The sequence below is a fragment of the Barbatula barbatula genome (genome assembly GCF_947034865.1).
Source record: "Barbatula barbatula genome assembly, chromosome: 21".
Classification (NCBI taxonomy): domain Eukaryota; kingdom Metazoa; phylum Chordata; class Actinopteri; order Cypriniformes; family Nemacheilidae; genus Barbatula; species Barbatula barbatula.
In genome coordinates, this window is record NC_136784.1 from 7,205,477 (window position 1) to 7,306,743 (window position 101,267).

Consider the following 101,267-nt stretch of genomic DNA (forward strand, 5'->3'; position numbering starts at 1 on the left):
CAACAAGGCACATGATTTCTATTATTTTTCCTACACAATAATGTAAAAACTGAGATCAGAGTCTGACCCATAAAGCTAAATCAAGATTAATAATGACCTGTAAAGTGCATGTGCAACTCAAAGAATGTACACGTAGGAACACCCCTAGATTAAACTCTTTCTGTATGAACCGAGGCAATTTAGTCGGCTCTAGTCTGGAATAAACGAAGAGAATGGAGCAGGTCTAAAAGCCAAAGTCATCTGTGCTTTCAATCTGTTGAAAGGTGGAGTCATTTTCCACCTCTGGGGAGTCAGCAAGTCTTTGGTCCTCAGACACTCTGTCAATTGGTGTCTGTAGCTCTTTGGTTCGGGTTGGGACAGGAAGCTGCTCGGAATGGACCGGTTCTAAATGGTTTTGTTCCTCTGCAAAAACACGAGGTCGTGCAGATTTAGTCCTCAACCTGAGTTTTAGGTCTTCCTCTCTTTCCTAAAAATAAAAGATAACGTCTCATTACTCATTAAATGCCTGCATGCATACGGCATATAGCCTCATTAATCTAAGATAATAAACGGCAAGATTTGAGTGACATTAGGCTTTGCTACACCTTTCTTCTTTTCTCAACCTGGCTCATCTTGATCTCAATGTCTTCTTTTCGCTTGACCTCTTGTTCTTTTTGAGTTTTAAGCGACTCCAGCCGAGCGGGTGGTCTGCTCCTTTGTTTTCCAATGTCATCCATCTGACAGATAAAAGGTTTTTATTCACAGTAGAAGAAAAATGAACATACATACATGGATAGGTTTGAAACTAAGTTAGCAAGACAGATGGAATAAGATAAAGGATCTTACCAGAATGTTGTATGCCTCTCCACTGGTGGCCTGTCTCGGTTGAGCTGGAATGATTCCCTGAGTAAGCAGTTCCTCCAGGATGGTGCTGGACTTGGGTCTCTCACGGCTATGCTGGGCTAATTCAGGACTCTGGGCTAGTTTTGACAATGCATAACATAATAAATGCTAGATTTATTGTTTGATTGTGTGCAATAGAATAATGCTATTTATCAGGTTTACAAAAATCCCTGCCCAAAACACAGCAGAAAAGGTAATGGATGTAATGGTTAAAATCGGAATGGTTTTGGTTTTAAAGGAAACTTTAATGATGCCCTTGCTGAACAATCATAGAAACAATCACAGAAATTCTAATGGTTTCATAGAATACCACTGCAAAATTCCTTTATAGTGTGTTTTAGGCATTAGTCCAGTATTTAACATTCCACCAATAGAATCCATCACATACTAGTAGACACCATAACAGTTTCCATTAAAACCAACCCCTTTAAAACCATTCAAACCCTTACAACTTCTTAATATTGTTTCTATTGTTCTAGCAGCTAGGGATGTGATGGATTCTACGGGGGTGGGATGGGAATATACTGGCAGATGGGAATAGAACACTGTTAAATCCTATTGAAACAATTATGTAATGGTTTTAATGGAAAGAGCAAGTGGTTCATAATGGCATTTTAATTGAAACCATTCGGATTTTTGTGATGGTTTCTGTTGTTTTTTTCCTTTAGTTTTATGTATTCACTAAAATATTAAAAAGGATCGTTTGGTTGTATTATGATCTAACCTCGCAGGGGTGGTAGTAGTCTAGGTACAGATCCTGGCAGAGCTGTTGGCTCTCCGGCATCCAAACCGACCCCGCTGTCTGTGGTGGTTTTGGACACCGCGGAGTCCCCACGAGCCCCTCCCAGAGCCACGGAAATCTCATGACTTTCGATCTGCAAAATATCAGCGAAACGACCAAGTCAGATATCTGTCCCTAAAATTAAGAGCTTCATATAACAAAAGGCTGGCTATGTAACCTTAAGGTTGTGTTTAATTATTCAATTCGCGTTTATATTTATATATATTCAACAATTCTCGTTGTGTTGGGAAAGAGTATTCCATCGTTCAGGGAATTTCTTTGAACTTTATAACCCCTATAGATTTGCTTTAATAGCTATAGATAATTGATATTAACCATAAAACAACGAGATAACGAGACTGCCTACCTCGTTTCTGCTGCACGGTTTTACGGGTTCAACCACCGTGATTTTGGAGCTCCCACATCCCATATTGCACACGACAGCCCGATGTTTCAGTGCTGCTCAGAAACTGTTTGATCTGAGTCTTTAAACACCGTCGCATTCCAACACATGATCCTCTGTCGTCGTCATGGACTCTTTGCGTTGCTACGAACCGTTGCCAACATAAATCTGACCCCGTACCAGAGGTCACGTAACCTGTTATGTTGCCCTGGCTTTAAATTGTTCAAAAATAAAACAAAAGCTTGAAGATGACAACTTATGACTTTAATTTTAAAAACGAACATTTTAAAATAAATTGAGGAAACATTTGACTAAATGCAATAGATAGCCTATATAGACAAATATTCATACGTTTTGGACTAGTGGCATACAGCAGGAGCAATACAGTCAGTAGACTACATTCCTTCAAGTCTATTTTGGTAAATAGTTAACCAAAATATAAAAATTATCTAATAATTATTTAGCCTGATAGTGAAAACTAAGATAAAGTTATTTTTTGTGGTTTACGGTTTTCTACATAAAACTATCCTGCATAATATAAAGCGCATTCTGTGAAAATATAGTTTGATATCTTTAATATTGGCTTTCGTTAAAGTCAACCGAATTTGTCAGCGGGAACACATCCTGATTCTTGAGGTCCACCAGATCAAAAGTTAATACATGTCTGAAACCTACTGACTACCTCACAACAAGTTATGAGATTTTAAGCCTGCTATCACTAACGTTTTCCGCAATTGAATGGGAAACCTATTATAACAAATGAAAATGATAGTCAGATACTTTTCTCCCTGTGTTCCATTTGGTGGAGAGTTCATGTCTTCAATCAACATACTTACTATAATGCTGCTAACAGAAAATGTGCCCATTATTGAAGGGAATACCTATCCTGACATCTGTGATGTAACTGTCATAAGATGTTCCCCACATATGATTTGAAAAATAAGATTAGACAGAACTCAACCCAACAAGCTCTGAATCATGTAACAACACTACTAACCACTACAACATCATAGACAGCTTTGAGTTGGGCTTCACCCTTGTTACTTTCTTCGTCAAAACCTGAGCATCAGAGCAGGGGAAACATATCCTGACAGCTTAGAGTGTTTCTGTCAGATACTGTTCCCCCTTTGCTTCATTGAAAAGACAGTTAATACCTGTCAACAACAACTACTGTACTTGTTTCAGATTTAGACCACTGACTCTTTCAAACCAAAACAAGTTGGTTCTGACACTGCTGTCTTAAAATTTGATCATCACAGCAAAAGGCCTCAAATCTACAACCGGTAAACAGGGTTCATAACATCTAACCACTGTGCCATTGTGATTTTGGTGGGACAGGGCCTGGAATTCTGCTACTTCTAAATTTAGCCCTGAGAACTGGGGGAACGGTATCCGACAGCTGACACTGTCACTGTCAGATACCGTTCTCCCAGTGTTTCATAAGAGGACATAAAATATGTCTCATACATTTTTCATAAAATATGTCTCATACATATTTTAGCTACATACTGCTATTTTTTTAAATCATGTTCCAGGAGTACTACGAACAATGGCATCATCCATTACTTTGGGTTGGGTTTCAAACTTGTAATATTCTACTACTGCAAAACCTGTCCACTAGAGCAGGGAAATTGCATCCTGACAACTGAGAATGTTCCTGTCTAATACCATTCCACCTGTGCTTCACGTAAAAGACAGTTCATACATGTTCTGCACTACTTACACTGCTTACTGTCTACCCCACTACAATTATGTGGTTAGATTTTAAGGCTGGTATTGCTTAATTTGTTTCTCTTTACACAAAATAAAATATGTTTAGCCTAGCTTATATGTTTTGAAGCTGGATCCACTTATAGTTTTGGCTAATTAACTGTTAATGTGACCCAGTCTGTGAAACCAGGCTAAAGTCTCAAAATCTGAGATAACAAGCTTAATTATGTTAATATGAGAATGTGTTTCTGATACGCATGTGTTAAATTCACACAGGGTTTCTCCATCACAAGTCAGTCCTGTGATGTTTACTGTAAGTTGTGTATCATGGCTTCTGTAACACCTGACAGCTATGTATGATACTGTCAAAATCAAGTCCATTCAAAGCCGAGTATACACACTTGCTGACCAATCAAAAATGTTACCGGAATGAAAAGATATTTTAATGCAACTTTATTTGTATTCAATTATCTAAATGGACGAATAAGTAAATATTGGAATAAATAAGAATACGTGAAACTGATTCAATTAAATGAAATAATATAAATATTCGTGCAACTTTCAAAACTTCTTTGCAGGTTCAAGACGCTGATCGGCCAGGAGATGGTACTCGCGCTCATCTTTCCTCCGTCTGCACCCCCGGACCTAGCTTGAACTATCCCGTTTTTTATTGCCATGGGTAAATACAAATAAGTATAAAATTACATTTAAATCACGATAACAGTAACAATACATTCGAAAATAAATGACAAGTATATAGGTGGGGAAAAAACTAACGTGAGAAAACGAGAAAGAAAAAAAAAACACGACAACATCAACATAAAAGATTATTCAGAAAAAAACAATTGAAAGTGACTCAACAAAATATATCAAATAAATTAGCACAGGTCTTAAGTATTAAGAGCCTGAATGTATTGATAAGTTTCATTTTTAGAAGCAATACACGAAGGCAATTTGCATTGATGGATATTAAATGTAGCCCCGCCTGAAATACAGCCCTGCAAAAAGGGATTTAACGGTTTTACAACTTCCTGTACTGCACCAGCCAATGGAGTCGAGTGAAATAAGGCAGTAATAGCGGCTCAACTCGCTCAACTTCAGTGAAGTTTGTTCGGAGATACGTGCTGACGGGCGCCGGTGTCATGTGGTCTCGTTGACGGGTTCTCTTGCGTCTTCTTTTGGACGAGACGTATGGCGCCCAGTCAGGGGTCGAGCATGCTTGGCAAAGATGATGCGAATGATAAGATACACTCTCGGATGATCAACGAGCAACAAGTGGAGGACATCACCCTCGATTTCTTCTACAAACCGCACACAATTACGTTACTGACGTTTACTGTTGTCAGCATTATGTACTTCGCGTTTACCAGGTAAGTCAACGGGAGATTTAACGTTACATCTTGAACTCACCTGAGCTGTCAGCACGGGAGCGGAGGAGATCAGAAAGACGCAGATCTTTCACCACGGCATCCATTTGATCAGCTATATTTAGCTTAGTAAGATTAATTAAAATTTGTTTTATTATAGTAAAAGTGTAGTACACTATATTTTTGTAGGATTTATTACTATTGCGTACCACCATCTATTAACTTCAAATGTCAAGGTAAACTATGGTTAGGTAAAAATGACATTTTCGCACAAATTAGTTATAGTGACAATAAAATGATTAACCATGTTTCTTCGGATTGGTTATTAAACCCTATTTTACTACAAATATCAAGGTTATCCTATGGTTACTGTAGTAAAACCACAGATAAATTGTGGCTACTATGGTTTTACATATACCTGTAGTTATTTTTTGCAAGGGCAAAATCTAATAATAATGTAATATAAATAAATATTTAAATAGTTAAATGTACCCTTGTCACACAAACTGGTACTGATGGCAAAAGGTGATGATGGTGATGCACTGTACGTGATGTTTTCATTGTGGCAGGGATGATGGGGATTGTGATAGTAACCTGCAGGTTGGCCTGCTGCTGGTCGTCTCATTCTTTCTTGTTATCAGTGTTCTGGCTTTCCCCAACGGTAAAGGCAGTTTCTGTTTGCTTGTGTCAATAGAAAATCGAAATTTCGCCGCTGGAAAAGACAATAGAAACCTTTACAGACATTTTAATAGATGTAATGGTATGGAAATTAGGTCATGGTTAAAATGAAAACTACAATGATCTCGGTGTAATATTGTGGATGGAAACTATTAAAACAATGAAATCGTACTAGAATTTGTAAAAAAAAAACATTACAAAGGAATTCTGATGGTTCAGAATGGTATTTGCTATTTTTTTAAGGAAATTGTTTAGGACAGTTTTCAGCTGGGCTAACTTAACAATAAGGTTCCATTAGTTAACATAGAATAACAATAAACAAAACGTATACAATTATAATATCTTGATTCATGTTTATTTTTTAACATTTTTTTTAGGTCCTTTCACAAGACCACATCCCGCTATATGGCGTATGGTTTTTGGTGAGTGACTGATAAAACCTTTATCTTGTTTACTTATCAGCTGTACTGTTGACTTTAACAGTTGTCCTCACTTTTCAGGTCTCAGTGTCCTTTACTTCCTCTTTCTGATATTCCTCATCTTTCTGAACTGGGATCAGGTGAAAACACTGTTGTACTGGCTGGACCCCAATCTGCGTTACGCCACTCAGGAGGCAGATGTCATGGTGAGTGATCTGATACCCAGGGCATCAGGTTCCTACCAGACAATACCCATTGTGTCTTGAATATTTGGCTTTCTGGATGATAAAAACAACCCTGGCTTAAATCTGAGAATGAGATGAATAAAAACAGTCAAATTTCACATTGCTGTTATGCTGCTTTACTGCTAAAACTAGACTACTAAAGACATTAGATATGCCTTAATCTCTCTGATGACAGAACCTATTCATGCCATATTTAAATAAACAGTAACATTTCCTCTCTCTCTCTCATGGCAAGAGTTGCAACATCTAAAGTAGTTTTTGTCTAATTTAGGTAATCTTCAGGGTATCATCTTAAATTTCATTTGTCAGAGAACTGTCTGGGATAAAACATACAGAGTGTTTATATACTGTAGTTTCAACATGCACATAATGTATAAATACAACAATACCTCTTGTTCTACATAATTATTGTTAAAATGTGTAGATGTGTAGCTTAATCTGTGATTGTTTGGATAACCTAATTAAAGACTGTGATTGTATCATAATCTGACACGACTGATCACCGTAATTTTTGTACATATGTTTGCATATACTTAGAAACAAATCTATAGTATAATGCATGGCAAAGTGGCTTTGGATAAAAGAGTCTGCAAAATGCATAAATGTCAATGTCAAATATTTGGCTGCATGACGCACTCTTACTAAGGCCGCAGTTGCAAAATTCACCCCATTGGCAATTTTCATCATGGGCAGTACACAGATTACGTGTGAGCTGTAAAGTTTTCTGTCTTTGTGTGTGTTTCCAATCTAATGAAATATGATTAATGACTGTGTGCCAATGCCAGCTTTCTGTACTAAGAGGTTTCCAACTGGCTCAGTGGACGGCTTTCAGCCAATAGGATTATTACAATGTCCCCATGCCCTATAGATACTTTTGCTAAGTGAAAACATCGTCTTAAAGTGTGAGGCAACCAATGAATGACTTCCCTGTCCTTGCACTTGGCATAATTAAACGTCTTTTTGAGTTTCACTATGTCCCGTATATGTAAACCATTCATCATATTTATCACATACATTTCTGTTTACAGGAGTATGCTGTAAATTGTCATGTGATCACATGGGAGCGCATCCTCAGTCATTTGGACATCTTCGCGTTTGGTCATTTCTGGGGTTGGGCCATGAAAGCCCTTCTTATCCGCAGTTATGGCCTCTGCTGGTCCATCAGCATCACATGGGAGCTCACAGAGGTAATGGAGCTTTATCAGTAGCTATCCCCAAAAATCCCACGTTTAAGCCTAATTACATAGTCCACATTCAGACATTGTGTGGATATGCGTCTTTCCCAATTTCTTATGTTACGCCATTGATTGTTCAATTTCCTCATAGCTTGTTGTCCATACTTGTCATAAGAATTGGATTGGGAAATATGACAAGAACATCTTTGAATATAAGTGCTAGATTGTTACAGAAAGTCATACCATAACACAATACTTTAACAATCTCTCTTCCACTTTTGCTTTCTGGCATTCTCTTTTGTCCCCTCAGTTGTTTTTCATGCACCTCCTGCCTAACTTTGCAGAGTGTTGGTGGGATCAAGTTATTCTTGACATCTTGTTGTGCAACGGCGGGGGCATTTGGCTTGGCATGACTGTGTGTCACTTTTTGGAGATGCGTACATACTACTGGGCCAGTATCAAGTAAATTTATGTACCATAATTACATTCAGTTCAGATGTAGATTAGCTATCTGTTATGACAAAACAATTTTGCTCATTCTTGTGAGATTAGCCCAACAGTGGATTATTGGTCATTTGTGTTGTGTGTATGTGTTCAGGGATATCCACACTACGACAGGGAAGCTAAAACGTGCCGTTCTGCAGTTCACTCCAGCCAGCTGGATGTACATTCGCTGGTTTGACCCTAAGTCTTCGTTTCAGAGGCTGGCTGGAATCTACCTCTTTATGATAGTATGGCAGGTGTGTAAAATAAAAAAGTTTATTTCCAAAAAGAGATGAATAATTAAAAAATAGATTTTTCTAAAAACTGAGTAGTCTTCAAATATACATGTTGACTTTGTTTGCTTGAACGGATAGTTCACAAAGAAATCTGTCATCATTTACCCACCCTCAAACCGGTATGACTTTCTTTCTTCTGCAGAACGCAAAATATATTTTGAAGAAAAGTGGGAACCCAATAACGGTGGGAACCATTTAATTGCATTGGTTTTGTGTCCATACAAAATAAATAAATGGGTTGGATTGTGAATAATAAATGGGACAGGTTGTTTGGTTACCAACATTCTTCAGAATATCTTCTTTTTTCTTATGCAGAAGAAAGTAAATCATACAGGTTTGAAATTACAAGAGGGTGAGTAAATGATGACAGGATTTAGATTTTTAAGTGAACTTTCCCGTTACTTGAAATATTTTGCTGAACTGAAGATCATTTCAAACTCAAAAGCAAATATCTTAAACCTTTTATTTAGCCCTATATTGATGTTCTCTTACAGCTTACAGAGTTGAACACATTTTTCCTGAAGCACATCTTTGTCTTCCAAGCCTCTCATCCTCTCAGCTGGTGTCGGATCCTTTTCATTGGGATCATCACTGCCCCCACAGTGCGGTAATATCCAATTACCTTCTTCGCTGGTAAAAAAGCACAATCCCTCGAAATGAAAATTGCCCTGGATTGGTGCCCTTCACCCCCCCAAACCAAAGCATATAAAGTCATTTCATTTCACCATAAGATCTGAAAATTCATATGGGCACAAATAGATTTATGTTACCATCAATCTGACATTAGACATTAGAATCATCATCCCAATAAAGCTTGATGTACCAAAATGAAAAGCTTTTCATGGAGATCAAGCAATGATATCTGCATAAATATAGGCACATGGATTATTTATTCATGAGGAGAATAAATTGATGAATATTACAGTACTCATGATGTTCTCTTGTGATTTATAGCTGTTAAATACATGTTAAATTACTTTTAGGATAATGACAGTTTGGCAGGTGTACATCCATCATGATGGTGTCACATAACTTGAATGGTTTGTTGTTTGGAAACAGGCAGTACTACGCATATCTCACAGACACACAGTGCAAAAGAGTTGGAACTCAGTGTTGGGTATTTGGGTGAGTAACTGTTTGTTTATTTTTTGTCTGATGTGCAATGTAAGAAATTGTCATCAAGGGTATATTGTAGTTATGCCAATGTTATTTCAAGGTTAAATATTTTGGTCTTACTCAGAATGCTTACTATAGGTATTAAAGCATAACCCTGTTTGGTTAGTAAATGAGGAAAGGATTTCTAGATCAACAATCCTATAATGGAGTTCATCTGTTTGCTGTTCAAATCAAGCAATGCAAAGACTTAATAGAGTGTTGGTCTTTATCTCATACACAGTTGGCGTTTGCCAGAATCAGCTGATTTGTGTCCTGTTTAGCAGATCTAACCCTTACAATTGGTTACAAACAATGGAGCCATTTTCTCTTGGCTTTACAAAGCTTTAGGACTGCCAAGTAACCCATACACAGCCTGGTGACAAGAGTTGAAAAACGATTCTATTTACGTGTACTGGTCCTACAGGTGTTTTTATACATAGCTTTATACAAATAGCATAATGTATTAGTCCTTTATAAATATTTAAGTACATTCATATTTAAGTCTAGGCTTTTGTTCCTTCTCATAGGGCCATTGCTTTTCTGGAGGCCTTGGCTTGTATCAAATTTGGGCAGGATCTCTTCTCTAAAACACAGGTTCTTTATGTGCTGCTTTGGCTGTTATGTTTGGTGAGTGTAATATTTTCTGTTCAAAATATTTATTTTTGGAAAAAATCTAATTTTTTCTTAGACTTGGAACCCAATGATTTGTAGTAGAAAGTAAATACACCTATTTGGGTGTTGTTTTTTACAGCCCTAGTGATGCTTTCATCATGTTTGGTGACTGTTTCTTTTTTTTCTGCTGTCTCTTCAGGCTTTCATTACTTTTCTCTGTCTTTATGGAATGGTTTGGTATGAGCAAAACTGTGGCACAAGACTGAAGGTAAATCACAAAATGAAGTCAGTTACAGTACAGTGCCAGGTAGGTGAAGAGAGATGCTTACAGATTTTCCTAGGTAAACTAAGTGGAATGTTCAACCCAACAATATTAAACATTGTTGTCAACAAGCCGTTCACAATTTTACATCATTTGCCCACCATCATCTGTGGCAGAGAGAAACGTTTTTGTCAATTTTGACATTTCATTTTTGTTTCAGGTGCTTGAGCATTTTAACTGTTTAATCTTACATCTTTCACAGAACATCATGGCAAATGGGGACGACAGCACTTTTGTTGACTTGTGTGATCACGTTCCTGAAACTGTCAAAGGTACGTTACAATCTGATTTATTCTCGTTTATTTCTAAAGTGGACATTAAATACATTCTGATAAAATATATAAAATAGGCCTTGTGATGTTTACATGAACACGTGTATTAACTGCAAATAGTATCTGGGCCATGTTCAGTGTGGAATTTAATTTAGAGGTTTTGACTTGCGGTTTATGCTGACTTGAATGCATAACTTTGTATTTAAAGAGGATTCAAACATTGTTTACTGTTTAAATACCTGCATTACTATATAGCAAACATATTTATAATTGGTGTATCAACAGTGAGACACTCCGGTAGTCATTCAAGCTTGTCCCGGAAAAGAAAAGGAGCCTCCAGTAAAACCAAAACAGTCAATGGAACAAGCATCAAGTGATCATGGCTGATCTCTCCTTGGACCTAGACAAAGAGAAACAAAACTGTTGTAAGAGGTTGGAAAGAGGTACATATAGACAATATTGATTGGTGGAGGACATTTGGCAAAACGCAGCCCTCTACCTAAATATTGTGCACTTTGTAGAATGTAAGTGTCAACTTACAGCCAGCTGATTATTTGGAATGGGCCTTTGATAAAATAAATCCAATGGATTTCTAGCAACCTGATTATTCAACTTCTTTTGTTCCTTTTTATTCTATCATTATTATCAATATTGTTCATGCAGACATTTTTCTCTATCTGCCCTGCAATTGATGTTTTGCTGTGTTTTTTGTTGTTGTTGTTGTTGTTGCTGTTTTACTTGTTTCAATGCATTGAACAGGTTGAAGACCATTGTGAAGCAATTTGATGTTTAGCACTTGTTTTATTGCACTTTAAATGAGTTACTTAGAAGATGGAGATTCTTGCTTTTTGCCTTAGAGCTGTCGACTCATTTATGGTCCTAGCATCTTTTGCACTCTGTAAAGGTGTCCTCAGAGATGCTGTTGTAATGTTTTTCTATGCTTTTTTGTATTTTGACACATGTGGCAAGGTTTGTCATCTTTCCTATGTATGTGCACACATGTTATGATTTTAGATTCATTTTTCAAAAAATGGTTTCATTATGATTTTTCTGGGAGCGGGGCAGGCTCTTCATTGCCATTTGGAAGAGGAGCCACCTTGTTCCGTTCCACACCAACTGGAGAGGTTTCACCCTTAGAGACTTCACCATTTTTGAAGTATTGTTTTTTCTGATGTACTTGTAATTTTTTGCAAACCCACAAATATTGAAACGTTTCAAAACTGTTTCAAAGGACTTGTGTGTCTGTTTTTATAGCCATTCATGTTTTTTCATGGCTATTAGGTGGTTAGGTGGCAACAAATCCTGAATTTAGGTATATTACAAAGGTTTTTAAGCTTTTGCTTCATGTTGATTTCTTCCCCAATGACCACTGACCTCATTTTGTGTGAATCTGCCACAGTATGAACGGTGTTTGTATATGTAATTATTTTTAAGCGATTGTGTGTAAAATCACTAATGTTTTTCTATTCAGTTTTCACTCTCTTAATGCACTGATATTATAAAGTTAAAACTTTATAATAAAATCCTGAAACAGAGTTTTGCATCTTTGTATTTTTATTTAAAAAATGAATGGTCAAAATATTGGCTTAATGTTGCTGTGAAAATGAAAATAAAGTGGTTTACTGCTTATGTAGTAAAATGTGGTTTGCAATTCCATTAGATTGCAGTATTTTTATAATTCACATTCTTAAATGTCCACAATGAGTTTAATAACATCCATCTGTGAGTCAAGGACGTACCACTAACATTTAAATAATAATAAATGAAATAATGTTGATATTAATTATATTCCTGATTCAAGTGGGAAATAACAATCAAACTCCTCATTTTCATTTCCATCCGGAATGGGGAATTTCCTTCTGAACTCCGTTTCCCATAAACCCCAGCGCCGAACTGGCTGACGGTATATTGGAGGGCTGCGATGTGACAGCGGAGGAGCTCTATCCGGCGAAGCGCTACTGAGCAGACTCAATCTAGTTAGCCATGGCGGCGACAGGAGGAGGGAAAATCAGATCAAGGAGATATCATATCGCTTCAAAACCATATGCCAAAGGCAAACAGGTAAATAAAACGAAACTTCAGACTTTAGAGCAGGGATTTTGAAGTGTATTACTTTATACCGTACTGGTGGTTTGGGGACTGTTATTGTTTTTATGAAGCAGGAGACATTTTGCGGCCTGTTGTAAGGCCTGCTCACGTTCCTCCAGCACACGGTCTCTCCACTGTCACCGCAACACCGTTGGCTCATTTGACTGAGAGACCGAGACCTTAAGTGAAGAAAATATAACAAAGTATATCGTCATTCAAATGATTTCAATGTGAATTTAGTTAATTTCAGACAGTCGTTGAAGCGTGTTTTTCCCCGAACACGTCTTAGCCTTTAGCTGCGTGTCGCGCCGGCGTCAAACAAACATGCACGTATTTCAAAAATTCACGAAAGCTTTGAAACCGCATTTCAACTTTTGTCTTTTCATACATTTAACACGCTGGTCCTTTACAATTATCTCGGTCTGTTTGGAAAGCCGACGCGAGGGGGAAGTTTAGCATTAAAGCGTTCACGTTAAAATGATTTTAAATTGTATTTTGTGTCGATATATTTAACATTATTAAAATGTACACGGGACGAGATTAGCTTTTTGGTTGCACGCTTTTGAACACACAAGAAAATCACGGGGAGTTCGTGCAGTGGGGTTGTCTTCATGACACGCTAAAGAAAGGCGGGATGAACGTTAGTGCGAGTCGTGGCGTGTTTTCAGACACACAGGGGAAGCCCTGCGCTAACCTGCCGCTTTATTAAAAGTGAGCGAGTGCGATGACTGACGCAGGATAATGTTGCCCAGTGATGCATGCACACTTCCTTTTTTCGAAAGTTTTTAACTTAAAGTAATGCAAGAAAACAAATAAACGCATGTGCTTAACCAGAATAGCAGTTTTGCACCTTGCATGCTATGCAAAGAGTTCCTCCTAGGTAAATTGGCCAGGATCTAGAATGTATTTGTATCCAAGAGTATCGTTGTATAGATCTTATCTTTTGTTTTGTTGCATGACTCAATGGATATGAAACCTAAGAGAGTTTTCCAAAAACTATACATTAATTGTATCCATCTTAATTTATTGTTGTACATTTTTACTTTGGATTTTTTCATATAGCACATGCTTTTATCTACTATTGCAAAAACGTACAAATCTGTATTTTATTTAGCTTTTGCATTAGAGGTTGACCGAGGGGCCGATATCGATTATAACAGGTCAAGTAGACCGATTTTTCCTTTAACCGCAATATACATGGTGTAAGAACGAAAAATATGTTCAAAATTATCAAAAACTTTGCCCAAAAACCATGCTTGCTACATGTTTACAATAGTAAATGGTAAGGAAATAAACAAGCAATAGTTGTCAGAAAGAGGCTCCACCTGATGCATGTTGTTCTTTACAATGAAACCGTTTATCCTTGGAGTGGCGATCTTTTAAAGGTTATGTAATCCTTTCCTATTTGTTTAGGACTGTCTGAAGATCGGCACATGTGCAGCGTGACTTCGGCCAAACACGCAGTACATTTTTTTATATTTAAGTCTTTCTCCGCAGTAATAAAAAAGATGTGGGAGCATGTTAAAACATAAAGTAATAACACTTATTACAGAATCTTGCTGTTCACATTTACTCACTGAAGACTGTGCTTGCATGTATACTCGCCAAGACAGGAAGTATAATGTGTGTGTCTGAACAGTTATGCGTAGTAAGTTGCCAAAATAACTCCATCTAACACATGTTGCGAGCAGTTCGAGTGGTGGCTGTGTCCGGTGTGCGCATGCATTGCCTGAGTGAACTGACTGAATATCGTCTTTTGAGAGCATGCGAGTACTTGATGCTTTGGTTTGTATTTGTGTATTGACATGACTTACAATAATGTGCAAATGCCTATTCCGTCAACAAATCGCTGAAGCAGCTCAGGCAAGCAAATGCTTTCAGTGCCTTCAGCATCCCGCGTTGATTGGCCGGACTCGTGACTTCCAACAAATCAGATGGTCGGCGTGCATTGCTCTAGGCAACAGACTGCCATGTTCTTACGGCTCTCACTAAATCCTTGGCTGCATCAGAGCCAAATAGAGCATTTTAAAATTAAATCAAAATCTGTGTCGATTATGAAAAAAAATGCTTAATATCGACGTCGATAATCTGCCAGTTCGATAATCGGTCGACCCCTATGGTGCATGACTTGTTTCTCTGTCCATCTGCGTCAAATGCACCAGCTATGTGCATTTCAACACCATGTAGTGCTTGCAATATTCTGTAGGTGACATCAGATTGCATGCATTTTGACTTCATTCTGTTAAAGCAAACAGCATATGTATTCCTGTACACAGCATGCTCCACCACAGGTTTCTCGGAATATTATCGACTGGCCATGCTGACCTTGTGCGCTGTTGTCAGGAAGTGGCTTATGCAGGAGGCCCCAGCCATACCCCCAGCAGTTTGTGTGCTGGCTGCATTTAACATGGATTTTGTGTGATCGTTAACTGCTAAGCTCTATAAAGCAAGACAAGATGAATTGCACTCTCTCTTGCTAGACTATATATATAAACCGAAGTGGATCTAAGCGGTGAAGTCCTTGCATTTGGGTTGCGCAATCCCTCTCGACATCTCTTCCGCTGGGGCTAAATGAACTATTTAGCCTTCCCACCTGCCTGTGAGTCACATGTTCAGAGCTTTCAGCCAAAGAGCTAGTCTGTGGTATTGCAGTGTCCTAACCCTGGAGCTCTGTTAGAGAACAATAAGCCTGTAGTGCTCGCACAGTGGTTTGGTCCCCAGGGCCCCTTTTAGATGGCAACTGAATCCCTGTACTCTAGATACATTGCATCCATAGTGTGATGAACGGAAGCAAGAGTCCTCCTCAATGTGTTCTTTTTCTATGGGTTTTACTGTGTGAAGAGTGACCAAAGATTTTAGACTAGGGGTGGGAATCGTTTGGTCCCTCAAGTTTCGATTCAGAATCGCAGCCTCTCTGAAACGCACATATTTAATATAAAGCTCATCGCTCTGAAATGCGAGGCGTGCTATGATTGGCCAGTAAACCAGTGCGTAGTAATTGGTCGAGTACGGCAAGCGTGTAACGCCTCTTACCATATTTGAAACATCATGTTCCAAAGCAATTATACTAGGGCTGCAACAACGAATCGATAAAATCGATAAAAATCGATTATTAAAAATGTTGGCAACGAATTTCATTATCGATTCGTTGTATCGCGCGACAATAACGCGCGCCACATGTTTGAGTGGCGTGAGCGTGGCGTTTCTGTTGCGTGTCAGCTCTGTGGCGGCTGCGTCGTGTTTTCTGTATCTTTGCACACCAGCACCGTGCCTGACGAGGCGCTGGCGCGCTGCTGCTGCTATAGGTGACATAGAGGGAGGCCGCCGACAGACAAGGGTCTTGTATTCACGACAAGTTTAAACTTTTTTCACATAACCTACACCTTCCAAAATCCAAAAAATGAGTAAGTAGGCTGTCTGTTTATTTAAATAACATTTCCAAATGTTTTGTAGCTTTATTACCTGATGTTGGACCGTCACTCAGATGACACACTAGACTACGTTGTTATTGTAGTGTGTCATATTTTTTCCATTTTTAATCACATTGTTAAGAGCATAAAAAACAAAAATAATTCAGTCACCAATACATTTTGGGGTTTAATACGAACCACAATTCGTATTAAGATGATTCTCAGATATGTTATTAAAGATGTAACGTAATCAATTGATGCACAAGTTTACTTTATGCAATGTGTTTAAGATGGACATAAATTAATATTCCCATTCAATGCAATGTATCTTTTCATTGGATATAGCCTAAGCATTTTCTTGGAGGAAGATTTTATGGAAAAAAGTAGTTAATTGGAGTATTCATTTGCAACATTTTAGTAATAATATCTCATACTTAATAGGACTATTAATGTATAATTTATTTCAATATTCACTTGTTGTTTCTCCAAAAATGCATTATAAACATGATTTAAGTCCTGATGTTTTCTACAGTGGACATGTAAACCCCGTAACGTGTAGATGTTGGTTTAATGAAATTCAATTTGAAAATACGTTCAAATAAATGATGATTAGCTTTCAAACATCAAAATGGCATTCATTAATATGTATTCGTGTACAAAATTACATATAAACATCTTTTCCTATTCTATTTTGCCTGGAAACGCTTCCAACACGCTTGCGTGTCTCGTGAAAAATAGGCGTCGATTCAATTCCTAGCATGCACGCGTTTTCCGTGCGGCTCGTCTCACGCAGGCAGTGTGCAAGCTCTAACCTGTTAACATGGGAGCCGATTTAAAAACGGTCACGCCAGGCTTCTGAGACGCTCACGCCACGCATCTAGTTTGTCACAGGACTAAAAAAAGTTGATCGCGCCGCGCAGCATAGCGGAGAAAAAATAAATTAAAAAAGCAGAGCGGAGGTAGAGGAAAGACCATCAGAGAGACCCGAAAAAATCCAAAAAAAACCAGCAAACCATGAGAGGCTTCTTGATGGGAAATGCATCATGTAAACCACAGCCAGCTGTAATAATAATATAATAAGTAATAATAAAGCTTTTGAAATATGTTTTGCAATGTCAGTTCTATTTTTCAATAAAGGGTTGAAAATGAATGCTTTTAAAAATTTGTGTCCGATTCATCGATTAATCGAACAAATAATCGACAGATTAATCGATTATTAAAATAATCGTTAGTTGCAGCTCTAAATTATACTGACCGATATGTCCACCTTACTCACATTTGGGCTATTTTAGTCAAACCCTACCACAAACTGCCGTAGATTTATGGGGATGTGGTTACACGAGGCGTTTCAGCCAGGTCTGGGTGAGCATCTGCTTTAGATAGAATGCATCTTTTGTCTAATACATGGGCAACTTGTAACATACCAAAGACACAGAAAAACACGTATTTGAGCCATATGACCCCTTTAAGTTCTACAGGGCTGAATGTATTTAGTTTTCTCTCTCTTTCTCTACTGCTCCGCTGTGCTTGTGCGTGAGGTGTGCACTCTGTAGAAGGTCCGGATGCTGCACCGCTCTTGCAGTTGACTTCCACCTAACTTGTTCCTAAGATGTCACGTTAAAAATATTTATTTTAAATTAGTGAATCGATTTGATCACTAGCAGATTCAATCGATACTGATTGTGACTAGATTTCTTAGGACCATGTTGTTTTGCCCTGGTAGGTTATTTAGAATCTTGCATATTTGATGACGACATGCTGTCCTTCATCCCCAGCAGCAGCCTGGTCTCATCAGTCGAGTGACGGATACAGTGAAGAGCATTGTCCCCTCCTGGTTGCAGAAATACTTCAAAAACGGTGAAGTCTCTGAGGGTGAAACCTCTCCAGTTGGTGTGGAACGGAACAACGTGGCTCCTCCCCCAAATGGCAATGAAGAGCCTGCCCCGCTCGCAGATGGACGAGACTCTCCAGAGCCAAGCACAAGTAACATGGGTATGTTGGGTAGACACCGTCTTCCATACACAATAGCTTGATTCCAAAACCTTTTTTGTTGTCTTGGTGTCAGAAGGTAGATAACTAAGACCAAAGGCAACCTTTCCGATTTTAAGGTCTGTTCTCTTTCTTAGAACCATCGACAAGCAGAGCATCACTAAATTTCCAGGATGCTCTTTCAAGACCCCCGCTTAATCGAACCAACCTGCACTTTCCCACTCTGGATGGCTCTCCTGCATTAGGGGCTGGCACCAGCTCCCTCTTCTCACAGCCCTCCACATCTACAGCACCCTTCTCTGCAAGCCCTTTTGCTGTCAGCTCCAATTTTTCCCTTGTGAAAGAGATTAAGGATTCAAGCTCTCAGCATGAGGATGACAACATCTCGACCACCAGTGGTTTTTCGTCACGTGCATCTGACAAAGGTACACAGTTTATCACAATGGGGATGCTCTGTATGTATCTTTGTTACAGTGATAAGTGATTAATTGTTCCATCATGTATGTGATGCTATTAATATTTCCTAAAAAACACCCTGAAATCATCAGTCCCACTGCACCAAAAAAACAGCTCTGCTAATTAGATTAGATTAGATTCAACTTTATTGTCATTACACATATACAAGTACAGTGTAACGAAATGTAGTATGCATATAATAATATGCAGATGATCAAAAACACACTTCATTGTAGAAGTTTTCCTTGTTGACTTCAAATATTTAACTCAATCCTAATACCTGGAGTAGCTAAAGATAGAACTAAACCCAGGGCTCAATATTCTTCCAGATGTGCCCACGTCAAAGGCTGTGCCGCTCCTCTGGTCTCCGGAGATTGAGCGCACTCACTCTGGATTGCAGCCAGCGCACTCTGGAGTCAAGAAACCAGCCTTCAACCTGTCCGTCTTTGGAACTTCCTCATCAGTAAGTGTTTCATCTTCACAATGATGTGATTTTTATCAGCTTGTGTCCGGGTTGGAATTATTCTTTTGTAGTAGTTCCAAGTAATACATTCTGAGCAATTGAAGGTGATTGGTACAAATCTTCACTTTGTGATAATGTGTCTGTATTGGCATTTTGTTGATGAAAAACTGAAACCGAGATTGATGTTAGACCTTTTTGTTCTTTTGTAGTCCGTGTTAAACAGTTCAGTATTGAACTCCAGTCAGTTGGGGGACTCCCCATTTTACCCAGGAAAAACCACATATGGAGGAGCTGCTGCGATTAGATCTGCTCGTACACGCCCTGCTACTCCTTACCAGGTCTGAATGTGCAAATGATAGGCTCTGAAAATGTATATGAAATGTGTAATACTTAAAATAAGATTGTTTTGTAGGTTCCATTATGAGCCTCCTATGCAACTTTTAGATTACTGCTGGGTTTCACTTCCTCTTTTTGACTGATTTGGTTTCTGGTTCACCAGCCTCCGATCAGGAGACAAATAAAAGCAAAGCCAGCTGGGGCTCAACTTTGTGGAGTGACCAGTGCAACAGCCAGACGCATCCTGCAGTCTTTGGAGCGCATGTCCAGCCCGCTTGCTGTGAGTACATTTTATTTGGGGTTACAAGCTTTTGGGTTAATTTTGTAAGCAGTTGGATCTTTTCTTACCCGAGTTCACTACTTTAAGCTGGAATGTAATTTCCCACCCAATAAATAGATGCTTAAATAACATGTTACTCGTAAATTCTTTTCAGGATGCTAAAAGAATTCCATCTACAATTTCATCACCGTTGTCAGCAGTAAGTGCATAATAATTGTTTAAACTTGTGGCAGTCATGACGTCACATCCTTATTAGCATATCTGTGACATCATCACACCATGTTTGCGTTTGTTCTAGTGTTGGCACTTGAAATCTGTTTCGATTTTACTCTCTTTAAATGTGAGAGATAGTTTTGTTGTAAATCCCATATTCGGCACAAATTCAGAAATATGGGCAAATACACTGCTACACAGTTACAACTACGCACCGCAAGGGCAAGAAGAGCTTGGACACATACACACACCCAGCACGTAGGGAAAGGGTGTGGCAAACACTGCTAACTTTTCGTCTTGATAAACTCTTGTCAGCTGCCTTCTGTCAGTAACATCTGTGACTGTAGACGTTTACATGGAAAAGCAAGTACACAGATAAACACAAATTGAATACATCGACACATTTTAATTAATTTACAGTCATGTGTGGTAGTTGCGCTTAGCGTGGAGGGTAGAGCTGCGTGCAACATGAGGGAGAGAGGAAACGCGCTACTTGTTTTAAAAGGTAAAATAAAAACTTTAATGGGAATCATGAAAAATCTGTTTGTGGCAGCCAGTGTTGATAGTGTGGCGAGCCTCTACAAATAAATGTATTTGAAACACAGATTTTTTATTATGATTTAATTCCGTAAATTGACAGTCTTGTATTAATTGTCTTGTTTCAGTCATTGAATCACACAGACCTTGACATTTCAAATTTCCAAGCAAAGAGGAAAAGGGTAAGTCTAATACAACTTTTAAGATGTTTGTGTCACAGGACTTTGCACTTGAATAAATCTTGATGTATGTGTACTAATGCGAGAGATTCCTGGACACATTGCTGAAAGTAGTATTAGGTCTCTGAGTGTCTTGTACAGTTGGCATCTTTCACTTAGCTTTTGATGCTTTTCCTTAACTCCTAACAACTGGAGCAGCTGTCTTCTACTCCAAACAATGTGCTTATTCATTGAGCACCAGGAACCTGAATCCTATTATAGCAATTTGCGCTGAGTGTCTATAGTCCAAGATAAACGGAATGCTATTTTATAATAATGAACTGACATTGTAAAATGGCATCTTAATAGTAGGTGAAAAAATGGCATGTTGTTCCAGACACATGAATGTATTGAAAGCCGCCTGGCATTGCTTGGAAAATCATACAATGACTTAAATATGAAACGATAAACAGTATCCAGAAAAAAGCTGTTGTTTTCTGCCATGGCCAGGTGAGCAGGGGTAATGCTCAAGGTTGATGAGGAAACACAAGCTGTCAAAATAAGAGTTATGATGAATTAGCTAGAATATTTTCATAATATTGAAAAACAAGTTATTCCACAGTTTGTCTTTGAGGTCTCAGAAATGTGTTCACTTATGGTTATTTGATGCAATGCGTTATTCAGAATTTTAAGCAATTAAACATTGTATATACACTAAATGTGTCGTTTGATAGTGTCTAATTGATTGTATGTTGCCCCTTTGCAGCTGGAACCTTCACTCCCACCTGTTCAAAAGATGGTTGTTCCAGCAGCTGCTGCAGTGTCTGGTAACCGCTCAATGTCATTTAGACCATCACTCACCCCAGGCGGACTGAACAGAGTCATTGACAAAACCAACAGAGAAACTGTAAGTTCAAGTATATAACCATGTCCCTTAGAAAGTACATATTACATTTAAAATGAACCTAGTGGTTTTTGGCTGAAAACAACTGTTTATTATTACTAAAGTGAAATAAATGTACGTTGTCATTGCTTCATAAAGCTTACTAATCCTTATTTCCTCCTGTTTCTAGCCTCTTAGACAATCCCCTTCAATTTCAGAGTCCTCAAAAGCTCCTCTTCCCAGGTAAGTGAAAGTGATTTGTTGTGGAAGTTTCTTGTTTATCCTCAATCTGTGTTTTAAATCATACATTTTTGTGTCCTCAGCACAAGCAGTTTGTCATACCCCTTGTCCAGCACCCCAACAACTAGCAGCACTGGTTCAGGAGGGGGCAAAATGAAGAGAGAGAGGGCCATAAGACCTTCCTCCAAACGACCTGATGATGAGGTCAGAGACTCGCAGGCTTTATGTAGAACTTAAGGTTTGAATCTGGAGCTGTTCTTCAGAATAGCTTGCTGCTGTTTGGTCTCATGTAAGATGTTCTCCCCTCAGGTCGCAGAGGAACCGGACTTGCCGCCTGCCTCTCTTCCTAGCAATTTCACTTTGCCCAAATTTAATTTCTCTTCCCCTCCCCCTACCTCCTCGCTGGGCTCCAGCACAACCCCACTTACAACTGTCTCTGAAGAACGTGCCGAAAATAAGGTATGACCTCCCTATTATCTTCCAAGTCAATTATGTACCAAGTTTTATTTAGCCAATTTGCAGTTGTGATCAATATTTGACAAAGAAAATATTTTTTTGTAATCAGGTACCACCTGCACCATCCACACCACCATCTATCCCCTTCACATTTTCTTCACCCATTGTCAAGGCCACCGCTGCCAGCCCTCCATCTTTCTCTCCATCAGTAAGTCTCTTTGTATCTTTTCACACCTTTTGCACTTGCCACACAGAAAAAGCATCTGTAAAATAACGTTTCTTCCTTACAGTCTGGATTCAGCTTCAGCGCACCTACTATGAAAACAAGCTTGTCTTACTCCAATGGGAAAATCACCTCAAAGGCGGAACCAGGTATGATTTGTTTCTGCAAAGCAGATGTGGTTAAAGTTTAGCTCATGTTATGGTCTTAATGTTGTTGTTATTGATGTTTTGCAGTAAAATCAGCTGCCAGTGAAGAAAAAGAGTTTGAAGGACCCTTCAAGCCAGCAAAAGTCTTAAAACAGGGCAGCGTATTGGATATACTTAAGGGACCTGGTAAGTGTTCACAATTTATTTTTGTGCATTGCAGTAATAGTCGTTCACCAGAATATAAAATCTTGCTGTTTAGTTGTGCTCTTGTCGTTCCAATCCCGAATGACCTTCCATGGCAAACAAAATGTAATTTTTGGAAGAATATCCTTATGCCCAATTTTCTGTAAATAATGACTGGCAAGCTCTGATAAATGATAATAGCAGTAATACAGTGTGATTAAAAACTGTGGGGAATAAGCAAATGATTGTTCTTCGCAGCAAGGATTGTCAGTAAATAATCAGGGATTCAAACTTGTCAACTTGTAGCGAAATTTGCCTTTTTGGATCCAAAATGTGTCAGTATTAGGATTTGTCTAGATCGAAGTAGTTTTAGAAAAGGGGAGGTGATGGTGTCTATTAGTCTTTATACGGGGTTGCAGACTCTCATTGAATAAAATTATGAGAATCATGTCCAGATGTTGCAGGTTATGTTTTAAATGCTGTGCATACTAAGCACATGTTCTCAACTCCGGAATCAATATTAGATGTAGTCGAATTGCGTAGCACCTGCACAAGTAAAGGCGTGCTGGTTCGTTTGCATTGAAAGAAATGGCGACAACCCAGGAAATATAATATGGAGTAAGTGCGTTAACACACTGTGACCCATAACAAATAAATAAAGTTATGGTTTTAGCAGACCATGGATATTGTAATTCTACAAATTGTAATTGTTGTAATATTTTTAAGTTTATATATGAATAGCATTGTGGTGGTCTCGCATCATTGTCACCTTTTTCACCCCAACGAGTTTGCATCCCTGATATTGAACTTTTATTTGTTTTCCCACACAAAGCTATTGTGTAAAATTTGGAACGCATGTGATTTTAGTCCTCATTCACTGTCATTGTGTTAAACCATTGGTCTCCAACCCTGCTCCTGGTGGGCTACCGTCCTGACGATTTCAGCTCCAACCCCAATCAAACATGACTGTTAGGTAGCTAATCAAGATGTTCAGGATTGCTTGATTATTACAAACAGATGTGTTGAAACGGGGTTGGAGTTACAGTCAGAAGAACGGTAGCTCTCCAGGAGCAGGTTTGGAGAGACTATTTCCCAAAGTATTGTTAAAGTTACTACTACTTGGAAGTCTTGTGTAAGTCATTTATGTTTCTTTCCCTTATCTTTAGGATTTGTGTCCACTGGTCAGAGTTTAGCTGACAGACACTCACAGACTGCATCATTGACCCAGAGTACACCCTCAGCTTCTGGTTTTGGTGACAAGTTTAGGCCACCTGCAGGGTCATGGAGCTGTGGCACTTGCCTCTTGCAGAACAAGTCCTCAGACAAAAAATGTGTGGCTTGTCTTGAACCACAACCCAACACAGACTCTGCCTCTAAATCAGACAGTAAACCTGCAGAGAGCACGAGAAGCCTCTGTTCTCTCTTTGCCCCTCCGGCTGGTAGCTGGGATTGCGACACGTGTATGGTCAGGAACAAACCAGAAGTTGTTAAATGCGTAGCTTGTGACACGGCCAAACCTGGGACTGGAGTAAAATCCAGCCTGATTTTACCACCTCTGGCCAAGGCCTCATCTGAGCTCTCTTCTGCTGCCTCTACAACCACCACCACTTCTTCTACAGGGATGGGACTGTTAGGATTTGGGGACAAATTTAAGAAGCCAGAGGGATCTTGGGAGTGTGACACGTGCATGGTTCAAAACAAGTCACAGGATGTAAAATGTGTATCATGTCAGAGTGCTAAACCAGGTAAAGCATATTTTATTCTTTGACAACACATTTGTTCTGGACGTTAGTTTGCCTGGACCTCTGACAAGCATGTCAAGCTTCAGCCCAAAATTCATTATAAATTACTAAGTTCATATTTAGAACGGTTTTAGTAAATATAAAATAATGGGCTGAAACTTAAATTATACCTTCTTGATGTGTGTGTGTGTGTATATAATATAATATATATATATATATATATTTGTGTTTTATAGGAGCTGCTGCAGTCTCGTCTGCACCTGCAAGCACTTTTGCACCTTTGTTGGGATTTGGCGATAAGTTCAAGAAACCTGAGGGAAGCTGGGAGTGTGAGGTGTGCTGTCTACCGAATAAAGCAGAGGACCACAAGTGTGTGGCCTGCCAGTCAGCTAAACCAGGAGCTAAAATAGAGTCCAAAGGTAAAGTGCCTTCATAGTTCTAAAAGTAATTCAAGGTGGTTCATATAGAATTTTCTAGAAGCTTACTGATCGGTTTTCTTGCGGTGTTGCAGGTTTTAGTTCATCTTTTGGAGTTCATTCCAATATTACAGACTCAAGCTCATCCAGTTTCAAGTTTGGCACCGGCTCTGCAGACTCGACATCTGCTGGACTGAAGTTTGGGGGAACTTTCTCAGATTCGTCCTCCGTGGGCGGAATAACATTTGGGTTTGGCTCTTCCAACTCCACCTCAAATGCAGGGGGCTTGAAATTTGGAGGCTCTTTATCAGACGCCGCTTCAGGGGGAATCAAATTCGGTAGCACCTCATCAGAATCCACAACAAGCACAAGCTCATCAGGTGGCTTTAAGTTTGGTAGTACTTTGATGACAACTGCATCAACGAATGATGAGAAAAAGACTGAATCTCAGGATTCTAGTACAGGATTTAAATTTGGTGGTGCTAGTGGAAGCATTTTTGGCTCTCAAGCTGCTAGTTCTGAAAACTCTACCTTGTCATTTGGAGCTAAACCAACAGAGCAGGGAAGTTCCAGTTCACCATTTACATTCTCGGTGCCCCAGTCCAAGGCTGAGAATGATGATGCTCCTGCTTCCTCACAAACTGTTTTAACCATCACAGCAGCAGCAAACGCCACACCTGTGTTTGGCAAACCCCTGGTAACTGAATCTAAACCTGCTGCCCCCAAATTCGGAGAGACCGTAACAAAAGAATCAGCACAGGTGACTTCTACCTTCAGTTTTGCAAAACCAGAAGAGAAGAAAAATACTTCTGCGCCCTCTGGTGGATTGTTATTCAGTGCTACCAAGGAAGCAGATATTTCTACACCTTCCATGGGCTTCTCTTTCAGCAAGCAGGAACCTCCGAAAGATCTCCCCAAGCCTACGTTTGGGTTTGGTAATCCCGCCGAAACAAACGAAACCTTGAAGAAGTCGTTTGCATTTGGTAAACCTACAGAAACAACTGAACCCCAAAAGCTGCCATTCACTTTTGGTAAACCCGCTGAAACAACAGAACTATCAAAGCAGGCATTCACTTTTGGTAAAAATGCCGAAACATCAGAACCCCCAAAGCCATCATTCCCTTTCGGGCAGAATATGGCAGGTAGGTGAGACCCAGGTGGTCATGCATTTTCTGCTTTTCCATTGCACCTAAAAGCTTTGACTTATGTAGCTGCTTGACTTAACTTTGTGTCTTTCAGACTCATCTGTTCCAAAGCCAACATTTGGCTTTATGGCCAACTCCTCAAGCACCCCTACTTCCTCCAGCTCCAACCCTAGCCTTTTTGGCACTCCCACTACATCCTCCCAGGCCCCTGCTCCAACCAGTACCTTTATATTTGGCCAGAGTTCCTCTTCTGATCCCACCCCGGCAAAGACCTTTATGTTTGGACAGCAGCAGGAAAGCCAACCAGCAGCTCCTGCGGCACCTGCTGCGGCACCTGCCCCGGCACAACCTTTCCAGTTCGGCTCCATCTCAAACTCATCCGGTCCTGGTTTCGCTTTTGGTGGTGCAGCTTCCTCCACACCGGCCTCTGCTGGTTAGTTTACCACCATGTATCTTGTAATTGTGTCTCGCCTGTTTATAGAAATGTATAACTAGTAGAACTTGTCTTTGTTTCAGCTCCTGCTCCCGCTGCCAACCCCTCCCCGTTTGGTTTTAGCTCTGCCACCCCTTCCTCTGGCTTTGGCTCTGGACAGACACCTATCTTTGGACAGGGCACTTCTGCTTTTGGGTCAGCAGCCCCTTCATTTTCAGCCACACCTTCCCCAGGCCCTTCCTTTGGAGCCAAGCCAAGTTCTACCCCAGGGTTTGGCCAGCAAACCAACCCCACACCTACGTTTGGATCTACTGCTGCCTCTGCAGGCCAAGGTAAGAGTTACTGCATTTTCATGCAGAAATGCACCTTGGTGTAGTGTTTTAAATGTATATTTGTAATACATTTTATTCATATTTGAAGGAGGGTTCCAGTTTGGAAGCTCTGGTGGATTTGGATCATCAGGAAGCAGCAGCGGTGTATTTGCCTTTGGGGCAGGGTCAGCAGCTCCATCGACTCCTGCGGCCAGTCCAGCCATGCCTACTGTAAATGCTCCATCCGGTGGAGGCTTCAGCTTTGGCCAGACCCCTCCGGCATTTAACATTGGGTAAGATAGAAACCCTTTAGTGCAGTCACAGCGGTAGAAAATGTAATCTTTTTCAAATGTTGTTTACCCGTTTCTGAATCTAACACATTTGTTGCAGATTATCTGGGCAGAATTCTGGACAGACTACAGGACCTAATTCAATTGCAGGACGCAAAATTAAAACCGCTGTTCGACGCAGGAAGTAGACCTAGGAATGGTTTTCTGTGGCTTGGGTTTGGACTGCCTGCTATTGGGACAAACACTGAAGTACTTAGTATTTTGAGCATGGCCCTGTGATTAAGCTCAGTGCCAGACATTTTATTTTGCTTTGGAGGTCATTGATTTACTGAATGGTGAACACTGATCTAATCAAAGAACCTAACAGAGACTTCAAGCAAAATAACATTACAATCAAGCAAGAACTTTTAAAACAGAAAAGTAAATCATTTGCATCATCTGCATTGTGTGCAGGATTTGAGTTTTTCTTTTGTGAGTAAAACGGAAACAAGAATTTAAAGGGTTGCTCTGACGATAAAGTAGCGACGGATGGCTAGCGCATGGGTTGACTTAATACTGCAGAGACTGATCTAGTTGCTGAATCTACAGAGGAGTGTGTGGTATCTGTGTACTGAATGAGCTGTTTTTTTTCTGTGCGCAGGTTGAGTGTATGTGTGGTTTCTATGTACATGCTGAACTGTGTTTGATGTAAAAACAGTAGCCTGTGCTCCTGAATGCTGTCTGTCGTAAAAAGCAAAATGAATGTGTTTTAAGGAGGTGGGGTTATGGCAAGTGCCACACTCCTCCACTGCAGAGATTTGCAGGCAAGGAAGAAAAAGAAACTGTTAAGAATTTTTCTTCTCCTTAGATCATCACTATAGTTCCAGATTTGTTCACGTTCATCTTGTACACTTTATTTCTTATAAACCTCCCTCTCTTTTTTTTGTCCACTATCTCCGTTTGTTACCAACCTCTATTCCTCTTATCTAGCTCTATCAATTCTATTTCTGTATTCTCTCATCTATCAATTAATTGGCCTTTGACTATTAAAAAATTGTAAATAGTGACTTTTTTAATCTGTGAAGTTTTGTGTTAAACCAGCTTTTTTGTTCAGTGTTCGGTCTTTTAGAAATGTATGTAAAGCCCTTAATTCAAAGTTGCCCAAATCCATTTTAAATTAAACTTAAATGCAATTGGGGTCCTTTAAAGACTAAAGGATTATTGGCTTTTCTGATCCACTTTTGTTTGGACCAAAACCAGTATTGTAAAAAGTGTTAAGTATATATTTTTCTATAACTTGTTTAAATGGACTAGGGTGACTTTGGATAGTAAGGACATCTACTTAATTTTAAAGCCATAATAATTATTACTGGCTGAGTGACAAATAAAACTATGGGTTATTGCCATCAATAAAATTTGAGTGGTTTGTGCATTTTTGTACCTTAAAGCATGTGTGTTTGACTGTTGGATCTTTACTTTGATGGTCTGCAGAAGACCGGCATACAGATTTGTAAGCACATACGGGTAAATAAAGACAACATCATTGTTATTTTAGGGTTATGCATCAGAGGGTTTTATTACTTTCTATGTTGCTTTTGTCACCTGTTTCAGTATTTATAGTACTGTAGTGTCTAGCTCGCATATGCTCCTGTGCAACCATTGCTTTTGTTCAGATTTTCAGATGTGTTCTGATTATTTTCACAGCAACTATAAGAAGCCATGAAAATGAGATGCATAAATTCGATCTAATGGACTTAATGCTTTAAATAGAATTGTATCGGCTTTTATTGAGAGCCAGAACGGGTTCTGTGGCTAATGTGTTTGCTTTTACTGGTGTGATGTTATCTGGCAAACAAGACCCAATGTTCCAACTTTAAGCAAAAAGGTCGTGTGATGGAGCCATCAAATTCTACAGCTACCAGGTCAAAAACCGCATATAAGGGAAATTTGAAAGGTAATGTTTAACAGCTGAAGGTTCATTTTGTGGTAATGAGAACTATTAGTATCCTGGAAATCTATATTCAAAATGTCTTATGTATGAAAGCGGTAATATTAAATGTATAAACATTAATAGAGACGGATTATGTTCGATAAACGTCGTGCGTGTGTGGGAACTTTTGTTTTGAAATGTTCACCTCACTTCCGGTACAGTCGGAAGAGCGCCTCTGTTGTTGGAAATATGACAGAAAAATAGAGGTTTGTTTATTGCGTTGCTAATAACTTATATGTATTTATCTTTTTAAAATAGTGTATCACATTTAACGTTAGCTAACCCACTACTAACATTAGTAACGAAGTAACTATCTACTGTATCTTAACTGGAGGTGTGACTAACCCGATATGCAACTTCTAAAAGTTAAAGTCTTTAGATTACATTTTAGTCGTTGTGACTGCTTTTACTGATAACGAACAAAACGTTTCCATGTAGAGGAAAACTTAAAATAGGTTGTTTTTATACGTGACATTTTAAATGTAGTTGTTGTAGTGATGATAATATTTCATGTGTAACATTATTATGTCAGTGTGTGCATGCGTGTAAATGTGCTGCTTAAAATGCATGATAAACTAAATGCAAACAATGCATTCATATAGCATTCTATTTACATAATTGCAGGCATGTTGTTTAAAAGCTCCTTGTCAGTAGGAACAAAAGAGGAGCTGCGTGATGGGGAATCAAGACTTAGAGGAGGTGTTTGTAGCTGTTATAAGACCAAAGAACACAGCCAGCCTCAACTCCAAAGAATACAGAGCTAAAGCCTATGAGGTGAGCTGTGGTACCGGTAAATGACTAAGACTTCAGTTCGTCCTGGACATTTCCTTGTTTTAATCTCCATTTCCATACAGATTTTACTTATTGAAGTTCCCCTGGAGGGAAAAGAGAGAAAACGCAAGAAAGTCCTGCTTGGCACCAAAATTCATGCAGACAGAGATCGTACGAAATCGATCTTGGAGTATGTTGACGAAACCACCAAGCCCATATCCAATAACCAGGGAATAATAGGTATGTGCTCATTTATCATTGTAGGGGGTGTTTGGTTTCATTCGTCTCTAAGGCACACAAAAGCATGTTTAGACCTGTTATCGATTAATTTAAGTGTATGTTTGTTGCAGGGAAGCGTGTTGTGCACATGAAGAAGTTCCCATTAGATGGTGACCGCGAAGGGAAGGAAGCCTCCTTATTTATTGTGCCAATCAATGTCAAAGGTAAGAGTTTTTTTTATATCTGAGGTCAATACAAATGCAGTTTACAGTTGAATGAATTGCCATAATGATGTATGTGAATGCTTAAAAAAGATGGAGTATGGAGGGTACTAATGCTACAGAGCATTGAAGTGTGTGGTTGCAAGGCAGTTTTATTGATGGCTCTTCTGAGATTCATTTGATCTGCGTTCCAATGTAGAAAACAGCAAGTCTGTTTATCAACCTGGGAGCCCCAGTTTTTACTGCCTTCAGGACATTATGCGTGTGTGTAGTGAAACCAGTGCCCATTTCTCCTCAATCACCTCAAAGATGCTGCTCGCTCTGGACAAGTAAGTTTGAGCTTCACAAAAAAGTGTACGACTCTAAAGCGCCGTAGAACAATACATTTGCTGCTGCTATTCTCAGGTGGTTAGCAGAACTGCACACGGTGCCTCATGCCATTCCCGCGCTATTCCGGCCGGCTCCAGTGGACCGTGTGAAGACCAACATTAGTAATCCGGCCTACGCTGTGGAGAGCAAGCAGACAGACACACTGCTGCACATGGGCTACACAGCTCTGGAGATTAAAAGCAAGATGATGTCACTCGAGAAAGCTGACATGTGCATTGAGAACCCCCTCTACGGCTCAGATCTGCAGTACACTAATAGAGTGAGTCTCCCTTATTATTGAAAGGATTTCTGTCTGTTTTTTTTGCAAAGCTTTAATTTAACCTATTGTTTGAATACATACTGTATAACATATCCTTAAAGTGACAGTTCAATCAAAAGTGGAAATTCTGTCATCATTTACTCACCCAGTTGTCATTTCAAACCTGTATGAGTTTCTTTCTTCAGCAGAACACAAAAGAAGATATTTTGAAAAAAGTTGTTAACTGAAGACCTCTGGTCCCCGTTTACTGTCGTATGGACACAAAACCAATGCAAGATAATGGGGGTCAGTTAACATGTTTCTTCAAAATATCTTCTTTTGTGTTTGCGGAAGAAAGAAAGCCATACAGGTTTGAAGTAACAAGAGGGTGACTAAATTATGACAGAATATTTATTTTTGGGTGAACTATCACATTGAGACTGTATTGTAAGCACATACACAATGATTTTAAGAGGTTTTATTGTAATTATACGTATTTATGTCACATATAGGTGGATAAAGTCATCATTAACCCTTACTTTGGCTTGGGAGCACCAGATTATTCAAAAATCCAGATTCCAAAGAGAGACAAATGGCCGCACAGCATGACCAGCGTAACAGAGGACAAGTCAGAATATTATAAGTGCTTTATATTACAGAATTATGTCAGAAGATTGAAATTAGCATATCTGTTTATCATTTTTTTTATTACTTTTGAGTAATATAGAAAAGCATCTTAAAAACAAAGTAAAAATCAAATAGGTAATTTCATGTTTTTTCACTTTACCACTCTGTGTCCTGTAGAGAGCGCCAGTGGGTGGATGATTTTCCTCTACACCGCAGCGCGTGTGAGGGAGATACTGAGCTTCTGTCCAAACTGCTGGACAGCGGCTTCTCTGTCAAACAGCTGGACAGTGACCACTGGGCTCCCATTCACTATTCATGCTGGTATATACTGACTTTAACTTTGTAAAATCATGTTTTCTATGAAATATTTGCCAGGATGCAATGACCATTTCTCTGATTTATGAGTTTATGTTATAACATGATTAAAAGTTTTGTTCACATCTTCCTCCTAAATAGATATAAAGGCAATAAAGAAATATGTTGATATTCCCTTTTGGTGTACAGGCATGGAAAGGTCGAGGCCACAAAGCTTCTGTTGGAGAAAGGGAACTGCAACCCTAATCTTTTGAACGGGCAGCTGAGCTCACCTTTGCACTTCGCAGCAGGTGGAGGCCATGCTGAGATTGTACAGTTACTCCTGCAGCATCCCGAAATAGACAGGGTGAAAAATATACTACAGCATAGACCACTGAGGTTAAGATCCAGCCCAGGATATCTACTTGCATTTGTCTGATGTTCATTTTTTCATTGAATTCTCTTTGCAAGCACATTGAGGACCAGCAGAAACGATCTCCTCTACAATTATGTGAAGAAAACAAGCAGAACAAATGGGAGGAGACGGTGAAACTTCTCCAACAGGCCAATAATAAACCAGTAAGCTTGACATCATTGACACCGTACTTCATAGAGTTGCAGTTCAGTACCTGCAATATAATATTAAGACCTGCAGAGATTAAGGTGTGTGTGTGTGTTTCAGTACGAGAAGGTTAGAATTTATCGCATGGATGGATCGTACCGCTCCGTGGAGCTGAAACACGGGAACAACACAACAGTGCAGGAAATCATGGAAGGCATGAGACTTTCTCAGGATACGCAGCAGTACTTTACCATTTGGATCTGCTCCGAGAACCTCAGTGAGCCGCTATACCTGTCATATTATACCTAATTATACCTAATTATATGCTGCAGAACAGGAAGATAGCATCATTTTAGTAGCATTTTAAGCAGCATTTACATATTGGTAGTGAGAATATTCACCGTCCTGTTTTTTCGTGTTGTTGTATTATCTTAGGTCTACAGCTGAAGCCGTACCATAAGCCCCTGCAGCACTTGCGGATCTGGAGTGAGATAGTGACTGATCTCAGCGCGCTTGATCCACAGAGGGAAATTCCACAGCTCTTCCTGCGCAGAGATGTTCGGCTGCCCTTAGAGATAGAGAAAAAGGTTTGTTAATCTCTTTAGATAAAACAAGTTAAGATCTACCAGCATTATTCCTATGCTCAGTATTTATTCTTATGCTGCACAGATAGTTAGTTTAGAGTTTTACATGGCGTTGCTGTGTTCCCCAGGTTGAAGATCCTCTGTCCATCCTCATCCTCTTTGATGAAGCTCGCCACTGTCTCCTCAAAGGCTTCTTGTCAGCCTCAGACAGCAAGTTAATCACTCTTGCCAGCCTCCTCCTGCAGATTATTTACGGCAACTACGACAGCAAGAAACACAAACAGGGATTTTTGAAGTAGGTAGCTGGGACTACACACAGTCCTTTTCTGACCCCTGATGTGAATTATTCATAATATTCTAAATATGTTTTTTTCTTGTTTGATACAGTGAAGAAAACCTTAAATCCATAGTTCCAATCTCAAAAGTCAAAAGCAAAGCTCATCACTGGACCAACAGAATACTTCACGAGTACAAGGTGTGTTTCATACCTGGTGATATTTGTGTATGTTTTCTTTTTCATATTCCAACATACTGTATTGTATAATAATTAATTATATGATATTATATATTGAAAAGGTCTAGCATGACTAGATTTTATCTACTTTTAATTGGTTTCGGATAATTAAATTTTTTGGAAAAGGTTGGAGAGAAGGCGTTAATGTAGTAACGGATTTGTAGCGTCATCCAAAAAGGACATACATTAATTTTGATTCCTTATCGACATTAGCATGGTATCTTTCTTGTTAACATACTGATGCTTTACATTTAAATGCTTTAAATGTTCTGACAATCTGAAGAGTCTGAGCACCAGCGAGGGTGTGAGTAAGGAGATGCACCATCTCCAGAGACTCTTCCTGCAGAACTGCTGGGATATTCCCACCTATGGGGCGGCTTTCTTCACAGGCCAGGTGTTTACCAAAGCCAGCTCAAGCACCCACAAGGTCATCCGAGTGTATGTCGGTGTCAACATCAAAGGACTTCATCTAATGAACATGGAGACAAAAGTGAGAAAATGGGATTGTTTACCATGAGATTATTTGTGTACTTTTATATTATTTAACTCACTGACCCTTTTGTTGAAATGACACTTTTGTCGAGTGCTTCAGTTGTTGTCTCTCAAATACTTTGTGATGATGTGATGAAGAGTGTGGCAGGAAAATCAACTGTGTTTTATTATTTTAGGTGCTCCATCTCAGTATGGAGTATGGTGCGTTTATATGGCAGCTTGGTCAGGCTGACCAATATGTCCAAATCCATAGTCTAGAGAACAAGAAGAACTTTGTTGTAAACACCAAACAGGTAAATTACTGCATTCATTTTTAGCTCTGCGGCAATTATAGTGATGTGAATTGGATCAGTGATTGTCTGTGTGTTTTGTCTCCAGGCAGGCCTTATTGTCAAGCTGCTGATGAAGTTGAGTGGGCAGATTGGACCAAACGACAGAGTAGTGTCAGATAAATATGCTTATGGTTAATCTCATAAAAGAGAAGCACCGCGTCCTTGCCTTTTTGCAGTTGTTTTGATGATGTTATGCTATTTTAAAACTACACCATTAAGAGTTGTTTTTACCAAAAAAGATATTAATAATTATAATGTTAACCAATGTTATTTTCTTACTGTATATTATATTATATGCATTTTATAATGTCCTAATAAATTTGTGCTTTTGACAGTTTTAATAAATATGAATGACCGTTTTAATTAAAGATTTACACAAAGCGTCTTCATAAATATATAACGGGGAACAACTTTTCTCACAATTTAGGGGTAAACATTTTGTCAAAAGGAATTATAAATATTTGTTTTTATAAGATTATTTAAGTGATACTCCACTAAAACGATCCTGTCCTCTTCAAGTTGTGCCATTTACATTTAGTCATTTAGCAGACGCTTTTATCCAAAGCGACTTACAGATGATGAAACATTGGAAGTAATTATAACAACATAGGCAACAAAAAGCATAAGTGCATCAAAACTAGTCCATTAGAGCCTAGCACAGTATACAAAGCTAAGAATAGTGAGGTTAGTATTAGAGGTTATTAGAGGTTAAAATCAATCAGCTACATGTTGACGGAATAGATGCGTTTTCTAAAGATGGCAACAGTCTGCTGATCTTTTAGCAGCAGGCAGATCATTCCACCAATGTGGAACAGATCAAGAGAAGGTACACAAGAGTGATTTTTTTCCTGCTTGAGATGGTACCACTAATCGTTCCAAACCTGTATAAATGTTTAAGCAACTGACATTTCCGGGACATTCCCTGACTACCATAGTAAGAAAAATTAAAATGGTAGTCAAAGGTGCCCCAGGACTGTGTGCCTTCCCAATTCCTTCAAAATATCTAATTTTGTGTTCAACAGAAAAAATATGATTCAATAGTTTTTTCTACTATGGTAGTCAATGATGTCCCAGAAATTTCAGTTGCTAACATTTGTCTAAATACCTTTCTCTCTGTTCATCAAAACAAAGAAATGTATACAGGTATGGAACAATTTGAGAGTGAGTGAATGAATCTTTCTTTTTTTGGGTGAAGTCTAGATTAAATACAACTTCAATATAACACGGCTCTCTCTAACTTTCTCTTCTGTTAATTCATTCATCCTAACCCGGCGGGTGGGAGTATCTAAATAAAACATTTATCATCACCCAGTAAAACTATGAGACATATTCAGACAAAGGCTCATGTCACTGTTTATGTTCTGAGTGGATTTACATCGACTATTGTAAACCGCTCCTGTCCTTTCTAAGATAAATGGCTTATTCTGAATTGTGACGCCAAGCTCAATAGCTGCTCATTCAGTCTCTGTTGTCATGTTGCGCTCCGCTCTACGGCTGTAAAACATAATCTTATTTTCACGTATGGCCCACTGAATACAGCCGGAAAGGTTATAGTATTTCAAGCAACGCATTCTGGAATGTTAATTAATGTTTTACATAATCCAATGCTTTCACACAATACATGAATAAACTGACACTTCAACATCTTAAATTTTTTCACTTTACATACATAAAGAAGACCGTGATGAGCCGTAGCAACGATTGTACAAGCATTTTAGGCGTTTTGAGTCACACTGCACAAATGTGTTTTCTTGGTCACTACTAACACACAGAGTGACAACACGCCCAGTAGTGGTCAATGGGTATCTGTGTTTCTTTGTGTCCTTGGGAATAGAGTTTTAGGTATGTGATATAAAAATCCCTTTTAAAAATAACATACCGTTAGAAACAGGCTATTCATTTGAGTAAAATGTGTGACGGTCTTTGATTTCTCTTTCTTTCTTCTAGGTGATGTATAAAAGATAACCATTTTTTGCCGAGTGGACTCAATTGTCTCAGAATGTTCCCATCTTCCTTAACTCGCTTATTCCCCTGCTGCAGTCATTGCAGAGGACAGAACACTAGACTTCTGTTCCTGTTTCTACAGTCAGAGTGAAAAGCGTCTGTGGATTCTCCGTCCCTCAGAGAATTCCTTCACTTTATCCACCAAAGTGGTAAAACCGCTCTCCCTCTCAATAAACCGTTGAGTAACACGATGTCCACTCATTTGTTTGCGGTCCTGAAAGGGAGATCCTTGGACTGCTAAAACCGGCTGAAAGGTCAGACAAAACTTGGTGTAAAACAGAGATGGTGATGCCTTACAAAGCCACGACTGAGATCCTTCTCACACCCCATTTCTCACACAATACTTGAATGGGAGCTTAGATGGGCAGAATAAAAGAGGGAAGAAGAAAATGGGAGGGGATTCTTTTCAGTTCTTCAAAAGCAACAATAGTCTTTGTCTACAAGGTCCCTCCATTCTTATTGGGGTTACTGAAGGGGATGGGGTGGAGGGGGCGGGTTTGCCATAGTAACAGTGACAAAACAAGCGGGTCCCGGAGCAAGGAGACAGAGAGAGACAAAAAATGCTTCAAATCCGGGACAGAATCTCTCTATCAATCTATGCAATTCATCTGAGCGTTCAAGGAAGCAGACGGCGAGCCAAAGAAGGAACGCTTGTGTGAAAGGATGTGTGCAGCTTCACGCGTATAGAAGGAAAAAGCTGAAGAAAAACTCTTGTTCCTTGGATGGACGTTTGGATAAAGATACACCCTCAGTTACTTTATGTTAACGTTTATTACTGTTTTTGGATGTCATGAATGCAGACACTCAGTATGAGGACTCTGTGTCCATCATGGTTCTGGAGAACATCAAGAACAGACTGCTACATGCCTTCAGAACAACAGCAGAACCAAGAACCTCCACCGGGACGGTTTATCCCATCGGAAAGACTTTCCAAGTCAATGAAGAACTTCGAAGGGCCAAAATTGATGGAGCCATAACATGGTTAAGATCAGAGTTGGTATGTTTTGAACATTAAATTATGCTTTTATAATAATGTCATTGTTCGAATGGTTAACATGATGTGTTCTTTGTTGGTTGGCCAGGAAATATACAGTACGTACAGTATATACTGTAGTTCATCCACCTGTTCTGTATGTGAGTGTGAATGGCTCATCTGTTTCCCTCTGTTTAACATGCAGCTAGATATGCGCTCTCAGGACCGACAGCTCGCTCAGACTTTGCTGGGACTTAACAAAGAGATTCAGAGGCTCAGACGGGAGAACGGATGCTTGCTTTCGGAGCCTGACAGCGGCGACCGCGCAGAGGAAACGTGAATCAGACTTGTGTCATATTGGGAGAGATATTTAGTATTAGATGAAGGTATAGATAGGGATGTGAATTAAATCTGTGTTTTATACCTTTCCATGATAAATGAGCGAATTGTTTGTGATTACAAAAATATTTTGACAATTTTGCTAGCACTTTTTTCTTATATCTTTCTTGTGAGGCCCCTGCGGGGAACCAACAATGTTAAAGTTTCCTTGTTTTTGCATTATGTAATAGATATTGCACAATTACAAGTAATAAAATTGGCATCATGAGAATAAGTGTGTGGAACCTGTACCAAGGCATTTAGAAGGCACTGCCAATCATAATGTGTTCTAGTTTATACCCAAAGATGCCTTAAACAGGTTGGAGTGAGCATGTTTGGTATAAACACATTTTATATAATAGGTTTTTCTAGAAGACCCATAGCTGATATGTATTTCCACTGATGGTGGGATTTTAAGGCTGTCTGATGTTAGTTTATTAAAATGTCTTTGGTTCGTGGCATGATGAAATGACAACTCAACTCCCAAAACTCATTATTTGGGATTTTTGTTTTTTATTAAAAGATCTGACTTCTGGTCATGCTAGTATAAAATCAAAAGATTAAATTATGTCATATCATTGGTGATATTTGTCCCATAAGCTTTACATTATCAGTGAATACTTTTTCACATCATCATTAAAAAAATGTCATGCCACATCAACCCTTACAGCAGACAGCCATTTAAAAACATTCTTTGTGTACAGTTGAACATCAACCACTGGTGAATCATCCAATAGCCTACTAATTGGAAAAGAAGTGTGTCAAAAGGTTTAAACACTTGTTTTTGTGACTTAAGAGCAATAAAAGAAAAAAGAAAACATCCTAACTGCTTGTCACAATTCACATATGAAATGGTTAAAGTCATGACTGTCAGATTGCAGTTGAATTGTGTTGTAGTGTTTAACTCTACTAAACTACATTCAAAATCTGACAGTCCTTATTTCATTCCCTGCCAGCGGACAGCAGGGTTCATTTACTCACACAAAGACTGTTCTGTATATGATTCAATGACTGAATCAAACAGAGGGTCGGTCCACCATATGAAGTCTTTGCAAGTTATTGACCACATGAAGAATCTGTCAGAGTATTATGTCTCTTAATATTCATAGTCGATTTCATTTATGTGGATGTGACTCCATACTGACCGTGTGGAGGAATGCTGGAACAGTTTTAAAAATATCATGAGGTAAAATGCACTCGTGCACAGAAAAACAGTTTTGAAGTGAACAAAACAAGTGTATTACTCATACATTCAGGTAAACAAATAGCAGCCTATTGCTAGACCTTGTCATTCATCTTTCATATTCCATTTCTATCCTTTCATAAGTTAAAGAGCTCATAAGGTTTGCTCTCACCTTATCTTAAAAACCGTACTTTAAGTTTTTAAACTTCTATCATCCAATGTCCCAAGATGGAACAATGTGCGATGTTCCCTCTGATGGTGTATTGAACAAGCACATCACTGATCTGGACTCAGGGCACAGAACTGCGTCTGCTGAAAGCCCGTTTGGGCAAATAGCCAAGGGGAACAGGACTCATACATGTGGCAAAGGAACAGATGGAAGGATAAAAGCACATTTCTCCAGAGAAGGAGGACATGCTGCTGCCTCCGCCATCACTTCCTGAGTCCCAGTATGGCTCCACCTCCTCTTCTTCTTCTTCTTCTTCTTCTTCTTCTTCTGCTTTTGCACACTCCTGCTTCAGTTCCTGAATGCCGTCATGGAGATCCATCAGCTGGCGGATCAGAGCCTGGTCCTGAGAACGCATCTCCATCTACAAAGCAGAACATTCAATGTTTTTACTTTTTGATATATATTTTTTTGTGAAAAAATAAATTTGAAAATAAAGAGTATTTTGTGTTTTCAGGCACCTGTAAGACACAACACATTCAGTTTGTCAGCTAGCTAAGGCAACATCAGACTTACGGTTCTAAAACAACCTTCAGCAATAAAAAAAGATAACCTCTAACAAAACTGCATCATTCAAACTCAAAGGCTGTATAGTTTCATAAATAACGCATTACATTCTTTAACATTCCATAGGAAATTGTGCTTTTAAAAACCTTTGACTGAAAGGTTCTTTGTGGAACCAAAACTTTTTCTTATATGGCATTGTTGTGTGGAACATTTCTTGTGAGGATCTTACTTTTTTAATATAACGGTTATGACATTCAGGGCAAACAAAACAAAACGAACCATACAAACGTCAAAATCAAATTATAATAATTTCCACCAGATTTCAGCAACCTCAGGCCAAGGTTGAGGTATTACAATGCTGAATGAGTTCTTGTCTTTGCATTCACCAATATAGTTGAAAGTATTTCAGTCGGGTAGTGTTTTATTTCAGATGCAAATGCCTTTCCTTCTTTCTGTTATTTGTATTGGAGACTCTGGCTGTCTAACTGGATGCTGTGAAAGAAAATAATATACTGAATTCCTGCAAATGTCACAAGCCAATCTGACTGTGCAAAAAATCAAACAATGAGCGTTCCCGACCAAAAAACGTTCTCTATTCACTGCACAACTAGACATCTGACGTGTGAGAGGTCAGTTAAACCTTATCTGGCTGAAAACGAGCAACATGGGACCACTGGGCAGACATGTTTCCCCCATCTTTCACTGAATTTCTGAATTAAGTGGAATTAATGAGACGTGCAACACATAAAACTGTAAACAGCCAAATGGTATTTATACAGACAGAATTATAGTTATGTTAGCATGGTAAAGGTCAACTGCGTTATGACATCACTAACATTTGAGCTCATCATTAAGTTAATTTTCTTTGAATGTCTTTTTATAAGTGTATATGTTTTTGTTTCATTGCAGTGTAAATAAAAATAAAATTGAGATAACGTAATGTAAAAGAAACGAAAGCCTGATGACATCATCAAGTTTAAAATCACAGAACTACGTAAATGGTCAACATTAACCAATGACACGTTTATTAAAGCTTCTTGTAGTGTCTTTTGTGTAGAATGTTGCCATGACAAGTCACCAGTACACATGCTTTAAATGCCAAGCAATATATCTAACGGAGAATGTCCCTGCTTACAATTTAACCCTTGAGTGGCTGTAACGGTCTCAACATGCATGTTAGTGACACGATGGCCATAACTATTCATGAGAGAATAAATCAAGATGACCTCTGATTTTATTGAAGCTGAAAGGACTTGCACCTATGACAATAAACATGCAAGTAACATTGTCACTTACACATACACACATTAGACCACCACTATACAGATCCCACCATTGGAAGTATAAACATTTGAATTTATGCATGATTCATATTAAGATAAAGAAACAGCAGTAAACATATTAATTGCCAAAACAATTACATTTGTTTATTTCATCAGTGGGAATCAAACCCCTTACCTTCTGTCATCATTTACTCACCCTCTTGTTATTTCAAACCTGTGTGACTTTCTTCTGCATAACACAAAAGAAGATATTTTGAAGTATGTTGTTAACCGGCACCCATTCATTTGCACTGGATCTGTGTCCATACAATAGAAGTGTATGTGGGCCAGTGCTCTTTGGAACTCTATTCAAAATATCTACTTTTGTGTTCTGCAGAAGAAATAAAGGTTTGAAATGACAAGAGGGTGAGTAAATGATGACAGAATGTTTTGGGTGATTTATCACTTTAAGCTATAGGAATAGTTAAAAAAACAATTGAAATATAGCATAATGCATCTATTTTCAAGTTAAGAGGCATGACAAATGTATCGATGCTACTTATCAGTTATTATAGTTTTTGATTTCAAATATTTTCAATTAGCATTTATATTTAGATTTTTTGTTTTAATGTTAATTTTAGTTCTGGTATATGCTTTTGTCATTTTATAAGTAGTTTGTCATGTTGCTATTTAAGATAGAAACATTTTTATTTAAGTTTTATTTTAGTTTTTGTCTATTATTCAAATTTTAGTGCTTTGAACTTATTTCAGTGTATTTTTGAGGCAAAAGATTACAGTTAATCTTTTTTTATGAACAGAAACGTTTTCAAAGTTTAAATTTTAGTAAACTAAAATGACCTTTATTGTAAAATAAACAAACAACACAAAACTATCCTATGTCTTCATGTCTTTTTTATAGTAAAGTCAAAAGAAAAATCTTACCAGCTCTTTTCTCAGCCAAGCCAGTGCAGTCTCAATGTCCAACCGGTCTGCATTCCTTCCCCCTCTGCCCACCTCCTGAGATGAAGATGAGTCCATGCACTTCACTGCTGATGTGGATTGATCAAAACAAGTGTCTTTACAGGAGAAATCCCTCAGTCTGGTAAGAACGACTTCCATTGTTTTAAAATAAAATTACAGCTGATTGAGAGATTGTAGCTTTATTTCTCTAGTCGGCTGTAAGATACACAGCTCTGTCAATTTCTATCAACTGTCACTCAGAGAGCTAATCTTCACTATCAGTGAGTGCGCTCTGGGAAAGACACTTAAAGCACACCCCTCCATCCCAACAGTCCCATAAATTCTCACACAAACGTGCTCATTTTGCATTCAGTATAAGTCAGTGTTTATGTGCGAGTGAATGACGTAGAAAATGACGTCAGCCGTGCCTATAGTGCTTTGTTTTTTATGCACATGGACAAATGACGTGTGGATGTGGAGTTGCCATGGCTTTCCAGGAAGTACTAGTGAAGACAACTCGAGTCTAAGGAATGTCCTTGGCAGTCTCTTGACAGTAAATAGCAAGAACTGAGTGGACTTCTGGTCATTTGTTTCGGGAACAGGTAAACTTGCATAAACAGGGAGACATTATGAAATGTTTTCTTTGATTATCTCATGTTCTATTAACAGATGTTAGTCTGCCAATAGACCAGCATAGTGAGGTTATTTTTCCTCTCACAATAGTCAGAGCTATTCGTCAAACTGTCTATGAGGGCAAATTAAACTCAACGGCTTTGTGAACCCTTTATTTAAACTCCGATGAACACGACCGCCCAGGCAGCCATGTGGAGTCGCATGCTCCCTGTTTTCCATAGCAACCTGCACAAATAAGCCATACAACTGAAGTCGGGATAAAAATAAATGGGACACAATTAAAGCTATATATAAACCCAAATTATAACCATAGCTCAAAGCAACAATAGTTTTAGATGTTTTTCTGACATTAGAGGCTATTCAAAAAGACAGAATTGGACCAATTCTTTTTTTAGTAGTAAAACGCGAATCAAATTTAACATCCTTCTAGTGCTGTTAGCCAAATAGTATCCATACAGGACCATCCATCTCTGCTATGCCAAAAGATATTCTAGTTTCAAACTTATCTAGCTTGAGATGCAATACTTAAATCAAATATCTTACATCATATACAACCTGTTGTTCAATTTAAGACTTTAGATGACTGACACATCTTTGGAGATGACATCATGAGAGCCTAAAGATCTCGTAAGATGTTTTGCATTTGGATGCTGTAACACCCTCTTGTGGTAAGAAAGAACACAAAGGCCAGTAAAAGACCACTCCAGCCCCCTTTATATTTACATTCTTATTGTCTCGAACTCTTACATTTACCATAAAAGAGTTTTCTCAATGCACCCTTAATAAAAATTGCTCTTATCATTGAAAAATTAATGTCCAAACATTAAGCCCGCTCTACAAATGAACAATACCTCAGCCCGTGTATTGAAATTCCACTAAACTTGTTTATTAGACAAACAGTATGGTTGTAAATATGGATGGTCACTGAAACGTCTATACAATAAACGACATTCTTTAAAATATTTATGTGGTGTTTGACTCTAGGCAGTTGTGGGGTTTGAGCTGACTGCTGCCGTCTCTCCGCCAGCAATCTTTCGTTTCTTGTGTCGACTCCGTTTCTTTTTCTCTCCTTCAGTCTTTTTAGGCTGTTGTTGCATTGGTTTCGTCTTTTTCTTTAGGCAGCTAAGAGGGTTCGGGTTGTTAGATTTTCTTTTGCGTTTCTTGCCTCTTCTCTCCTCACCATCTTTGCCGAGGCCCTGCTTCTCTTTAAGACTCTGTATGCTTTTTTGTTGGGATGGGCTCACTATTTCACCCAGCTGAACAGCTTCTACGTGCTTCAGTGTAGAAGCAGAGGGTTTGTCTAGAACCATGGTGTTCTGGATAATGTAAAGCAGGGGAACCCCTGGGATCTTTTTCAGGGCTGTAGTTAACTCGTGGTCCTAAGAATAAGGATAAGAGTGCATCATTAGATTTTATCCATTTTACAGTGTGTTTTACTTATTCCACAATACAACAGAAGTACCAACCTGTGTTGCAATGAAGTAGTGGTGTGGATTTGTCTCCCCAAGCATTGACAGCAAACACTGTGACGCAGGTAGTGGTTCTTTGGTGTGTTTGCAGTTCCTGATTTGAAATCTCTGTAAAATGAGTTTTGCTCCATATAGTTCTTTCGGAAGAGACTCAAGTTCCTTCAGTGCACAGCTGCAAGGACCGATGCAAACACGTCACTACATCACTAATTAAATTGAGATATTAAAACTCAAATTATAACATTATAAACTTACTTCGTGGTACAGAGATGAACCTCTCCCATGAGATACTTTGGCAACTGCTCTTTAATTTGTATCTTATTCTTCAGCGCTGCTTGACAAAATGTCCCATCTAGCAATACTTGGAAAGGTTCCCGAAAGCTGAAGTTGTACTTATAAAAAGTGATGCTTTTCTTCGCATGCTTCTGACGTTTTATCTTCATTATGCCTCTTTAATATCCAATTATGAACTTAGACAGTTAGTACGAAAACATCCGAAGTAAATCGTAAAGAAAATCGAAACATATAAACTTCGCGATTGTTTAAATAATCGGTTTATGCAAGTATGTCAATAAAATGATATGCTGAACTCACGCTCATGCCACAAGCATGGTAGCAACGTAGTAACAGTAAAAAGTTACCGGGTGGAAAACTGTCCAATATTTGCTAACCACACGCGCAAACAGTCCAGTAGAATTAAATGCTACTTTTTATAAACTACAATGTCTAATATTTAAATTAATTAAAAACTATTAGATCCAAATATCCTGATTTGTGTTGAATTACTCACTATAGGAACCGTACACTATGATCGATGTTTCCCAGACTACGAACGCAGCTGCACGCTCACCGGAAGTCGCTTGTTTAACGGTCTACTTTCTCCGAACCAGCGCGCGTAAAGATGTCAACTCGAAAAGATACCGAGTCTGGAAAAACTCTGGATTTTCCTGTAAAACAGATCCAGATCGACGGACTGGTGAGAACATGTTTAACTAAATCGCTGTACAGAAAGTGCTTTAAAACGGTTCCAGATCAGTTTGTTGTTCTCCTGCATGCCAAGGAAAGGAAAGGCTGGTCAGGCTGCTGTCAATCTAGACATTGCCATTCATTCAATTCAATATGAATATTGATTCAATATATATATATATATAGATATATATTCAGTGACTTATAATATATATAGAATCGTGTCAGTGTGAATCCCAAAGTTACCCGTAAGGGAAGCTTGTGCAAACAATTACGTTAGACACTGTTAACAGTGTTTTGTTGTCCATGTAGTCATAAATCTTGTGCAACAACTGAAAGTAAAACATGTTTGTAAAGATTGGTCATTGTGAAGAGTTTTTGGTGCGGTTTATTACCTCTTTATAGAATCATTAAGTTTCTATGTAACGGTAGATGATTTGATGTCTATTTACAGTTCAATACATGCTTTTTCTTTCTAACATGATTGAAAGTCCATATGAAGAGTTTGGTTCCAAAATGAGATGTTCAAAATACATGTTTTTTATTTTGTTATGTTTTTATTGTGTTATATGTATTTCTTTAGTTATTAATGCTGAAATCAAAACAAACCAACAGCCGTTTGATTGATTTTAATTGGAATGCACAATAAAAAAACATGATTTCTGTTAGTTATCTCATTTTGGAACCAACCCCTTCATATTTTTGCTCAGAAATGACACCTGTGTTCATTTTTATCTTAATCATTAAGTTAAGATTTGTTGTCATTGCATTACATTTAGGTCTGCCTCATTATAATTTTCTATAATCACTTGAAATCCCTTCCAGCGGTTTAGTCAGCAGATTTTTGTTAAATAAGATTTGTTTCCATAGTTATCCTGGTGTAGTACAGAGCCTTACATTATTTCAGAGCCTTGCTGAGCAAAATTGCACTGCAATTCGATGTCATCAACTTATAAACTCATGGAACCATCCCAGTCTTTCAACTTTCTCTCCTCACTCCCCGCTGCTAAGGGATCATGGCCAAATGTCGTGAGAGCGCAGAAACTTTAGTTTTTGGTGTGTTTGTGAGCGTTGTCACACTGAATGTTCCACTTTTGTAGTTTTTAGGCTGTAGCCCAGGAAAACCTATTCCCTATCAAGGTGCCGCGAGCAAAGCTGCCATTGTTGATTTCATTGATTTTCAGTTGCCCTGCAGGCTGTTTTTTAGCCTTTACTAAAACTCGACTCCCTGTTTTCTGCTGGTTGGAGCTCTTGAATGATTTTCTGTCTGTGGGCTTTTCAGCGCATTCTCTGCAGTCTCCTGGCGCTCAGACCGCAGGCATTGAAGTTTGATACGCCTCTTTGCGGATTCACAGCTGAAGCATTTGTTCTGAGCAACATTTTGAGCCTCTTAAAGGTTTTGTTTTGTTTGTATTTCCCAAGAGTTGAGCGACTGAGGCACGCATACCCTCACGCACGCGTGCGTCTCGCCGGGACTTTTTATTGTTCTGTTTTTGGCTCAGCAGACGCTGACATCATCATTCGTTGTGTTTCTAGCCCTCTGCTCACAGAAACTTGTATAAAGACATGAATGGGGCGTGCAGAATAATAAACCAGTTCTTTCTATTAAATGTCTCCTGTAGTATTCCTGTAATATATTGTCTGAGCGGTAGTTGCCCTTTTTTCAATTTATAGATTAATTCTCATCTTCATACCCCTTCACAGCAGAGTTTTCAAAGAAAGAAAAGCTTGTCTTTTATTTAGTCTACATTTTAAGAGATTTGTGCCCATGTTGCATTATTTGTGAGCTTTATATGCGCGATGACATCTAACGTCCCCGCCAAAGGACGTAGTCGCTTTAAGCAAGTTTTTAAGACACAATAAGGCTTCAATAAAAAATCACAAGCGGTTTATGATTGGTGTTTTTTATGTCATAGAATAAAACGTGAACATATTTAGAGGTATTTTTACCATAGACCTATTTTTGGGCGATTTACCAATAACCCAAAGACTTTGGAGCGATGGAACAGGAAGTCCTAAAATGCGAACTCGCTTAAGGGGTTTGCATACAAAATTACATCATCTCTGCGGCTCCCTGTTGTGTCCGTCAGCTGTGGAGCTTCACAATCTCACAACAGAAAATGTCTATCCATTTCAAATGAAATGTTTTTCTAGCTGTTCTTATTTCTAGCCACATTTTATTTTCTCAAGGTAAAGGATTTACAAGTCATTGTAAAAAAAATCTTATTTTGGTGTCATTGATATTCAATTACTCTCGCTAATCCTCCCCAGAGAGCAAAGCAGCGACTTAAGAAGACGGGATAGAGGAAGACCCTGATATTAACCATCTGCCGTATTTTCCCATTTGCTTCAGCCACCTGAGTGTCAGTCATTGTTACAGTGCCCTATTTTTTAGACCTGCTATTTACAGAGTTTTTTAAATGAATAGAAATAAGCTAAATGAATAAAGTAGGAGGATTAGAGAGGCTACTGCTTCGGGGTGGGTAAGCAGCTTAAACGGAGAGCTCTACAAATCCTTTCCAGGAATATGTATCTCCTTGGCGCGCTCTCTCGTTCACTGATAAGAGCGAAACTCTTTATTTTGTTGACCTTTCATCCAATAGCTAAGCACTTTTGAAGCAAACTGAAATAAAGTCTGCTTATGCATGAGAATTACATCAGGGCATTGTTACAATCATTTCTGATTCCCTGAGGAGTTATGTGTGCAGAAACAATTTATAACGGATCCATTATATGTAGTCTACTTGTAACTTTTAAACCACCTGCAGTTTAACCTATACTTTTATGCGTTTTCATTTTACAGATTATACACAGAATGCTCAGGCAACCTTTGTTTTTATTGTGTTTTTGTTCTTTTGTTAGTGTTGCATTCACTGTATTAGCAAACCGCGCCAAATTTCTAAACGTTTGGCATCCAGAGTTAAAGAGAGCGGTCAACAGGGGGCGCCAGTGATCCACAGAAATGTGTGAAGTGTGTCGCCTTTTACTTCCAGCACATCAGCAGTACTTTATATCTTCTCAGACATGAGCGTTAGAACACCCCCTCCCTTAATGTCCTGAGTGATGAGAGATCTGTGTCGTACTTAAAGTGAACGATCACCCAAAAATTAAAATTCTGTCATCATTTCTTCACCCTCACGGAGTTCAAAACACGCGACTCTCTTTTTGTGAAACACAAAAGAAGGTATTTTGAGAAATGTCTCTTCTTCTGCAGAAAATAGAAAGTCATATAGGTTTGGAATGATGCGAGAACGAACTATCGAAACGACTATCCCTTTGAGCTCGATGCTTCTGGTTCCCATCATGCAAATGGATGATAACTCAGCGATGCTGGCTTTATGTAGCATTCCTCAGATACTGCGACTGGCATGTTTAGGTGCATTAAAAAGATGCATACACAACACTTCACCCCAACAACTTTTCTGTGGATTCGCATTGTGACAGAAGGTTAGCGTGAGTGGAGCTTACATTCGGCCCCAGAGGGTCCTTGAGAGCCGATGGCGCTGTGACGTTCGGCTCTTAAATGCAGATTAACAGTCTTGAGAATGTGATTCTTTGTATACCTGGAGCGCTTCTACAGCAAGCGTAAAAGAGATTGATTGCTGAGCTGGTGCAGATGACGCTCCATAAGAAGCTGCTTAGGGCAACAAGAGCAGGACGTATAGAAATAGTTTACTGAGTGTCCTTCTGTGTTCTTTACAGTTCTGTGTCATTCCCTGACTGAGGTGCCCATAGGAATTTACTGCCCGTCCTTTATTTGTAATTGATGCTTGGGGACTTCTTATCTTTCAATAACTCTTGTGAAGTTCTTGTTTGTCGAAATGTTGTGTGCTTAGTGATGAAAACAATCCCATTATGCATTGCACTGAGCTACAAAACGAAGACAAAAATGAATACAAGATGAAAACAATTGTTAGTTGAGTCTTCTGTGTTTTGTGTGAGGAATGCGATTTTCATGGCAAACAGTAAGATTGCTGCCTACTTCGAATGTTCCTGAAAGTTCTCTTCCCAGGGACACATGCATTGATCAATACAGGACCATTGACGCTGCCGCAAGCTAAACCGAGGTCATATATCCACTTTCTTCTAAAAAGCTGGTAGGTGTGCAACTTATTGAAGACTCCTGCTCTTCCTTGTGACTTTGGAGTGTCCGAGTTTGAATGTGCTTGACAGATGGGGACTGTAGGGACTAGCACTCAATGCCCGCCTCATTCTCACTCTAGATCCCCGGTGGCTTCAGCTTGTGTTAGAAATCGCTCACTTTTTCGACCTGTGAATGCCACTTGTTCTGTAACTCTCACAGTCACCTTGTCCCCAGAAGACAAAGAGTGTGGGCTTTGTCGAAACTAGACACACCTGGATGTACAGTACATATTGCCTGCATGTTGTGTGAGCTCATTGTGCTTCTCTCCTGCCTTGCAGAAACTACAAAACGAACAGCACAGTATTGAAAAAAAATGACTCAAATATATGGATCTCATGGACTATTTTTCAAGATGTGAAACAGTTTTTGACACTACACAAACTTTGGAGCAAAATACAACCAACCAGAATATTTATTAGACCACCACCACCCAGTATAAGGTTTGTGCCACAACTGCCTTAAACTAACTGTACTGGTTATTACCAAAATAATTTTTTATGTTTCTGAAATGGTTTACCCACCAATATGTGTAAACTCTTTAGTTATGGTAATATTTCTAATGCTAAAGTATAATTATTATTGCTTAAAGGTCCACTCTCCTTCTCCAAAGAAGCGAAAACATGACAAAATCTTAGTCCTGTCCCTTAAGTGCTTCAAATTCGCAACCTCATCACTTGATGCTGCAACATTTCATACACTGGACTTGTAAAGGGGAATTCCGAAAAAAAAGGAAAATTCTGCCATGAATTACTCACCATCAAGTTGTTCGAAAAGTCTAGGTAATCCGTTCATCTTCGCAACGCACATTAACATGAGGTTCCGGAACTTTCTGAGTCCCGCTCATAGACAAAGTGCTTTCTATAGGTGGGAGTCAGAAAGCACTTAATTTGCATTTTCAAATAAAGGAGTATTTCTCTCATAGTTGTCTCATCCTGATGCCAAACCGGATGTATTTTACTTACTTTCTTTACAAAAACAAATGTGTTATCTTATACGGGATTTGTATAGTGAATCTTAATAAAGCACACATATCGGTTGTTAAAGTAATCTAAATCCAATTTTAGTTAATACTTATTCTGCAAAATGTTAACTTGAATAAACATATCAGAGTGCTAAAATAAAATACGGCGGCATATAGATAACTTCAAATCTCATTGGTTGTTTTCATCACAAGAACCAATGGCATGTAATGTGATGATGTGCCTTTCAGTTGAATTATTGGGTAGGGACACATGGGTTCACAGCTCCCTGATAGCCTTCGGGGTGCTTCGCAACAACACAATCATCCACTTATTTACAGTCACAGTTGAAATATGACTCGCCTCACTTCTTCCCACTAGAAACGTGTCCTGCCTAGCAGCAAAGGTGATGGAGGCCTGGTTTAGCGTGAATAAAGCTACGGCTGGAGTCCTGCCTAATAGCCTAAGTGCTCATATCGGAGGCTGTCAGTATTATTGATAATCAGATGGCAAGCCACCAATACAGCCGTCAACTGACAACCAAGAATTCAAAACCCCTGCCAGCTTACCATCATTCATGCCTCTGCCTCTCCGTTAGGCCATTATGGGCTTGAATAGTTTGCTGTCGGGTTCCTGGGGTTTTAATAATTATGTATGTTCTGTAAGTAAAATTGGAACCGTGGTGACAGTCAATTTTGCTAATATAATTGTTTGGACAGATTCATCAATCCCAACAGGCTCCGTCAGCTTTTCTGTCAACAAGGGGGGTACAACTTTTCCTTCCAAGCAACCTTAAGAAAAAGCATCTTGGACACTACTGGGTCCCGCTGCCTACTATGTAGGGATACCCAGACATTGCAGATCTTCCGCTGGGTGATTTCTAGGTTGTAGTTGTAAAAGTCATTCTGTGATTGGAAAATTGCTTCCAAGCACACGCTGCAGATGAGGCTTTGGAGATGAATGGATCATGTTGTATTGATCTTGTTCTCCTATTGGATTCTTTAATCCTGTTTAAGCATGGGGAGACTTAAGCACAGACCTTTGTCAAAGGACATGGAACCAGATTCTTATTAACCACATCTTTCCTTTCGTGCTCCACTAACTTTTCAGTACTGGTCTGACGAACAAAGCGTTCCAGTTTATCAGCATCTAGAGAATGTTTTTCATGGAACGTCATTTTAAATAAGGCCATGCCTGTTGGTGGTCACATTGAAAATCCATTATTGTGTAAGGTGCTGCCCTCCCGGACTACTGGATCAATACTGCTTTGTCGGCAGATTCGAGAGACCGCTCTCCTCGGCTGAAGATGAATTAGATTTTTCTATAAAAACGTGAAAAAAAACGCTCCGCTCTGCTGTTGAGCTTATCTCCGGGCATGTTGGGTGATGTGCTCTTCACCTGTGGTATTTTATCTGCCGTTATTGCCACTGTCCTGGGAATACATAGCAGATGCTTTCTGTGCTCGTATGGTTTCTACAGGAGACATTTCTCATTTCAAATGTTTATGATCTGTTTTATGGTTCATGATTTAAAGATTAAGCTCTTTTTTTTGTAACCCACCTGCTAGCGAGTTTTATTCTAATAATTTTTTGAAGTTCATCTATATTTAAGATATTTAAGTGTCGAAAACACACTTTTTACAATTAATAGTAAAACAACTATGAAGCAGCACAAATGGGTGAAATTATGTTAACACCAGTTTCAGTTGCTTCAAGGTAGCCAGTGTTTGCCTATAACCCATCATGATGTTGGTTGTGTTTTCTTCAGCACCTGGACCAGTTCATAAAATAAAAAATAAAAATACAATTCAAGCATTTATAAAGATTGTGTGACGCATTCATTTTTCCAATCAGTTTTCGTACTATTGATTTGCAGATCTTCAAGCCTGTACGTCTGTGTTTCAGGTGGTGCTAAAGATCATCAAGCATTACCAGGAGGAAGGCCAGGGCAGTGAAGTGGTACAGGGTGTGCTGCTGGGGCTGGTGGTGGAGGACAGACTGGAGATCACCAACTGCTTCCCCTTCCCTCAACACACTGAAGATGATGCTGACTTTGATGAAGGTGAGGAACTAAAGATTCATTTCATTAATCACTTAGTATTTCTATTGTTTTCTAAATGACATTTTAGCTACAGTTATTAATGTATGATATCTGTCATTTCACTGATTTGTGTAAGATTGGGATCGATCGTGTTTATGAAAGTTTAACAGTATCTGTGGAAATAGATTCAGTTAGAATTGTTGAAAGGAAACCGACACCTTATTAGTCTCTGGTGACCCACAGGGCTGTCATGATTCTCATAACGATAGTTTGACCTCAGATCATGGAAAACATGCAAATCTCTATAGAGGACACAAGGGGGAGCTGTAGTGCCTTCATACTGCATATTTGATTGTAACTAAAGTATGATAATACTGGTAAAATGTAAATGTTTAAAAAGCACATACCAGTTAAAAACCTGTAGGACAATTTAATCTAATCTCAATGTTCAAACCAGCCTACCAATATTTCATTAACATAGAAGTACAGTTTTATTGTAATTGTCAAAGCCCTAAAACAGACAATTAATCGCAATGATTTATTAGACAATTAATCGTCAGCCAAGTTGCATAATCGTGACAGCCCTAGTAACCAAACAACATTGACTTTCATTGTATGGACGCAAAGTCACTGAGATATTTCACAAAATATCTTCTTTTGTGTACACAACTTGTCTTTGTTGCTCATCCTCAGGGAGTATTGTCTGTGCCCAGAGTGTTGTTTGAGTAATATATTTCTTTTAATAAGAATTTGCTGTTGCGCTTTGTATATTAATCAGTGAGGAGAGTGTTTGGAGACAACACAGGAAGGACGACTCCTGTCAGCTGGCCCCAAACTCTCTAATACTGGCCTAAAGGCCATTGGCCATCTTTATTGTTGAGCCGCCTCGTAGTGTATTTTATCGCATCCACTGAATCTCTCTCTTCAACCTCCATTTACTGTCTGCCAGCACGGCCATGATCACGAAGGCAGAAAACCGTCACCATCGATAGGCACTAGTAAACGATGAAGTAAATTGCGGTGTAATTCAACAGAAACTTGTGCTGGTTTGGGGCTTGGCTTTTATGGGCTTTCTCTTGAGAGCGCTTGCGAGAACGCCTCATCAAGTTCCCTCTGGAGAGGCGAGAGCAAGAACGTTGTGGTCTCGGCACGGGAGAGACACTGACTGCATGTTGTTTATTTGGATTTTACTAACTGCAAGATCACAGGTATAGCTCGTGTGACAGGCCATGCATCACGGGAGGCAGAAATAGGCAGGAACGCAATATCAAAAGTGTAATGGGCTGTAGAGAAACGGAATGAATGTAGAGTGTAGTTTTGTGAGCTGCCAAGTGTGATGCAAACTATGATTCTGTTTAATAAAACTGTGTTTGAATTGTCAGAGTTCAAATATATTAAAGTAGTATTTCTTGCTCGATCGGGCTAGTTTTTCAGATTTTACTTGTGTTTTTGCGGCACCTGACGCTAATGTGACATTTTAGCAGGAAGGTGTCAGAAGCTTAAAGCAAAAGCATTTCTTTGTTAAACAAACATTTGGACGCAAAAATGAAACATCAAAAAGTCTTGGGTTATTTGGAATCCCAAATTTTTTTTAATTCGTCCCGACAACCTAGCATAGTTTATTTTTATACCCCCAAAGGTTGGGTTCGTCCCTCTTTAACTCAACCATGGTTAGTAAATAACCCAGCTTGTTTAAGAGCATACGTTATTGTTAAACACCTTTAAGAAGCATCTGTCATTTTTATATTTAATTTTTTAATCGAGTACGCTACAGGATTTGACATGCCAACATTTTTTTTATAAGGGATATTTAACCTAAAAATGAACATCCTATCATTTACATGATTTACTCACACTCTTGTCATTTCAAACCTGTAAGACTTTCTTTCTTCTGCAGAACACAGAAAAATGATATTTTGAAGAATGTTGGTTGGCGAACAACTCATTCACTTCTATTGTATACACACAAAACCAAGGCAAGTCAATGGGAGCCACTGTTGTTTGTTGAGTACATTTTTGTGTGATTCCCTAACCTGTTTTCTATGATTTAATACTGTGTTGACAAGCTCTTTTTAAATATGTTTTATTGGTTAGACATTTGCAAAATCCAGTGACAGACATAAAGTGTGACTCATAATAATGCAAATAATCCAAGTCGTTTTTTGACAAGTTGACCATGTTAAGCATGAGAAGCCACTAAGCCAGCATGTTTAACATTGTAAAGGAGTCAGAAGGCATGAAAAAGCATGCGACCCTATTTTTAAGCTGGGACAAAGCTGAAGTGTTCAATGTTTGTAATTATTCTAAACGAGAAGCATTTCTCACTAATGCCTTCATTTACAGCCCAGCGTTACGAGGAAGCGTACATCACCCAGTATGCATGGCTCTGCCACTGCCTGTGGTGTCCTCATTTATTCTCCTGGTCTGCTATAGGGTTTATTCATATAACAGTGTGCGTCTGAGTGCATAAGTTACCCCTCTTTCATTTCAGCTTGTTTTTCTCCTTTCTGCCTTTAGTCTGTAGGCCTGTGCCTGACAGATTATAGCGCCTAATGGATATTTAAACACCCCTCATATGCAAAGCAAGAAGCCTGTATACTGTTCTGGTTGCAGAAAGGTGTAAATTTCCTCTTTAATGAGCAGTCGGGGGTCTTTCACAATGTATTCCTGTAAGGCAGTTGCTTTATTTATTGCTGACTTTTAAATAGGTGAGTTAGACCTGCATTCATTTCCTTTCTCTGTGTGAGCGTGTCTTGTTCCCACAAGCGTCTTCATCTGTTATGAACACCTGCCAGTGACCTGAGATGACTTCTGTCAGTCTTAAATTCTCTTAACTCTATTTATTTGCGGTGTTTGGCCGTAGCAAACAGACCAGAAGTCTTTCAGGTACTGAGATTGAGTTTTATCTGATGGAGGAGTGCAGGTTTGCTTCGGAGAGACTCAAACGGGAGATGGAACTCTTAAAGAGAGTAATACAAACATTCACAGAGATAAGCTTCAGTTGTGACCTTCGGTTTTTTTTAGACAGTTAACAAAACATTAGATTCAGCTCTAAATGGTGAAATATATTCATCTTTATTTTTACCCTTATTAAAAATATGTTTATGTAAAAATACATATTTCTATATAAATAAAAATAAATATTGTATGTAGTTTTATTTATTTCTAAATAAAAAAGGAATATATTTATAAAAAGTATTAAGCGTTTATTTGAAACTTAAAGTCCACAAGTGGTCCAATAGCTAAAGCCATTTTTATCGCCTATAGTATTTCTTTTTCAGATTCAGTAGCAATCGAGGCTGGAAATGGGGAGAAAGAAGTGATAGAAGGGGCGGAGTTCAATGTGTGAATTTTTATGGGGGGGTCAGAGTTTCAAATGTATAGGATTACCCCCATTTGTCCGTTAAATATTAGGGGTGGGCGATATGAGCTCAAATTCATATCACTGTATTTTTCACTGTCGATATCGATATTACGACATTTTAGTACACCTTAGTAAATAAGAAACCAAAGTTATAGGGTAAAAATATATTAAAATAGAATGACAAAAAGAAAAATTACCCCCAAAAAGAAAAATGTAAAGTCATTATCATGTGAAGACACATTACCAAAAGCAGCTTCAAAAAATAAAAATAAAATACAAATCAAACATTTATTACACAGACTTTTGAACAATGATGAGAATTAGTAAATGATGAGTGATTTTGTGTATACTATCCTTAATTTCTTTAATAAAAATAAAAATATGAAATCGTTATTTTATTAAATGATTAAATAAGAAACTAAAACTTCCAGTTGGTGGCGGTAAATGTGGTTATGACTCAATTATTTGTTCGTTCGATTTGTTCAAGCAGCCGATTCATTCGGAAGTTCAAATATAAAACCGAACTTATCAATGGCATTGTGCAGCAATTATTGTAAACTCTTTCCTGACATTCGGTGAAAAGCTGTGGCAGGCGTGTTTGACTGCAATATTTACGGTTGGGGATCTCGTATCTTGGCTCCAGAGTTTAAATCAACTTTCTGAAACCTTCTTTCTCCACAGTTTGAATGGGTGCCATGTCCTTCGCTATGTAATGTGTTGTTGCACTGGTTATGTCTTTCCATCTTTTATTCGTCTTGTCATAGTACCGGCAGCGAATGAAGACTTTATGGATTGCTGCACGGGAGCTATCCTCGGTATGCATTATATAGCTAAATTCGTATCATGGCGTAAAATAATACCGGTAGTCATGTACATAACGGTATATCACACAGCCCTAATAAATAGCCTCCAAATGCTATGTATATTTGATGTGGCATTTTCTGCATCTATGGTTTTAGAAATAAAAATCTGTTCCCAACTAGAGTGAATCTCGGCTTTTCCAACACTGCTAACATTGATGGCTCTTTTGGTGTTCCTTGGGTGTAGTTTGCAAAAACGAGACAAAACTAGGTGGTGTTTATTATTTATAGTCTCATAAAAAAGTCATTCTGACCTCACCCATACACTCAAGAAATAAAGTAAGTAAAAAGACATTAAAGCTGAAAATACAACTTGCTGTACAGCACCGGGAGGTTTTTTTCATCATCCCACCAATCACACACCAGTAGACATGATTATAGTCTCAATTAAAACCAATACAATTCCCATAACCTACGTGTCGACTCTGAAAGCTGGTGTAGCATGCTCGCTCATGCTTGAGATAATGACCGTGTGTACTGTATTTATAGATACACTATCATAAAAAACATTCCGATAATCTGCTGTATGGATATTTTTCCACAGCCCTAGATGTTAATTATGTTTATACTTCATTTTTTTAATGTTCACTGTTGGGTTGAACTTCATTTTTGCTGTTACTAGATCTCTTCATTGTACTCCAGGTCTGGGATAAAGCAGTCGGTGAGATAACTGCAGATGTTTCCTCAGCCTCTGATCCACACAAACGCATCGTGTCGTATTGCTTTGTTTTCTACGTCAGCGCTTTCCACAACAGTCGCTGCTCAGCCATTGTGCCGTTTTCTCCCCAAAGCTTCACCCCCGAGACTTTTTCATTAGCAGAATTTATCGCTTGTGGTAATTACAGAACTCTTAAGCCCCAGATGCCCGCGCCGCACGTTTAGTGATAAATATCACACCTTAATGTCATTTGCTCTTGAGAACCTAATTAGGGGCAACTTTTTACATTTCTCTCGCAGCTCTTAAGATGGGGGTCCGTGGGTTTCGCAAGAATGCATGTATAGACAATTATGTGAGTGGATTTGCTCTGAGTCCTGGTCACAATAGCAAAATAGTGTAAATTCTCTGCCTTTGGCTAAGCGTCATGGGACCTCTTAGGTGACGGATTTGAACACAATACGCAGAAAGCAACAGAAAAACACAGCGTGCTCAATAATTGGCTGAAGTAATCCATTTTTAATTACACTCAGCTGTTTTATAGTTGTGCTTTGCACTGTGCAATTATATAAGTACATTTAGAATATAACTTTTTTTTGTCTAGTCCATTCTGTATTTTAGTGCATTGTGGGATTGCATTAACTAGGGCTGCACGATAATGGGTGAAATGATAATCACGATTGTTTTGCTCAAACTTGTATCATTGCAGGCCGAAATCGCTGTCATTATTAAAATGCGATTAATCTCACAGCCCCGACATTTACCCTAAAAAATAATCCTTAGAATTCCTTTATGTCGGACGTGTGTTTGAGACGACCTTATGTTTTAGGAAACTGTAAATGGCAAATAATTGCGTTTGCTTGTTTCTCTGTATTTGTTTGCATGTTGTAGGAAACTAGATGCAGAACAACAGTTCCACCCGAGGAGAATACAAAACAGGAAATGGTCTTTTGTTTAATATGAATCATAATGCTCACTGACACACATTCAAATGCTTCATTATCCTTGCTAGTGTTTCTCTATCCTGGTGCAGGGAACACCGCACATTTTGTATGTAGACTAACTCAATTCAAGTCATGGAGCATCTACTAATAGGATAATCTGTGTTATATTGTAAATACATCAAAAATAGCTTTGATTGTATTATATGTTATAAGCAATCATACATTGAGAAAAATCTAAATGACTTGTTCTGTCTGGTTACTTGATGCCTGTAATGCAGAATAAAAAGCTACTATCCACATTTACCACAAGGTGCCACTATGGGACCTCTCAAAAGGACCAACAAGTATGTGAGCACAGTGACTTTGACTGGATGCAGGGTTTCATCTGATAAACACATAAATACAACTTTGTACGACTTAAATATTGCAGCTCGGGGTAATCCGGCAAGCATATTTCCTGGCAGAAAAATTGGGTATTCATTGGTAAATGATCTTGTAGATAAACTCGGCTTCTAGGCAGAGGTGCACTGAGAATGTTTGTAAGTTTGTATTTGGTACATGAGCGAACATTACGACTTTACCTGCATGGCAGGAGTGATGCATTTCTGAGGTGATTTCTGGTTTCTGTCATACGATGGAAGAGAGGTGTGTGCCACGGCTAACAGTGCGCGGATGAAGAAAAATGAACGCTTTCAGGAATGTCGTCAGTCAAGTGTTGTGCTTTGCATCCTAATGCCCTTAGGATGTCATTTTATTTCTTTACTTTTCTTTAGAAATCGGATGTTGTTTAACTATAGAAAAAACAAGGTTTAATCAGCCTAAGCGGGTCTGCTGGTCTTTAGGGGGTCTGGTGTCTGGTTTTACAGGGGTCAAAAGACATTAGATGCTGAGCACAATGGATTCTTGATGAAGCCTGTCTGACATGAGGCACGTATGAGCCTTTCTTTTCTAATCAGTTATTTAAATCCAGCAACTTATTAAATGTGTGTGTCTTGCTTTTCCATCCGCTAAGTGACGCTTTTGACACAGCTGCAGTTAAAACCATGGAAAACACTGCCGCCACATGCTAGTGCAGTCTAAATCTTTACACCTTTCATCATTAGCCACCTGCCCAGACATCAGTCGCATGCCAAGCATATGATTTGCAGTCTTCACATTTTCCTTGCCTACTGGATGCATCAAAAATTATGTGCTGAGCTTGTTTTCTTGATGCCCGTAGTAATTAATTGTATTTATTGACAGCTTTTTGGCCATTTTGTGGCTGGTACACAATGCGATGGCATGTGATATACGGTTGGGGGATATTAGAAGTGACTGAAGCCAGATTTGAACTTAAGTCCAGTTATAAGTCCAGTAAGGCTCTTTATCATGATGAAGTATAATCAACAATTTTGGCTAACGTGTAGCAAAACTAAATAATCGAGGTAAAGTGATTATTGTGTGGCATTCACATTTATGTGCTTTTTATTTTGCTTTCTCACCTTAAATCAATTTACCCAAATTTGTAACATTATTGGTGTTGCTGTTCATTATATTTGCGTGTATGTCATAGCTAGAGATGCAGCAATATATCGGCCAATAATCTGTATCGTTGATACAAGCAATTTTTCACGCTATCTGCCGATAAAAACTTTATAAACAAGAATATAAAACATTTTCATCAGTATTAATATAAATAGTCACCACAGTATTTTATTTGATGACGTTCAGAAAGAGATTCTTTAAATTTAATCTTCAGAATTGGTGTCTGCAGATATCACTTTGAATAATCTGTATCGGTGGAGATATTTAGTATCGGTGCATCTCTAATCATCACGTAACAGTTATTTATTTATTAGTATTCATCAGAACTAAAATTCTTAAGTCATACCTTCACTCTCCTTTGAGCGAAGACTTGTGGCACCCTCAGTAAACAGCGGTCTCTCTCTTCCCTCACATTCACTAAACTTTCCAAACTTTATCCGATTTGCTATTTCCATAAGACTATTAATCACATTTTTTTCATTAATTTAAAGCATTTGTCATATTTTTGCACCCTAGAATGAATCACTTTGTTCCTCACTCTTGGGAGTCGCTACAGATAAATGCATCTGCTAAATGTAAATATAAATATTAAAGCGGAGGTGCAATGGTGTTTCATGCATTCTGACCTCTTTACAATGTTAAACTTGCTGTCTTTTCATGCTTGACATGGTCAACTTGTCACAAAACTAGTTGGACGTATGACGTAGTATTTCTGTCCCCTAGCATTCGTTCTTAAAGTACAGTACAGTATTTTTCTGTCATGATCATTCACCAACAGCTATTAGCAAAACATTTTTAATGTAGGTACAGTATGTAGATAAAGTATTTATAAATGTGTAGTTCATAGGAACAAAAGCATATTGTTTGAATTGAACTATTGTCTGAATGCTGTCTGTTTTGAGACCTGTTAGACATGTGACAATAAATATTTTTTTTCTGGGTTGCTTTATAATTTGTTTATTAAATAAAAAATATTCCAGAAAAAGGTTAAGGAATCTTAAACTAGTGAAAAGTAGGCTTGGTACACTAGAAGAACTAGGGAAAACTAGAGAACTAATTGTTACCTTGCTTTCTGCAGTCAATGTATTTAAATTAAAGTAGTTGTCCACTTTTTGCCTTTTGTTTCAGTCTTAGGGAATTTTATATTAATATTTAGATACTGTGTATCGGTTATTGGCTTTAATGTTAAAAAATTATTGGTTATTGTTATCGGCCAAAAATGTACATATCGGTGCATCACTAATGAATTTTTTTTTCGTAACAACTTTTCTAAGTCCCCTATTGGCCAATTCTCCCGAAAGAAAACCCGCCAACCGGCGAGAGTTACTGTGTGCTCACACCAAGCGCGAATGAAGCGTTAAGCGCGAGTGATTTACATGTTAAGTCAATGCAAAGACGTGAGATTCACGCGAATGAGGCGGCGCGAATGAGTTGAAAAATCGGAACTTTGGCGAAAATTCGAGCCGCGATAACCAATCAGGAGCCTGCTCTAGTAGTGACGTGATTATGACAAACGCGAGCGGAGGCAGAAATCTGAAACAACAATGAAGGACTGCGCCCCCGAATGATCTGATGGACCCAGACACGGCACCGAACGAGTCTATATGTCTATCTTCAGCCTTTCATAGCACATAATGCACATCAACCAAAGATAGCGGGAGAAGGAGCATGCGCACACACAAACCAACTGGAGCAAGATAAAGAGAGCACTGCGTTCGCTGTGTTTGTTTGTTCACTGCATCTCTGTGAATTCCACTTTAACCATCAGCCTCTCTGCTGAGGCCCTGTGTCACAGCCTTCGCTTTATAGTTGATATCCTAAACAGGGCATATCTCTCCTGTTGTGTACTTTTGCTTGTTGTCTCAGTGCAGGAGAGGTTAAGTATTGCTTGCAGGGATGGTAAGCAGTATTGTGGAGTTTAAAGCACGGCCTAATGAGTTTTTGTTCAGCCGAGCGTGATCATGCCGCTCTGTCGATGGCGTCTCCTCTGCGGCCTGTGGCGAGGATTAGAGCTGCGGTTAATCTCCGGTTAGATCAGATCAGGCAAGTGCCGCTTCACCGCCCCCCCGGGCACTGTTTGCCACCCTCGCTCTCCCAGCGAGAGCCCAGAAATATTTGCTTTGAAATGCATTGCTCCACAGCTAGTCTCAACCATAACAAACCCCTTGTTTTTATTTCCCCTTTACTCCATACACCCTCCAGCAAGATTCCTGCCGTCTTCTCTTCTGACACAAGTTATCCGATGGCCTGAAGGATGGTTTTAGGATTTGGTCAAGAGTGCCCGGAAGTGCGGCGTTACCAGCTCTCACAAGCTAGGCTGTGTCTCTCCCTGAGGCGAAACTAGTTCAGGTCAAGCTCAGCTTGTGTTTGTTTCTCTTTGCTTGTCGCTATCAGCAAAAGCTGTTGTGCACATTTGACTGCTAATGGACAAATAACATCCGAATTGCTGTGCCCGTGTGCGTTTCCAGCTTTCCGTTTGTAAATTTGACCCTAAACGCATTTCAATACTTCCATTAGCGTATTGAGTTTCGCATCATTGCGCATTACCCAATGACCGAAGTTTATTTTCTGTGATTTATTTTTTCATTAAGCAAGCAACATCAAAGAAATTACTTCTGGCTCTCCTCTCAGGGTCCCGCTTATCAGATTAGTCGCAGGACCCCTTTTTCTCATACTACATTAGTTTGTTTTGTACAGTCATGTGGCACAAGAGTTTATTCGCATTCTGACTAAATTTATGTCTCACCTCCCTTATTTGCGTAGCTTCAGTTGTGGGCAAAGCAGTATCTGGGCCTACGTGTTTGGCAGGATTGGGATTTGAGCATTTCAATGGGTACGAATGTCTGTGTCGGGAGATAAAGTTATCAGTGTCAGGCATACACTGGGCCAGCTCAGTCCCCGGTCGAGAGCAACGGTGGAACTCTGTGGTACGGTGAAGGTGCTGTGGATGGGAATGGTATGAGTTTGTTTCACACAGCGGCAACAAAGTGGATGAAAACGCTAATGCTGCTAATGACCCGCTTCACTCTTGACGCCACCACCCCCCCCTCCTCCAAACATCCTCCGTTCTGCTTGTTGGCACGGCAACCGAGACAAAGGTGAGCACAAGTGGGAGAATCAAGGACTAGAGGTGATTGTGAGAGTTCTGAGAATGGCGATATTGCTAGAGATATAGTACCCTCAGTTATGCTTTCAAGTTGAGGCTGAAGTTGTTGATGTTTTATTTTTTAAAGAAAACATGAATTTGATAAATTGTAGTACTGTAGCATATTCAAAAGAATGTGTGCAAGCCTGATACTTAATGCCACAAAGTGTTTAAAAACCTTTATGATGTAGTGATTGAGAAAACCATTCATTATTTTAAAGGAGTAGTTCGCCTTCAAAATGGAAATACTGTCATCATTTACATGCCCTCTTGTCATTACAAACCTGTATGACTTTTTATCTTCTGTAGAACACAAAAGATATTTTGAAAAATGTTGGCAACAGAACAGCACAGCCCCCCATTCACCTCTATTGTATGGATGCAAAAATAATGCAAGTCAATGGGGGGCTGTTAACAACATTCTTCAAAATATCTTCTTTTGTGTTCTGCGGAAGGAAGAAAGTCGCATAGGTTTGAAATGACAAGAGGGTGAGTAAATGATGACAGATGGAAACATTAATAATGCTGGAATATGGGAACATTAGGGTTGGTTACATGATGCACCTGCTCTTAGAAAATGGCCTCATGGTCCTTGGCGAGTATATGATCATGTAGAGCAATGATTGGATAAAATGACTCCCATAGGATGACTGTCTTTATCATTACCTCCCTTGCCCTGTTGACAACAAACATTGACGGTCGAAGGGCTTTTTCATTTGTAAACTCATTTGGGTATGAGAAATGGAGGTGAAAGATGGCACACCAAACTATATACTTAAACTACGTTTTTTCCATTGATTCAAAGAACTGTTACAGCAGGTTATGCTCAATGCGGAGTAATATAGGGTTGGCCTTGTGCTGTATATAAGTGGTTTCCATAATAGTTTTTTGGTGTTTTTTAACTAGATCATAGCGATAATAATTGATTATGTGGAAATTGAAATACGAGGTTGCCATTTTGTGGCAGTAAGCAACTGTCCTGTAACGTTCTCTATCCCTTGGTGAGCCTTGACATTGTGCACTTACTATTCGATGCGTTTGAAACCCATTACATTCTGCTTTATAAAACACAGACTCGTGCACCGACCTCATGATGGCTGGAAATGAAGGTATCTGTTTTTTGGTAACAAATAAATTCTGTCATCATTTAACAACAACCTACCTCTATGACTTTCTTTCTGCTGCAGAGCACAAAAGACAATTTGAAGAATAAACCAAACAACGGTGGTACACGTTGACTTCTATTGTATAGACACAAAACCAGTGCAAGTCAATGGGCTCGGTTACCAACATTCTTTAAAATATCTTCTGTTGTGTTCTGCAGAAGAAAGAAAGTCATGGAGGTTTGAAATGGCATGAGGGTGAGTAAATTATGACACAATTTTCATTTTTGGGCGAACTATCGCTTTAAAAAAGGTAGTAGCATTATTGGTCGTGCATAAAAATAAGATTTTTTGCTGAATTGATTTTCAGTTTTTGGATGTTCTCATGTCCCATTCAAGAACTGGAAAATCATACCTAAAATGGCTGCCAAGTTACTTGATTAGCCTGAAAGGGATTTATTTAATTTTCATTGTTAATTCATAGGTATCCTATATAGAAACCTTGTTATATTAGTTACACTTCTTGTTTTGCATATTTTGCTCATTTAGTTACAAATCTCTATAGGATGCTCTAGAGGTAGGTTTGTTTTCTCAAATGGATCAGTTGCTAAAACTCAACACAAACTGAGTGTTGCGGGAGCTAATAAAAATTAAAGCAATGAACGTTTTATAGATGCAAAGAGAACCTGTGCTAAAGACACTTGTTAATGCTAATGCTGTGTTAGCGGCTGATAGTTTACTAATGGTGTGCTAATGAGGTGCTAATAACTCGCGTACCTATTGCTCTGAGGATGAAAAAAGTTGTTTAAGATTCTAAAATGTTAAGAAATCGACACACACAGTTACAAATATCACGCAAGTAGTAGTTGCAGTAACGTGTTAAGATGTACCGCCAGGGGCTTATCTACAAGAAATGGGATTTACAGGACTGTGTGGGTCTGTGATTTTGCGAAGACGTTGTAGAGTTTGAAGCAGCCAGAACAAAGCTTTCAAAGACATGAGAGCACAGACACTAATACCATTTGGGGTCAGATTATGGGTCCTCAATTCATGTTTTATGGACTATCATGTACGAGCCACTTCATGTACTTTGATCTATGTGTGGAAAGAACTGTTCAACGATTTATCACTATTAATCACATCCAAAATAAAAGTTTGTGTTTATAATTATATAAGTCTGTTCACTGTGCATTTTTATTTTGTGTTTCTAAACAAACACATACACTTATATTAAAATGTATAAATTTGTATATGTTATTTAAATTCTATAGAAATAGGTTCATGCAAATATTTAAACTCAAATATTTACCTAAATGTATACCTGTATGTGTTTGTTTCTAAATACAAAATTAATATGCACAGTGCACAGACACTTATTATGTAAACCCAAACTTGTATTCTAGCTGCAATAAATAGCAATTAATCGCTCTGCAGCCCTAGATTTAAGTCATATTTGTGGTGACTGAGAAGTTTCGCAAACCATAATAAGTTGTAGAAATCTAGAAGGCTTATCTCTTTTTAGTTGACAAAACTTCATACTCCTTTTTTTAAATGGACAACATTGAGCAGAAAAACACTTCAATAGTTCACAAAAAGTGGACAAATCTGTACTTCGGTCAACCTTTCATTAAATGAATCCCTACCATAAGTTGTTCTCATGAATTTTTTTATTTTTATTATTTGGGAGCTTTAATTGTTTATTGCAGTAATTCTCAAACTGGGGCCCTAAGATGGACCCAGGGGGGCCACTGATTTCTTTACATTTAATGAAATATAGACACTTATTCATTTTATGCAATCAAATCAAACATGAGAAAAGTAAGACCACCAACCAAAATAATTGATGTTCCTGCATTATATAACTGAATATGTTTTTGAATTGATTAAAACGAGAAGTTTAAATAAATAGGTTTTCATTTGGGGGCGCAAAGCGATGCACCCTTTCACAAAAGGAGGCCTTACAACTAAAAAGTATGAGAACCATTGGCTTATTGCACAGTCCGTGAAGTCTGCTTCATTGGAAACTTTTAAGTGATTCATGGCTAAAATGTACCCCTTTCTGTAGTACCCTTGTGTTATACACTTATTTGTTGCTCTTCAGGGGAACTTACTGATTTTTTTTAGCCTTGCTCATTGGCTATGCTCAAATTGAATGGGCTGAATACTCCAAAAAATGGCTTATCTCCACAGGATCCTCTATCTGCCTTTCTCACCACAGTCTCCTCTCTATAGCATCAGAACACTATGTTCTGTGTGTGATTCACTGGTTTATTTTTGTGGGACCCCTCGTGTCATAAAATTGGGCGTCTTCTTTCTCAGTGCCTGGCAGAAAGTGGCAACTAAGTGATGGATATGAGCTTTTTTACAGAGGCTTGCTTTGGTCATGCTCAGCAAGACATCAGCATCAGGTTATCTCTTTAACATCAGGGAATCAGACATCCTTCATATTTCTCCCTCACAGGCTGAATCTCCAGAGCTCCCATTGTAGTTTTCTGCCATTGTGCTTTTTGTACTTTTTTCTTTTCCTATTTCAGAAATTTAGCTTTTTTACCTATGCGCACCAGTTTTTTTCTTTAGCTCCTTTAGTCTCTTATCGCCTTTTGATTATGACATTATAGTTTGCCACAGTATTTTAGAAGTAATAGAAAATAATTATTTTTTTAATAAAAATTGGCATAAAATTATATTCAATACAATTCAATTATTTAGAAAAAACTTGAATTCAAAAATCTCAACACATATATTTGTTTTTAGTTTTAAAATGGTACAGTAATAATATTTCAAGTATAAATAACAAAAACAAATATATTTTAATCTTTTTTAAATATAATATAATAGACTGGGTGGAATTTTTATTAAGTTAATTAAATTTATTTGTATTTTTCTTAAAAATATATTATGTTAAATATCATACAAATATATGACTTATAGTAAAAATATTTTAATTATTAAAAAAATAATATTATATTTTTTGCTAATTGTAATTTTTTATTCAATTCTATTAGCAATCAAGACCTCTTAACTCTAATACTTTTGTAAGCTACAATAAATTAACTGAAGAGCCCTAACTATATGACTGTGCATAGATATTGCAACATAAGTGATGTTGTGATACTACTTAGTATTGTGATGCTCTACCCGGTTTTCACATCGGAAAACATAAGTATTGTGAACCTTAGTATGCAGTGACGTGACGCAGGAATATTTGATAAATAGTGACTTTGAACCTTGTGGCATTGCTTCTCAGGGCCACTCATCACCTTTAGCTGTCACATGCGTGTTATTTTTGCTGCGTCTTCGCTTTAGGGAGCCTCGATTCTGGAAGATGCATCTGCCTGTTGCTCTTGCTGTCTTGCATCTGATTTATTATGAGTGCTATACTGAATCAATTTAATGAAGATGACAAGATCGAACTGCAGCGGTAGTATGATCTCATAGCAGGAGAGTGTGGAGGAGTAGGCACTCGTGAGCATGCACCTCATCTACCCGAGCTTACGGAGACCACCAGGGAGGTGCTGATCTGCTTTAGCTCTTTTCTAGTCTCTATCTCCTTAGGGCAGAAGAAATGCCCCGCTGCTCAGCGGACACATGACTGGCAGATTGTGGAGGCTTGTGATGTGCTGGAGATGATTTCTCGGGTGTAATTAGGTGGCAGGGACCATAGAGCAGGAAGCAGAGATATACACCTCCCTCATCCCGACTCCCGAGGGGCAGAGCGTGCACCGAGGTGGTCAGCCTGCTTAAGGGGTTACAGCAGCTTAGTTCAGCTTGCCTTGCGAAGAGAAAGGCATCAGGACATGATGTTATTAGGAGTTGTTGGGGATGCAGTGACATGTATGGACCGTGTATAGTCTGTGTTGAGCTTTAAGGGATCGTTCACTGAAAAGTCAAATTTCATTCACGATTTACCAACCTTCATTTCTTTACAAACTTGTATGATTTCTGCAGAAGACCAAAGAAGATATTTTGAAGAATGTTAGTAGCCGGACAACATTGGCCCCCATTGACTTCCATCGTATGGGCACAAGGCCACAGAGACATTTCTCAAAATACCTTCTTTTGTGGTCCACAAGAAGAAAGAGGTGTAGGTTTGGATTGACATGTTTGAGTGAGCAATCCCTTTAAGATGAAATTTACTTTTTTTGTTTAAATTAGCTAAATGTATGCTTTATTTTAATAGGGTGTATAAAAACCAGAACCAGCAACCTTGTTTGTTTTAATTACGTTGCAAATTTATATGCAGATGTCTAGGATCACCTAAAGATCATACAGATTTACAAGCAGACATTCACACAACCGAAACAAAAAAACGTACACTAGATGGCGCCATAACTCTTTAGCTAAGCTTTCTGTGGCAGTGTGCTTATTTAAAGCATGAAAAGCGGCTTTGATCATAAATCTCAGTGGGTTACATGTGTGTGCATCACAAGTGTGATCTTGTTGAGGGAACATCATTCTATTGATGGTCAAAAATAGACGTAGATAAAACAGTAACAGTATGGATTATGGAATAATAGCATTTTGAAACAAGAAAAAAAACAGCTTGAGCAACGAAGTGTTTTTAATGTTGGTATTGAAGTCCAGTCAAAGCATCAACATCTCAAAAGAGGAATTCATCCTTATGGCAATGTGTATAGTGTATGATCTTTATTTTAAACCGGTTCATACACACGGTACTTCACGAGCATGTCTTTTACTTTGCTGGATTAAATTCAAAATATGTCATTTATGTGACTTTTTTGAGGGGTGTGATTTGTTTTTTGTTTGTAAGGAGGTATTTATTCGGCGTTGTGCCTTACAGATACTGTGATATTTGCTTGCAAGGCTTTGGAGAACAGGCTCTGATTTACTACTTGAGACTAGCACTCCTACAGCACACAAAGAAAACTAGGAGCAGTTTATCCTTGACGTGTACAAACCTGATCTGATTATCGAAATCAATTGAAGTGTTATTTTTAGTACCTCTCTTGTGTTAGTGGGTATGAAGTCATTTATACTAGGCTTCGAGAGGGAGTAAATAATGACCCAAAATCCTGAAATCCCAAAATATTATGCAGTTATATATCATTTCGGTTGAACTGTTAGGTTGCATGTGCTGAGATTTTAAATTTGTGTGCTTGAGATGAGAAGATAGGATGTAGATCTTATCACCTTTTCCTGGGCTCTGGTACCTGGTCACAGGGACCTTATGAGGTGTCACTGGCCAAATTTATCCAACAAGTCTGTTCGACAGAAGCCTCCTATCAGAGGAAGAAATAAAGAAAAAAGATCCAGAGATTGTAATAATCCGGATGGCTAGCTGGAGGTAGACTGAGACACTGCTTCTCATTTGCACTCCAGGCACTGGGATGTGCCATGGAAACCATTACCTAAGGTTTCAGTCTGTTAAAAAATGTCTTGACCCCAGATGAAATGAGCAATCCTGTTCTCATTTATCCAGGACACAGTAAGAAACACGTATGGGGAAAATGAGACGGTAGCGCCATTGTGGCCTTTTTCAATGTTTTATCCATTTTTTATAACTCTCGTGAATCAATGTTATATTAATAGTGTTATGCAGTTGTTGAATATCATTGAGAAAAGTAAATGATGATTAGTAATAAATATTCTCTTTTAATCAGAATCAAAGTTGTTTTACCTACAAAATTTGACATAATGAGGTGCTTGCGATGGATGGATGACAATGGATGGGTGGATGGATGGGATAGATCGGATCGATGGATCTAGAGATCAGATAGACAGTAGCGGTTTTAGGCACGGGCTCAAAGATGTTCTCGCCCGGGGTCCAATTCAATGTAGAACCGCCACTGCAGATCATAGATAGATCAGATAGAGAGTTAGTATTTACATATTATAACATGTCCAAACTCACACTGCCTGTGTAACCAATACACCTGCCATCTTAACCTTTGATCTCTGGGTGACTGAGAGTGATGGTGATTTAGTACTATTTATTCTTTCCTCTTTGATCAGTTGAAATGTCTGTATTTGATACTCTTTTTATATCATATATATTTCAAGCTGTTTTGAAATCGAGATGGCAAGGTTTGATGTTCTTGTGCAAATCTGCCGTTTCAAACCTCCCTGTTTTTCTGTTTGTAAATCACAACATTCAAAGTGTCCGCAGAAGTCAAAAGTTAATGCAAGGTCTCGGATCGACAAATTCTTCCACGCAGAAATCTGGTGGGTTTGGCCTTGTTTTTATATTTTTTAGAGTGGTGTTTTTCCTCTCTGAAGACCAATTTAATTACAGGATGCCATCAGCTAGACTCTCATTATCGTGTTTTTTGTGTTGTTGTTTCAAATGTTTTTGGGGGGTTTGGTTTTGTGCTTTTTGTCTTATTTTCTTTTTTGCTTCTTTTCTGTTTTTTATTCTCATGCAACTCATTTGTCCTTGTGAAATCTGGCTTGTGGTTAAAGACTGAGCTGTGCACTGGAATGTACATCTTTCTCTGTGCTTTTGAAGTTGCTTGTGTATCCATTTTACAAGAGACATTGTTTTGGTCCCCTATAACACTCTTAGCACGCATCTCCTCTCAGAGCCAAACTAGAGATGTGTTCCCCCCAAAGGATCAAGCGTTTGATTAGTTTAATTTTTTTACTTACTGTTGCCTTAAAGAATTTCATCCCACGGCTAGTTTTTGTATCATGCAGATGTTTTCTCATGAGAGCAGACTGCTTCTTATTTACAGTAATACTTTACAAGTGTCCCTGAGACTTTTAATAAAATGAAGCCTTGTGCTCGTCCTAGGTTTGTTTCCGCTTCAGATGTCCCGGCTATCTCCCTTTGCAATTAAAATGAACGGAATACTCTTTGGATGTCAGAGGGGATAATTTTTTTGACATTTGGATTCTAATAATGCATATTTGTACACATATTGCTATCTAAAAAACTAAATCTGTTCGAGTTTAAATTCCAAGCATCTTTTTTTGGTTTCCACTTTGCACCTGCCTCCTGTTACTCCACTCCATTATTGTATATTCCTCACACATCCTCACATTCCTATTCTCTTACACGCACGCACGCACGCACGCACGCACGCGCACACACACACACACACACACACATCACACCACACCACACTTCTCTGTCAGGTGCACAGTGGGCTGAGCGCCACGGCTGCTGTTGGTTAACTTTGTTGATAAAGCAAATCAAAGTGGTCTTCAGAACCCCCTTTCTCTTTTTCTGCTCCCTTGCCCCTTTTCTCTTTTTATACCTCTTTTTCCCATCACGTCAGTATAGTCTGGCTTACTCAGGTCAAATTCTCTGTGTATCTGAGACTTAATATCCTCTGTCTGGCTTTAAGAGACTTTGGGTTTATCAGAGCCTGACTTGAGCCTGCTGATATCCCACACCAATGCCTGTGAGCGTTTACGACAGGCTTTTTGTTACAGTTTAGTCTTCTAAGATGGTTGGACTCAACCAATATATCACTGTGTCATCTTTGTTTTTAGGAAGTTCGTGTTTTGTATGTTCTGTTGTGTTTTCCTTTATTTTTTTACACTAATATGTACTTAAATAATTGAATTGTATTTTTCTGATTAAGAGTTTGTTTGCATTTGTACGTTTTTTTTGTTTTATGTTCTTGTAAATTATATTTGATGTTGATTTTTACACGATGATTTTCTTTTACAAAAAAATACAGATTGTCCAAAATATCAGCAGCTTCAATTAAACAAAAATATATGAAATGCTAAACACATACACTGGTTAAAATGATTCCCTGGATTCCAGAAATGGACATCTTTTTAGACTGGCGTTGAAGCAGCAAAGATGTGATTTCATTTGTGATACATGTTCTCATTTTCTTTTTCTTGTTTACAGTCAGTGTGACCTATTCTTCAAATGAAGAGCTCCATATAACGAAATAATAATCATCAAGCAAAACGCACTTCAGACCTACAGGCCGGCTCTTCCACACTGATCCTTTGTTTTATCTTCTCTCTCTTTTAGTTCAATATCAGATGGAGATGATGAGAAGTCTGCGCCATGTCAACATCGATCACCTTCATGTGGGCTGGTATCAGTCAACCTTATACGGCTCGTTCGTCAGTCGGGCTCTTGTTGACTCTCAGTTCAGCTACCAACACGCCATCGAGGAGTCTGTTGTGTTTATCTACGGTAGGTTTTTCTCGACTAACCTGTCAGAGCAATATTGGCTTAACCAATGGTGTTAGTTTGTATTTAGGAAAACGTTTTTGCTTGTCTTGTAGCCAAACTAATATTATTTACTATCTATAACATTTACATATTTTGGCATTCAGCAAGAGTTTTAGGCTTTTCCTTTTTATAAAGGAATGGTCAGTCTGTAAGATCTTATGTTTTGATACAATTTCGTGAAACTAAATTTTCTTTTCTGATTTTGCACAATTATTTTCTTTATCAACTTCAAGTCACACTCATAAACATTAAATGAGAAAAACTTTGTGTAATGTTCACATCAAAATATCATTGACTTTTCTTCATTATCCATCAAGCATGGCCTTACTTTTTGCCTCTTCCATCTTTGAGCCTCAGTACTACATGCTTGTGTGCACATCAGCGTGTTTCAGAACCCCCAACACACACTTCTTTCCTACTGCACTGCTTCTCCATCTCTACACCGTTCTCTCTCTTTTTGGCCGTGGACAGCATCTCCCCCCTTATGTAAACAGGTGACTGGTGTGTGTATCGGCCCGGCAGCAGCCTCGTCTAGACAGAGTTTCCTCCCCTCTGTTTATTTAGCTTGCTATCAGTGAGCTGATGTGTACCTTCAGCAGTAGTTTCAGGACCCGGACACCCCCTCATCCACCAGCACAGACTCCACCATCCCAGATGTCTGATGGCTGCACACGGTGGATGAGCTGACGGGAAAGTGGCATTAGCAACAAATCTGTCCTCAAAGATACACGCCACACCTCCAATTACCCACCTTACCGATACAACGCTGCCACGAACCCCCTGTTTACATCACAGATTTAACAGATACAACTTCAGCTGTTCTTTGCATTCTCCGTAAAGCAGGGGTTCCCAAAGTCGGGGTTGGGACCGCGTGGGTGGGGTTGCAAGACAATTCACAGAAAGCATTTTTTATTATAAGGAATAGCGTATTTAATCAGTAAGTGTAACAAAACATACAAATATTAGTGAAGTTAAAGATAAAACCATGCAATCAGCCTTTGATATTTGATCCCCCTGGATCGTGATCCCTGAGGTGATTACGTCACATTAGCAACCGCATTAGGTAAGGTGCAGCAAGTCAATTTACAGCACCACGTTAAGCATTCCCGTATATGCATGCAGATAATCTTTCAGGCTTTAAGTTTAGGATATTTTTATTTGTCGAAATGAAACTTTGGTTTATATCGACTAAAGACAACGCAGGAAGATTTTTTTAAGAATGTTGATAAACGAACGGTGGTGGCAGCCTTTGACTTCGGCGGATGAAAGAAACTTTAGCATAAAATAAACTTTAGCATAAATAAGGCTAATATTTCCCGTTTTTTGTTGAAGAAATTAAAATGTTTTAACAGAGTAATGTAATGGAGATGTAAGTTTTAAGCAAGTCATAATATCTATGGCAGTCTTGCTTCTCCAGTAACTTTATCTTGGTCAAGAATGTTGAGTATTTTTACTGGAAAACAAGACCAAAAACTCAGACTTTTCTCGCCAGATGTGTGTCCCTATCAGAGTGTTTGTTCAGTCTCCTCCTTGTGGTGGAAGGCAGGCCCTCCTCACCAAAAATATATCAAGACACCTACCAGCTGCCAGAAGCCCCACCCTGCACGAAGCGCTCTTTCCACACGAACAATGAGAGCATTCAGACATTCAGTGGGCCGATGAGTGCACGCACCATAGACGTAGCTGCATATGTTCTGCTGGCTTATAGGTATAAGAAGGGTGGAAAAAACGCTTTGTGCAACTGGAAATACACACAGTAGTTCAAAGGACTGAATTCACTGAAAAATTATGAATTTAACTTTCTTCTTTCCGTATAGTGGATGCTACACAAAACTGATGCATGAATATATTCCAACACTTAATAATTATTAGATCACTATCTGTGTGCTCTCTCTTTTGAACAGGAACCTGAAGGCTAACTCAATGTTACCTGTGTCTGAGAAAGTCTTGAATGACCCCATTGGCATAATAAAAAGACAGAGAATCTTTATTACTTTTCGTATATTACTTATTACTTTATTACTTTCCACAATGTCTAAATGCGTTTGTTGTATGAGAAAAGGAAAAATTATTAAATTTGTGAATCCACTCTTTGGATAAGAGGCAGAGCTGGCGGTCAAGTTTTGTCCGTCTTCAGCAGAACACTAATGAAGTCTTTTTGACATGAAATGTCAGCTTTCAGGCAGTGATGTTAATCCGCTTTGACTGGCTGACAAATACGTTCCCTCAGCGTAGTAGCATCTGCTGCTTTTCAAATGTCATAATCTCAATTTTACCTTCTATATTTTTTCAGCGGGCCTTTAAACTGCTCTGCTGTTGTTGTCTTGTCTACCTAAAGATATTTGTAGTTTTACAAGAAAATATCTAGAGTAGTTTTATGAGGTTTGGCTGGTTTGATCTCATCAAAGGCAACTGTTAACCAACAGCGTACTTTACTGCCGTCTAGTCAGATATGTGTGTTTTGTACAGTTTAACCTTGATGTCTGTTTTGTGTATCATAACAAATATGTGTTTTTGGTTGTCTTGTAGATCCTGTCAAGACATCACAGGGTTCTCTGTGTCTGAAGGCCTACAGGCTGACCCCCAAGCTGATGGAGATGTGTAAAGAGAAGGACTTCTCAGCAGAAGCGTAAGCCTTCATTGTATTCACATGCAGACTCAGTGTCTCACACTCAAAATACAAGTGTATAAGGAGTTAGGGAGAGAGAGAGAGAGAGAGAGAGAGAGAAAGTTCGTAACCGTTGTGTCTCTTAAACAGAGTTTTTCCTGGCTCAAAGGCGAAGATGGCGCCATCTTGATCTTGTGCACACACGCACGTGTAGGCATACCGTACCTTTAAGTGGAATAAACAAACACTTTACAAACAACATATTAGGAGTTTGATTAAAATGACAGTCGTGGCCTAATGGTTAGAGAGTCGGACTCGTGACCAGAAAGTTGCCAGTTCGATCCTCAGGGCCGGCAGGTAACGACTGAGGTGCCCTTGAGCAAGGCACCTTACCCCTACATGCTCCCCAGGCGCTGCAGTGATAGATGCCCACTGCGCCGGGTGTACGTGTGTTCACGACTTGCTGTGCGTGTGTTCACTACTCACTGGATGGGTTAAATGCAGAGGTCACATTGCAGGTATGGTTCACCATAACTGACAAATAGGTCACTTTCAATTATAATCAAGTTTTATCATTTTTAGCCAACAAGAGTTTATCTGTCTTACACCATGTCTACACCGGACGTGCTTGGACTCGTTCGATTTTGTTAATATTATACATCGTAAAATCCTATTATCGTACATGAAATTCAACACCCAATTAAGCATTTATCTTAAAGCGCTGTTTGTTCATTGCATTTGGGTGATGAATGTTATAAATGTTATATAAACAGCAGATATAATGCTGGATTGGGAGACATTTTAAAACTGATAGATGGAGCGGCGGTCCCAGCGTTAAAAGATGCTGGACATAAACCGCACACAGTAAGTGAAACTGATGTCTGTGTTTTGTTGGCAATGTGTGCGCACAGCTTTAGTTCAGCCTCCCACACGTGTCGCATGTTTTCAGAAATAATCGTACAGCTGTAACTGTCTTTTACAAATGTGATCAAACTAAAGACCCTACTGACATTTGAAGGGTGCGATACTATTCTGTGAGTACTCAAGGTTAACTTGAGATATGCAGAAACTGTCTGAGTTATGGCCGCTTTAAGAGTCACAATGTTCTGAGTGTGATTCACTGGCCAAACTGATTTGTTTTGTAATGTTACATCAATAGATATTGTGATAACACTGTTATTGATACTGTGACATCTTGTCTTCCCCAAAAATGTAATTTTTAAAAGAATCTGTATCTTGCCATTTTTCTCAGCAAAGACAACTTAAACAGTACATGTCCTTTAAATAATTCAATAAAAAATCCATTGACAGCACTAAACCGATCAAAGCAGCTTGTTGCCTTTGAAATCAGTTGACTGCTCAGCCTTGAGTGCTTGTCTAATGCACCAATTAGTGACGGAGAAGAGTTGAAATCATCCAATCACTTCCTTAGAGTGATCTGCTCATGAAACTCGCATGGCAAGAGACTATTTGGTTAAATGTCATCATCCAGTTACCATCCCAATTAGGTGATCAAGCCAGAGACTTGCTTCTACAATCTGATCTTTGTTGATGGATGGAAAATGTCTCTTCTGTGTGTGCACAGGCTGAAGAAGGCCAGCTTGGGGAACGAGAATATGTTTGAAGAGGTGCCCATTGTCATCAAGAGCTCTCATCTCGTAAACGTTTTGCTGTGGGAGCTGGAGGACAAGTCCACTGTTGCAGAAAAGCACGAGCTCCTCAACTTGTCCAACAGGTCTGACCACACACATTCACGACACTTTCGAGTATCCAGTATCGAGAATGAGGACATGTGTAAATGTGTTCCAGCGGCGAGATATCCCCAATGACGAATAAGCAGAAAGTAACAATTTCCAATGTGAACTAATGGAGAAGAGGACATCTGCGCTTTCAAATTAGACTTTCTAATAAGAAATATTTCTGACACTCAAACAGGAAAGATGTGACATTTTACCTCTTGAACTTGAAGTGAGCTTTCAAAATGACAGTTCACAAGCGACTCGAGTCTGACAGCAGTTGCCTTAATCTCACAGCATCCTCATGTTGGTATTAAAAACATACCAGAGAACGCCAGTAAAGTAAGATTTGTGGGGCTTCCAAGGACATTTCACACAGGCCTGGCGACAGCTTTGAGTTTTGCCAAAAGGTTCCTGCTGTTTTCTTTTGTCCATATACAGTTTTGGAAAAAATAAATGACACCGTTATTCAGGAAACACGTTTGACAGTCACAGCCACATTGACGAAATAGGTGTGTGTACCGCATGTTTTGTTTCTCTCTAAACAGCTCTTTCCTGTGGAAAGCAAAATAAAACGCTGAAGAATAAATGTTAATAACATGGAAGCTTTGAAGAGGCTCAGTTATAAATGATCAGTTTCTACCGGTCAATTTGATCCTTAAGATGAGACAATACATATCAATATTTCACACTTTTCGTCCTTTAAGTTCGCTCGGCATGTATAGCTTGCACGTATGTGTAGGAAGGGGAGGTTTGAGTTTCCAATTATCATTTTAATCTATGAATTATTATTGCTTCTTGGGACAGAAATATCAATTTTTGCTGCTGCTTTTTGAATTGTCGAAGGTCCAAGAGGGTTTGAAGGCCTCCGCACGGCTGACTAGAAAGGGAATTTGTATCTTTTTAATATGTTTCACTTAATTCGACCTGCCAGATTCAGTTTCTCCCAGATGAAAGGGGGAAACCTACGTCGCACTTCTTAGGACTTGAATTTGAATTAAACTTGTTCATAATTACCTCCTTCTCTGAAAGTCGACGGACACACTCATATACACAAATACACACAGAGATGCTTATTCAACATTGACATCAATTTTGTTTGTGTCACTGATAGCAAATAAATAAATTAATATGGAAATAATAGGAATGCAAAATAATAACTGTACCAAACAAAGTATTAATATGTAATACTAGTAACATATTAGACAACCATGACGTACATGTTTGCAATATGATTTTTATTATCATTTATCATCAGTTTTTTTATTATTTTTCTAAAATGTCTCCTCTATCTGCCACTTGTTTCTGTCTCTCTGGACACGATCTGCTCTCTCTTAAAGGGATATTTTGTTGCCATCATTTACTCACGCTCTGTATCCTTAAATCCTCATGATCAAGTTCTTCAAACCTGTATGACTTTCTTACTACAGCAGAACCACAGTGAACAACAGCGGTACCCATTCACTTTTATTGTACGGACACAAAATCAATGCAGTAATGGGTCCCGCCATTGTTCGGTTAGCAACATTCTTTTAAATATCTTTTGTGTCCTGCGGAATAAAGAAAGCCATACAGGTTTGAAAAGGGTGAGTAAATGACAGAATTTACATTTTTGGGTGAACTATCCCTTTAAAAGCATTCACAGACCAGGCGGATTAATCTGTGGCTTTTCTGTTTCGTTTCTTTTTTCCCATTTTTTTTTGGGTCTTTTCTTCCTCCTTTGCTCTCTCCACATCTGTTTAAGTTATCTCTGTGCAGTCTGCTGCTACCCTAGAAACCAAAGCAAACACTGAACTTCTGCACCTCACCAACACAATACCTCCCTGTCTCTCTCTCCCTCGCTCTCCTTCCCAGAGGGTTCGCTCCAAACCAGCTCCCCTCATCTAGGGGCAAAATATAGTTGCATTTATTTAGCTAAATGAAAAAAGAATTATGAGTTTTACAGCATGTTGGCGTGACGAGGTGATTCGGGTGGCTGTATGGGAATCTGTTAGCCTTTGGTAGTGGCTGCACAGCCCCAATTTAAAATGAGCTCAATCCTCCGGAGGGTCCAGTGCTAACCCTTTTTTATTCTTTGTGTTATTTTCTTCACTTTTTCTCTACCTCCTCTCATCTTCTAGGCACCCTCGTTCTCTAGCTCTCTTAAAAGTGTGTGTGGCAGGGGGTAGCCCTTATTCACAGCAACGTGTTTGGTTACCACAGTGATTTAGACTTGCATACAGTATATATATCACCACCGTCTGAACAACCTACCCTGCACACACACACACACACACACACACACACACACTTTGTTCCTTTTTGTTGTTGCTCAAAGTTTGGATACCCAGGATGGGGCTCACGGGCAAGAGCTGCTTGGTCTTAAAGTAAAATCAGGCCCCTTGGGTTGCACCAAATCCATCATGGCTGTCAATGCAGGGCTGTTAGAGTTCCTTCTGGCCTCAATGTACCTCTGTGATTTACCAGCTTCATTGGACTTCATTGACTTTTATACAATGATCTGGACGCATCATTGGAATCTGTTTGGCCTGAAGCCTCTCTTTGATTGGCCGGCAACAAGAGCGGGCGCCACTGATCATTTCCGCCACGTTAATCCATCCATTCATCATTCTGGTTAACTCCAGGAACGCAACAAAGTTGTTGTTCTTGTAGAACGTAGCTTGTCTGTGAGCCTACAATATTATTGTGTTTGTCTTGATACGCTTTGGGAACTTGACACAACTGAATAGTTGCAATTGGTTCTGTTGAACTTGGGAAGCAAATATAAAGAAACACAAAATCGCACACTGTAGTTTAAAAAAATCCTCTCTTTTTTAAACGTAAACGTTTTGCTGGTTGCTTGAGAAAATTGTTGCAATTAATATTGCAAAACAGTTTTCAGCTGCTGCTTTTTTATTGTTAGTACAAGTTTTAATCGCTTGGTTTTTGTTTGTGTGATCTGGTACGTTCTGACGGTCAGCAATAGTGTCGCGCCACACAGCAGTTTGTCTTTCAGCGTAAACCAACAAATGACTTCTCACTTGTCGCGTCTGGTTAAGATAAATTGTCTGTTTCGGTGTTGACAGACAAATTACTTGACGCCTGTCGTGTCTGGTTAGCATACACTGGAAGACTTGGCTTCTCTTTCAGAAAACCTGAAATCTACTTCGTCGTAATTGCTGTCCCAAAGCGTGGGTTTTTGTGTTTGAGAAGTACGCCTCATTGCCCATGAACTTTTTACTGTCATGTGCAAAGATAAGTGCTTCAGATGGACACGTGCCTGTTATCTAGAATTTGATAGTCTTATTTAATTAACACTGCATATAGGAATTTATTGTGTGACCTGATATTTGACCCGTGTTTTGACTTCCATAACCTTTTATGTTTTACTTATAATCAGTGTTTTCTTGTACAGCTGCTTTGTAACAATGACAATTGTAAAAAGCGCTATATAAATAAAGCTGACTTGACTTGACTTGACTCTGTGAGTCTTGGTGCGTGTTGTCTTATGCCGTCTCGGCGCCCCACGAGTCCGGATGACCTAAACCTTCCATCAATAGAAGTCTAAATAGAACAGTGTGATTCTAATGAGTCACCTTTCTCCTGCGGTTGAGTTTTTAGGACACCATGTTTCCCGGCCCGATGCTCCGCTCGTGGAACCGCATCTCTTGAACTCATGCTTGCCGTCATGGAAGGTGTTTTCCTTCCTGATCGAATAAAAGATAAACAACTTCCAACTGTCTTTTCAGGGGATGTTAATAATATTCAGCGAGTCAGTGGAGACCGCAATCACTGGCGGTTTATTCATGAGGACAATTTTAGATCAGCAGTTTTGTTTTGATTTGTTTGCGTTTGTTTCAGACAGAGAGAGAAATTGACGTTGAAATGGTATTAAGTATGCTAATAAAAGCCAGTAGATGCAGATGGGGTGTGTGTGTGTGTTTTGGTAGTGGTTTCCCAAAAAGTTAACTGAATCTGACAAAACCCTGTTCGGAAGTAAAAATAATTTATAATCCAAAGTAAATATTGCTTTTTAAATAAGAATTAATTTATAGAAATTCCAATCATTTTCTATTGTAGTCTATTGTAAAGCTTTAGGGTGCAAAACTAGCACTTCGCCAAACATACAAACGGACTTTAGTAAATAAATAACCAGTTGGAAACACAATATGTGCTTTAAATGAAGTTGAATAATAGTCTGTCTGACCCTCACTGATGAAACTTGAGCAAATTAAATCAAAGACAGTCTGTCCTCTACAGAAAACATCTGTGACTGTCACGTCTCCAACATCTTTTAACTTTTAGCGCAATGGAAGATTTTCCCGTCATGAGTTTATCTAGGACGCCTAAAGTTTCCACATTTTTTGCTTTAGGTTTCATCATGAAATATTTTGTGACATTTTGGGTTTGTTTAATAAAACTATATATATCCAGTATATATATATATATAATGTATATTAGGGCTCTCAATAGATAGAAAATTAATCGCACCCTTTCATGTGATTAATTGTGTTCAACCGCATACGTATAGGGAAATTAAACATGCACTATTTATTTTGTTAAACAGGTTTATTTTTGTCCTGTCAATCGATTAAAAAAATGTTCTAACTAATCACACACATTATTTATGTTTTTAAATATACTCCAAATTAATGTAGAAACAACACATTTCTTTAACAGCATCAATTTAGGAATCAATTTCTAATATTGTTGGCTTTACTTCAACTGATGTCTTTATTAAGTATATTTATATTTAAACATAAATTATAAAAATATTATTAAATTATAAAAAAACTATAATAAGTGTCATGATTCCGCCTCATCATGTCATGTCTTTTTTGGTCTAGTGGAAGGATCATGACGAAGCCTCATGCTTTGTATGGAGAGAAACATATTCTTCTCTGTCATGACATAATATGCGCTCTCTCCGGTCTTGTTCCCTGGTTTAGCCTTCCAGTATTGTTTCATTCCTGGGTGTAGCGATTAGCTTATGTGATGTGCTGTCATTTTATGGAAATTTTTTGCATCATATCCGGCCGTAGCTGTATCCCTTCTAGCCAGAACAGGTCTAACGTTAACGTGCTTCCTAATTTCACTACTCTTTGCATTAATTTAAGACTTAATTTGACTCTTTGAAGACAAATGTGCTTTCTTTTATAATCTTTTGTGTTTTTGTTCATTCAAGCACGAAAGAGAAGTTAATACTGGTGCGCTGTCTGACAGATTCTGACGCAGCCTTTAGCACATGTGTACACCAGACTGGACCGTTGCCGCTGTGTTCCACAGCCAGACGCTTCTATCTATACTGGAAGTGTCATTATATAATCACGCTATAATAATATAGCGCCTTAATAGTTTAAAGGCCTTTTATTTTAACAAGAGCGTGATTGTATAATGTAACGCTAAACAATGATGACAGAAAAAACAGATATGGGTTAATGTTAATAAATATTTTTAATGCCTTAAACGGAAAAAAAATGTGCATGCGTTAACACGTGTATATATATATATATATAGATATACTGTTGGTTTGTGTTTATTTGTGTGTAGTGTGTATGTGTGGGTTTGTAAATATCTTTACCGAAGACATGTATATAAATGTTCAAGAGTATCTGGTATAGACCATTTTGCAGGACACCAGTCCAGAAGCACTTCCTGTTTAAATTTTAAATACTACACAAAGGTTACAACAAAAAGATTAGAACTGATTCTAAAGGTTAAACTAACACCTTTAATTGTGTATGTGAAATAAAAAAACAAAAATAGGTTCTTAGAAGTGTTTATTGTAGATCTTGAACTGTAGCTGTGTATTTGGATCTGTGTGTGAGCTGTAGGTGGATGTAAGCTGTTTGTTCTGTAGTCGTGTGTACTTGGTCCTGTTTACGTGTATGTGCTGCAGGTGTGTGTTTGTATGTACAGTAGAGGGTGTGTGTGAAATTCAGATAGCAGGGCGAGTGGAAGATCCATAGAGCTCATTGGGTTCTGAATAATGAGGTGCATGGTAAAAGATGGAGGTCATAGAGAGATGCTTGCCCTCATTCATCAGTGCTGGCACGCATCCACAGAAAAGCTCTTCAGAAACATTAAAAACTGCTTCCAGGGCCACACACACACATTCCCCTGTTCTGTTTTCTCTCTTTTACTCTTCACAATCTCACTTTGTTGCCAAACCTGCAGAGCCAGCAAGCTTTATAGCTTACCCTGTAGGGGCAGTTAAAGGGGAAAAACAATCAAAGAAGGTGATTTTATTTATTTATTGCTGTGTGGAGTCCAGTTAAACTGTGGTTTACATTCATTACTTTAACTATACCGAGAACTGAGGTTTTGACGTCTTTTTTGTTTAATGTCATTTTTACAGACATCAACCCTAATGCAAACTTATGTTTCTACACAATTTGGAAACGTTCGAGTCTCATTTTGGAAATGCGGCACAGAAATGTCACATCCATGGAAAATTTCTTCCACAGAACACAAAAGAAGATATTTTGAAGAATGTCGGTAACCGAACAGCATTGGCCCCAATGACTTCCATTGTATGGACACAAAACCACTGAGACATTTCTCAAAATATATTATTTTGTGTTAAGCAGTTTCTTGACACCACGTTGCCAAACTCAGGCCCTTACAGGCTTGTCGACCGGTTTGGACCAGTCACAAACCAGACACCATGTTCCAAAACAAAGCCGCCATGCAAATTAAGCTGCTAACTAGCAGTGGTGAAATATTTCTCTGTAGGGTTGTTACACGCAGACCTTACAAGATTACTTAGTGTTAACATAAACGTCCATGTGCATTGCATTGTGTGTGAGTGAGAGAATATACATGTTTCTGTGTGACTGAGAGCTGCTTCTGGTTTGTCCGTACCCCCGGGAACTCTCCTCCCCACATACGTCTTGCAATTTTCTCCAAGATTAATGGAACATGCTGGCGAGGCTAATTTGTTGTTAATGGGGTTTACCAAGAACAGATAAACTGCTTTTGAAGACATTTCACCCATCATGGTGTTAGTCCTGTGGGCTGCCGTCATGCCATTATATATGGCTATAATTCCACTACAGTGGGTATGGGACCTGCTTTGCATATCCCGTGATGATACATGCAAATGTTTTTGATGTATGCTGAATCTGATGAATTATTAATGAGGAGTCCATGTTCATCATCAGCTATTTTTCGTAGATTCTGTGTTTCTCTGCTATGGTTATAGAGCTGCGCTTTGATCTTTCAGCATCCCCGCGAGATTTTGGGAATTTTAATCAATCGTCTTTATGGTTTTGCCTTTGGTACTATGTTTTATCTGATATTTTGCCAGGTATCAGAGCGTACTGAAATTTTGCTACATGAAACATTCAGTGATATCCAATACAATATTACTGTGGATGCAAAATGCCAAAAAATACTTTATCATGTTTTTCATTTAAAAAAGATATGTGTACATCCTCAAAATGTGAGACGCCTTGTGTTTTCTTTATTAAAGGGACAGTTTCAAATCTGTTTAAATGTTGCTGTTCGATGCACACAGACAAAGATAATTGGAAGAATGTACATTTACATTTAGTCATTTAGCAGACGCTTTTATCCAAATCGACTTACAAAGAGTTCGAGGTGCAATAAGCGATATGTCATAAAAAAGCAATAGTACATTAGGTGCTAATACAAAGTTACTAGTTTCAACAAAAGCTAGACCACTACCTGTTGAGAGAAGAGGGTTAGTGTACTTTCATTTTTTTTCATTTGTCTGTCAAGTATTCACAGAAGAGGTGTGTTTAAAGTAGTTTGTAACTAAACGGTTCTTGGCCACATTGACTACCATAGTAGGAAAAAATACTTTATATTTCTTTGTTCTGTTGAATACAGAAGAGGATATTTTGAAGAATGTTGGAAAGCAAACAGTTCTGTGACACTTGCTAGTCAATGGTGTCCAAGAACTGTTTGGTTATAAGTATTCGTCCAAATATCTTTCTCTGTGTTCATCAGAACAAAGAAATGTATACAGATTTGGATCAACTTGAGGGTGAGTAAATTTTCATTTTCAGGGGAACTGTCCCTTTAAGACATACAAATGAGGTTTATCATTCTTACCACAAGTTTTTTTCATGTTTCAAGTGAAACTTAAATGTACGCCAGTCTTACATAATTACCAAACTCAAGTGGGTCTTTTTCAACTGTTTTAATAAATATAATAAATAGAAACAATAGTTAAGATTAAATGTCATTTCTCTGCAGTTCTCACATGGAGAAGAGCCTGCAGATGTTGATGGACCGGGTGGATGACATGAGTCAAGACATTGTCAAGTACAACAACTACAGTCGCAATCTCAGCAAACAACAGCAGCAGAAACATCAGGTGATCCATCAAATCCCTTTATATACACATCATATCACACCAGCACAGCCTTCTTCATTAATGGGACTCAATTTACTTACTAGTTCCTGTCTAACTGAATGTTTTTACATTTAATAACATGTTTTATTGTCACCTCCACCTCATACACTCTGTTTGTGTATGGTGTACTGCTTTTATGGTGTTTAAATGCTAATGGTTGTAAATGGGAGCTTTGCTGCCATGTGGACTGCTAGCATGATAGCAAAGCATCTTTTCAATTTTTTCACCTGTTTTCATTTTCTGCAAATAAATGTAAACCGAAACAATATTTGTATTTGATATTTGGGAGAAATATTGTTAGCGGTTCACAGAATGAAACGAGGATGCTCATTATACCAAAACAAATACCTATAAATAGTCAATTAAGGACAAACTGAAAATAACTTTGAAATAGTCACGTTTTTCCTGCGGCTGTATACCATGGCACATTTCTTTTTTTTACATTCACCCAAATTGAAGATTTTTTCAAACATCTCCCTGCTGATGCAAGAGCATCCAGTTTTTGCGCTACACAAACAGCCATGGATCACAAGCTTTGTTGAGAATTCGCCCGAGTGACTGTATAAAGTGGGTGAAGTCAAAAGAGAGTTATTGAGTGGCTGTGCATCAAGGTCTGTATGAGACAGAGAGGCGAGGTGTTAATGGCCTTGCTCAGCGCTGGACTCCGATGCCCACAACTTCCTGATTGATTGATTGAGCTGAACGTACACGTGACCTCCTGAATTCCACTGATAGCAGAGAGACGCATGCAGGATTTCTCCTTATTTCACTTCTTGCTTTCATCTCGGATTATCTGAAAAATAAATATCCAGTGCGGGCATTGCGGAGGAGTTTGTGTTTGGAGCTCCATTTTACATTAAGGTTTAAGCTGATTGCTTGTTTTAGGGATGTTGCCAAACTACATATTTGCAAAGTACTCTAGTCTGTGGGTTAGCCCTACTTATTACCTTTATAATAGATAACCTCCCACTAACAACCCATTTCAGCATCTCTTGTTATACCGATCACCCTCACCATCAGTCTTCTCGGCTTCCATTCAGTTTCATTGTTTCATATCGGGCAGCCCTGAGGTCAATAACAAAGAATAGGGACATCAAGTTCAGAATAACCGTTTGGTCTTCTTTCACAGTACATTCAGAGACGTCAGCAGGAGAACGCTCAGAGACAGAGCCGAGGAGAGCCTCAGCTTCCAGAAGAAGACCTCAGCAAGATGTTCAAGCCCCCTCCTCAACCCCCACGAATGGAAACCCTACTCATCGCCAGTATGTATTGGTCTCCGAGTCTATGTGACTTTCAGATAAACAGATAAAACACTCATTTTTTAAGAAATTAAAATGTAATACATTTCAATTAACTAGACATTGTTGATCAAATAAGTATATTAATAGATGATGGCAAATTAAGCCTAAACTGAGCTATTACTTGTGAAAAGAAATGCTTATTTGGGAAATCAAAAGGAGATTGAATAAGATTGAGATTTATTACTATTTTAATCGTATTTCAATAATGACAATACTAGTCATAATGTTTCAATATGTTTAATGATATTTAATTAAAATAAAAGTAATGTACAATGTTTAGTTGCTAAATAATTAATAATAAATAATTTAGTTTACATCAAATTTGTGCGTGTACTTTATATAATAAATCTGTATATATATAATACACACACATGCATGTATAACTTTAAGGAAAATATATGTATGTATTAAATATATAAACATACAAATGTACAGTTTTTTAAATATATACATGCACGTGTGTGTATTTATATATACATAATTATTATACATACTGAACACACATATAATATGTAAACAAACATTTATTTTGCATAAGACTAGTTGCTACTAATTGTTGTACAGCCTTAAATAAAAGAAAAATATATAATGGTAATATACATAGAGAAACCATTTGAAATAATGCGTATAATATAACACACATGATATCACGACTCTGCCAAGAGAAACACACAAAAGTCTTTACAGTTGTAGGTTCACACTTTATTGTCTGCCGGAGCCAAATATCCGCTTCTGAGCGCTGCGAGACATCCCAACACAGTGCTGATCATCACCTCCTCATTTCATCTCATTTGGATCTGAAAAGATTTGGACCGATAGCTTATTCTCTCCTGTGGAGTTGAGAAGGGAGGGAGCTAGGAGATGTAATTTATGAGGAACATTAAGGAGGCCTTGCCGGTGATTGATTTACAGCAATTGTTTCTAACTTGTTATGGAGGTAGTATGTTATAGATCAGCCGCTGTCTGAGAGAAAATAGCTGTAGGGGTGGTAATACGTCTGGCCCATAAACTGTCATGGTGTCTTGTATCTCGGTCCGCGTCGTGTAACCACAATGATGGAATCTCACCGCGACATGTTTCTCGTATCGTGTGTTTAGGGTTTTGTTGTAGCCTAACAAGACTTGGAATAGCTGTAAGGTTAGAGTGATTGCTGATGTTGAGTTTTCACATGTTTTCTCTTTCTGTATTCTTTCTCTTTTCTCTCAGGATTTACTTTCTTATATACTATAAACTACAGGCAAACCAGTGTTTATTTGTTTGGCACTTTATCTTCTATATGTGGTTTTTCATCTACTTTGCAGGTCAGATCAACACATACTGCCAGACCATCAAGGAGTTCACATCTCAGAACCTTGGCAAGCTTTTCATTGCCGAAGCTCTACAGGAATCAAGCAGTTAGACCCGGGTCAAGATTCATTCCTTTCCTTTACACTTAACTCTTTTGATCCCTCAAATGTTTACGTACAACCAAATTGGCTTTACAAGACTGCCGTTGCCGTGTCTTATAAAATAGGTTGAAACGGTCTAATCTATTTTAATGAGTTGATGTTAAACATTTAACATGTTTAAAATAGTAAGTTGATAAGTAAAGCCAGTCTGATAGTACTAAAGGAAGCAAACTTTTTTACAGTGTATGCATGGCAACATTTGTTTAATATTATGATGATGAAAGGTTTATTTTAAGGCTTTTATTATTATTTTCACATTATCAGACCTTTTTTTTTAACAATATAAGGTTAATAGTTGAAAACAGATTGTTTTAATTTAGCATGTCTCAAGATACTTTATGTATCAGAAGGGACCAAACGTTGTTAAGATTGAGATGTGAATGCTGTGCAAAAAGGAATGTTAGAAATTTGATAATAAATTGAATCTTTGTCACCGTCTAGTGTTTTTATGGCTGTGGTTTTGGAGTTCTCACCTCACTCCTGCAAAAATAACTTGACTGATAGATGAGATGAAAGGATGACATGTCCAAAAAGCTCTTTTTAGTCCACTTGCTATTTTCAACCTGCCAATTATGTCTTAATGTCTCTTTATGTTTTTCTGCCCACAGTAATCCTATATTCCTCTTTTTCTAAATCCATTTATCTTTCTGTTCTATTTCGCTGCACATTTCTGAAATGAAAAGCTTAAATCCTTTTGCAAAAATCAGTGACTCTCTTTCCCTTAAAACGTAGCCAGAATTCACTCTAATTACATTTAATGGAAATGAAATGATTCCCAGCATCAAAACAGCCAATTTGTACGGGCCATCGTGTTCTTTCAGACAAATATGGACTGGTACGGTTATAATTATAAGACATTGCCGTAAAGCAACCCCCGTCCCTGTTAATTGACACCCGGAGTTTGGTGCAGGACATTCATTCAAACCCACAGATCCCTGCAGTAAAGTCAAACTGGGTTTGTGTGAGGTTTACCTCCCACCACCTCTCCACGATCCACCCACAAGCTTCTCTCCGTAGTCATTAGCCTTCACGAAATGTATTTTTAATTTATTTCCACTTCACTTCAGGTGATTAAAGCAGATAAACCATGACAATAAAACTGCTGAACTCCAGTCAGCCCTGATGGATGATCGCGAAGAGTTTCGCTCGTAATTGCAGCGATGAGCTTTTGACATGACATGATGTGCCAAGACTGTCAAAGGGCATCGCGTTCGATCTAATTTATTGCAAAAAAGTTTTTATGCCTTTTCAAAGATCTGGTTACATTCCTGTCACTCGTTGCGGGATAAATTACAGTCATCGCAATCTACCTTTGTAATTAAAAATTATTTTAATTTGCTGTCATGATGGAACTTATTGCATTTTACAAAATCAAGAAGCATTTAATACAACGAAAATATACAGAAATTAACAGACATATTTGTTACTTTGGGTAAGTATCTAATGTGGAAATATGTTTAATATGCCTGATTGCTTTTCAATAGTTTTCAAAATGAAAAAAAATTCTAGGAACTGTGCATTTCTGTGCGGTACATTTCTCCCATTTTGCAAATTTTAGAAGTTATTCAGACCTTGTCATTATGGTAGAACTGATCTACTGTACCATCAGCCTTTGCATCATAGACTAAAAGCTATTTAACTACCTAGAATTAGCTTACTCTATCCCAGTCTCATTAAGCTCTCTAGATGTAAATTAGTGTATCATGTATTAGGTTATACGCTCACTACACAATGGGGCACTGATGAGTCATTGTCTGGCTACATGACTTCTTAGCCGTGCATGTATATTAATGCTTATGTTTAAATAAAATTCCTTTTTTTGTAAATTTTTCTTTAATAAGATTGGTTGTGCGATTGTGGGCTAGATCTTGATTAATGACTAGAGGAACACATGTAGCATCCACGATTCTTGTTTTTTTTTATGTTGCATTGTGGTATTTTAAGAGAACGAATGGGAGCCCTTAAAGTGATAGTTCACCCAAAACAACTTTCCTTCTTCCGCAAAACACAAAAAATATATTTTGTAGAATGATGCCAACCAGCACCCATTCACTTGCATTGGTGTTGTGTCCGTACAACAAAAGTTAACGGGTGCCGGCACTATTCAATTACCAACATTCTTCAAAATATCTAAGAAGGAAAGTTACACAGGTTTGAAATGACATGAAAGTGAGTAAATGATCACAATCACTTTAAAATCAAAGATAATATAGACAGTAACAAGATATGAATGGGGAAAATACAACACGTCTGATTATGTAAGTCCCGCCCCCAATAAAAAGAGCCAATCAACATTCACTAAAGGCTGATGATTCTCTGGTGATTTCTTTTTTTTGAGTAATTCAAGCTTATGAAACATTTTACATTTTGTTTTATTAGGACCATACAGAGTGATTTGAAAGATATGAGCCTTTCCCCCACTCAAGTACTTTGTCTGACTTTCAGTATAGCTGCCTGGAAGCGTTGCAACATGGTTGCTGAGTGACGCAAGTTCCCTAAAGGATCACTACAGGATTTTGAGATCTAGAAATACCTTAAAATGGCAGCCGTTCTAATCTTTGCCCTAACCAGGGAGCTGCTTATGACACTTTACATTTTTTTATTTGAATACATTCAGGTTAGAGTAGTATTGTCTCTCTTAAAGTGAACCTAGTGTTTAGCTAAACCAGGCTCCTTACTGGTGATAAGCTGTGTTCCAGATTGCAGTAATGGGGGGATGAACTCCAAAGTTTCATTGATCTGGGTTTGTGTGAGCGGAAGGCTTAGAAGACATTGATTTTAGAAGCTCTGGTAGCAGCGCTGGCTCATTAGAACACTGCCATTGTGTTTGCTTTAGACCGGGAGGCTGTAGGTGCTGCAGCTTTTGTTCCATCATTGATGAAGTTCCAGTTGTTTCCACGCTATTCAAAGACGTCCCTCAACAAACTAACAGAGACGCTGTGATGTTTATGTTAAACTGCATATTTTTGGTTGAAAAAGTGCTTCATCCGGGTGCATAAAGTGTAAAATGTTAAATGTGAACGCACAACTAACACTATATTTATACTACAAAATGGCATAGTGCACAAGTGCGCATTTATTTACACATTTGTTATATTGACACATTTCGTTCGCTTAGGTTCCCATTACTAAACAGGAACTGGTTTCAGTTTTACCAATTCTTAGACTGGTGGCAGATGTGAATTTTGTTCATTGTTTTTATGAGAATCGTTCATCCTTGATTCCACAAACAAATGTAGCGTTTGGGCAAAAGGTTTTGCAAATGTTTTTGAAGGAAGCAATGTCAAGATATTCTTTAAAACCAAAATGGTCAGTTTCCTTTTGACAGCGCATAGGCCCACACATTAGCCACATAAGTGCAGGGCTGTCTTTGCTCTGACTAAAAGCTCGGCTGGCCTTTGAAAACTTGTAAGAGTAGTCATCCTGTTGCTCTGCTACAATGGTAACCACCATTTCCTTAAACTGAAATGTCTACTCTTCACTTTAATAGGGATACTGTAATAGGTACTTGTCTGTACTTACCTAGCCTTTGTTGATATCGCACACTTTTCCATGATTTCTATTTTGCCTCACGTTTTGTCAGAACTTTCCTTTACTTTGTTTGGCATATCGGTTAGAAGCGAGTTACTGGCTGCTTTTGGAAAATCTCACAGAAGCAGATGGTGACGAGCATCTGTGATGAAACATCTGAAAAGAGTTTGAAACTTTAGCACCTGCTTTTTCAGACAACACAATCTGAACTCTGACACCGTCGTTGCCTGCGCGGCGCTCTCTGTGGAATTGATGTTTAATGACCTAAAACATACAGCTTCTGAAGAGCAGACACACATCAAATTATATTCATCTCGAACTGCTTTCGACCTATTTTTAAATACCCTGAAAAAACAATCACTTTACTTTTTTAATGAAATATAGAGCTGCGGGAAAAGTTAAAAGACCATTGCGAATTTTCATGTAAACAGTATTTCTAGATGTATTGTGTCCATTCCATCAAACAGCAATGTGAAAGACTGACAGCATGACAAGACACGTGAAAATTGTGAGGTTATCACATAGAAATATTACTGTTGTTTTGCTTAAAAGTGACTATGAACTTGTTTCTATGTTATGTTGACCTGTTCCTCCAGTTTTAATTTTCTGCGAAAAAATGTAAATAGAAACTATATTTTCATTTGAAATTTGGGAGAAATATTATTAGCAGTGCACAGAATGAAACAAAATTATTATTAACATTTATCTATAAATATTAAATTCAGAAAAACTGAAAATCAAAATGATCTATTCATGTGCTTTTGTACTTTTCTTTGCGCATGAAATTCTCGATTGTTTCTTGTTGGCACGAATTTCAGAAAATTAGCCAATGAAACAAATTAGGATGCAACAAGTCCTTGTATATTAGGCATACTACAGTACATTCTGTTTGGAAATATTTTTTGTCAGGTGTTTCTCATTAAGCTAGTTTAAAACTCATTGTGTGAATTTAACAAATTATGTGTGCTCGTAAATGTCCTTTCCCATTAATTGAGAGCATTTTATTGGAGAACACCTGGATTTAATGACTATTAAATATTACATTATTATTAAAAGCAAAAAACTTTTCAATAACACTGCAGCCACAACAAAGTATAGGGTTAGAATTTATGATGTGTAGTAAATAATGTATAGTAATATATGGCAATAGCTGGAAAATCCTACTAATAGATTTATTCTCGTGAATACTTAATATCATTCAACTTAATGGCTTTTTATTGTTAAAACCTTTGCTCTCTTGTAATTGCAGATCAGTGATTGTATGTATGTCTTTGTTTTGCTGTTTTGTTTGTTTTGTTATATAATTCTCAATGATAAAATAATTCTTTTTTTATTCATTTTACCTCATGTTTCATCATGATGGAATATGTTCCTAAAGGTATTTGTTCAAACATGTGTTTTTAAAAAGATCAAAAGCCCATAAAACAAATGATCCTGGGTAACATCTACATGAATATGTAACGGCACAAGAGCCTAATAATAAAAATGATTATACATGGGAACTGGTTTTATTTCCCTAAATTTCTCACATCCAAGAATTTAAGTATGAAGCAAAATTGCAGCTGTAAAGACCTATGTCAATAATCTATGCATACCTAAGTCACTTGCACTATTTTAGTCTAAATTATTATCTGTTCATATCCACCTGTGCATTAATGTTCATAGTATATAGCCATCTGTATATATTGTTCATAGTATATACCTACTGTCATATTTTCATAGAACATTCCTACTGCAAAATATTTTTATAGTCCATGCCCACTGTATTATATTCTCCCATATTGTATTCTGTATTTATTCTAACTGTATATCCTGCACTTGCTAACTGCACTTCTGGTTAGACCTAAACTACATTTCGTTACACTGTACTAGTATATGTGTAAAGACAATAAAGTTGAATCTAATCTAATCTAATGTCATTTAATTCACACAGACATAAACTTCATTAAAAAAAGGTCATCCCAGCCTTAACAATTACACATTTTTCAACCATGTTGGGGTGTGTTTAAAATGTAAGCCTGTCTAAATTTGATAAACATAATTGGTGGTTTGGGTCAACTTTATACTCCTGGTTGGGTTCAGGGTAACAAGAACTGAAACGTCTGCCGGTAAAGCGAGAAGTTGCTGGGAATCAAGTAGATGAGATCATAGTAGTTCCAATATAAATATACCTCTGTGAGTTACAGCATGAACACACACTGCTGGCTCTCTGCATGTGCAGCTCCAATACACATCCACGGAAACTTTAATGTATGGGTGCAGATGTAATAAAAAGGGTCAAGATGTGAAAGCCCTGCTGCTTGTCCTGTACAGAAGTACAATCCTTGAGTAAAAGCTTTGGATTCATTTTGGTATAACAACAGATATCATTTTAAGATTTCTTGGCTCTATCAATAGCGACTAATAGTAGCAGAGAAGTACACTTCATGCTTTTAAACTTCTGGGAACAGTAAAATGCCAAATGCTAAATGTTCCTCACATTCAAATGTCTCAGAATGAGGAAACACCTATAACAGTCCCAACCTAAAGGAAAGAGGGAATTTTGTGCGGTGAATGGCATTGAGCCGGGCCAATGTTAATGCCACCTGACAGGGCTGAGATGAAAACTGGGCAGAGGGTGCGAGTGCGAGGTCCTGCCTTTAGGATGAGAGAGGATATTGATGACTCCATGGGGTAATGACACAGGGTTTGGTGCAGGTCAGAAGGTTCGGCTAATGAAGACTTACTGTATGTGCAGGGGAGAAGAAAGCATTACTTCAAATCAATGCACCTATAAGAGCGATTACCTGATAACCTTGGTTCAGAATTAGCTGGCGGACTGTAAATTCTGAGCAGAGGCAAGAGGAAATGCCTTTCACACTTATGCACAACACAGCCCTTACAAACTCCCTCTTAACTCTCTGAAGACAAAACGCTGTCTGTGTTTAAATAATCCTGGAATGAATAATTCTGGAACAAGATCAGTATGTGAGAAAATCTTAGTCAGTTCTAACAGGTGGTTGATGTACGTTTTAAGCTGCGTGAGTGGAACATGCAACCAAAATATTAGAAACTTTTGACGAGCTTTTTATTGCATTTAATAAACAAAATATCCAAAGCCAAATGGCATGTGATGCAAGTGCTTTTCTTTCTGCCATATTTTTCTGTAAAGGTGCTTTAAAACAATGTGTTATGCAAAAAAGTACTTTAATTCACACATTGAGCAGATATTTTTGATGCTTTCAAGACATTCAAAGTGATTCCTCCTTCACGATCAAAGGTCAACTGTAGTGTTTCAGCTTGTGTGTGTGTCTGACACATATTTGATGGAGAGGAGCAGCATTTCATCAATAGTGACAGAAAGTCAATGTCTAGTCTCACCTTGCCTGTGATAGAATATGCAGATGCACGATTCTACTTCACTTGATTTCATTCTATTTCTCCCTTTCGTCACTTTTGTAACTGTTTTTCACTTTTTTTCCCTTCACATGTGCATTACCATGGAAACCGCATCAACTCTAAGCATACAGGTCTGTGGTTTGTGCACTTTGTGATATAAACCGTCTCGCATCTATATATCCCAAAAACTGCAAACTATTGATTGGTAGAAAAGAGAGAGAAAAGAGAGTGATCTAATGGGCAAAGGAAACCATGGTAACCATGTTTAAACTGAATCTTTGTAGTCAAGGTTATAAATATGACCACAGGGGAGAGATGCAGAAGGATAATCTCGAAATAGTTTTTCTCAGGTCAGGACTTCACAGAAGCTGTTGATTCACACTGATGCCATGTGGTCTTCTTTGTTATAAATATTCAATTTGAGACCTGGAATTGTAATTTGTGTCCGTCTTTCATGCAGTTTGGATCTATTAATTTTTTTACAAATGTATTACAGAAGCACCAAGGTCATATTAATGCTCTTTCAATATTTACCGCTTGGTATATAAAGAAATGAAAAAAAATACCCCAGCTCTGGAGAACCTCACGCTGCACTGCCCCAAACGTCAAAACCGACGACCATTTCACTTATGTTTTATTACTCTCTTATTTTAAAACGGACAACTGGTTGTTACTGTATCAAGGCCCAGAATGATGTGAGCAGCGCAGGTGGAAAACAGCGACTGGATTGAAACTTCGAGGATTACACGTATAACAAGTCTCTGTGAGTTACCGAAACACAACATAAATACACAACACGCACGTGATGAGACACGGGTGTAAAGCTGGGCCAAATGTTAAACTCAACAATATTTATTAATTTTTTACATAATACTCTGGTGTACTTTGAGCATTTGATGCAGAGTCTAAAGATTTTTCTTGGATGTCATAATGATAACGTTAAAGATTGTTAGAGCTGTTTGAGGTATCGTTTGGTTTACGGTTTGGTTAACTGGTTAAGAGCACATTTAGGTTATGAATATGAATTCATATTTTGGTAAAGTTTGGCAAATTATGAAATGTAAATGATTCATTATTGGATGCAGTATAGAAAGCAAGGCCGCTATGGTGAGACAGGTGAAAATCTCCATTGTAATGCATGTGATGTTTTAGAAATGATCTTGTTTGCTTTTCGTAGGTTAGTATTGTCGCTTTTTAAACCATAGAAGGGTTCATGGCAAAATTATAATATAATCTTGAGTCTATAGAAACTTTAACCTGTTTGATCTTGATTTAACACTGTACCACCTCTATCTTACACTGAAAGACTATGGCAATGCATGGAGGGGATCTGTTTGCTTGTTGCTTCCCCTCATTGGCTTTGAAGAATTCATGTTGCAGTGCTGTTGGTCGGTCCTTTCTCATGACTCTGAACTAATTGGATTCCAGTGAAAGGGTGGCCGCGGTGTGATGCTGATGGAGGAAGGTGGGTGGCACAGATGGATAGCCGAGTGAGTGACCAGAGCAGGAGGCTGTGGGTGTTTACGCGCTTCTCTTAAAGTCTGTAATGTTCTCGCTAACAGCAATTCGCGAGCTATTCTTTAAAACTGGAATGTTCTGAGGTTTATGGAGATGCTGAGGTCTGTCACGGCACACATTGCTTTCCACCTCCTTTTCTTCTCTTTCTCTATTGAGCATCAACCGGCCACTCTGAATTCAGCTGGTGTTTTTCAACGGCATCTGGTCTTCATCTCCGGAAGCCTTATGCATTGAGTATATGTGGAGGTTTGGTCCATGATGGTAGGGCTTGCCAAATGGGCCCGGCTTGCGCGGTGTTCCTGTGGAAACTATTTTATCAGCAGAATGATCAATGGCTCGAGGGGTACTGATGTGTGCCGTTGTGCCTGCAGCGGGTGTCGGAGAAGAAGGTCTCTGGAGAACCGGTGTTTATTGAGGTGCATGAGCACCAGTTCTCTAGACTTCACAGATGTTTTTTAATCTGTCAACATTTATACTCTGTGTCTTCTGCGGTGCCAGCTAAGCTTGGAAACAACAGGCTTCTTTAGAGAACTGCAAAACATGTCACTTCAGGGCTGGAAATTGTGAAGAAAATACAGCTGTAATGAGGAGGTGTCACCTTGCATGAGGTCTCATTAAGCAAATTATTCAAATTTACTTCCCCATAATTGATATTCAGAATGTTTAAAATCACAAACACATCAGGCACTTCATGGCATTCTTTAAAAATGTTTTTCAGTCATCAAAACTGTGGGATTTTTTAGGCAGATGCCTTCTGAATAACGTCATATGATTTGAAGGGCATTTATTTTGAATTATTCATTCAAAGTAAAAACATTTTCTGTAGGTTTTGAGAGACGGTTATCCTTTTAGGAAATGGAAAACAATGTTTTTCGTCTAGGTGTCACTAGCGTTTTATGTTTTTGACTCAATGTATCAGAATTCTGGATCAAAAAATATAACTATACAATTATAAAAAAATAAGACATGGCTTTGAGATTATTTGAATCACAGTTTTTATAAACGTTTTTATTATGCTATAGTTTAACCATTTGTATATATGTTTTGTGTAAAAAAATAGCTGATGTAGGTTCCCCTGGTCTCCCTCAACGCCTGAGTCACATGCTGGACCTGCAGTGAGTTGCTCCGGGTCGTTCACTGATGTCAGCTCAAGGCCGACACAAAGAAAATTGCCCTCCGGTCCCCTGAATTTGAACGACAGCTTGGAAGGGATGAATTCCAATGCAATTTCCACCTCTAGTATTAGGCCAACTTAAGCTGTCCTTCACTCTAAGCTTTGCCATGTAGGTGTGCATTCGTGTGTGCTCTGTATGTGTGCTCAACATTTCAAGTGACCTTCATGTGTCTGATTAGAAGTGTTGAAATCCATCAGTGGCAGGTCATGTCTGTCTTTAGATAATACCTTTTAGGTTTATGTGCTCATGTGCTTTTAGTGACTGTGATACAACCAGCCCAGAAATCTGAATTAGATGCGGAAATTTGTGTAGCCAGTTGTGTAAATATCTTGGTTCTGTTAAACACAAAGAAAGATGACAAAATGTAATTTTTTTGGTGGAGTAAAACAGCTTGGTAACAGAATTATTTTGATTTATAGCCTAATAGGTCTATTTAAGTTAACATTCACATGTTCATGTGAGGTTTTGGATGTAGGAAAGAAAGCTATTTGTAAATTAGATTTAGCAGTTCTATAAGCAATGTACTATATGATTTTATTTGCATCAGTAAGCGGTTTGTGTAAACATTACAGTCAAGTAAATGTATGCATTTCATATGCACAATTTTTTTTACTTTTAAGGGATAGTTCACCCAAAATAGAAAATTCTGTCATCATTTAGTCACACTCAGATTGGTCTACATTTCTATGTTCTGCTAATCACAAATATTTGGAAGAATGTCAGTAACCACACAGATCTCATCTTTTCCCCATGGCAGTAAATGGGTCATGAGATCTGTTTGGTTACTGACATTCTTCCAAATATCTTACTGGGTGTTCAGTAGAACAACAAAATTGGAAAATTTTGAGGGTGAACTATCCCTTTAAACATAATGACAACTTTAAAATAATGCAATTTTAGTTAACTTCTATGCTAATGTTTTTTAAATTATATTTTAAGAGGTTCGTTCTCTCTAAACAGACCAATAAGCTCTACCTGCCATTACCATTGCTATTATCTCCTTTATATCTTTTTAAATATCCCTGCTTGTAAAAGTTGTATTTTACATATACAGTATATAATAATCAGTTTTCTTTTTATATCTACATATTTTTATTCCGTGTAATGTTTTTTGTATGCTATGCACCATGGGTCTAAGAGTAAGCCAATTTCAATCCTCCACTATGTACTGTACATGTTGACCATAAAGCAGACTTTGACTTGAATTGACTTGGTCAGTTTCTATATGCAATATTCTAACCAGGGTTTCTGTTTTTAGCGATCACATAGAAAAGAATGAAACAGCCTGTAATGTCAGAAAATATTAGCATTTTTTTGTTTTGTTTTAGTAGTTAGTTACACGTACTTAGTGTATCGTATGCATTCACTTTTAGCTGTAACTGGTATGCAACAAATCTTGTAATTATTCGGTCCATTTCCAGCACATTGACTATAAAAATGCTGCTCGAAACTTCCGCCCGAGGAAACATAGCTTGGCAATAATGCAGCTACTTGTAATTATCCTTTGTTGCTTGATATATACGGTCTTCATTTTGTCTGTTTGAATTGTCTGTTTGGACCGTTGCTTGGTGTATCACACTGCCAGAATGTCATTTTTACACGCATTGTTTTTTTAAAGCATTTTCAAACACAATTTGCTTCAGAAACATGTCACTTGCCAGGCAAAGCAGGGAGAAAGTAGCAGACAGCCAGAACAATGCTCGACTCAATGCAGTTGCAAAGGCGGTCTGTTATGGAGAGACTTGCGTCGTCTTATTGGTCCATGGCCAGGAATGGCTAAAGTTATTTTAACTTTTCATTATGATGCGATAATTAGACCTCAATTTGGGACAGAGAAATGGAAAAATGTTCCCAGCCCTCCTCTGCAGTGGCCGGTATAATCTTTTCAAAATAGACTTTTTCTCTGCGCATGTTTACATTGCGCACACATGAATGGAAAGCTTTAATATCAAGTCTTTGTTTAGAATCATGGCATTTTGGCATGCCTGCAGAGACTCGCTCATGCAGCCACTTAGCTGAGGCTTTGTAGCCATAATGATTTGTGTCTGAATGGCAAATCCATAATGTGGGACAGCACAGGATGATTGGTCCTCTGTACTGGCATCTGGTCTCCACAGTCTTATCTGATGTGGATTTCTATGGAGCTTTTCATAATTTACTCTCTTGATTTCCTCTGAGGATGATTGTTATGTTGGCATACGAAGCGTGTTTTTAAGTGCGGAATGGTTTTTGTGAGGGCACGCTTGTGCTCGCCCTCGAATCTGCCTATATCCCTATGCTGTATATTTTATGGTCCTAACCCGTACAGAGATGTGTATTTATGCAAAAATACAGACTCGCCGGCTTAAAATGTAGGACTGTTGTAAATCTTTATCCAGTGAATATTTGTCAGGGAAGGCTTACGTTTCAAAGTTTTTCTGTATTTGTGCCTTACAGTTTGACTTATACCCATTATTGTTAGAACAGAAGGTGGAGTTCACTAAACGCAATGGCATCCCTGATAGCGGGGCATTTCGTCAAACTACATTATACGGGGTAAGTTGTCACAGGTTGTCATTAACTTTTCATGAATCGACCTGTAAAACCCTATGAAATGAACATTGGTGGACACAGCAATTTAAAAATGAAAAATTATTTAACATTAAAAAAGCATTGTTATGGCCAAAAATGTGCACCATTGAAAGTGTGACAGCTTTCCCTTGTTTGACATTTATATACATTGTGTATTTGGGCTTTTGACTATACAAAACTCGAGGTATAACCCTTGCAACCTCTTCATCGTGTAAAAAAAAATCCCACTTCTCCCTATGCCTTTTTTATTGTCAAATATGTACTTTCATATAGACTGGGTAAACAGTGCTCGCTGAATTTGATTTGTATGTTATAAGGGTGTTTTGAGCTGGCCGTCAGACTCTGAGACTGCTGTATTCTTAGAAAATCCCCCTCTTTCATTTCACTCATGCTCTGCCTTGTGTTTGTGGATAATTTATCATTTTCTTAAACAACAAACTAAATCTTGAGTACTCTGTGTGTACTTATTGAAGGCCAGCAGAACTTAATAAGAAGAAGTAAGAACAGAGGGCTTTATTGATACATAGAGGAAAAAAATTGACGATTTAATATTTTGTAGCTGTTGGATGAAACTGCAGCTTTGTCATTAGTGTATTTTAGAGGAAAATCTGTGGTTTGGTATTTGTAGTTTCCACTGCATAATGAAAACTCCCTACGTTTCTTCTTTTTTTTTTTGTGCACATACTGTACAATAGACCATCTGATCTATCAGAGTTAAGAAATGTCCTCATGAAGTCTGCTATTTGTATCTGTGTAACACACATGGATAAAGAAAATAGCATTGATCTGTATTGTCCACAATCTGTATTGTGGTGTATTCAATTTATCAGAGGATTCTATATCTTGTCTAAAAACTTTTTTTAGAATAAATTCCCGTCATCTTTTACACACCATTGTGCTATAAGTAATATTTGTGGGTGTTTTTATGTGGAAAACTAATTCTTTTTACACCAAACTGGTTTTTCTATGCAATGCAAGTGAATTTTTTTTCTGTGAGGTTGTGAAATGATATTTACAATACAATACACAATACAATTGCTGTAGCTTACAAATCTTATTCACAAGGAGATATTTACATTTGCTGTGTCTCATTCAGGCAAAAAACATGCAAGAGCTGCAAGATGTGTGTATATATATATGTCCTATAATATAATTGTTTGGCTTCAGAAGTTACACACTAGTACTAGCCACAGTTTAATTTTTTTATCTTACAATAATAAATTCAATGTATGCAAAAGAGAAGCTTAGAACCTCTGTAAAAATGTATTTAACAGAACACATGAGGACTTTGAATGACATGAGGGTGAGGACTCAATAAATGTGTTGTTTATTAGGACTATATCAGAATTTACTATAAAAAATATGTGTGATTAAGTGTTGCAGTTTAATAACAGCAAATTTTACCCCAAAACTGAATTTTTAAAGTTTGTTTTCAAAACAAGAACTTTTAATTATTTTACCAGTCTGTTTGCCTCCCACTAGTGTTGTGGTCTTGTGAACAGGCTGAGCATCCCCTCCAGACGCCCTGAAGGTCAGTCGATGTTATTATTGAGTGTTAAATAAAAGATTATTCAAGGTCACCCAAGCAAGTTACAGTTGAAATGGCATCACGCAATCTTACATGCTTTCTCACTATTAAACCAAGCATCACACACACAACATAAGCTTGATGTCGGCTAGCACCACCATTCGATGCGATGTAGAGTTCGCGCTGGCCCGACCCATTTGCTCATCACAGGTTTATTGCGCGCTGATGAAATTGATGTGG

At 38.3% G+C, this 101,267-nt stretch overlaps 7 protein-coding genes across 12 annotated transcripts; 4 read left to right on the forward strand and 3 right to left on the reverse strand.

The window, feature by feature from the left end:
- Window positions 1-223: 223 nt before the first annotated feature.
- Window positions 224-2,093, reverse strand: stmnd1 (stathmin domain containing 1; the record flags this gene model as incomplete). The annotated part of the gene is made up of 5 exons (XM_079485003.1): window positions 224-466; window positions 585-716; window positions 826-959; window positions 1,607-1,757; window positions 2,031-2,093. The coding sequence occupies 5 exons, from the start codon at window positions 2,091-2,093 to the stop codon at window positions 224-226; spliced, it is 723 nt and encodes a 240-aa protein (XP_079341129.1).
- A 2,847-nt stretch (window positions 2,094-4,940) lies between these two features.
- ptdss1b (phosphatidylserine synthase 1b) lies at window positions 4,941-12,327 on the forward strand. The gene is made up of 13 exons (XM_079485004.1): window positions 4,941-5,146; window positions 5,713-5,804; window positions 6,199-6,243; window positions 6,322-6,446; window positions 7,514-7,672; window positions 7,971-8,122; window positions 8,259-8,400; window positions 8,934-9,046; window positions 9,499-9,564; window positions 10,122-10,221; window positions 10,406-10,602; window positions 10,649-10,800; window positions 11,086-12,327. The coding sequence occupies exons 1-13, from the start codon at window positions 4,968-4,970 to the stop codon at window positions 11,175-11,177; spliced, it is 1,614 nt and encodes a 537-aa protein (XP_079341130.1). The 5' UTR covers window positions 4,941-4,967; the 3' UTR covers window positions 11,178-12,327.
- A 378-nt stretch (window positions 12,328-12,705) lies between these two features.
- nup153 (nucleoporin 153) lies at window positions 12,706-28,730 on the forward strand. 2 transcript variants are annotated; one of them, XM_079484618.1, is made up of 22 exons: window positions 12,706-12,861; window positions 18,077-18,290; window positions 18,425-18,712; window positions 19,073-19,206; window positions 19,416-19,544; window positions 19,706-19,822; window positions 19,977-20,021; window positions 20,701-20,754; window positions 21,497-21,637; window positions 21,804-21,856; window positions 21,937-22,057; window positions 22,163-22,312; window positions 22,419-22,517; window positions 22,600-22,681; window positions 22,766-22,864; window positions 24,028-24,606; window positions 24,840-25,022; window positions 25,115-26,161; window positions 26,259-26,597; window positions 26,681-26,929; window positions 27,018-27,201; window positions 27,299-28,730. In XM_079484618.1, exons 1-22 carry the CDS (start codon window positions 12,784-12,786, stop codon window positions 27,384-27,386), a joined length of 4,473 nt encoding a protein of 1,490 aa, XP_079340744.1. In that variant the 5' UTR covers window positions 12,706-12,783; the 3' UTR covers window positions 27,387-28,730. The 2 variants fall into 2 exon arrangements, with proteins under 2 accessions (XP_079340744.1, XP_079340743.1); XM_079484617.1 differs by having other exon boundaries at window positions 12,735-12,861; window positions 18,074-18,290.
- A 475-nt stretch (window positions 28,731-29,205) lies between these two features.
- krit1 (KRIT1 ankyrin repeat containing) lies at window positions 29,206-34,801 on the forward strand. Of its 4 annotated transcripts, none has more exons than XM_079484075.1 (17): window positions 29,206-29,373; window positions 29,792-29,941; window positions 30,022-30,178; window positions 30,289-30,381; window positions 30,578-30,707; window positions 30,784-31,027; window positions 31,519-31,634; window positions 31,811-31,954; window positions 32,138-32,294; window positions 32,399-32,506; window positions 32,610-32,766; window positions 32,925-33,076; window positions 33,202-33,368; window positions 33,461-33,548; window positions 33,871-34,077; window positions 34,256-34,372; window positions 34,458-34,801. In XM_079484075.1, exons 2-17 carry the CDS (start codon window positions 29,843-29,845, stop codon window positions 34,545-34,547), a joined length of 2,226 nt encoding a protein of 741 aa, XP_079340201.1. In that variant the 5' UTR covers window positions 29,206-29,373; window positions 29,792-29,842; the 3' UTR covers window positions 34,548-34,801. The 4 variants fall into 4 exon arrangements, with proteins under 4 accessions (XP_079340201.1, XP_079340202.1, XP_079340200.1 ...); XM_079484076.1 differs by having other exon boundaries at window positions 29,277-29,373; window positions 29,819-29,941; XM_079484074.1 differs by having other exon boundaries at window positions 29,294-29,373; window positions 29,822-29,941.
- A 3,483-nt stretch (window positions 34,802-38,284) lies between these two features.
- On the reverse strand, window positions 38,285-42,063 carry LOC306910487 (uncharacterized protein; the record flags this gene model as incomplete). Its single annotated transcript, XM_079485064.1, has 2 exons — window positions 38,285-39,539; window positions 41,887-42,063. The coding sequence occupies 2 exons, from the start codon at window positions 42,061-42,063 to the stop codon at window positions 39,240-39,242; spliced, it is 477 nt and encodes a 158-aa protein (XP_079341190.1). The 3' UTR covers window positions 38,285-39,239.
- A 601-nt stretch (window positions 42,064-42,664) lies between these two features.
- utp23 (UTP23 small subunit processome component) lies at window positions 42,665-45,117 on the reverse strand. Of its 2 annotated transcripts, XM_079485355.1 has the most exons (4): window positions 44,601-44,845; window positions 44,262-44,456; window positions 44,004-44,178; window positions 42,680-43,916 (listed from the first exon to the last, which is right to left on the reverse strand). In XM_079485355.1, exons 2-4 carry the CDS (start codon window positions 44,447-44,449, stop codon window positions 43,518-43,520), a joined length of 762 nt encoding a protein of 253 aa, XP_079341481.1. In that variant the 5' UTR covers window positions 44,450-44,456; window positions 44,601-44,845; the 3' UTR covers window positions 42,680-43,517. The 2 variants fall into 2 exon arrangements, with proteins under 2 accessions (XP_079341480.1, XP_079341481.1); XM_079485354.1 differs by having other exon boundaries at window positions 42,665-43,916; window positions 44,262-45,117.
- On the forward strand, window positions 44,607-87,759 carry eif3hb (eukaryotic translation initiation factor 3, subunit H, b). The gene is made up of 8 exons (XM_079485353.1): window positions 44,607-44,982; window positions 51,980-52,136; window positions 71,665-71,832; window positions 74,401-74,500; window positions 76,065-76,214; window positions 84,418-84,538; window positions 85,707-85,839; window positions 87,180-87,759. Exons 1-8 carry the CDS (start codon window positions 44,908-44,910, stop codon window positions 87,275-87,277), a joined length of 1,002 nt encoding a protein of 333 aa, XP_079341479.1. The 5' UTR covers window positions 44,607-44,907; the 3' UTR covers window positions 87,278-87,759.
- The last annotated feature ends 13,508 nt before the right edge of the window (window positions 87,760-101,267 follow it).

What these genes read in the sequence shown, in the direction of transcription:
- ptdss1b (XM_079485004.1), top strand. Translation starts at nt 4,968, where the DNA reads ATGGCGCCCAGTCAGGGGTCGAGCATGCTTGGCAAAGATGATGCGAAT. An exon ending in TACTACTGGGCCAGTATCAA is followed by an intron (nt 8,123 to 8,258) that starts GTAAATTTATGT and finishes GTATGTGTTCAG; the next exon opens with GGATATCCACACTACGACAG. An exon ending in ACTCAGTGTTGGGTATTTGG is followed by an intron (nt 9,565 to 10,121) that starts GTGAGTAACTGT and finishes TCCTTCTCATAG; the next exon opens with GGCCATTGCTTTTCTGGAGG.
- nup153 (XM_079484617.1), top strand. Translation starts at nt 12,784, where the DNA reads ATGGCGGCGACAGGAGGAGGGAAAATCAGATCAAGGAGATATCATATC. An exon ending in GTCACGTGCATCTGACAAAG is followed by an intron (nt 18,713 to 19,072) that starts GTACACAGTTTA and finishes ATATTCTTCCAG; the next exon opens with ATGTGCCCACGTCAAAGGCT. An exon ending in CTCCATCTTTCTCTCCATCA is followed by an intron (nt 22,518 to 22,599) that starts GTAAGTCTCTTT and finishes TCTTCCTTACAG; the next exon opens with TCTGGATTCAGCTTCAGCGC.
- krit1 (XM_079484074.1), top strand. Translation starts at nt 29,305, where the DNA reads ATGTTCACCTCACTTCCGGTACAGTCGGAAGAGCGCCTCTGTTGTTGG. An exon ending in GATCTGCTCCGAGAACCTCA is followed by an intron (nt 32,767 to 32,924) that starts GTGAGCCGCTAT and finishes GTATTATCTTAG; the next exon opens with GTCTACAGCTGAAGCCGTAC. An exon ending in TAATGAACATGGAGACAAAA is followed by an intron (nt 34,078 to 34,255) that starts GTGAGAAAATGG and finishes TTATTATTTTAG; the next exon opens with GTGCTCCATCTCAGTATGGA.
- utp23 (XM_079485354.1), bottom strand. Translation starts at nt 44,449, where the DNA reads ATGAAGATAAAACGTCAGAAGCATGCGAAGAAAAGCATCACTTTTTAT. An exon ending in GTTCATCTCTGTACCACGAA is followed by an intron (nt 44,179 to 44,261) that starts GTAAGTTTATAA and finishes CGGTCCTTGCAG; the next exon opens with CTGTGCACTGAAGGAACTTG. An exon ending in ACTACTTCATTGCAACACAG is followed by an intron (nt 43,917 to 44,003) that starts GTTGGTACTTCT and finishes CCTTATTCTTAG; the next exon opens with GACCACGAGTTAACTACAGC.
- eif3hb (XM_079485353.1), top strand. Translation starts at nt 44,908, where the DNA reads ATGTCAACTCGAAAAGATACCGAGTCTGGAAAAACTCTGGATTTTCCT. An exon ending in CTCCTCAACTTGTCCAACAG is followed by an intron (nt 76,215 to 84,417) that starts GTCTGACCACAC and finishes ATTTCTCTGCAG; the next exon opens with TTCTCACATGGAGAAGAGCC. An exon ending in AACAGCAGCAGAAACATCAG is followed by an intron (nt 84,539 to 85,706) that starts GTGATCCATCAA and finishes CTTCTTTCACAG; the next exon opens with TACATTCAGAGACGTCAGCA.